At 38.1% G+C, this 144179-nt stretch overlaps 4 protein-coding genes and 1 pseudogene across 11 annotated transcripts in view; 2 read left to right on the top strand and 3 right to left on the bottom strand.

Annotated features, from left to right (window-relative positions):
• Positions 1-7534, bottom strand: part of UPP1 (uridine phosphorylase 1) — a 28185-nt gene extending 20651 nt beyond the window's left edge. Inside the window, exons 1-2 of one of the 3 annotated variants that reach the window (XM_027837142.1) lie at positions 7190-7534; positions 1769-1833 (exon numbers count right to left, since the gene is read on the bottom strand). In XM_027837142.1, coding sequence (XP_027692943.1) covers positions 1769-1812 — 44 coding nt within the window. In that variant the 5' untranslated portion in view covers positions 1813-1833; positions 7190-7534. Of the gene's footprint in view, positions 1-1768; positions 1834-5634; positions 5672-6347; positions 6367-7189 lie in introns of those variants that run through there. The other 2 variants (XM_027837144.1, XM_027837143.1) reach the window with 2 other exon arrangements.
• Positions 7535-28534: 21000 nt separating this feature from the next.
• CUNH7orf57 (chromosome unknown C7orf57 homolog) lies at positions 28535-57835 on the bottom strand. 3 transcript variants are annotated; one of them, XM_027836932.1, is made up of 9 exons: positions 57743-57835; positions 57383-57654; positions 56261-56324; positions 49997-50188; positions 45252-45360; positions 44357-44513; positions 38183-38280; positions 32556-32755; positions 28535-29023 (listed from the first exon to the last, which is right to left on the bottom strand). In XM_027836932.1, the coding sequence occupies exons 2-9, from the start codon at positions 57470-57472 to the stop codon at positions 28977-28979; spliced, it is 957 nt and encodes a 318-aa protein (XP_027692733.1). In that variant the 5' UTR covers positions 57473-57654; positions 57743-57835; the 3' UTR covers positions 28535-28976. The 3 variants fall into 3 exon arrangements, with proteins under 3 accessions (XP_027692733.1, XP_027692736.1, XP_027692734.1); XM_027836935.1 differs by lacking the exon at positions 57743-57835 and adding an exon at positions 56770-56866 and having other exon boundaries at positions 57383-57449; XM_027836933.1 differs by lacking the exons at positions 57383-57654; positions 57743-57835 and adding an exon at positions 56759-56859.
• SUN3 (Sad1 and UNC84 domain containing 3) lies at positions 57004-110662 on the top strand. Of its 3 annotated transcripts, none has more exons than XM_027836930.1 (11): positions 57004-57022; positions 91249-91315; positions 93127-93188; positions 93781-93884; positions 95359-95399; positions 99499-99670; positions 103165-103246; positions 105094-105209; positions 106899-107066; positions 109711-109803; positions 110347-110662. In XM_027836930.1, the coding sequence occupies exons 2-11, from the start codon at positions 91287-91289 to the stop codon at positions 110476-110478; spliced, it is 999 nt and encodes a 332-aa protein (XP_027692731.1). In that variant the 5' UTR covers positions 57004-57022; positions 91249-91286; the 3' UTR covers positions 110479-110662. The 3 variants fall into 3 exon arrangements, with proteins under 3 accessions (XP_027692731.1, XP_027692730.1, XP_027692732.1); XM_027836929.1 differs by lacking the exon at positions 57004-57022 and adding an exon at positions 91081-91122; XM_027836931.1 differs by lacking the exons at positions 57004-57022; positions 109711-109803 and adding an exon at positions 91081-91122.
• A 29718-nt stretch (positions 110663-140380) lies between these two features.
• On the bottom strand, positions 140381-140876 carry LOC114024085 (annotated as a pseudogene).
• Positions 140877-140975: 99 nt separating this feature from the next.
• The window catches only part of HUS1 (HUS1 checkpoint clamp component), a 26763-nt gene continuing 23559 nt past the window's right edge, over positions 140976-144179 (top strand). Inside the window, exons 1-3 of one of the 2 annotated variants that reach the window (XM_027836846.1) lie at positions 140976-141111; positions 141453-141580; positions 141683-141859. In XM_027836846.1, coding sequence (XP_027692647.1) covers positions 141060-141111; positions 141453-141580; positions 141683-141859 — 357 coding nt within the window. In that variant the 5' untranslated portion in view covers positions 140976-141059. Of the gene's footprint in view, positions 141132-141452; positions 141581-141682; positions 141860-144179 lie in introns of both variants that reach the window. The other variant, XM_027836847.1, reaches the window with a different exon arrangement.

The raw sequence follows: 144179 nt of genomic DNA on the forward strand, positions 1-144179 counted from the left end.
ACTGTGTCACTTGGTTTGGATTATTTTTCCCTGTCATAATGGAGAATCTGAGTGTGTGTGTGTGTGTGTGTGTGTGTGAGCGCGCGCGCACGCGCATGTGCCCCTGAGCTTGCAGGAGGATGGCAGAGGATATAAATCATTTCTATCCAGAAATAGATGTAAACAAAAATTATTTTAAAAACAAGAAAAATCAATGAAAAATTAATATGTAACATGATGAACCTGGGTATTCATCAAAATGTAAGGCTGACTAAAAAGATTACAAAGAAATGCCAAATACTAACAACAAATATCCATATTTATTACATAGTTAAATGGACAAGAACTATTTGTAAAATCAAGGGAGGAGGGTAGAGGAAAGGGTAGATTAAATGTTAACTGGTCTCTAAAACTTTTCCCAGTTTTGATATTCAGTGACCATTACCTAACTTAAATCTGAGACTTTCATTCTTCACAAACACAACATATTCCAACATTAGCTTAACACAGAGGTGGAGAACTTTCGGCCTTAAGGCCATATGGCCTTAATTCAAAGTATTGCCATAAATTTCATATCACAGTCTTACATCTGTGTATATAGATATATCAAAGACACATCAAAGGACCTCAGATTCAGAATTGTGAGTGACTAAAAGCATCATCTAGTCTAATCCCCTCATTTTACAGTTGGAGAAATTGTGAAGCCCAGAAAGGTTAAAGACCTTCCCCAAAGTCAAAAGACTAATAGGCTAATAATTAGTGGCAAAGGCAGGCCTAGAACCCAAATGCAGCTGTCTTTCCACCGTAGACTGTCTCTAATACAAGATTTGGAAATAAATGATTAAGACACATTAATTTAATTCCTATTATTGTGAATAATGAAAGATAGAAATGAAAGAAGTCATAACCCTTATTCTTACTCTGTAGAAAGGGAAGTAAACAATTGAAAAGTGCCAATGACTCACAGCTGAATCAGACCACTAGGAATTCATTTCTTTAGCTTTTGTTTCTTCCCCTGGGTCGCAATAACCCAACAGAGGAAGAGGAAACAAAATCATGGGGCAATTAAGTATAATAATGGAGATGAAATAAAAGAAGAATTCAGGATTCAGAACCAGAAAAGCAAACCAGCTGGGAAGGAAATTAAAATTTTTAATTATGATTTATTTGGTGAGAAGTATGAAAGAACACTGAAGGGCTAGCAACCCTAATGATGCAATGCACACTATTAATAGCTAAAACCCAAACACAAGAAATAATGATAAGCTACTTGTTGAGAACATGACTGTAAGTGTTGGCATTTAATGAACTGTCATCCTGCCAAGTGATGAAGGAGCAAAAAGGAATAACCTATAAAATTACATTGTGACATAAATGTGTGGAAACTGGTGTTTTTATAGACTGGTAGTAATCCTCTCTTAAGCCCTACTTAAACTTAGGGGTCTGGGGGAAACTGCTGAAATGTCAATATACTTAAAAAGAGGCCTGTGATAAGTCTACAAATGTAATTATTTATTTTGGTTATGACAGACTAGGGACTAGACTTTTAATTTCACTAATAAATGGAAATTTAGTTGAAGAAACTACTTCTTTAATTGAGTTAGTTGCCTGGAGCCCTGATTGCCCACATAGCTAGTAGGGTCAGAAGTGAGACTTCGGTCCAGTACTTCCTGGATCTGACTCCAGCTCCCTATAAGCCTAGCCACACAGAATATGGTGATTTGCATGATAAATGAGGCAGATAACATAACACAAAAACTGCAAAACGGCATCCAGTTTGGGATCTTACTTGGAATGCTGCAGATTTTCAGGTTTCTTTTCCTGAGTAGCCATTCTTTAGTTTCAAGCTGGACCCTGAGGGAAAAAATCATAAAGGTAAAGTGAATTTACTTAAGTATTCAATCAAGCCACAAACGTCAAATAAAGAGTTTACATTAATTAAAAGCCTACCACTTGCCAGTCTCCATAGTAAGTGATGAGACAAAGAAAGCAAATCAGCTCCTACCCTTGAGGAGTCAGGAGGGGAAAGGAATGTGTAAATAACAAGGTACTATTTCAAGAATTTTCAGGGTCCTAGTTAGCCACTTGAAGAATAAGCCAGATAGGTAAGCTGCAGTTTATTTATCCATTCAAAGGTGTGACACACATCTTGAGACAGGAGTCTTACAGTTCCATAGATGATGATGGTGGTGGTGGTGGGGTGTGTATGGGGGAGGGGGGAGTAAGGTAAAAATCTCTCCCACAAAGCAGTTTTGGATAAAATCAATTAGAGCAGGTAAACAGGAAAAGGTACTTTTAAAAAAAAAGAAAAGGAATTTATATTTACAAAAGAAAGAATGTATCCTAATTTAGAATGGTCATTTACACAGGACTAAAGGAAACAGTATCTTCATTGTCAGCTAATTAGCATTTGTTAAGCCCCTAAAACCAGCTTAATTATAGGATAAAAAGAAAAGGGGTGACTTCTTGGAATGACTTAAGTCTTAAGAGTTTTCTTTTTGTCATTTTAAAGTAATTGGGAGAAAGGAGGTAAAAAAGGAGTCATTCAATTAGGGTCAAAGAGGGATCATTCAGAAAGGCAAGGAAATATATTAACAGCAAATATAGGACAGGGTCAGTTATGTTGTCTCAAAACAGTACACAAGTAAGATTGATTTAAGTGGAAAACATGTAAGAAGAACCTGTAGTAATTTTGTGCAGAGGCTACAGAAGTGACCACTACACATAAAAATGAAAACTCCTCAAATGTACACATTTATTGAGCTGTCTTTAAAAGAGAACTCAGCAACTATAAATTTTTCATAAATACATTTTGATGTTTTGTTGAGTTTGTGATCTCATCAATTCGAATTTGAGTGCTCAAGGGAGATGTGGGTTGTAGAGGGGTTCTATCAATAAACAGCTGTCCTGTGAAACCAAAAAGGTAGTATTAAAGACAGACTAAAAAGAATATTACAAAGAAAAAATGTCACGTATACTATTATATATATGCATATATATTCTATTACTTTCTATTATATGCATATATACTCTCTAAATACTGCTAATAGGATAAGCATTAACTATGTAATTTTGTGGGGGAAAGAAATGAACTGGATTATCTCTAAAGCCTTTCCCAGCTTGGATATTCTGTGACTTTTAATAGCAAAAATCACAACCCACTCGTGCTTTCTCATCCCTTGCAACCTTTGTCCATGTACTCCAATAACTCCACTTTATTACAGGGATATCAATTAATACACAAGATGCCTATCAGCTATTCCTTCAAATATCTTACTACCTCACTGACCCATTTCCTTTTCTAGTCACATAATTCTTTGACAATATAGTTTGGACTACTTTCTCCCTACAATTTTCCATTACCATTTATTTCTCCAATGTCCTTTGGCTGAACTGAAGCTTTTCCTCTTATGAAATGAGCAACCCAACCCATTTCATAAGTATGTCAAATATTCATAAAAATATTGCCCAATCCTTTTGAAAAATCTTCTCTATTTCCTTCTTTCCCAACAATAACTCTCAGAACCATGTTTCACTCCAACAAAAGTAGGTTATTTGTCCCAAGAAAACAAGAACTATGGCTCTGCATCAACTATCCTGAACATCATAACCACTTTCCCCAGTGCAGGTTTAGCCACAGTTAAGAAATAATGACTGGGATAGATGGAGTAAGAAAAAAAAAGAGAGAGAACTAAGGATGGGAGAAGAAAAGAAATTGCATGGTGTTAAAAAAAAAGCCTGGTACCCAGACTGGGGAGCCAGCTACGATATTCTATGACACTATAATTTTAAGTATAGTATTTGCTCTACTACTAAGGATCCTTGTGGGACCTTGGACAAGTCACTCTTCCTCATGGTGCTCAGTTTCCTTGTTTAAAAAAAAAAGAGTACTGAACTAGGTGACCTTTCCATTCTTTCCAATTTAAACATTCAATGATTCCAAAAGGCCAATTCTACCGTACTGGACAGTGACTCAGGTAGACAATTTGGTAAAAATGAACCTCCTGGCCACCTAGAAAAGAATCCATGCTTATAAATATACCACCAGATCTCTGATTTTTTTCAATGGCGGGGGAGGAAGGGAAACCAGATTGGGGAAGGGGTGAATTTTTCACTGACTCAGAATTTAGAGCTGGAAAAAGGATGAATGCTCGTATATATCGGATAAGGAAACAGTCAGGGAGTGGTTTGCCCAAGGGCACATTATTACAACAATAATAGTTTCATAGACATTTATATAGTACTCTAAGATTTACCAGAACTTGACTCAGATGATTTCATTTTACCTTCATAGCAATCCTGTAAGGTAGGTCCCAATAAATACTATTAACCATATTTTACAGATGAGGAAACTGAAGAGCAGAGAGGTAGAGTGTATCATAACTACACTATCAGTTAGTGCCAGAAACAGAATTCTTAACTGCTCTGCCACTTCTCTGCCTCTAAGCAATGAGGACATATACAGGGAAAAAAATGTAAGACTCATACATAATAAATAAAGTCTCAGTGAGTTTCTGAAAACTGTCAGCTGAGCCAAACCCTAGTAGGTCTTATCAAACTGCAAAGGCTTTGGGGACAAACAATGTGATAGAATGTGTCTGGCATCAGCAGGCCAATCTAACCCTAGCTAACTACAGAGAGCCAGACACATTACCAGGAAGTTCACCACCAGATGAAAAAATTTGGGGTGGTTTTGATTAGTCATAGGTGGCAGGAATAACCACTTTCTAAAATCATAAATATATATTGCAGAAGTAGAATTTACAAGACTTAACTAATTTGTTATAGGGGAGGAGGGAGAAGAAAGAGTAAAGGATGACTCTGAAATTATGAATCTGTGTAACTGGAGAGGTGGATGGTGGTACCCTCAACAGAAGATGGGTAGTTTGGAGGAAAAGTGGGTTAAGGCAAGAAAATATTAAATTGCAATCTAGTTATGTTGAGCCTGAGATGGTTTCAGCTCTAGGGGAAGGATACAGTGAATGGGGTGATGGAAAACGTCACACCCACAGATGAGAAATTAAAAATGTGTTTCCTCCTGTGAAAATATTGTAGTCTCCCATTTACGAAATAATGCAAAGCAAAAAAAAGCAGAACCCAAAGAAGAGAGGGTATGGTAACTACAACTAAATGGTGATGAACCGACAAAGTATCCAAACAGAGAATTAGAGAAGGAGTGACTAAAAAGTTGTAACACTTAACTGGTCAATATTCATGTATTTAAATACAAATAGTTGTGAAGCACCTCTAATTATATTGACACATTAACATTTAGAGAACCTTCTGTATTAAAACAAAGGGAAGAACATAAGCCCCAGAAGTATATTTGACATCCCAAGATAGTAGAAGAATGAAAAGTCTCTCTCAACCAAATGGGAGGCTCCCCTATAAAGTACTTACATAAAGACATGACCAAGAATTATACAATATGACAGTGTGCGAGGTGAGAGAGCGCCTACACATGATTTCATCACAGAAGCCATTCAAGTATGCTTAAACAACGACTACCTTTCCCCCCCCAGAAAATCTCAGTATTTTGTGGCATTACTTCATTAATTTTAACATACTGGCATCATATGATCATTACGTAGCATGATTCTGCTCTAACCAACAAGTTATTATTATTGCTATCATCCCCATGCAGTCCCCTCTTACCTCTCTTCGATTCTGAATTCCTAATCTTCAAGACTCCGCAGGAGCTCCCGCTTGGGCTAATAAAGCCTCGCTAGAAACTCCCAGCTACTAATGCCCTCCCATCTCCATCACAATAGGTGTATGCAAAAGAGGATATAGGCATATACAAAAAAGATATACATCTCTATAGATATAGATGCACATCTTTTTTGTATACGCCTATATCCGTGGGAGTTTTCTTCTCCCATAAAATGTAAGCTACCAGAGGAAGGGACAGTTTTATCTTGTCTTCCTACACCCAGCTGCTAGCTTGGGATTTAATAGATATTTAATAAATGCTTACTAATTGAAAAAATTAGTTATTGCTACAAGTATTTTGCTTTTGAGATTATGAAATTTGCATGTTATCTCTTGGACAAAACAACATCCTAAGCATAAGGAAGCTTCGAATGAGGCTAAAAGCATCCCTGTTCGATGCTTCCTTAAAGAAATTAATTTCAATGGAAAGCAAAAATTCCATCCTCTACTTTCCATGACTACTAACTATAAGAAAACCTCATTTTGGCAGTATATAGGGCCAATGTGCTACTACATTCTGCTCATTAGTCTTAAGTTCACTTTACTCATCTATTCAGAAATAAGGTGAGTCAGTTTCCTGCGAGTGACTTAAAAAAAAAACGAGAAAGACTCGAGTCCAGAGCTGGGTATAAATCCCTGTTTAGTGGTTTACCCACCTGTATAGCCTTGGACAAAACACAACCTCCGGGTGCCTCAGTTTCCTCATCTGTACAACGAGAAGAATTGGACCAGTTGGCCTGAGGTCCCATCCAAATCTAGATGTATTATCCCAAGACCTCTCTGCTGCAATACTTAAAATGAGGATAACAACCGATCTAATGAGGCTAATAAGGAAAGTGCTATTAATTAACTACATAAACCTGAGTTTTTATGGTGGGGAAGTTCCTTCCTTCAACTTTCTCCCCTAGCTGGCTGGTTTCCTTTTTCTCTCGGAGTGAATATGTCAGTCAACCGGGATGTATTAAGCGATTACTATGTGCCAGATAGTGTGCTAAATAAACAGTTTCAGACCCCAGGAGCTTACATTATACTGGGGTAGATAACATGAAAACTAGGTGCATGCTAGATAAATGCAAAAGAAAAAAAAAAGAGGAAAAAGTGAGAGAGGAGATAGAGGGAGAGGGAGAGACGGAGAGAGGGAGGGAGGGAGGGAGAGAGGGGAAGAGGGAGGGGGGAGAGAGGGGGGAGGGAGAGAGAGAAGATAATCTCAAAGAGAAGGCGGAAGGAGCGGAGGTAAAAAAAAATTGTTAGTGGGGGGACACGGAGAAAGAGGGAAGAATTTCCTGCAGAGCATGGGTGGGATGTGACCTGAATCTTAAAGGAAACCAGGAGACTGTGTTGAGCAGAGAAGGGTTCAGCCAGTACAAAAGCACGAATTTAGGATATGGAGTATAAAAGGCGAGGAAAAGCAAGCGGGGAGTAGGAGCGCCGATTTCCCGGCTTTCCGTGCCCCTCGCGGTCCCACGTAGTTTACATTCCTCTGCGCAGCCCCACTCACCTGGTGCGGCTAAGGGCTGGCGCGGGGCGCCCCTGAACTGCGTGCGCTGTGATACGTGCGCGCGGGTGGGCTGCTAAACAGAGGGCAAGGCTCGCAGGGCCGAGCACCCGGGGACTTCTCTTAGCCTGGACAGCCTGGTCTGCGCAGCTACTGACTCCTCCCTCACACCTCTTGGGATGACTGAATCACGACCGGGAGGCGCCCGGATTTTAGCAAGCCGCCAAAGGGAAGCCCAGCAGGATACTGCGCCTTAGTCCATTTCCTGGGGAGGGGGGAGGGGGAGAAATTTATTTTCTCGCCCCGCACAGACGGAGGAGCGCGGTAAGCGTAGAGAGCGAGCAGAGAGTCGAGTGGGACGGCAGGGCGCTCCCAATGCCCTTGGCTCCGCCCTTCCCCGCCTCCCGTTGACCGCTTCCCCCACTCCATCCTCCCTGCTTAAGCAATTTCTCTGCCCGGAGTTTCCCCGAACTTTGGGGAGATGACTTAGTTGGCTCTGGCGTTCCCCCAGAACCCGGAGTAGGCGCTCACGTATCCGCTTGTCCCCTGTGTCCGCATCTGGGAAGAGGGCTCTGTCTTGTGGTCCCACCTTGTCCTTTCTTCTCAGTATGGTCACAGTAGATGTGCAAAAGGGCCAGTGGAGAGCAAGGGTTGTGTGAGAATCACAGGTCTCTGCTACCTGGCTGGCCCACTAGGCTCTAAGGAGAGAATAAGTTTGCCCCCCTCCCCCGATTGGTTTTCCCATTCCTGTTTTGTATTTACTTCTTAACTTAATGAAGCAAATTTACTACTTAACTTAATGAAGCAAACATGTCAGAGGGAATAGGGCTGCAAGGACCTGAAGAGAGGAAATGTTGAGACCTTAACCAGAATTACTCCTCAGGAAATAAATGAAATAAAAATCATTTCTAATAAGGAAAGTGCTCCCCACATAACGTTCACAATAATAGCATTTAGATAGCCCTTTAAATTTTAAAGTGCTTTGCACATCCGTGAAATTAAGTATCTAAATTGACAGCTGAAGGATTGTAACATCATGGAAACAAATGGGTTCAGGTCATGTGTAACACTGTTATTCAGCCTTCCCAGGCTCTAAAACAAGTACTCAATAACAAAACAACAGCTGATATTATCCTACTAAATTATACGTAGATATTTAAATACATTTCCCCCCACTCCTTTATGGGATTACTTGGGGATAACAAAATCCCACCATTTAAAGCCACTAGTGACTAGAATTGGCCACTAAAAGAGGAAAAATAAAATTCTGGACGAGTATAAGGATCTGGATTCCTGGTGGGAAGTCCCTAATTCCCTCTACTGATGAAATTTGATACCTGTGAGGTGACTTCCCCAAGGTCTTGCAGCCAGACAGAACCAAGAAAGGACTTAGTCTTCATAAATCCAAGATTTGCATTCTACCCCCCTAGAGGTCAGAGAAGCATATATAAATGGAGATAATCTAAACCAAGGTACTTTGAAAACATCAAGCTATCATGCAAATACAAGGTATATTGAATTCATGGTGAAAATCACATTGCTTTTGATAAGCTTATTATTCATTAAACATTAATTATTTACTAAATAACAGACAAGTGAGAAGATACAATGTTCATTAAGTGTGGTCTTTGTTCTCCTGGAGCCAACTGTACATGATAGAATCAAAGATTTAGAATTGTCAAAGATTTTAAAGGTCACCTAGACAAACCACTTCATTTTACAAATGAGGAAACTCAAGCCCAGAGAAATTAATTGAATATGGCAAATATGCAAATAACTATAAAACAAAATAGCCTATTTATTAGAGAGGCCAAAATCCTAAATCAGGTGAGGTTAAGGGAGGAGAAAGGTCATTACCAAGTAGGAGAAGGATTATTGAAAGCCTCATAGAAGTGAAATTATATTTCAGTTTTAAAGGATTCATTTTTTTTTAAACTGGCTCTAGGGAGAGAACAAGTTTGCTCCCCAGATTGGTTTTCCCATTCCTCTTTTGTATTGACTTCTATCTGCTTAATTTAACGAAGCAAACTTTTCTAAGGGAATAGGGCTGCAAGGACCTGAGGGGAGGAAATGTTGAGACCTTAACCAGAATTTTTTGGGAGTTTTGCAGAAGCTGCAGATAACATGTGAAGGCCAGCAGATAACAAAGAGCCTATGATCAAATACTTAGCCCAGATTTTACAATAAGGTACTATAAACACCCCATAAAAGAAAAAGAAAAAAAAACAGACTTCTTCTCTGGTACAAAGTGAGGGCCAAAAAAATTTTATACTTGGATTTTCCAGATCGAGGGGGCACTGAGACCCTAACCCTCAAGATGTGGAAGGGATAACTGTATCAAGTAATGAAGATCTGTAACAAAATTACAGATACTGTCATCACATAACATGTTGGTCTAAATACATATCATCTTTTTGCTATTTTCCCCTTCTCCCCGAATGTGCACAATCTTTGAGTGCTATTATTTTTCAATTTATGCCCCCATCTTTTCCTTTAAAACAGCCATATTGAGGGGCAGCTAGATGGAACAGTAGATAGAGCACCGGCTCTGGAGTCAGGAGGACCTGAGTTACTCACTAGCTGTGTGACCCTGGGCAAGTCACTTAACCCTGACTGCCTCGAAAAAAAAAAAAAACAGTCATATTGAGACCAGGATCAAACATTAATAATCCTTGACCCCAACCCATGTACCACAAGAATTAGCCAAACTCTAATAATGACTGACTTAAAGAAATAAAAGAGTTCAAATCCTGCCTCAGACACTTGACACTAATAGCTGTGTGACCCTGACCAAGTCACTTAACCCCAATTGCCTCACCAAAAAAAGTCAATCAATAAATAAAGGATAGGTGTTTAAAATATTGGATGATTAGCATTCAGGAAAAAGCAAGGCCTAAATTCTATGTGAAAGTCAGAAGTAATACGAGTTTATAGGTTTGGACCTGAAAGAGACCTTAGAGGTCATTTAGTCCAACAACTTCTTTTACTGATGAAGAATTGGACCTTAGCAAAGTGGCGGGGCACACATTTGAACTCAGATCCTTTGACTCCAAATTCAGCCCTTTTCTCCCATTTACTATGCTATCTTGCTACTTCAATGCACCAGAAACAAGAAAGAAAAATGTTAATATCACCTGGATAAATTCTTAGCATTTCTACAGTGTTTACAATCTAGAAAACACTTTTCTTTGATGCTATAAAAGGTAATTCAAATATTTCTAGCCCTATTTTATAATGTCACAGTTTAATACAGTATCATCCAGATGAGGGAGTTATTTATTTAGCAGTGCATGTGGTTGCAAAACAAACCAGGTTCAGGGCTCTCCATGGCTAAAACCTAGATCTTTGTTTTTTAACCCATTTGATACACAGTTTGGAGGAAATGAAACACAAGATGAAAAGGTGAAGACACTTAGTTTTTTATTGGAGGAGGAGTTCTACAGACAATGAACTGAGGGTGAAGGTTGCTTGGAGAGGATTGGGAGACAATACAAAGACATGGAGGGAGAGGAGGAAAAGAGATAGTTTTGTGACATTCTTTAAGTCAAGTGACTCTAGGAGAGGGGTGGGAGGGTGGCAGGAATAATCACATGACTTCTTCAAATTTAGGTGACTTTGAGACTTAACTTCACCAAAATGTAGATAAAGGCAAAATGGAGTGACTACTGCTATTTCAATATTACAATAGATGAGGAAAACAAGGCTAAGAGAGGGTTTTAAAAAATGGTTTGTCCACCTAGGGCAGAGGGTCCCAAACTTATTTGGCCTACCATTCCCTTTTCAAAAAAAAAAATTACTCAGTGCCCCCCTGGAAATCTACCTTCTTTAACCCTTTAATGGTTTTTTTAAAATTTACATCATTTCAAAAATATATAAAATATTTTTAAATGACATATCTTAAATTTAATAATTTATTTTAAATTTGTGAGTTGTTTCCTACATTGAAATTTTGATGATGCAATATTGTATCATGTAATAGTATGATATTGTAAACAAGTCACTATATGGACATATTCCTGTCGATGCATGCTGGACTTTCCGACAAGGCACAATATGCTCCCCTACCAACACTTGTTTGTTAAGACCTGTCAGTGGACTTGACCTCTCACTGATTGATTATAACTTGCATTTCGTGTGTTTATTTGGAAAATAATGTAATCATTATGACTTTATCTCTGTTACACAACAGATGAAATATGTATGAATGGTTTTTCGAAATTTTCTCATCATCTCTCCTTATGCTTCCATCGACCCCTTATTTTTATTCAACATCCCCTAGTTGTACCAGAGGCTACTACTGCCTCGCTGGATCTCTCCAGCCCCCCCACCCCGGGGGGGGGGGTGATATCACCCACTTTGGGAACCTATGAGGAGGAAGGGAATGAAGGGAACAAAGGAGGAAGAAAGCAGAAAATGTCTAGAGTCATAGAAGGTTCATTAGTACATATATTAGATCAGAAAGCAAAAAGGTTGGTTAGGGAAAATACAAAGAGGAAAGATAGTCCAGAAGGTAGCTAGGAGGGCACTAAAGGAAATATCTACCACAATCTAGGCCACTAAATGAGTAGCCTTTTTTTCTTCACAGCCTGTGATTTTAGTCACACACATCTACCCTTTCTCAAAATCTTTCCAAAGTGCTTTGTTATTTTGTCCTTTCTTTGCATTGTGCTTTGCTGTTGTTCAGTTGTGTCTGACTCTTCGTGACCCCATTTGGAGCATTCTTGGCAAAGATCTTGGAGTAGCTAGCCATTTCCTTCTCCAGATCATTTTACAGATGAGGAAAGTGAGGCAAACAGTGACTTGCCCAGGGTCACAGAGCTAGTAAGTATCTGAGGCCAGATTTGAACTCAGAAAGATGAGTCTTCTTGACTGTAGGCCTTGGCACTCTCTCCACTTCACCACCTAGCTGCCCATGCATTGTGCTTAGAATACAATAAATGATTGAAATGGGTTTCCAAAGTCTTCTTCCATTCCTGTGTTTCCATCAGTGGTCTCTGTGTCCTCAGTCAGCTGCCAAGTTGCTTATGGATCCTTGCATGTGCATCCTACTGGCCTGACTAGATGTCTTCATTGACAACTGAAGTTATCCGTACCAGGAGTTTTATGTTATATTACATTCTTATTACTGTTTCTGAGCTCAACTCAAGGACCCCTTTTTTTAAAGGAAGTTTGCCTAGATTAGGCAAGGGCAATTTAGGACATTTCTCCTTCATTAATGAATACATATGTTAAATTTGATTTGATGTTTGGAAGAATTACAATTTTGGAAGGTGAATGTAACGAATACCTCCCTTACTTTTATATGAGATAAAGTTAATTATCTTTTTACTTGGGCTATTTTGTTTGAGGTTATAAATTCTGTTATTTATTCTCTATCTTATATAAAAAAATCTCCCTAGTAGCATTCAATCCAGTAGCCAGCAAGTTTTGGGAGTAAAATAAAAGTTGATTGAATTGCTGAGTGACTCACCTCTCACATATGTAGTTGGCAGTTTTTAATTATTGAATAGCATAGGTTTGTGGCCCCCATTGCTTTTTTAATTCCATAAGCAGCATAGAGTTGTTGACACTTCTTTAAGCAAATACTGTGTGCAATGCACCATGGTAGGATCTGGGGTTACAATAAGGAAAAGAAACTTACATTCTAGTGGTGAACTAAAACATGTATGCATTTGCCATAAATACAAGTTAAATTGTGATAAGTGCATAGGAATGACCAAACAGAGAAAGATTTAGGGAGGGAAAATCACTTCTAGCCAGAGGCTATCATGGAAGGCTTTTTAGAAGAGGTAGTATCTGAGCAGGATCTTAAAAAGGAAAAAAAAAAAAGATCAGTAGGTAGAGATGCAGTTAGTAGGTGGGCATCTAGGTGGCACAATGGATAGAGTGTCTAGCTTAGAATTTGGAAGACTCATCTTCCAGAGTACAAATCCAGCCTTAGACACTTACTTTTCACTTACTAGCTGTGTGATCCTGAGCAAGTCACTTAACCCTGTTTGCCTCAGTTTCCTCATCTTTAAAATGAGCTAGGGAAAAAAATGACAAACCACCCTAGTATCTTTGCCAAGGAAACCCCAAAAAAGGTCATGAAGAACCAGAAATGACTGAATCCACTGAACAACAACAACAAGGTAGAGATGCAGAGGAATTTAGTTATAGATGACAGCCAGAAGCACAAGAATAACAGAGTTAAGAGAAGGCAAGATGAGGCATGGATATAACTAAAGTCAGAACTAGGAATTTTTGCAGTGGATTCAAGTACCACGAATCATGCCTTGGACAAGCTGCAAGAAGCACTCAACTCATTTAAAAGGTAGGATCAAGGAGAAGAAGCCAACTACCCTTTTAAATTTAATATATGTTAATTTTTCTCCCAATTAGGTGATAGGTGGATTCTTTCAATTTCTATCTTACCCCCTGGTTGTAATATATCAGGGCAGTTTTCTTTGATAATTTCTTTTTTTTTCTTTGATAATTTCTTGAAAGATGTTGTTCAGGTCTTTCTTTCTTTTTTCTTTTTCTTTTGATCATGGCTTTCAGGTAGTCCAATAATTCTTATATTACCTCTCCCATTTTCTAGGTCAGTTGTTTACATTTTCTTCTGTTTTTATTTTTTTATTTTGTTTCATCATATCTTGATGTCTCATAGAGTCATTAGTTTCCACTTGTTCAATTCTAATTTTTAAGGAATTAATTTCTTCAGTGAACTTTTGTACTTCCTTTTCCATTTGGTCAATTCTATTTTTTAAGGAGTTTTTTTCCTCAGTAAATTTTTGTATATCTTTTCCTATGCTATTGACTCTTTTTTCATGATTCTCTTGAATTACTCTCATTTCTTTCCCCAATTTTTCTCCTGCTTCTCTAATTTGCTTTTTAAAATCCTTTTTAAGCTATTGCAGGAATTCTTTTTGGGCCTGAGACCAAATTACATTTTTCTTTGAGGCTTCAAATGTAGCCGTTTTGACACTATTGTCCTCTTCTAAATTTATGTCTTGATCCTCCCTATCACCATAGTAACCTTCTGTAGTCAAGTTCTTTTTTGTTTTTTGCTTATTTTTCTGCCTTTTTTTTTGTGACTTGGTGTTTTTTTTAATGTGAGAGTTCAGCTCTGGTCTTGCACTGTCCCGAGCTTTTTGTGCTGGGGCTCTGGGCCTTACTTCTGGCTTTCACTGGGCTTCAGGACTTAGCTACTTGCTTTCTCTGGAGGGTGGGCTTCCCTTCTGGCTTGTGGGAGGGGGAGGGGCACTCCCTGTTGGCCTCCTCTGGGTATGGGGTTTAGCTGCTGATCTGTTCCAGGGCTAGGACCTTTCTGCTGGGTTGCTGTGGTAAGAGAATCGTTCTGGTGGCTGGCCCTGGAGGAGGGATCTTGTTACTGGTCTGTTCCAGGGGTGGGGCCCTGCGGCTAGGTTGCTATGGACACAGGGTCTCTCTGCTGGTGGGCCCCATGGCAGGGCTTTACTACTGGTCAGCAATGGAATCAGGGCCTCACTGGTGGTTTGGCTGGGGATAGGGGTTGTTGGGGTGGGGCCCTGCTGTGCTTCACAGACTGCTCACTTGCCTAGGGGGTTACTCGCTTGGAGGAGGGCACAGCCTTGCTGGTGGAGTGCCCCAGACTTGGAGCCTTGCTGCAGGCTCCCTGCTGCAGCTGCTGTTCCTGGACCTTGCTCCACTTCCACCCCGGTGAGATAAGGGATGTAGACTGAGCAGTGGTATTGCAGGGTCAAAGAGTATACACACAGTTTTATAGCCCTTTGGGCATAGTTCCAAATTTCCTGATAGGCTGATAAGCTGTTTCCCAGATCCCAGATCAATTCTGAGGTGGTTTCCTAGTTGTTTGGAGAGGATTTGGGAGGGCTTCAGAGGGTACCTTCTTAACTCTTTCATCTTGGCCCCAGAAGTTCAACATTTGTTTTTTTTAATAAAGTTTTGAGTTCCAAATTCTATCCCTCCCTCCTCCCTGAGATGGTAAGCAATCCGATATAGATTATACATGTGCAATTATGTAAAACATTTCTGTATTAGTCATTTTGTACAAAAAGACTCAAAAGAAAAAGAAGGAAAGAAAGTGAAAAATAGTGCATGTCAGTCTGTATTCAAACAAAATCAGTCCTTTCTCTGGAAGCAGATAGTATGTTTCATCATTAGTCCTTTTGGAGTTGTCCTGGATCATTGCATTGCTGAGAATAGCTAAGACATTCAAAGTTCTTCGTCATACAATATTGCTGTTACCATGTACAACATTCTCCTGGTTTTGTTCACTTCACTACATATCAGTTCAAGTAAGTCTTTCCAGATTTTTCTGAAATCATCCCACTTGTCATTTCTTATAGCACAATAATATTCCATTACAATCATATACCGCAGCTTGTTCAGCCATTCCCCAATTGATGGGCATCCCATTGATTTTCAATTCTTAGCCACTACAAAAAGAGCTGCTATAAATATTTTTGTACAAATAGGTCCTTCCCCCTCCCCCCTCTTTTTTTATGTTTTTGGGATATAGACTGAGCAGTAGTATTGCTGGATCAAAGGGTATGCACAGTTTTATAGCCCTTTGGGCATAGTTCTAAATTGCTCTCCAGAAAGGCTGGACAGTTCACAACTCCACCAAAAATGCATTAGTGTCCCAGTTTTCCCACATCCCCTCCAACAACCATCATTTTCCTTTTTTGTCATATTAGCCAATCTATAGGTATGAGGTGGCACCTCAGAATTGTTTTAATGTGCATTTCTCTAATCAAAAGTGAATTAGAGCATTTTTTCATATGACTTGTAGATAGCTTTGATTTCTTTGTCTGAAAATTGCCTGTTCATATCCTTTGACCATTTATCAATTGGGGAATGATTTGGCAACCACACTTTTAAGACTGGACCAAGACCCTGGATGTCAGTAAGTACATTAAGTGGTGGGGTAGGGGAGAGCTGGACAGAGGATGAGCTCATCCTTTTTTGTCTTCTGGTAACCTCCAATTTTAACTAATTATTCATGCAAATTAGGAGTAAACTCTGTTGCTTCTACTCTATTGAATGACTGCAAATATTGTCAGTGGCTCTGAATTTGGAACTCAGAAGCAAAGCCCTATCCTAGTTCTGACTGATAACAACTAAAAGGGAGTTAAGATAAATAAGGCTGGAAATGGAGGTTGCCAACAAATTGTAAAGGGAAAAAATGATTATTTGTCATCTTTTTTCTTCTAACATGAGTCAACTGATATAAAAGAAGGTGAGAGGAACCCTGTCCTCTTTTGAACAACATATATAAGCGCATATGTGTATTTTGTTTCCCTCATTATAATACAAGATTTGTTTTGCTTCTTTCTTTGTATTACCATCATCTATCACGGGGCCCAGCATGGATCAAGGTAGGTTCTTAAAAATGCTAGTCTGATTGATTGAAGGATTAATTGAAAGTTTAGGGAGAGAGGTATGGTGGTCAGAGCCACATGATAGAATCCAGAATTCCCCTATAATCCCAGGAAAATATCAAAGTGTCATATATAGACTTGAAAAGCACCTTGGAGGCCATGGAATCTAACTGCTCATTTTGCAGATGAGGAAACTGAAGCCTAGAGACGTTGAGTGACTTGTCTAGGGTCACACAGCTACTAAGTGACTGAAGCAAGATTGACATTCAAGTCTTCCTGACTCCAGGTCAGGGGCTTTATTCACCACACTGCCTAGGACTTGGCAAGAAAGATTTTGAAAGTGAAGTAAGTAGCACCAGCTCACTGCAGTGAGTTTTCAGTTTCAAGAGCAAAGATTTTTTTATATTGTAGAGGAAGTAGACTGTGAATTTTGGGGAGACATCACCTCCCCAAAAAAAGTGACCTTGGAAATCAAAGAAACAGAGCTACTGGGTTGTGTAAATAGAGAGAAACCTTCAGTCTATCTATCTGTCTGTCTGTCTGTCCATCCAACTATTCTATCACAAATAGGATAAGCCCACTTATTCTGTCTTGAAGGAAGCCTCCATTGTCTTAGACACTTCTTGCCCAACCAAGATATATTGATGAGATTAACTGCAGAGAAAATAACCAATAGGTATCTATTGAAATAAACCTCATCTTTGATAACTCTTGGGACCCCAAAGTTAACATATTCTCTCCCAAATTACTTGATGACGTCCCTATTTTTCAGCTTCCCAGATAAGGAAAAGTGGCTAAACATCTTTAGTTAGGAGGCTCCTTTTGCCACCTGTAATGTAGTACTAAGGCTATGTAAAATCCCAGATGTGTATGTGTCTCCCTTTATTCCCTGGCATGGCTACTATCTGGCAATTGCCCATCAGTTGATGCTAATTAAACTTTTTATCTTCTATCTATGCCTCCTTATTTATTGATCTCCAGGTAAATGTACCAGGGTGGGAGGAATTGCTCTCTGAGAGGAGTTAGGGACCTCAGAATTGAAGAATTCCCCTAACAAATTTTTTTTGAGGCAACTGAGGTTAAATCATAGAGCTAATAAGTGTCTGAGGTGGGGTTTGAATTCAGGTGATCCTGATTCTCAGGGCCAGTGCTCTATTCACTGTGCCACCCCACCCCCATTTGAGATAGCTAATGGGCTGGTTATAACTCCTGGGCAGGACAGAGGAAACTAGGAATCTAGCACTTACTAGGTAAGACTTACTGCTTATATCAGCCTCCTGGGACCCAAATGTCTCTGATGTTCTACAAGGTACTGAGACATTTTGTTAAAATTCTTTATGCCATATAAGCCCAGCTGGAATACACATAGGGAAGGAGAAACTTATTAGGGAGAGTTAAACTGTTGGCAGGAATCTGACTCAGAATAGTCTCGTTTTTGTGGTTTGTTTTGTTTTTGGCAGTTGTGGAAAATCTGGTATCAGGTCCTTCTGGCTGTGTCTTATCTCCTTTCTGTTTCTTCTTATTTTCGCTTTCACAGATCTCTTGTACCTGATATCTTTAGACCCATTGAGAAAAGGGCAGAAGAGGAAGATTTCCATGCTGATCAAGTTGTAAACTCCACTTGAAGAAATGCTTGTTATATCATCAGGAAATTAGTTTTGAGATTTCTCATGATTTCTAAGCTTGATTCCACAGATTTTTATATGTTTGTAGAAAAGTGGAAAAGTAGCTGGAATCATCTAGAATGGTTTTAAATTGAGCAATTTAAATTTGGATTAATATTGGGTTTGATAAAGTAATTGGGAAAATTATTATTCACAACATGATTGATCTGTGCTTTGGATGGTAACTGCTGATCTGATGTAACTATAAGAGTGTACCTGAGCCCCAAAGCCCATTGATATGGAATTCTCCTCATTAGTGGAGATTGAATGCTTCAAGCCTGTGTGACTGAGAGGCAGAGTTGGAGAGACTAGGAAGAGAGGTCCAGCCTCTTGAGCCTCTTCTGGTTTCCAACTTCAAGAAAGATATGTAATGCTCACTTCTTTCCAGGTCATTGAAAAGAGAAAGACTCTGGGAAGAAGCCAGCATTTATAACTTTGATTATGTTCCCATTCCCAGCTTACTATGGTTGAGACTTGGGGGGGAATTTTCCCTTTGGGTGTGATCTGGGACTCTTTGTCTCTGTGTTTCTCTCTGTCTCTGTCTCTCTCTCTGTCTTTCTGTCTCTGTCTTTCTGTCTCTCTCTGTTTGTCTGTCTCTCTCTCTTTGTGTTTCTCTCTCTCTGTTGCACAAAGATAGCTCATCCCCCCAGTGGGAGAACTCCTTTAATTTATATTGTCTGGTATATATTCTCATATGTATACTTCTTCTAATTTCTGTTTTGCTGTCATCTTGGATAAATGGGTTTCTTTGCTATTTGCTTTGTGTGTTCATTGTGGAACTGGCATTTGTCAGGAAGAGAGTCAAGCCTTGGATATTAAGTTTGGGGTCTCCATACCCCCATTAATGCATGGCAAGCAGGAATTTAGCTTGAACTTTAAAGTTACTTCCAGAAAGAATCCTCTAGACTAACAATAAGATAACTATAATTCTAGTCTACCCACTCTATCTCTCTGAGGGGAGCAGAGTGGCCAACTTCTGGCCCCAACCTCCTGCTTCCCTTCCTGGCAGGAATTACCCTCTTCCTTGAAGAAGGGTAGGGGGAGGAGATACTAGAGATGTCTTGCCTCCCTGTAAACCACACTGAGACAGCCACATACTACATTAACAAAAGAAAAAAACTACTGTGTACGAATCTCTGAATGTCACTAATACAGAACGTCAAAATTGGTAATGAATAGAATGATTTATGTAGCTGATGCATTCAATTAGATTCATGCCATCCGATTGCCAATAAGTTTTGTTTAATGTTTCATGCTTTAAATCCATGATTTACTTTATTATGTTTATGAGTTTCTTACATTGTAATTTGGGGATATTGCTGGATAAATGTGCTGTTGATTTATGGGATCACACCTAGAATGTGATGTACTTGTATCATTAGGTTAGTTTTTCTTTTGATCTGAAGGCTGTGAGTGTATAAACTTGAGCTATTATTTATTAGCAACTTTTGTCTAGGAGGCAGGATGTCCTGATCAAATTCAAATTCAACTCTTCATGTGTAGGAGTTAATTTAGTACCATTGAGGAGCTACAGGTTTGTGTAAAGAGACTGGCAGTCTGCATTATATTCAAAAATGGGATAAGTGTACTGATTCTATCTTTCTTTGGTGAGGCAATCAGGGTTAAGTAACTTGCCTAGGGTCACAGAGCTGGCAAGTTTCAAGTGTCTGAGGCCATATTTGAACTCGGGTCCTCCTGATTCCAAGGCCAGAGCACTATCTACTACTCCACCTAGTTGCCGTTCACTGATGCTATCTTGAAGGAGGCTTCTGTAGTCTTAAGGATTTTCTGCTCAACCAAGATATTTTGATTAGATTACCTATGGAGAAAACATTCCCCACCCTAACAAACCTGATCTTTGATAACTCTGGAGACCCCCGAGGTTATCGCAGTCTTTTCAAAATCATCTGACATTTCATCCTTAATTACTGAATTTCCCAGGGAAGTAAAGTGGTTAAGTGGCCTCCTGATAGGTTCCTTTTGTCACCAGTAATATCCTAAGGCAGTGTAAAATCTTATCAGCTGAATCTAATTGGACTTTTTATCTTCCAGCCACTTCCTGACTTATTAACCTTCAGTTAAATGGATTAAAGTGGGAGGATTTACTCTTTTGGGGATCTTAGGACCTCTGGGTTAAAGAATTCCTCAATTGCCTCATTCTCTTGATGTGGTCCAGGGATATTGAGTGGGTCATGCTACCCACAGGTTCGCAAAATGGGCAATACCACCCCCTGGGGGGCACTAGCACCATGCACAGGGGTGGTAGTAGCCTCAGGTGCAACTGGTGGGTATTGAATAAAAATAAGGTGGCAGTGGGAGGCACAAGGAAAGAAGATGAGAAAACTCTGAAAAAATGTTTGTACATGTTTCATCTGTTGTGTAACAGTTAAAGTTGTAGTGATTACATTATTTTCCAAATTAACACACAAAATGCAAGTTATAATCCATCAGTGGTCAAGTCTGCCAACAGGTCTTGAGAAAACAAGCAAGTGTTGGCATGCCAGCTTGTCATGCATTATTGGGAAATCCAGCATTCAGTGGCAGGAATATGTGTATGTAATGACTTGTTTATAATACTGATGCGGTTTACAGGTTCGGGGGTGCTGGGACCCTAAAATCACAACACACGGGTCCTGCCCAAAAGAATTTAACCCAAGCTTTCTTTCAGCCAAAGACAAGGTTTATTAGAATATCCGTCATACTGGGCAGACTCTGCAGGGGTCTGAACATTAGTAAGCTATTGGCTAGATTATAAGAATCTGACCAGTGGCTAGATTATAAGAATCTCAGCAGTGGCTTGATTTTAAGAATCAGAGCATCTTAATGGAGACAAGATGGACCTTATATACAGAAAGACTGTGGGAGGGATCTAGGAGTGGCCAAGTAGTCTATGAGGTAATAGAATTCCAGATATCTGGACCACATGGCCAAGGGAGAATGGAGAAGTGGCCTTGGGGTCATAGGGAGGTCCACAATGAAAGGCCAGTTGATGGGATTATTTGGCCATGTGGGAAAGTCCAGGGTTTTTCTTTTCTGGGGCCCAGATCCCAACCCCATCATTTCCCCCCTCAAACAAATGGGGTAAGGAGCGAAGGTCTCGGCTTCTGAAACTGCTTCCTGCTGGCAAAGGGCATAGGGCCGTCCCTACCTCCAGGAGGTCCCAAAGAGGAGGTTGACTGGAACCAGGGACAGGTTGCATCCAGGGAACGATGGGGGACATTGGCTGGTACTCACTGTTTGCTACCAACTGTAGGTGAATTGGCCTGTGGTCTGGAAGACACAAATCTGACAGAAAAGACTGCAGGGCCCAGATATAAAGTAGGGACTAGATTTAGGGCCCAACTTTTAAAAGGATAGAACATCCTTAGCCCTGTTTGGATTCAAATACTTCAGTTTTCCAACCATGCAGTATCAAATCCACCTCATAGCCAGACTCAGGAATAGCCAGGTGGGTAACATTCCCTTTCAAACGAACATAATGGGGAAACTGAGCCAGGAGGATCCCATCTTAGACTGAGGCTAAAATTGTCCTCTCAACTTTTCACCATGCTGACTTCCCACCAGGATCACCTTCTCTGAGTAGCTTGTGGCCTTTCTCTCAGACGATGGATTATTGATTATCGAAGGATTATGACCCATCAGGCAACTCAAAATAAAATCCTAAGAGCTTTTACCTCAAACAGTAAGTTGTATTAATCACAGCTTAGGAAAAACTTTTCCAGTATTTACATCTCAAACTTAAATTTGTCCTGGTGTAAAAAGCCAATCATTAGAGATTTCCATACACTTGCAAATTCTCAGCAAGCCACATATAACCCAAACAAGTTTTTTGGCTAGTTTACACATTAAAACAATTACCAACAATAGCTAAATTATTTTAGCAGTAACCAAATTATGAAAAATTGCCTGATATAACTGATACAGAAAGTTCACCAATTTGAAACCTGAAACAAACCCATTACCAATAAGGTAACTTCAGTTTTGTTAAATGAACTTCCAAATTACTTTACACAGAGAATCAACACCTCATCATTAACAGTTAAAACTACAAATTTAAAAGAGCATGCTTTCCCAAGTTTGGAGGCTAGTTTCATTACCTTGAGCAGGATGTGCTGAACCTGGGTGATGCTTCCAGGCAAGGGCTGCCCTAGAGCCCAAGGTCATTGCCAGGGGGTCCCATGCCATAGCTGCTGCCCCTCCCCCCTTCCTTTCCCAGGTGGGGGCGGGCAAAATCAAAGGTGAGGGTTAAAGGGTGAAAATCTCTTCTCCTATGAGAGGGGTTAACAGATACCCTCTTGACACAAGGTACCAGGTTGTACAGGTGTTTCAAAACTCCTTAATGATCAATCACAAAACCTCCAGAATATACCAAGATATTTTTAGCTGTTCTAACTTTCCCTGTAACCTCCATGAAGGAGGATTCAGAAGTGCAGAGGGAAGGGAGTAAGTAAGCCTCAGGGAACCAAAAAGCAACTGTAGTTTTCCCTAATTCCCTAGTGCCGAGGGAATTAACAGAATTGAGCGTGTACTTCCGGATTGGGCGTCCTTCGTTGTCCTCTATGCTGCGGAAGGTGTACCCAGGTCCATGGCCTTGAACCAACCCAGTGGACCAAGAGCCTGAGAGCATCAGGCCAAGTGTGAGACAGCCTCATAACTGTCTGCTAGAAAAGCACCTCCAAGCCTTGGTGCTTAGAGAGAGACCTCAAATGCAGAGCAAGAAAGGAGGTGAGGGGGAAGGCTTACATACCTTCCAGTCTTGGCTGGAGAAGAACTTGGGGGTAGGCAGTTTCCCCTTATGGGCCACCAAAATGATGTGGTTTAGGGGTGCTGGGGTGCTGGGGTCCCAAAATCACAACACGCGGGTCCTGTCCAAAAAATTCGACCCAGGTCTTCTTTCAGCCAAAGACAAGGTTTATTAGAACATTGTCATATTAGGCAGACTCTTAAGGAGTCTGAACATGAGTAATCAGTGGCTAGATTTTAGGAATCTGAGCCATGGCTAGATTATAAGAATCCAAGCAGTGGCTAGATTATAAGAATCTTATATAAGATGCTTATAAGCATCTTAATGGAGACAAGATGGACCTTATATATAGAAAGACTATGGGAGGGATCTAAGAGTGGCCAAGTAGTCTATGAGGTAATAGAATTCCAGGAACCTGGACCACTTGGCTAAGGGAGAATGGAGAAGTGGCCTGGGGCCATAGGGAGGTCCACAATGAAAGGCCAGTTGATGGGATTCTAGCCTCAGGGGAAGGCCAGAGATTTGGCCATGTGGGGAAAGTCCAGGGTTTTTTCTTTTTGGGGTCTAGATCCCATCCTCATCAGTAAGACAATGGAGGGCTAGGCTACGTTAACGGTAACAGAGAATTGGGAGACTGGGTGTAGCCACAATGAAAGGCCAATTGATGGGATTATAGCCTCAGGGGAATGCTAGAGATCTGGCCATGTGAGAAAGTCCAGGGTTTTTCCTTTCTGGGGTCTGGATCCCAACCCCATCAACTGGACCCAGATGGCTCTGAAGGAGACAGTACAGCTGGTAACTTTGCACAGCCCTGCCTCACTTAAATCCAATTCACTTGCAAGTCAAGACATCACCTTCCTGATGTCATTGGTCCTACTTCACCTTGATTCAAATTCTCTAATATTTTTCTTTAAAGCAAAATGTATGTATCTAATTTTCAAGTTGATTGGTACATTCACTGGATACACAAAATGGAATATCGTTCTTCTGCTTCCTTCTCATCTTCATGGAAACACTCTCAGAAAAGCAATACCAACTTCCTGTAGTCAAGCTAGGTCTAACATGACACTGGTTGCTTGTAATAGTAACCAGTTCCTTCCTAAGAGGGTATTTTTTTCCCCCAGCTTTCTGTTTTTGCGATTGATGGGTGGGAATTTTTCAATGAAGGAGCTAGATTGCACAATTATAACCCAGCTCCCAGCAAAATTAACTGGATGATCACTACAATCTTGAAGAATGTAGCATGGCCTCAACAGCTTCAGCAATAGGCATTATAAGAGGCTTTTGTGAAAGGCTTTTTTTTTTTTTTTACTAAGTATTAGTGGGCCATAACCGTAGGGCCTTCTGACTTGCACTCTCAGCCTCCTATGACAAGTACTTCAAATATTGCAGGATCTTGAGGTATTTTCCCAATGACCATCTGGACATTAGTAATAATGGTAATTCACATTTACATAGTACTCATCTTTTTACAAAACACTGTTTTCACAACCATCATATGAAATAGGTGGATATCTCTATTTTACAGGTAAATATGCTACCACTCCAAGAGCTTTACTGCCTTGTTATAAAATCCTATGATGCCAGGTGACATGGAACAGGTGTGACAATTCCTAGGCTTCCTTCTGATAAGATTTTGAATAATTTCTCAAGGTAGTCCCTCTTTATTTGTAGTAGAAACTATACCCTGCATCCTTGATTTTTATGCAGAGTATCATTATAATTGGCATGCCTAAATTGATCTGCAGAGGATTTGGAGTATATATTTTGGCTGACCCCAATGGTAAGAGATTTCCCCTACCGTTTGTACAGTGGTAGATGAACCTGGGAACATGATCTCAAGTCTCAGAGTTAATGTAAACTACTTTGAGTAAATGTTAACAGCAAAAGAAGCTCCAACTATTTCATGGGGACACTTGCACTTGACCATGGGCCATCCCTGGCAATATGCCTTCTTTGTTTCATTTCTAAACAAGACCTGTCACGACCTGGGATTGGTGCAGGGATCCACCATTCTGTCCTCTTGCCACCAAGGACTGGGTCTCATGAGTAAACTACCCCATTAATCCTAATAAAACCTATTTACTACCAAGCTGGTATGGGCCTCTCTTTCTTTGGTATCTCAATATTCTCCTGGAGGGTCTGTATCCCTACAATTGGCATATCAGGGCAGGACAAATCAGCCTCCTCCTTACAACTGGCAGAGTTGGCAGGATAGTCTGCACCCCTACCCCCATAAAACTTAAGTGCTTACACTGTTGTGTGCAGGTATTTTGTCTTATGTTGGGGTTTCATTGGTATAGGGAATTTTTAATGTAGATGTCTTTCAAAAATCTGAATTCATTAGATTGGGGAGTTCCCAGTGCACCCATATTGATTTCTTCAAATAATTCCATCTCCTTGGAACTGTTTTTTGTGTCTTCAGAATTTAAATCATTGATGCTTTCCAGCACTTCAAGCCTGACTTCCCTTGTAGTATTTTATTCTGTAGGACTCTATCCATTTTTCCTCTAGAACCCTTTGAAATCTATTCTCCCAAAATCTGCACGTTAGATTATGTCTAGCTTTACACTCTTCCTCTGTCACAAATTCTTAAGATTCAGTGATCACTTTTCTCAGTGACTCCCCCATCATTTCCAAATCCTCATCCTCCTGGTTGGTGTGGATTACATCCAGAAAAGAATTTACCCATGTTGGTTCCTCAGCTTTTCAAGGATGAAATTATCCAGTCTTTTCTTTGGCCAAATCCCTCAACCTGTCTATTGTATTTGATGCTGTTAACCACTTTCTGTTTATGCATGCTTTTTCCTCTCTGGGACTTCATGACATTACTCTTTCCTGATTTACTTTCTACCTGTCTGATCACTCCTCAGTCTCCTTTAAAGGCTCATATCACACACACACATACAATTTAGATATCTTTATTCCCAGATCACCAGTTGCTTATTGAACATTTCAAACTGGATGTCTGGGAGCCATCTTTAAACTCAACATATCTAAAACTGAACTCACTGTCATTCTCCCTACACCCTCCCTCTTCCAAACTTCCTATGACTCTTGAAGGTACCATTATCTTTTAAGTTTAATTTGGCATTATCTGTTCTTCCTCATGCTACATACCCACTCGATCACCAATCTTGCCATTTCTATCCTTCATAACATCTCTCATATCCAACCTCTTCTCTCCAGTCACACCTTAGTGCAGGCCCTCATCACTTCTTAAATAGATTACTGCAACACCTTCCTAATTGGTCTCCCCACCTCAAATCTCTCATCAGTCCAGTCCATCCAACATATTGCTGCCAAAGTAACTTTCCTTAAGAGCCAATCTGACTATGCCAATATCCTACGTGATTAATTCCAGGCTTCCCATTGTCTCTAGGATCAAATATAAACTCCTGTTTAGCTTTTAAAGGCTTTCAGAAGCTGGACCCAAACTATCTTTCCAGCATCATTAGACATTATTCCCACTCCAACACTGCAATCCAGCCAAACTATCCTTCTCTCTATTCCTCATTCATGATACACCATCTTCCATCTTGATGCCTTTGCACTGGCCGTCCCCCTGCCTAAAATGCAATCTCTTATCTTCATATAAAAGAATCCCTCTATTCCTTTAAGATGCAGCTCTGGCACCATCTTCTACATTACGCCTTCCCTCCTAAACTACCTTGTGTGTAATATGGGTGTGTGTGTGTGTGTGTGTGTATAAAATGTATTTATTCACTTTATATATCTGCTATATATTTACATATGTATTTGCCGCCTCCCCTAGTAGTATGCAGACTGATTACGAGTAGGGAATATTTCATTCTTTATACTTGTATCCCTAGTACCTAGCAAAGTTCCTGGAACCAAAGTAGGAGCTTAATAAATACTTGATTGATTAACTTAGTTTTCAAGTCAACAAGCATTTATTAAGTACTTACTATGTGCTGGGCACCACAATAAGAGCTGGAAACACAAAGGCAAAAATAGTCACTGCCTACAAGGAGCTCACATTTTAATGAGGGAGACAACATGCAAATAAATAAACAAAATAGAATGTTATGTAAATATAATGTTCAAGTTAGGCTCTAAAGAAGAGATGGAAGACTATGAGTGTGGAATATTAAATATATTTTCAGACTCTGCTGATATGTAGGTAAGCTTTTTTTGCGCTATAAAAGATTTTTCCCTCCTTTTTGTTCTTTGTTGGAAGGCATGATTCTGTGGAAAGGAGAGAGAGGAAGGGATATGTCTGTCAATAAATAAGAACATTTTATCAATAATAATTATTTTTTAAAAATTCATGTTCCTGGCTTTTCTTGGGATACTGGCTTCTCTCAGGTTCACTGTGGTGAAGATATCTGTGATTATGCAAGAAATGAACAAATTCTGACTGGTTATATGAACCTACAAAGATCTTTTAGTTTGTCATCTGAGGACCAGCTTTGCTAAGTTCAGCAAGACTTATCATCCACCAGACTGATCACAACAACTGATACAGTTGACTAAGACATGGAGCAGATGACAGGATCATAGATTTAGAACTTAGATCATAGAATTTAGAAGGGGCCTTAGAAATAATCTAGTTCAACTCACTAATTTTACAAATGAGGAAGCTGAGACCTAAAGAGGTAAAGTACTTGGGCAATCGGGCAGAATCCTTTGACTCTAAATCTAGCCTTCTTTCATAACAGCATACTGTCCCTGTGATCTAGGTTGATGGAAGAAGTAACCACATCAGTAAATCAGGGATTTTTTTAAATCATGAAAAATCTAAGTCTTTTAAGAAATAAAAGACCATATTAATTCTGATATAAAAGTTTTTGGTCATTCATTTTTATCCCCATTCCTATTACCTCTAAATTCAGGTAGTAGAAACAAATGTTCTCATTACAATTCTCACTTATTTCACTTATATTCTCCTGAAGAATACTTCAATTTTTATGTCTCCCACAATATTATCAATTCAAATTGTCAAATGTTCATGGCTCAAATAAATGCTTCATTTAAGTAATTAATTTTGAAGATTTAATTTTAAATGAGCAAGTGCATGATAAGTTAATTTCACAGAAAAACTATAACATTTGAAAATCTAGAGTTTCTAAAATTCTTAATATAGAAAACCAGAAATTCATTTGTGAATCAAATTCAAATTATATCAGTACATCCTAATATAAGTTTACTTAAAATGAAATTCATAATGCAAAATTCATAGTGAGGAATAACACTGTGATTATTGTGAGATTTTTTTTTTCTAGCAAGACTTGTCAATTATATCACCAATATTAAAATGAAACAATTTTGCTTAAAGTAATCAACATTCTGGTACTAAATACTTTATATTCTACATTTTCGATTATATAGAAAAGATATTAACAAAACTTTTTAACTTAAGTGAACATTATAATATTCTTATATTAAATGTTGAATAACTTTCAAAGCAGATACAATTAACAAAACTTTACTTAACATGAACCAATAGCATAATATTCTAGTATTAAATATATTAGACAGTCTGAATATATAACTTTCAAAAGACATATAAAATTGTTTCTAAGAGGAATTAAAGTACCAAGTAGAACTTGTATATCATCTTATACTTGTTTTATTAAGATCGTTTTACTTTCAATACTATAACTTATAGGCTATTAGAGTCTCAACAGTCTATTTCAGCAGAAATGCCACCAAATAGTAGTTCGAGCAATAGCTGATATGTCCTATTGTATTATTCAGGGGAAAAAATAATTGGTATCAATGATGTGGGGAAATCACCAGTTCAGCAGAAAAAGAGGTAACAAAAAGGTCCTAGTTTAATTTCTTGACCTTTATGTTACCATCCAGAAAAATGAAACAAAGTAAGAAAAATACATGATCTATACTGCAGGAATGTAAAATTGCACTGCAAGATAGATAATCTCTTAAAAATCTAGTTCAATATAAGGCAATAATAAAAGTTTTATAAATATAGTTGCTCACAGTATCATTACATTTTGCATTTTAAAAAATATCTAAAATATTAGCTATAGATTTCATTTGAGTTCCTTTGGTGTTTCTCCAGACTCAGATAATGATGTATCTGCAATGAAAGAAATGAAAAGATGTAAATATATGTTAATCAATTAAAAGTACAATTACAGCATAGCATCCATTTTCTTAAAAGTAAAATGAGGTAAAGTAACAGTTCTATTACTATTATGTTTAACTACATGTTTATAAATACTGCCTAAAATTTGCACAAAATTAGAGTACTCTTAGCCAAGAAAGCAAAATTCACCCACTCTAACCCTAATTATGTGTGCTGTGGTATATTTTTGGAATCCTGCCTATCAATATCAATATGACATGATATGATGAACATTCATTAAGCATTTACGATGTGCTAGGCTTGCTGCTAAGCATTGGGGATACAAATAAGGTAAAGAAAGATAATCACTGACCTCAAGGAGCTTACAATGGAATAAAAGAAGACAATACACAAAAAGAAGATAAAAAGGGATGGGGGGGCCTCCCGAGGGTAAGGGGTGCCATGATGATGTTGGAGTCAAAACCAAGCAGAATAACTGGCAGCAAATGAAGAGAAAGATGGGATTTTGAATCCTCCACAACGGGAGGCTATGGGAGGAGTTTTTTGTTCCATCCTGCATGCTTCCAATCAAAGGGGCAGAAGCACCTCAGGGTACTAATGAGGGTTTGAGTTCCAAAGCTCAAGCAATTTTCATGATGATGAGTGAAATCCGTGCCCAGTCAAAGTTCAAAGAACTATTTAGGGCTGTTCAAAATCAAAAGCAGTAACAATACACCTCGAAAAGAGGCATAGAATAAACAATGCAAGTTTAAGTTTCTCTCCAATTTGAGTTAAACAGAACCTGATCAGATAGGACCTAGTTTTCCTGCCTCAGGTTCTTCTAGTCAGAGTTCTCAAAGCTTGTACATTTCAGAAATGTTATTGAGTCCACTGTTTTGTGGGTTTTTCTTGCTTGGTTTACTCATGCAATTTGATATTTCTATTACTACAGCCCCTATTCAAAGTATAGTAATACCTTAGTTTTCTGAGACCAGTCTTATGGCAACCCCAACCAATTAGAATGATTCCAAATCAAGAAAGAAGGGGAAGAAAGTGGCAGAGAAAGAACCTTTCCAATGTGATTAGCAATGATAAGGATAAAAAAGATAAATAATAAAACCAATGGGCTGTAATTTGGTGGCTCACTGGGACATGGAAACTAGAGGCTTTCTGTGATCAGTAAGGAAGAATTCTAGCATCCCACAGCAAAATGAAGTTCAAATAAAAGGATAGTCAGCCTCAGGAAAAGTGGCAAGATAGATAATGGCCAGATTCTCCAGCAGATAGGTACATCAGATTCTGACAACAGGATCCAGGTGGAGGTAAATGTAAGTGATAGGAAACCAGGCAAATATAGCAGCCACAGCAGGAACCTGGCAAGGGGACTCAGAATCTACGGGCAGGGTCCTCATGGAAACTGAGGGAGGGAGAGAAACTCTAGAATACAGTACTGGAGAGCAAGAAATAGTGAACTAGGTAAGGGGCAGGTTGAAACAAACAATGCAAGAATATAGTTACTGGAACTGAAGTACAAAATAAAACCAGAACCAGTGGCAAGGCTGATTTGATGCTGAGACACAATGCTGATCCTTGTGACTACTGCTAATGATTGCTGTTCACTAGTATCTCGACCTGTCTTCTAAAAGAGATCCACTAAAAACGGGATTCCTAATATTCTTCGATAACATCTTCAGTCTTGTAGCTTTTACTGGATAATTGGCCCGGCAAATAGAGACTATGTTTAGCATCAAAACATCTCAAATGGCTCTACCAAAATACCTTGTTTCTCTACAAGTCCTAGAAAACATAAATGAGGTCACAGAGTGAGTTAATGCTAGAGAGGAATAGGCTCATGTTCTACTCAGTTCCCACTTACAAAAATATACGTACTTCAAAATTACAAGCAGAATTCTAACTAAACCAATTACTGCTTTCAAAAGAATAAACATATCTTTTAGTTGCAGAGGGACTGCGTGATAAGCCTATGTTCATTCTGATACTTGATTAATACGGTTAAGACGTAGAGCAGCAGTAATTTCACAGGTTACAGGATAGTGAGTTCTCTCCAAAGGACTAAGTCACTAAGTCTTCCTAAGAGTTAACCACAATCTTGGTTTGTGCAATTTGGTTGGGATGGGTGAAATGCTAAGGTTCACTGTTCTTTTTCTTCCTCTTGAAAACAGATATGTAGATGGTATTAGCCAGAACACCTGGTTTTCAAGGTTGATCTTGTGATAGGTTCTTTCTGCTGCTCTAAACAACTCCTCTCTTTTCCTGGCTTTTCTTCCTTTTCTGGAATCTACTGGGACCCTTTCATACACTAGTATCTTCCATTTCCAATGCAAGTGATATCTCCTTACTCACTACACCAAAAGTGGGGATGAGATAGGAATAGGTATTTTTTATGTTGCTTACTTTGTGCCAGACACTGTGCTAAGTGTTTTGCTTTGGTTTTTTTTTTTTGGTGAGGCAATCCAGGTTAAATGATATGCCCAGGGTCACACAGCTAGTAAATGTTAAGAGTCTGAGGCTGGATTTGAACTCAGGTCCTCCTGACTCCAAGGCTCTATTCACTGCACCACCTAGCTGCCCCTGCTAAGTGTTTTTGTACAAATGGTATCTCATCTGATCCTTACAAAAATCCTATGAGAGAGGTGCTATTATTGTCTCCATCTGACAGCTGAGGAACCTGAGGCAAACAGAGGTGAATTGACTTGCCCAGGATCATACAGCTAAGTAAGCATCTGAGGTCAGATTTAAGCTCAGGTCTTCTCGACTCAGGATCCAATGCTCTATTCACTGTGTTACCAGCTACCTCCAAAGGTGGGAGGACCAAGCAGGCATGCCTACACCTCCCTATAAAATACCTCAATATCCTGGAGCTGCCCTGACGCATGAAGCAACGATGGGATATGAGTTTGGTACAACAATGTGAGAAGTCCTAAGGGGCAGCTTCTTGTAGGAACATTGTCCCCCTTCCTGCCCTTTGCTCCCAAGAAAACCTCCAAATTCTAGCTGAATCTTTGTCCCCTGGTGACTGTCACTGTAACCTGTACCCTCTCCAGATTCTGGTTGTATCCCTTTGGCATCTCCAGTTAAGAAAATAGCCTCATTGGTTAAATAAAGCAAATAAAGCCCTATAGTTGTGTATTACCAGCCAATGTGCTTTGATCAAATGACATAATATTTTGAAGTGCTTAGGACAGCGACTGCATAGTCTACACTATATTTAATTTTGCTGTAAAGTCCCAGCAAGGGACAATCTTAATAGTTTTGGATAGCTAATCTGGTACATTTTCCAGCTCAAACAAAAGAAAATATAAAGCCACTTACTTATGCCTTTAGCAATCTATATCATGTTTTCCAATTTAAAAAGAATGTGCATATTTGATACTAAATTTGACCTACAACCTCAGAAACTTAGCAGCATTTTTCAAAAGTGATGCTCAAATTGCCTTCCATAACAAAATATGAAAGTTCCACAAAGCCACCTACAATATTAACCAAAGACTTCAGAGATATCATACAGCATAAAATACTCAACCTTGGGGTTTCTCAGCACTTTCTGGAACCTCTGAATCTTGATGCAATGGAGTAGTCACAGATAACGCAGATGCCTCTGAAATTTTAGATGTTGGTGGAGATTTTTTTCCTGTATCTCCACGATGCTGTAACCACTCATCCTTATAACCATTGCTAATTAGTTTGGTGAAGTTCGTTGGTTCATTGTTTTTGTGACCCGGCCTCAAAAAAAGGAAGAAAAAGACAAATCTAAGTATAAATGTCAAATTAAAAAGGAAATATTAACATAAAGCTTTCTTCTTTGAACATAAAATGGAACTGGTTTAGATTATGTTATAATAAAATTATGAAGACACTGAAAAACTATACTAGCTTGTACGTCTACTGATTCTATTACTCTAGTAATAATACTAGATTTGGTATGACTACAGGTGATCTACATACAGGAGTTTCACACTCCACCTAGCTAACTTTCTCTTGTACCATTTGCCAATGTATTGGTTCTTCCCAGTATAACTGGGCCTGGTGCTGGTGAGAACTGCTATATCAGGAAGTCTAGCAACTGACTTGGTCAGAGAATCCCTTCCTCAAAGGATGGAGTGGTGAATGGACAAAGACTTTGATAAGGAAGCACCCTTCCATAAACGGCTAACACCTCTAGATGATCTGCCATAAACTATTAATTGCCGCAAAATCAAACGTAAGATATCAGCAAAGTGTGAGGCAAGCACAAGACAGTGTTTGGGGGCCTCTGTACTTCTCTTGACCATGTGAAAATACATCAGAAAGGAACAGAAGTCTGTACCATATATGTTCTGTTGCAGGCAGGTTGTTTTGCTTTCACTACGATACCAGAAGAATGCTGGCATTATAAAGATTGGTCTTTGTTTCAGGAAGAAGTTTGGGGTCACTAAAAGGAGATTTGCAATTTTCCCTAGGTAAGCCAGCCCTCTCTTCCTATCCTGAATTGTCATGTTTTATATATTCGTCTCTCTTTTTTTTTTTTCAGCAAGGCAATGGGTTGAAGTGACTTTCCCAAGGTTACACAGCTAGTAAGTGTCAAGTATCTGAGGCCATATTTGAACTCAGGTCCTCCAGAATCCAGAACAGGCCAGTGTTCTATTCACTGCGCCATCCAGCCGCTCCTTATATTAGTCTCTTTAACTCAATTTAGTTCTCCTAGAGGGTAGGGACTGTCTATCCTCCACAGTGCCAAGCACAAAGCTGGACACATAACTGGCCCTCAGTATTATTTGAATGACGGCTCTGAAGGCTGAGGAATGGAAGCGATTCTGTCTCATCAAAAAGAAACCCAGGTGCCTGCTCAGGTTCCAGGTGGAACAGCTAGGGAATCTGTTTTTCTCCATGACGTCAGAAAAAAATGTGGTGAATTCTGTTACTTATTAGCTCCTCGGGTAAAACTTTTATAAAGAAGGAAGATGTAGTTACTGGTTAAAACATTTTCAACCTTGTTTCTCGAGATCCTACTCCTCCATTACCACAAATCATTTCAAGCTGGCTTAGCTTGAAATGAAAGCCCTATGATGTATATCCACCAAGGAAATGTATTCCTTCCCAGTCAAGTAGGTTGATATTTCCAAGTAAATGTTTTGGATTATTTCCATTTAAAATTTGTTATTTCATCAGTGGGTAGAAATTCCCTTTACTTATAAAGATCAGTAACCTTTCTGTAACTTATATAGTCTTAGTGAATTGACTGAGGCCCTGAGGTGAAGTGACTTGCCTACAATCACAGGGCCAGACTCTGTCATAGATAAAAGTGGAACGAAAATCCACCAGACTCCAAGTCTGGACCTCTATTCATTATGCCCTGCTGCTTCCTGGCAAACAGGAAGCATATTAATTTTAAAAAGTAAGCTGAAGAGCATAACATAAAAACAACAAAAATATGCCACCATGGGTCACATTAAACTTCTAGTCCTATACCCTTCCTCTAATGACAAAGCTACTAAGGATTGAGGGAAAGGCAAGATTGTTCCCCATGATAGCAACCTCAAAAAGTTTGTGTGTTTTTGTGTGTATATATTTATACGCACATGTCCACACATATGTGTATGTATACATGTGCATATTATATATACATGTACACATATGTGTATATATTATGGCAATGTGTATATTACTGTGTGTATGTGGCTATACACATATACTATATAAATGTTACTCATATCTGTGTACTCTAAACTTCCTAATATAGCTCATTTGGTAACTCAAATGGATCTATGATTTCATTGAAATGCATGTTCCCTCAAGTGGTCAGGTCACAAAACATTCCTAAAGTTACAGATAAATAAAAGGATGGTTCACAGGCTTCTACACGGAAAGACAAAGGATTTGGCAGAAGTGATTTTATCATGCATCCAAAGTCAACAAGGCATCATATTAAAAATATTAATCATTGAATAGCACATTATTGACTTCCTATCACCACAAAATCTTTTATGAGAATAGTCTCCACATGCATTGAAGACATCATCCTTGATGAAGGTATGAGAAGAGAAAAGGAGGGCCACTGCAAGACACAATCTTGAGAAGACTGCACCTTTCTAGTTACATCATAACCACAAGGTATATAGAACACAAAATCCCACTCAGCTTATTGGTTGTTGAGAATTTATTTCCAACTTTAAGGCTTTCCTCCAACAAGGTATCTCTCATGCATGAAGTAAAATCATGAGACTCCTTGAAAAAATCTAAGGCTATAACTTTTATGATCTTCTGATTATTAATATCAAGTGAAAAATTAAATATGGTGAAATATGATTGCCAAAATTATTTGACACTATTGAAGATGTCCAATGTAGGGTTCATATGAAAGAGGAATTCCCTATAATTAATGAGGTTCTTAATATGTCCCTATTTGTAGAAACTGTACTGATTGTACTGAATTGTAGAAATTGTACTGAAATATGTATCAAGCCTGGGAACACTGCAGAGCCTTACTCACTCAAAAGAGTTTGACTACTTTTTCCACACAGGGGAAAACAGGTGGATGAAGAATGCCAATTAACCAGATTATGACATGCAGAATAGAATGGAGGCGGTCCATTAATACATATATGTTGGGTAGACACTAAATGCATAATAAAATAGGTCCAGATCTGAAGAGGAGAATGAAACCAGGCTGGATTCCTTTAAGGAAGCTGCACGGTGCTTTTAGTGATACCAAGCTTCTCCATAAAAGCAAAGTCTATCTTTTTAACATCAACATTCCTCTGGTATTGCTGTGTGAATTAGAGTCATAAACTATTAGTCTCTGAAGAATTAAAGTTGTGAACAACCAAAGAGCAATGCAGAGGTAAAAAGTGGGCATGAATAGGCCACAACAAGAGCTGCCAAGAAGAAGCTGAGTACACAAGATCCCTGGCGAAATCTAAGATGAGAAAAATGGGTGGGTTGGTTAGACGAGTGAGTGAGAGGTAACTGACGAACAGCTACGCACCCCACGGGATGCTATACATCAAGCAACTGAGAGGAAGATTCACAGGACACTGTGTAGATCTCATCTGAAGTAGGCATAAGAGAACACGGACACGCCAAGTTGAACAGATTCCGAAGGTATGGCCAGTCTGAGATATGTGTTACTGCCATGAGGGCCCAAAGATCACAAAGCCATCAAAGTAGGTAAGCTGGGGATATTTCTCTTTATCATCACCCATATGCCACCTATTCCCTCGTCACATAATTCATAAAAATGGTTAAATAAGCATTGATTCCTAGGTTAAGTCATTCTCTTTCCAGAAACTTGAGTTTAACTCAATTTTAACTTGAGCTTCCCTTTGTCTCCAATCTTGAAGCCAATTCTCACCTATATGAAAACATTTCAGCAATCCACGGTAATGTAAGTATGGATATTTTAGGGTTTATTATTATTATTATTATTTTGTTTTTAGGCAATTGCAGTTAAGTGACTTGCCCAAGGTCACATAGCTAGTTAAGTGTCAAGTGTTTGGTCTGAGGCCACATTTGAACTCAGGTCCTCCTGACTTCAGGGCTGGTGCTCTATCCACTTCACCACCTAGCTGCCCCTGAATTTTTTTTAAATAACTTTTTGGTATTGGAATTTGTCAATGGTCTTTTGAAAGTCTAAACAAATTAGGTCACAGACTTTCAGAATTGGAATGGATCTCAGAAGTCATTTAGTCCTCAGGACCCCCAACAAATGGTCCCTTGAAAACTTCCAGTGACAGGGAACTCAACTACCTTACAAAGCAACCCTTTACAGTTTCGGTTAGTTCTAATTGGTAGGAAGGTTTTATTGCTATCAAATTGAAATTGGCTTGTCTGCAATGTCAATTCAAAGCAATTAAACATTTACTAAGCACCTTTTATGTACAAGGCATTTTCTCAATGCTAAGAATACAAAGACAAAAAATTCTACTCTAGCCCTACCCTCTGGACTTAACCAAAACTAGTCTAATCCCTCTTTCACATGGCAAAGGCTTTAAAAATTTAAAGACAGCTATCACTTAATCCCTTCAATTGTTTCTTCTCCAGACTAAACATAACTAGTTCCTTCTAGAAATCCTTGTATGGCACAGTGGTCCCTTCACCATCCTGCTTGATCTCTTCTGAACACATTTCAGTTTGTCTGTGTCCCTGCTAAAATGTGGTGCCCATGACTCCACATAGACCTGGACACTCTCCTTCTATTACTACAACCTGAGATCACTATTCATTTTCTGACTATATCTTAACTTGACTCTTACTCTCCTGGCATTACATTAATTAACATTCCTCCCACAATCTTTTCTTTACATCCATATCTCCCATTCCCTGGTCCTTAAGTAGCTGATTTTCAGGACACACATATAAGACTTCACATTTATCCCTATTAAATTTCATCTTATAGCCTTCAAAGAACTCAAATAGACTGGTAATACATTACCTTCCCTTTATAGAAATCATGTTTTCTTTCCCTAATAAGTTATTTTTATTAATGTGTTTAATAGTTCCATAATTATTTAAAAATAAAATTATATAAAATATTGCCATAAAAGAAAGTGAATACGAGGAAAAGGGATAGTGTACAGATTCCAAATAGCAACTAGGAGCAATCTGAATCAGATCTGGTGAGAACCACTGGATCTGTCTGTCATTGGATAACAATTAGGTCGTCTAGAAAAGTACAAGATAAATTGAAGATAAAATAGTCCTTAAATAGCTTATACTGTAGTCACATTCTAGAGCACATATCTACAAAACACTTAAAGCGACAGACTACAAGTTTAAACACTGCAAACAAAGTACATGAGCGTGGAAGAGATTCATTATACAAGCAGACAGTGTGGTTGGACTAATGACAAAAAAATTCCAGAAAATACATTTTCAGCCAGGTTTTGAAAGTAAAAGATGTATAGAAATGAATAGCAATCAACCAACAAGCATTTAAGTGCTAATAATTCTATGCCAGGCACTGTTCAAGGAGAGTGGCAAGCATATCACCTGGAAACGATGGCACATAAAAATCGAGAAAGCAAAAAAATCCAATGTCAAGAGACATGGTAAGAACAGTGTTGTTGAGAAGCAATTAATAATAGCTCTGTTTCATTACAAGCAAATGGCTAAGGATAGACTCAAGACTCAAAAGTTTATTCAAAGAAAATTAACATTGCTCTAATGACTTACATAGGAGGAAACGAAAATCTATTCCTTGCATTATCTTTGGAACCAGCAACAGATCCTGCCCTGCTTGCATACCTTGAGTTAATTGCTGGCAGTTTCACCTGTGTTAAGAAAAACACACAGAACACTAATTTAGTAAAGACATTCAGAAACCACATAATAACAGTAAAAAGATTGAAATCTGTCTTGTTTGTGATACAATACCTGTAACACTACTGGTGGTCACAATTACATACTATAAGAGTATTCTTTGACAATAAAATCTCTTTAAAGCAAATCCCAAGGTACACCTCCAAAAGGGCAAATTCTGAATTAGAAGATATCAAGATACTATACTTTTAGTTCATTTTAACCTGTAGAAGGACACAACACACCTCAGGCCATTTCAAATGAAGAATTTATGAATGGTCACGAAAGGCAATGATGTACAATTTGTCTCTCTAGTGCTCTAATTAATAAAGTGGATCAAAAAGACTGGTTTACCAAAGATTGTTTTGTCTATCCATATTAGGAATGAGAAAGTTCTGTAGCTATTTTTGGACCAAGTAATGTGTACGGATAGAACAGGATAGCCAAAGGTATAAAAGAATCAGAAGGAAAAGAAAAAGAGATTTAAAAAATAATCAGAACTCCTCTATGAGAGGGGAAAAAAAAGAAGATATATTATTGAGTTGTAGGATGCACCAAGAATTAGTTGCCCAGCTAGCTCATTTTGCTGACAGGGGATAAGACTTGTTATTCATTTAAGTGATAATTAGTAACATCAATACTATTGGTCACACAACCCAATCTATGCTTAATTAGAATAACTCAGGGTACTTTTTCAGTGAGTCATCCTTATTAATGAATAACAAGCATTTTAGATGCTAAACATAGAACACATATACGAATACCATCAGAGCAACTGGTTTTGTATAAATAAGGTTATATTCAATATCTTTAGACTTTAGCATTGTGCTTTGCACATAGTAAATACTCAATAAATGCTTTTTCATTCATCCCGGATGTTGCATACTAAAACTTTTTTAACAGTGTAGACAGAATTTTGTTGTCCAAGATAAAAGAATAAATACCTTCATCAGTCCATCTAAGAACTATGTTGTACTTACAGTATTTTTATTATAACTATATTTGTACAGTGTTATTGGACATCAAATATTTGTACAATATTGAAATTTGACGTTTTTCCAAAATGTTGCTTTTTTTGTGAAAGGTGAAAATGAATGGAAGAAAAGGATAAGTAAACCTTCATCAACAGCTCCCTTTTCTATCTACTGATCTTGCTGGCTATTCCAATTTCAGTCACTGATTTCCCCAGGCCTGGTAACATCTCATCAGAGAGAAGCCTGGTCCTGCTTTTTGGCTTAAAGAGTCTTCTTCTCCCTAGTTGCTGTGACTCAATATCCAGAGGAGTCAAATGTGCTACTACCAGTCCTTCAACTGCAGACTGCGCTCAGTTATAGCAGGGCGATTTTGTGGGGGCTGGTGTAGCTCTAGTCAGAGAGGAAAAAGGAAAGGGGAATTCCAGGTGGGAAAGAAGGGGAATTTATGTGTATGCCATAGGCCCAGAGTAGTTGTTCTTAAAGGTAAGTGGGTAGTAGTCAAGAGCAATCTATATCTTCTTTCTTCTATATGCTGTTCATTTTCTTTCTATGTCCCTAGTCTGTATCCAGTCTCCCCATTATAATGGGCAATGCCATTAAATTACTATAAAACCAATGTACCATTAGGAATTGCCCCACATATTTAGTCAAATTGCCAAATCTCATTATTCTCATTAATATTTCCCCAAATAAAAGCTGTCAAAAGAGTTGTGGAAAGAATAGGCACACTAGGCAGAAACTAGGCATAGAATAACATTTTACATCATATACCAAGAGAAGGTCAAAATGGGTACATGATTTAGACATAAAGGGTCAAACTATAAGCAAATTAGGAGAGCAAGGAATAGTTTACCTGTCAGATCTATGGAGAAGGGAAGAATTTATGGCCAAACAAGAGATAGAGAACATTATGAAATGCAAAATGGATAATTTTGATTACATTAAATTAAAAAGTTTTGCACAAAGACAATGCAACCAAGATTAGGAGGGAAACAGAAAGCTAGCAAACAATTTTTATAGCCAGTGTCTCTGATAAAGGCCTCATTTCTAAAATATATAGAGAACTGAGTCAAATCTATAATACAAGTCATTCCCCAATTGATAAATGGTCAAAGGATATGAAAAGGCATTTTCAGAAGAAGAAATTAAAGCTAACTATAGTCACATGAAAAAATGCTCTAAATCACTATTGATTAGAGAAATGCAAAACAAAACAACGCTGAGGTACCACATCAACCTATCAGATTGGCTAACATGACAAAACAGGAAAATGATAAATGTTGGAGAAGATGTGGAAAAACTGGAACGCTAATGCATCACTGGTGGAGCTGTGAACTGATCAAACCATTCTGGAGAGCAATATGGAACTATGTCCAAAGTACTATAAAACTGTGCACACCCTTTGATCCAGCAACACCACTACTAAGTATGTATCCCAAAGAGATCATAAAAATGGGGAAAAAACCCACATGTATAAAAATATTTATAGCAGCTCTTTTTGTGGTGGCAAAGATTTGGAAATTAAGGGGATGCCTATCAATTGCGGAATGTCTGAACAAAATGTGGTATATAAATATAATGGAATAATACTGTTGTTCCATAAGAAATGGTGAGCAGGTGCATTTTGGAAAAACCTGGAAAGACTTGCACGAACTGATGCTGAGTGAAGTGAGCATAACCAGGAGAACACTGTACACAGTAACAGCAACATTATGCAATGACCTACTTTGTTAGACTTAGCTTTTCTGAGCAATACAATGATCTAAGACAATTCCAAAAGACTCATGATGGTAAATGTTATCCACATCCAGAGAAAGAACTATGGAGTCTGAATGCAGATTGAAGCATACTTTTTTTCTCTTTCTTGAGGTTTTTCCCTTTGTTCTGATTCTTCTTTCACAACATGACTAACGTGGAAATATGTTTAATAAGATTGTACATGTATAGCCTATATGAGATTACATGTTATCTTGGGGAGGGGGGAAAATTTAGAACTCAGAATCTTATAAAAGTGAATGCTGGAAACTAAACATAAATAAATAATTTTTTAAATAAGCACACTAATGTAATGTTGTTTTTGGGGGCTAGGCAATGGGGTTAAGTGACTTGCCCAAGGTCACACAGCTACAAAGTGTCAAGCGTCTAAAGTCACATTTGAACTCAGGTCCTCCTGACTCCAGGGCCAGTGCTCTATCCACTGAGCCACCTAACTGCCCCTATGTATTGTTGTTACAGAGAGGAATTGATCCAACCATTCTGAAAAGCAATTTAGAATTATGAAAAGAGAATTAATAAAATATCCATACTCTCTGATCCAAAGATTCCACGGGTAGGCATATAGGTCATGGGCATGGAGGTAAATGACTAAAAGAAATACCTCATATACACAAAAATATTTATAGCCACACTTTTTGTGGTAGCAAAAAACTGGAAACAAAGAAGATGCCCATCATTTGGAGCACGACTAAGTAAATTGTGGTACGTGAATGCAATGGAGTATAACTGCGTTTTTAAGAATTGATGACTAGATAGGAGCAAGAATTGTTTCCAAATAAGCAGAAAGAGGAAAACAAATTACACGACTATATTAATGTAAATGGAAAGTACAATAAAAGAACTGAAACTGAATACTCTGAAGTTATATTGGACACTCAGGGTCCCAAAGAAGAGATATGATACCTCCCTATGGTTCTTTGTAGAAGGGACTACAGGTGTGAAATACTTACATAACATTAGATTTTTTTTGATGAACTGGTTTTCCTGAATTTTTTCTTTCCTTTTTATAATTTTTTTTTCCCTAAAATTATAAGAAACAGCCTTCTGGATGAGTATAGAGGAGGAATTCTATGGGAAAATGTAGGTGATATAAAAACAAAATATCAACAACATTTTAAAAATGTATTAAAACATTCTCTCCAAATTTCCTTCTTTATTTTTTTTAACCATTGCCATATTCCAGACACTAGACATATCAACTAGATTACTATAGCCACCTATTTTCTGGCCTCTTGACTCCTAGTACAATCTGTGTTTACTAGATTCTAAAAACTATTCCAAGTTTTTTTTAATTTCATAATTTTTATATGCCAACCTTGCCAACTCTTTCCTTTTAAAGATTTTCCAATTTCCTAAGTAAAAGAAATAAGATCCCTATTGCTGTTAAAAGTCTTATATTAGACTCACCTTATTACAGAACTTCCTCTTTTCCCCTTGCCTAATCATCTGGTTCCCTTGAGGCACATCTCAGTACTTTACTATAATCCTACCCTTGTCACAAAGACTCCTTCCATGATTTTCTTCCCGCCTGAAATATTCATCTAGTACCAAATAATCAAATTCTTACCCTTCAACCACTTGAGAAATTCTTCAAATAACAGTTTTTCATAAAGCTTTCACTAATTAGAAAAGAAATAGAGACTTCCCACAGTTCTAAGCCCCTAATTTCCTTATCATTCACTACTCTAAGGACACTCATCTCACGTATAATGTACATTTATTTCTATACATTTATTAAATCTCTATATTTATATATATCTCTATACATTTATTAAATGCTCATTAATTGTTGTACCTTCAATGTCTTTGATTCTGTTTCCTATTTACAATTTTAAGTTGCTCTATATGAGCCAGAGCCTATGTCTTTTTCTACTTACCTTTTTATTACACCTAGAACCAAAATATAAGATAGGCACATCATAAATGCATCTGATGCTGTTGCTAATAATTATAATTGTCTTTACAATTTCTCTAATGATGATATCATCATCATATATCCATGCTCAGTCCAATAGAACTGTCCAGTTCTTTGTCAATTCAGCATACTGTGACAACATGATGTAAGCGTTAGGAAATTTAGGTTATAATTCTAGTTACTAACTTTTCGAGTGATTATCTCCTATGGAAGGTCAGTCATTCCCGTCTGAATTAAATTTCATTATTTGTCAACTGGGGAGAGTATCATCTTCATTCTATTTTCCATCATATTTTATGTGCTGAATGGAAAAGATGGATTTTCTATATAAACCACCTTCCACTGAAGACCTCCTTTAATGTCTCATCATGGCAAGGAAGGGAATCTTGGTTCTTGAGAACCATGCCAGCAGGCCTAAACTGTGGAAGATTCTAATAGCTGGAAGGGCTTTGAGGTATACAGTCCCAGTGACAGAATGAAACCCACAAATTCTACTAGTTAAAAATGGACTTGTATTAATAAGTTTTTCCTGCAAAATACTCAAGAGAGTTAAGCCTCAGTTACATCTTAGCTTAAATTAATTTAATGGGGCTTTTAATTAATGGGCAAATGAAAGGCAAAATTTTGGACCTAAGGGCTGCCTTATTCTCCAGTTATCCTGTTATCAACAGGACTTACATCTTTAGGAACTAACCTTTGTGAATGATGAAGATCTATTACATTAACAGCTGGAAGAGAAACTTTTTTTTCCCTTTTTATCATTTTTTTTGTGCTAAATAGATAAATACAAACATTATATCACTTTGTCCTCCCTAGATCAACTTTTGGTTAGTTGAAAGTATTATAAAAGTAGATGCATTTTGGGTGGAGCAAAGGAAGTTACCTGCCTGGAGAAAGCAAAAGAAATTTTAAAGAGGCACATGATTATGAGTTTGAAATTCACCAAAATATTTAAACTTTAGTAAAATACACAATCCACATTCCAGTAGAAAGTGAAATTCTTCTTCTTTTTTTTTTTTTTAGTGAGGCAGTTGGGGTTAAGTGACTTGCCTAGGGTCACACAGCTAGTAAGTATCAAGTGTTTGGTCTGAGGCCAGATTTGAACTCAGGTCCTCCTGACTTCAGGGCCGGTGCTCTATCCACTCCACCACCTAGCTGCCCCGAAAGTGAAATTCTTGCAGGCGCAGAGGGACTACCTTCTTTCTGGGCCCTGCATATCCAGTATGGAGCACAGTTGGTAGCACATGGTGGATACTTCTATATGTTTGTTGAATTAATACAGAATATTAAAAAATTAAATAACATTGAAGTGACATTTGAAGCTCCTAATATAGTTTCTGAAGCGCACAGGAACAACGAACTCCCAGCTCGCGATGGAGTCACCTTTTTTTTCTCCTTTTCATGCTCCTCAGCTTCCCTCTGCCAAACTGTTTTCATATCAAAATCAAAAGGCCCCCTTTTGGATTCATAGTTACCATTGGCCTGATCAGGGTTAAACTCTTCATAAACCATATACTCTGGCATGGAAGATACATGTATTCTGCAGAGAGAAGAAAGGATTTAATAATTTCAAATAAAAGTTCAAAAATGCTATTTTCTCTCTATGAATGTCTCCCCTCTTATCCTATTCTCCTTTCCTGCCTCCAGCACTTGAAGTCCACTCTCCCCTTCCTTGTCTTGTGCAAATGTGTGGACTATGTTCTTTCCATCACCTAGCTTTTGGATATGGGATGAGCCTCCAGGAGATAAAACAAAGTGTGCCACTTGAAGGAAAACTGATAGATGAAAATTAGAAGTACCTTAGGCAGGAGGGACTTGGTGCGTGGGTAGAATGTTCAGGAAACCAAAAGGATTTGGCAAATAACATGTATAAATAAATGACCTATATCAAGTTTGAGAATATCTTGGATTTACACAATACCCTTTTCACTAAGGCAGCCAGATAACTTTAATATAGGCTATCATTTATTTCAAGAAATGTAAGATAGGTAAAGGCGTCATTCTACACAGAGAATATGAAGCACTGAATTAATACCTCTTCAGTGGCAGAATGCTAGAACACACGGAAGCTCCTGAACTCCAGGGCTGTATTTGATCAGTTCTGATGCATCTCAGCAATAACTTCTTCCGTACAAAATGTTTCAGAATCATATTTAATTTGATAGTCATGGTGAATGCATTGGCTTATTTTGCCTTTGAATTAAAATGGGGTTAAAGAAAACTTTTTCCTCCCTCATATGGGTAAGCAAAAATTTAAGATGAATTCAAGCACACTTACTCTTTCTGTTCAGCAGTTGGTGGTTTACTGTGATGAGTATACCATTCAGGCATAGAATATGCAACAGGAGATCCTTTTCTTGAACCAGAGGCATAATGTTTCAATAAATCTTAAGTTAAAGATTAAGATATGATTTAAGTTTCTTCATTGCCAAGGGGCAGTTATTATAAACATATATGGCTACCTACCAGGTATGGCTGTAACCATTGAAAACTAAACTGAAATTAATGGTTGTTCTTTTACTGCTGTTTATCATTAAAATGTTCTGTAGATAACACTGACACCTACTATGTTACTGAAGACATAAGACCTTGGATAGGCAAAGGTCAAATTTTAGAGATAAAATTCATCTGTTTTTCTAAAATACACCTGTAGTCTTTTAACAATTGTTACCAAATAGGCTATTACTTGATTTCCAACATAAACATATAGCTAGTTTCCAAAATATTTATACAAAAAGCAGACTGAGTTACTATAATTTTCTTCTCTTGATACTTACATTCAGAACCGATTGTTCTAAGATCTTAACTGGATAATTACATTTTAAGTAAACAAAAATATATCAGAGTTCATTAAAACTGGTCAGCTTTTAAAACTTACTTACCTATTTTACCTAAACAAAGGCCACTCCCCTACTGAATAAACTCCAGTTGTTCTTTATCACCTCTTGGATCAAACAAGACCACAGATTCAGAGCTGGAGGGGACTTTAGAGTCCAGCCCCTTATTTTGCAGATGAGGAAATTTAAGTGAAGAGGGTTGTGATTTGCCCAAGGTTACACAGCCAAGATAAATGTCTAGGGAAAAATCTGAAACCACTCTGTTTGGCATTGAAAAGCCTCACTCTAACCTATGTTTCCACAATCATTATATATTTCCTGCCCCATTGCTCAGCAAAATACTCTACGGTTCAACCAAATGGGCCTCCTGGCTGTTCCTCTGCGTAATGTCCATTTCTTACTAACCTTTGCAAGGGCTGCCCCTCAAGCCTAGAATGCACTTGCTCTTAGTTTTGCTTCCGAGAATTCCTAGTTCCTTTCAAAACAGCTCAAGTACTACTCCCTATATAAAGCCTTTCCTGAACCTCCAGTTGCTATTCTCTACAACCAAATTATCATAAATTTCTTTTGCATATTTGTGGGTACGTGGCTGCCTCAGGAGAGTATAAGTTCTTTGAGGGCAGGAAGGGCTTCATTTTTGCCGTTATATCACCAGCAAGTGGAACAGTGGCAGGCACATAGCAGGTAGGCAATAAGTTCTTATTGACTGACCAACAAGGCCTGAAGGTAATTGCTTCACAACTAAACACAGCATTTGGGAGTGGTGTTCAGAATTTTGCTGAATCAAAGCAAATTTCCTAACAGCAAAAATAAGTGATACTATTCTGGACTGAATACAAATAAACAAAGATGTACGTTTAGGAAGGCAAAGAGAAAACTTCAAAGTTGTATACTGTTCTCTGTAAGGTGAAGAGTGAATTAAAAGTGATTAGAGGCTATCTGTAATTTTCAGTGAAGCGTAAACACTAAGTACTACATGTAATTAATGATGAAGCAACTTCAAGATAACCTTTAGCATTTATACAGTGCTTTACAGTTATCCCATTTGATCCTTTATAAAAAAAAATGTAAGGTATGTGCTATTATTATCCCCATTTTATAGATGAGGAAGCTGAGGCAGATAAATATTAAGTGACTTGCCCAGGTCACACAGCTGATATAATATCTGAGGTAGAATGTGGATTTAGCGTTTCCTTCCTGACAAGAGGGCCAACACTGTATCCAATATGCCACCTAGGGGCCAGTTCCAAGAAATCTCAAAAAAGTTCATGTCTTTTAACCACATCATGTTCAGAGCCAAATCTGAAAAAGTTAAATCAAAAGCTGGGATGATTTAAAAGAAAACCTGGTGAAAACCTTTATACAAGAAACTGAAAGTAGTTAATAGCAGAATTTATTTCAAAGAATTTAGTAAATATCAGGCCATTTAAAGTTGGTGAGAAAGTAGAGGTTCAAACTACTTTACATGTAATTAATTTTCCTTGAAAACTTCTCACAAAATAATCCCTGAATGAAAATGCAATGAAATAAAAAATAATAACATAATGCTACCCAAAACAGATTTCAGAAACTTTCCTCTAGCCCTGTGAGTCACAATGTCTAGTTATAAAACAGTATGATGATCTTTAGTCTTTGGCTAAACCAAGCACATTTAGGTTTCATGGTTGTTATATTCATCCCTGAAATAGCACCCAATAGCTGGTATCTTGCCTAATTACCAGCACATATAGTCCAAAAAAACTTGAGGAAAATGATACGAAAGCAAAACACGATTGGGTTCAAATTTCAGCTGACAGTTATCACCTGTGTCACTTTAGGGACGTTACTTCAACTCTATGGGGCTTGGTTTACTCATCTGCATAACTTGCATGGTTCCCTGCAGCTGTCAATACATGATCCTATTAAAACTGTCTGCAAAGTAGAGAGACTAATGATTATAGTATTTACTGGTGAAGTTTGTAAAAGTCCAGAAACATTTTGGCAGTTCAGGCAGATTATTCTTATGAAGTTCACCAAGTAATAATCAGAAGTAGAAATTATTGCAAACTTTACTATAATGGTTAGGAAATTGGTTGAAAAAAAGAAGCAAACCTACAAATTTTAAAGAGAAGTTTAAGATTGTTTATTCAAATAGTTCACTTCAAGTAATGAGTTAATTTTTTTGTGAAGATTTATTAATTTTGCTTTTCTGAAGAAATAAAACTCATCTGAACAAACTATATACAAATTATATGCTAACAAAACTGAGAATGTAAAAGAAATGCTACAAAAATTCTCAAATTACCAGTAAATAAAATAGAGCGCTTAAAGTTCAGAAAAATATCAAGCTAGTTATAAAGAACTAGAAAAGAAAAAAAAAACAAAACCAAACAAACCCTGGTCCAGATGAATTTATATTTGAATTCTAATAAACTTTTAAAGAATAATTAATACTTTTACTAAATAAAATAATCTAAGAAATTAAGAAGGAAAATTCTTTATCAAACTCCTTTTGTGAGCAAATGTAGTCTTATTGTATTTTTATTTTTTCATTATTCCCAATTACAGTTTTGGTTTTTTTTAAGGCAATTGGGGTTAAGTGACTTGCCCAAGGTCATACAGCTAGTAAGTGTCTGAGGCCAAAGTTGAACTCAAGACTCCAGGGCTGGTGCTCTATCCACTGCGCCACCTAGCTGCCCCCAAATATAGTCTTAATACTTAAACTAAGTAGACAAAAGGACATCTTAAAGTTAAGAATATAAAAAACTGAAATGTCAAAAACCTTTCCTTCCAAACCCTCCCTCTTTTAACTTTGCTATGACTGGGGGACCACTATCCTCCCAGTCACTCATTCTCAAAACTTAGGTGTCATCCTTGACCCCTCCTTACTTTCTCACCCCACCTCCCATATCTAATCAGTTGTAGAATTCTATCATTACTACTATACTGGCTGGGCTCCCTGTCACAAGTCTCTCCCACTCCAGTCTGTGCTCCACTCAGATGTCAAAATAATCTTCCTATGTCACACCCCCTCCCCCCAATTCAATAAACCCCACTGGCTCCCCAAACAAGCTGTGGTATATGATTTTAATGGAATATTATTGTGCTATAAGAAACGACAAGGGGGCAGCTAGGTAGTGCAGTGGATAGAGCACCTGCCCTAAAGTCAGAAGGATCTGAATTGAAATTTGGCCTCAGACCAAACACTTGACACTTACTAGCTGTGTGACCCTGGGCAAATCACTTAACCCCAACTGCCGGGGGGGGGGGAAGAAATGACAAGCAGTATGATTTCAGAAAAACCTGAAAAGACTTATATAAAGTGATACACAGTGAAGTGAACAGAACCAGGATAACATTGTACACAGTAATAGCAACACTGTTCAATGAAGAACTGTGAATGACTTAGCTATTCTCAGAAATACAAAGATCCAAGACATCCTAAAAGACTAATGATGAAGCACACTATCTGCCTCCAGAGAAAGAAATGAAATTGTTTGAATAAAGACTGAAGCATGTTGTTTTTTACTTTCTTTCTTTCATTATTTTTTTCTTTTATTGGAGTCTTCTTGTACAAAATGATTAATATGGAAATGTTTTACATAATTGCACATGTATAACCTATATCTGATTGCTTACCATCTCAGGGAGGTGGGAGGGAAGGGAGAGAGAGAATTTGGAACTCAAAACTTTAAATAAAAATGTTTTTAAAAAGGGGGGGCAGCTAGATGGCGCAGTTGGATAGAGTATGGGCCCTGACGTCAGGAGGACCTGAGTTCAAATCTGGCCTCAGACCAAACACTTGACACTAGCTGTGTGACCCTGGGCAAGTCACTTAACTCCAATTGCCTTTAAAAAAAAAAAAATTAGTCCTAGGGAATTGCCTGGGGAACATATACCTTACCTAAGGTCATACACCTAGTATCAGAAGTGAAATTTGAACCCAGGTCTTTTAGATGCTGTATCTATGCCATGCTATCCCATAAAAGAGATACTAAACTTCAATTGGTTCTCAAGACAATCAATATGGTTCTGAGAGCATCCCTGATGCTCTGTACTACCTCTCAAAAATATAAAATAAAACTTTTTAACAGATGCAAACATTTATATTAAAGAAACTAACTAAAAACAAAATTTCCCCTTTTATTAAGCCTCCTTATCACAATTCATAAAAAATAACATCTCCAAAAAGAAATAACTTATTTACCAGGTCTGCCGCCTTGTTTCGCAAGTTTGACGTATTCCGAGTCAGTGTCTTTTATCCAATTTCTTCGGGAGCCAAACGTAATCTCATTATGTGGCTCTGCAAGTTCACTCAGGCCTGGAATCTGGGATGTTGGAGGAAGTGCAGTTTCTGAGGACTTCTCAGATCTTTTCAATGGAAGATGGTAATACCAATCTAGAAATAAAATACTGAAATTAGACTTAAATGTAATTATTGGCATCTACGAATTAGTTTCATATTTGTTTATACAATGTACTAGATTGTCTCTGAGATAACATCTGGTAGGTGCTAACCTCACATGAGATTGCCTTACTTCTCTTACATATTTATTCTTGTTCTAATTTATACAATAGTTTGTGAATTCCTATTTGATACACCACATTAGAGAAAGGAAGTATCATCTTTCAATTTATATTCCTAATGCCTAGCATAATCTCTTACAAACAGTAGATATTTAATGTCTGTTTGCCTGAATTAAAAAAACAAAAGAAATGAAAAGCTACAAAGCAGATCTTGTAGAACTACTAGTTCTAATGTTTCTAAAACCTACTATGATGTTGACTGTGATACTTAAATAAATCACATCCAATAAAAAGCTTCAAGTACTTCCCTTCTCCCAACTCATTTTCTACCATGTGAATTTTAAGGTTCTTTAAAAATTATTATTTTGGGGATAGCTAGGTGGCACAGTGGATAGAGTTCCAGCCTTGGAGTCAGGAGGACCTGAGTTCAAATGTGGCCTCAGACACTTGACATTTAGTAGCTGTGTGACCCTGGACAAGTCACTTAACCCTGATTGCCTCACCAAAAAAAAAAAAAATTTATTATAATTTTGATTCCTCCAGGCAGACGTGTTGTCAAATTTTTCTATGCCTCATTATTCTCTTCTATAAAAGTAAGAATATAAGTGAACCACAAGTTAAATATGGGATACATCCCTAAAAAACATTGTCTTATCTTATAACAGCACATAACTAAAAGCATTATGATGATCTTTAAGGTTTCTTTCAATTACTTAATATGTACTTAAACCCAGAGAAGATTTGGGTCTATAGGCCATCTGACTGAGATTTGAAAAACTTCTATTTTAAGGACATTTAAATGGAAAATACTAAAACAGAATTAATAGCCTTAGTATCTCTTCCTATTCCTCTATAAGTACCTTATGTTTTAGCCAAAATAGGACTATATGCTGATACAAGACGTCCCTAAATTTTCTGCCTTTTCTCAGGCTATTTCCTGACCAGAATATCCTCCCCTCAATATTTTTACCTTCTAAAATCCTACTATTAGTTCAAGACCAAGATCAAATGGACAAACCACCTTTTACTCTCTAGGCCTCAGTTTTCTAATTTGTAAAATAAGGTAAAGCAAAACAATTGTCTAAGGTCTGTTCCTGGAAGCAGCTAGGTGGCACAGTGGTCAAATCCAGCCTTAGACACATCCTAGCTGTGTGGGCCTGGGCAAATCTTACCTCTGTCTGCCTTAGTTTCCTCAACCATAAAATGGGGATAATAAAAGCACCTATCACCCAGGGTTTTTGTGAGGACCAAATGAGACAATAATTGTAAAAACTCTTAGCACAATGCCTGGTATGTAATATGTACTATATAAATGTTAGCTATTATTATTATTAATTATAATTATTTTGGATATATTTATTTGTATTCATTTTCTCTCTCATTAGAAGGTAAGCTCCCTGTAGTTAGTGATTGTTTTCCTTTGTGCATCTATCCCCAGTACCTAGCAGAGTGTTTCGCTTGTCGTAGGTACATAATAAATACTTGTTAACTGAATTACTTGAATTCAACACGTTAAAACTCAGAGATTTGAAAAGAAATGGTAGATGTGGCTGAGGGATGCTTTCACTCTTTTTCTTTGGGTTGGAGTGTGGTAATTGGAGGGATTAGTGGGGATAGGGAAAGAAGGAAGAAGGGACAAAGGGAATAAAGTTAAGAATTAAAATGAAGGTAGTTTCTGGATTGCAGTACGTGTTGGGAGATGCAACAGACTATTGGTTTTCCATGAGGAAACTTAAGGGGAAAGTGAGAGTTTTCTGGAAGTATTTATCATATTTGAAGAACTGTCAACTCAAAGAGAGAGTATACTTGTTTTGTTTGATCCCAGAGGTTAGAACTACAAATAATGGGTGGAAATTATAAAGAAGAAATTTTAATTTTCTTGTGTAAAGAGAAGGCTTCTAACAATTAAAGGTCTTCAAAATTGTATTAGGCTGCCTTGGGAGATACAGTCCTCATTGGAGGTCTTCATGCAAAAGCTGGAAGACCACTCGTTGAGTATATTGTTGTAAGCTAGAGAGCAAAGAATGTTTCATTTTTTTTTTTTTTTGGTATTCATACCCCCAGAACCTAGGACACACTTAACACATAAGTGCTTAATCAATCAATAAGAACTTATTCTATGTTGATTGATAACTGATCAAAAGAGGAAAGAAAGTTCCCATCTATCTTTTCATTATAGAAAAGTATTTTACTGCAGTGGTTAACGTTCACTCTCAAACTGGACAATATGTGTACTACAAACATTTAAGACAAGAATAATGTAGTTTGGAGGGAAGAACCTAACTAGTCAAGAAAGATTTTTCTGGTGAGATGAGAAACTTATTCCAAAAAAAGAGATAATTCCAGAAGAGATCAATAAAACCAATTCTAGAAAGTTCAAGCCTTCTCCTCCTTCCTCCCAATTTATATGATTCTTAAAAACAAAAGAAGAAATCAATTTCAAGTGTAGAAAACAGCTAGCTCATGAACACCATACTAATTAGACCTGGAGCAAGGATTTCATTAGAGGCATTACTTTTTTTCACCAACCACCTGTACCTTGAAACCTGTTTTAAGTCCCATTGACCACAAGGGGCACTACAAGAGTATGGTTGAGATAATACATATAATGTAACGTATTTACTAATTATATGTATTTAGTCATACATACAATGATATATTCAGTGACTATTAAAGCTTAAAAATGCAAAAGCTTTTGGGACAACCTCTCTAAATTATTCACCACTATTACTGAACACAATAAGTAAAATATCTATCCATTACCCATTTGCTAAATGTTCTTTATTAATTTAAGAAACATTTATTAAGCACAATTTCTTAAGCTATTTAATCAAATTTTATATAATCACAGCATCTAGGGTCTTGAAAAGGGAAGTCAACAAATTTTGTACAATATTTTAAAAAGTGAAGTCATCTAAAATTACAGTAGGCTACTAAAAGTTGCTTGTTGGGTCAAAGATTTCTTAGATTTTTTTTTCAGAGAAATCATAGCTCTGGAGCTGGAAGTATCCTTAGACATTAGGTAGCCTAACCCCCTTATTTTACAACTGAGGAATTTAAGGCAAGAGAAGTTAAGTGCATTGCCCAAGGTCATGCAGGGTCTCAGAGCACTAGAATCAAAGTGGCATGGCCTCTTGATGCATGTGTCTTCACACAGTGAAAGTAACATTTTTCCTATTTTACAGAGAAGGCCCAGAGAGATTAAAAGACCTTCGAAAGGTGAGGCCAGGTCTAGGTGGCACTAGCATCCAAGTGTCCTGAAACCTGGTTCAGCGTTCTTTGCACTCAATTGTAATCACTCAGATTTTGTCTTCTACCATTATTATAGTATCATTTATAATAGTTATAATAAGAATTTGATGAGAAATTGAATATATTTCATTTTCTTTATTTCTAATTTGATAATTCAATAAATGTGTTGAAAAACTATTATGTACAAGTTATTCTGCTGGGTCTTTTTAATAAAGACAAAGAAGATACACAACCTTCTAGAAATTTATAATCTGGTAGTGGAATAAGACAAGTTCATACATAAAAAACTATAATACCAGGCAGAAAATGATAACCACCAAAAGAGAGGCAAAAAGTGCTATAGGGAAGAGAAAGGGAGAAACTGCATTCTTGCCTTTTTTTTTTTTTTTTTTTAAGATGAAGCATGGGGTGGATACACACAGATAAGCTGATGGTACTGAAGGTAAGCCTTCAAAGACGACTAAGATTTTAGCAGACAAAAATGCCAGAGGAGGATATTCCTGGTGGCAGTTAAGGTAGGTGCAAAGTCACAAAAGTCAGAAGATACTGGCTGCTAGGGGATGAGGAGGAAGAGTGTAATAGTGAGTAGTGTAACTTGGCTTTAACACTGGATAAGATTAGGGTAAAACTGGGAAACAGCCTCAGAAAGGCAGTCTGGGGTCAGGGCACAGAGGCTGTGGCTAAGAATTCTGGGCTAGGCAATTTTGATTTTATCTAGTAGAGATGAGAAACTCAAAGAATTCTGAAATTAACAATATCAGAGCTTTTCCTCAGAACCATTAATTTGCCACAAGGTACATGGGAGCTAGTACAGCACAGTGGATAGAACTTCTTTCAGATTCAGGAAGATCTGAATTGAGTTCCACTTCTGACATATATTGGCTATGTGATCTTGGGCAAATTATTTTACCTCTCTAGAATATATAAACCAAAGAGCAGGTGCCAATCTGAATTAGTAGTGAGAATTTCATCACTGGGAGCTCCATATACTAATAAAATCTCAAGTCTGGGTAAAAAAAATTCTGATACATTTGGTTATTTTAAAAAAAGAATCTGCTATTTTTCTGAAGCTGCTCTTCCTCCCCCTTCAGAAAAGATGTATTGCATTAAGGAGAAACTAGAAGATCTTGCAGTAATCTAGGGCTGGTGGTGGCAACACAGACTAGCACCAGCCTGTGAGTCAGATGACTTGAGTTCCAGGGCTCGCCTCTCTTTGACTTACTGGATAAATCACCTACTTTGTCTGGGTCTCAATTTTTTCATTCATAAAGTGAGACTGACTTTAAGGTCTCTTTCAGGTTTGATTGCATGAAGTACCAAGGGCCTGAACTAGTATAGTGCCAGGACATAGGAAAACAAGGGATAGATAGATGCAAGACAGCCAAAGAAAACCGTTCCAGAATGCATTCTATCATTCCTCTATCACTTCTTCCTCTTTGTCCAATTTCCTTTCCTCTACTTCCAGTCAGTCTTTCCCTTATTTTTTCTCTTTCTCCTCTCTATTAGAAGTGAGAGTAGTAGTTAAGAGTTGGGGAAAACAGTAAAGAAAACCATCTCACTTCTCTCCCCACTCCCAACCCTCAACTCCATTAGAAATAATAGGTATCAACCATCACTTTAAGTCCAACAATTGTTAGAATGGACAATCATTAAGTAAGTTCCTGACTTCAACTGTTCTATGTGAGCACAGGCAATTTCATTTACCTCCATGAACTTTCGTTTCTCCATCTATAAAATGAAGATAATACCTAAGCTTTTTAAGAGCAGGGACTGTCTTTTACCTTTCTCTGCTTCTCTATCACTTAGAATAGTGTCTACTACATAAAAGGGGCTTAGAAAATGCTTGTGATATATAACTCCTCACAGGGTTGTTATGAGGTTCATGTGAAGTATGTAATGCATTTTGAAAACTTTAAAGTACTATATAATTGTCCATTATTCCAATAATTTCAGCTATTCTGTGAGACCACTGGCCAATTAAACTTCTTTGGGGCTCAGTTTCCTCTGTAAAATGAGGATACTACTACTTGTACTCCCAATTTTACAAGGTAGTCGTGAGAAAAGCACTTTGTAAATTGTAAAATTATACATAAATGTGAGCTATTCTCATATAAACATGGAGTAGGACATAAATAGAAATAGGACATAAACAGAAATAGATTAAATGATAAGAAGGCTGCATGGTATAACCAAGACTGGAGTCACAGAAGTTGAGTTTACACTATCTGTGTTGTAAGGTAGTACTTTATTACCAGAGAGTGGATTAATCTCTCTGGCCCTCGGTTTTCTCAGCTGAAAAATGGGGAGGTTGTGCTATATTATCTCTAAGGACCTTTCCAGCTCTAGAGGTACGGTTCCCTTTGGGGGAAAAAAAAATCAAAGACACTTTAGCGGATCTAGTAAACAACTTTGATGTACTACCGTACTTTGACCTTGCTCTTCTTTTGTTAGAATAAGACAACTGTTTAAAATATGCTTAATTTCCTTTTTCATTTCTCATCTGTATAAGTACTGAGATAAAGAAAATGTCCACAGTCTCTTTAAGAGGATTTTTTTTTCTGAAAATGTGTGATAACTACAATTTCAGAAGGAAATAATTTTGAGCTACAGGTGGGTTAGGTTGGGAAATCTGGGATCCAATCTATAACTTTCTCCTTGGAAATTATTACAAAGATTAAACGGCCATACTTACCACAAGGGGCATAGCGACTGGTAGGTAGAGTAAGGTCCTTGCTTGTGTTTCTCATTTTGGAGATCTGTAGGCATTGTTTGTAAAAGAACAGAATTAACACTTCATTCTTATAATTATCTTACTAGAGAATAGTGTTATTTTACTAAGAGAATCACAATTAATTCGGATAATTAGTTTACTAAGGTAAGAAATCGGGCACAATTCTTCTGACCGATGCATTAAAGGCTAGAAAAGGATCCGGGTTTTTGCTTCCAACAGGATGCAGCTCGTGCAAGTCCGTGCAAGTCAGCGCCCACAGATACTTCGCTGAGCAAGTGAATGACACCAAGGCCAACCCCAGCTCCGGGCGCGGGCTGATCTGGGGGGAGGGGAGGAGCGGTCCCCAAAACTCATTTCCCCTCCTTCGCTCTCCAGCCCAGCAAGCTCACCCCGCGTCCCCCGACCCCTGGGCCCTGAGGCCGCGTCCCGCCCCCTGGTCAGCCCACTTCTTCCTCGCACCTTTCACCCACCACACTCGGGCTCTGCACTGGGCGTCCGTCCGGGCGAGGCGGCGAGGCTGGGGGTGGGGGCGGCCGACTGTAGTCCCGGCCTGGGGTAGCTGGGAGGCTGAAGGCGGCCGAGCGGTGTGCAGGGTCGAGGAGCAAGGCGCGAACGCAGGAAAAACCGGTGTGGCGGCCCAAGGCTCAACAACAAGCCGCCGTCGCCGGGCAACGGAAACTTAAAAACCCCAGCCGAGGCTGCACGCGGGCCGGAGCGGCCCCGGTACCAATCACGGGCGCGCGAGCCCGGGGAGGCGGGGAGGCCTACCTGTGGGGAGGGGCTGCGCGCCTAGGGGGCGGGGGAGGCTGCCTGAGGGAGGGGGGTGCTGCGCGCGGAGGGAGCGGGGGAGCCCGGGTGGAGGCTGCGCCGGGGGGGCGGGGGGCTGCGGGGGGGCCTACCTGTGCGGAGGGCTGCGCGCGTAGGGGGAGGGAGAGGCTGCCTGAGGGAGGGTGTGATGCGCGCAGAGGGGGCGGGGGAGCGCGGGGGTGGGGGGCTGCGCGCGGAGGGGGCGGGGCCGCCCAGGGGTCCGGGCGTTGGGTGGGGTGGGCGTTTCGGGTCGAGGAACGCGGTTGAGGAAGCTACCTTTTGTGGGCGCGCTGTGCAGCTGCTTTTGGCTTCCTTTCTTTTCCTGGAGGGAGTTTTGTGACCGGTCCGGGTAGGTCGCGGTGTCATAAATTTTGAGCGAGACTGGGCTTTCGGCGCCCTCTGGTTAACCCAGCCTTTTTGTACAGATGAAGAAACCAGAGAGAAGGCCCAGAGAGGTCGAGTGACTTTTCCGAGGTCCCACAGGCGGTGGCGGAGGCTGGATTGGAGCCCAGGTCCTCTGACTTCAAAGCTGTTTTCACTGCACGAGACTTTGGGGAAAGAAAGGGTCTAGGCCGACTGGCTTGTACGTAGGTAGAAGGCACTTAATAAAGTAAATACTTATTGACTCGAAGTTACCCTGTTCAGTGCTGGGCTGTTCCCTTTTCGTATTTGCTGACTGATAGAAACCCGCAGACTCCTCCTCGATCCCTGCCTCAGGCCATCCGGGAGAGGCCGGAGCTTTAAACACCGGTCTGCACTCAGATGAGCTGCCATCCGCTCTCAGCCCCAAATCTTGACCCTTGTCCCTCCTCTCCTCCCTTTCTCTCTCTCTCACACACACACACACACACACACACACTCTCTCTCTCTCTCTCTCTGAATGGAATAAGATAGGGAAACTCACTCTTCAGCTTTTCTCCTTAAATTCTATAGTGATCAAAATCGTCCATCAGGTTGTTTAGTGATAAGAGAACATTTCTCAACTTGTACCTCACCCACAGCACCTTGTACAGTAATTTGAATTTTCACATGTACTCATAGTAAAATGTAGCTAGTTTATCCTGAATCTTTTACCCCTTCCCTGTCTCTCTAAATAAAAGATATTCCAGAGGGAATTCATGTGCTGAAGGACTTGGAGGAGCACATTTGCCTTCCCACCCTTACCCCTAGATAGATTCCATAACTAGTAGGAGTTGTTTAAAGTCTTGCCATATAGGAATAATACTGTCTACACGCTTAGTCTTTCTAGTTGCCCAGATTCTCAGTCTCAGAGATGTGTTTAACTCCTCACCCCGTATACTTAGTCGTTTGCCTAGCCTACCAAGGTGTTTGCAACATGTTTCACATCTCTCCCCTTTTCTCAACTCACAGGGCTACAGCTGTAGTCCAAATTTCTTACCACATTGGACCTGGGCTATTATAATTATGATAGCCTGCTACATAGTCTTCATTATACCCTGAGGGTTCCCTATTATCTCTAAAACAAAATACGAACTCTTTAATAACTAAAGCCTTTTACAACCTGCCCCCTAACCTACTTTTGCAGCCTTTTAATACATTTCTCTCCTTCATGTATTCTGGTCTTTCTGACCGACTTGGTGTGCCTCACACTCAACACTATTTCCCTGGCTCTTAGCCTTTTTTTTTAGCTTAGCTGTCCTTTATACTTAAAGAGTACACTCCCCTCCACATATCCATCTCTTAGAATCTCTAGTTTTGTTCAAGGCTTAGTTTACCTACTTTTAGCTTTTCTGATTCCCTCCTTTTGTCCCCCAGGCACTAAATGCTGGCCTCATTATCACATTTATTTTGTATATAATGTGACATATTATCTCCCTCTCAAAAATAGAAGGTTCTTGAAGATGAGCTTTTTGCCTTTCTATTCCTAGTACCTGGTACATAAATGCTTAATAAATGCTTGATTATTAAGAAATTATGCAATACCAATTGAGGTGATTTATAGGGTAGTTTAAGAATCAGGTTTTCTTCAGATTAAATGTATCAAAAGGAGAAAGCACATCATAATTTGTAGTCACTTTATTTGATCTGAAGTTGGTGCCAGAGATTCTCTTAAAGTTAGTGAATCATAGGAAATATGCTCCCTAGGTAAGCTTTTATAAGACCAATTCAATTAAACAAGCATGTATTAAAGTGCCTAGTGTGAGCAATATGTTAGGCTTTGGGATTCCCAGACAAAAAGGGCAAACTTTATTAGTTTTAGTTTAGTTTAGGCAGCTCATTAGTACTTTATTTAGAAAGTTTATATTCTACTGAGGAATAAAACATCTAAGTAAATAGATAATTTGGGCAGGAGAGGAGACTAATTACTAGGAGAATTGTGAAAGGCTTCTTATGAGTGGTGATATCTGAACAGAACCTTGGTGAAAACTAAAGATCCTAAGAGGCAGAGATAAGGAGCAAGTGCATTCTGGGAATGGAATGCCATCTGTGCAAAGGGCACCAAGCAGAGGATGCAATTCTGAATTTGGGGAACAGCAGGTAGGCCAGGTTAGCAAGTACAGAGTGAAAGGGAGTAGAATGAAGTAAGTATAGAAGAATAAGGGTGATCCGAAGTGTGAGAGGCATTCAAATGCCAGGCTGAATTTATATTTTATTCCAGAGGCAATAGGGAGCCATTGAAGATTCTTGAGCATGGAAGTGATGTTCACACTGCTATAAGAAGGCTTTGACAACTGTGTGAGGAATGGATTAGAGAATGATGTAATAGGTAACAAGGAGACCAATTGAAAGCTTTTGGCAATAGTCCCATCAAGATGTAGGCCTGAACTTTGTGTGAGTAAAATGAAAGACATAGATATGAGGAATGTAGAGATATATTCATGAGGTAGGAGGTATGCAGACAGCAAGTGGGGCACTGGATGGTAGTTGCTGGCAGGAATCACTGGGCTGTCTCCAAATTTCTGAGTGTAACCACCTTCCCTGCAAGTTCCTTTTTATCAATACTCCTTTACTTCTCTTGTCCTTTCTCCCTGGCTACTCCACCTAGCTCTTCATATACTAGCCACAGGGGAATTAGACAGGCCCTTGAAGAAGAGGGCAAGGTTCTGCCTATTGAAATAAAAAGACAAATTAAATCAAATTTCACTTTAATGTTTTTGATTTCCTGATTGTGTTGATGATTGTAGGAAGGGGTGAGTAGTATTTTATTCTTAATTTATGTTTTTTAAGTGTATTCTTTTGACTTTTAAACAGTAAAATGTTTTTTAATTGGATTTCATGGTCTGGGAGTGCTTATTGAATTTAAAATCTTGAACTTGATCTACAATTCAAGAAAACTTGGCAATTGATTGACTATAGTAGGGGTTGAGGAAAGAGAAAGGGTGATTCTAAGATTGTGAACCTAGATAACTAGAAGGATGGTGACACTTTCAATAGAAACATTGAAGTTTAGAGAAGGGGCAGATTTATGGGACAGAGGGAATAATGAAAAATTATAATGAGTAATTCTTTTTTTAGACAGGCTGAGTTTGAGATGCCTTTGGGACATTAAGATAGAGATATTCAGTAGCGGGCAGCCAGTGATAGATGTATGACTGGAGTTTAAGGAAGAGTTAGGGCTGGATATATAGATTTGAGAATCATCTTTGTAAAGGCAATTGAACTTATGAGAGCCTATGAGATCACAGAGAGATTGTGAAGACTAGAGAGAAGAGGGCTCAGGACAAAGACTTGGGGGAAGTCCACAGTTAGGGAAAGGGACAGGTATGAAGGTTCAGCAAAGAAGGCTGAAAAGAAACAGTTAGTTCATAGGAAAGGAATAAGGAGAGAACCATGTAACAAACCAGGAAAACCAGTAGACATTAGGCCAGAGGTTGCCCAGAATGATGGCAAAGGGAGAATAGCCTTAGTGTGAGGAAGTCCTTAGTCTGGCATCACACACTATGGTACTGGGAGAATGGTGTTTCCTGCCAAGCAGAGAAAATTCTAGTGGTCTTCCTCTCTTGTTTAAGCCTGTGCTGAAATGTAGTAAGGACTTTGTTCTTGCTTTTTGTTTTACCTGGAGGAAGGGGCGGTAATGCAGAACAATGCTTGGCAATGCCTGCTGAGAGCTATGAGGAACTGCAGGATGAGCGACCACTGAGAGCAGAGGAGGGGCCATCATTTGTATCTTTATCTGCCGCACATATAGTACTTGGCACATAGTAAACAAATAAATACTCTACCCACTTAGAGCACTGGTGAGTGTGTTCTAACTGAATGTATTTCTAGCGAAGAGGCTACTAGGTTCAGTTAATGATGTATCTTTCATAAGAAGCTATATATGATAATCAAATTAAAATGAAGCAGTTCAAGTAGGTAATCTATGAAAGTTCCTCCTAACCCTTAAATCCTCTGATCTTATATGTGACTCCATGTATGTTCCATTAATGTGGGCATACTACATAGACATGTAAGTCAAGGCATTCTCTTGTGGAAAATCTCTTTCTTGTAGGCCAGTTCCTGGCTCCTTCTCTTGTATCTCTGATTCAAAACAGATAGATAGATAGGTGTGTATGTAGATGTATCTACATGAATACATGCACCTAGAACACTTGGTGTATGGGGGAAGATATATGAATATATATGTGAATATATATACTGTGATTCATATATATATATATATATATATGTCACAGATCTTTTTTTGTTTGTTTGGCTTTTTTTTTTTTTTGCTAGGCAGTGGGGTTAAGTGACTTACCCAGGGTCACACAGATAGTAAATATCAGGTGTCTGAAGCCTATTTTGAACTCAGGTCTTCCTGACTCCAGGGCCAGTGTTCTATTCACTGTGTCACCTAGCTGCCCCAAATCACAGATCTTTTGAAGTATTTTAATAAGGTTAAGATTATAATTGATGATCTATGTGTGTTATAAGACATATATTCCATGATAACTAAAACAGTTTACATTTACAGAGCACTTTACAGTTATATGATGCTTTATGTTACCTCATTTAGCCCTTACAACCCTTTAAAATAGGTAGTGCAGATTCAATTAATATATATTTTTTCAAATACCTGCAATATGGAAGCACTGGGGATTTAACAATGAAAAGTGAAATGATCCCAGGGAAATAAAACAATTATCTCATTTTGTAAGTGGAGAAGCAGTCATGCAATGGTTGTGACATGTCCATAGTCAAAGTTATTAAGTGGCAGAAGTGAACCCAGATCTTCTGACTCCAGGTCTCATATTCTCCATTATGTTACCTACAGGGGTGAGGGCAGAGGAACACAGATAGAATTACACAACAGAGATAAACCTTAGAGGTGCTAGCTATGTCTGGTTTGGGAAAGAGCAGATTTGCAGCAGTTCATTTTATGCTGGCATGTGCATATTGGGCTGCCCTATGATATACACACAGACACAGACACATACATTTTACCAATAACTTGTTTTTATATCACCTATACTTACTATGTTATCCCTTCTCCCCACCCCCAAACAGAGATCTATCTCTTATAACAAGAAATTTAAAAAGGTAGATTAAAAAGTTCAGCAAAACTAACAAACTGAAAAAATGGAACTTATATTACATATTACATATTCCATATCCACACACATCTGAAAAGAGGGAATAAGAGGCACCTTCTTATACCTCTTCTTTGGGGTGAAGTTTGATCATTGTAATTTTTCAGCATTTAGTTTCGACAGTTTTGTTGTTCTTCCCATTTATATTGTTTTAGTCATGGTGTACATAAATTGTTTTCTTGGCTCTACTTCATTTTGCTTCAGTTAGTATGTCTTCCTATGTGTAAGTAAGGAGGATTTTGTTATTCTTTTTCAGATAATAGTTCCTAGGATCCTTGGCCAAAACAGTTTCTGTTGCGACTACGTAGTGAGATATAGGGATGACATTATATACTGTTTGCTACACTTGTGCTATGCCAAGTTATGATGGAATGCCGTCCATTCCAATTTTTCTAGATTTTTTAGTGATGTAAGTTTCAAATTCTCTGAATACATACATAATTGCTTTATACTTGGAGGGATCACTGGTATGTGGAGAAACCTTTATGAGATGCCTTCTGAAATAAAATCTCTACTTCTTCTCTTGAAGGGTAAGGGCAAGCCCTCTCTGTCTCCACAAATACTCTTGACTCTTCTCTACTCACACCATTATCAGGTGGTTCAGGCTTTTGTCACTAATTGACCTCCCTGCCACAAGCCTCTAGGCCATCATATACACTGATCCAAAGTGATTTTCCTTAAGCAGAGAAATGCCCACATCATACCCCTACTTAGTAAATTCCAGTGGCTTTCTATTGCCTCTAGAATCAACTGTAAATTCCCATTTAGCTATTAAATCCCTTCATAGCCCTTCTTCAACAATCTTTTATAATTTCATTGCACATTATTGTCCTTTCACTCTGACCATCAAACTGGCCTTCTCTCAATTCCTTAAAAAGACCGTCCATCACTCCTCTCCTTTGTCTTTGCATTAACTCACCCCTGTGCTTGGGATTCCTTCCTTCCCTTCCTCTACCTCCTAGAATCCCTTTCTTCCTTCAACATTCAGCTTAAGTACAGCTTAAGTACCACTTTCTACATGAAGCCTTTCCTAATACTCCCACCTGATTGTGCGGGACCTCTCAAACCCATATTTACCTACTTTGTATTTATTTATAGTAATTCCCTTTATATGCTACATATGCTTGTATATGTCCTTGTCTTTTCTGTTCAAATATAAACTCCTTGCCAGTAGGAATTATTTCACTCATTGTATTTTTATTGCCAATGGCTAGCACATTGTAGGCACTTAAAAATGTTTTATGATTAATTTCTCCATAGCCTTGCCAACCACCTTACTACCAACACCAGAAACTATGACCTGGAGGTCTCAATCCTTTTATATCTGGAATTTCTGCTCTGCACCCTAAGTCCCATCTTGATTGGTGCACCTACGTCTACTGATTCACATAGCTATCCGTGGTTATGCTTTGCTTAATTTCTTGCCCTTAGGCTATCTCCACAAGCTTTGTCAGTGTCTGACTTGTGTTTTTGTTGTATTGCACTTCTTGTAACCATATATATGTCCAGAAATATTCTAAATCTTTCTTCTCTAAGATTCTTCATTCTCCCCTGAATTTTTTATTTCTTAAGATCACTGTTCTAAGGTGTTTTTTTTTTAAATTGGCATTGATTTTTTTTTTTTTTGCATAGCCTTAATCTTTTGACTTTCAATTTTAATTGTGAAATAAGGGAATCTAGAATTTGTTAAATTTTTTGTTTTCTGGACTCTGTTCTATATTTTTTTTTTGTTGCCTTTAATTGGGGAAGATAGGGTGCATTCTACCAGTGAGATATTGATGTAACTTTCCCAATGCCTTTCTACAGTTGTTCATTAGCTCTTTCAAAGCACTTCTGCCGTGGTATTTGATTCCTCTCTTTAGGAGTATTCCTTAAAAGTTTAACCTTTTGTCCTTTGGTTTTCATTATGGCAATGGTCACAACATATCTTGTATTGTGCTGGTCCTATCATGTTTTTACATGTTCTGTCAAATATTGTGGGAGAACACATTAGAATTTGTGTTAAGTGGAGATTTTCTTTTTTTTTTTAATTAATTATTGTTAACATTCACTTTTATAAGATTTTGAGTTCCAAATTTTCCTCTCCTTCCCTCCCTCCTCTCCTTCTTCCCAAAGACAGCTATATATAGGCTATACTTGTACAATCATAGTAAACATTTCCACATTAGTCATGTTGTGAAAGAAGAATCAGAAGAAAAGGAAAAACCACGAGATAAGAAACAAAAACAACAAAACCAAAATGACGATATATGCTTCCATCTGCATTTAGATTTCATAGTTCTTTCTCTGGACGTGGATGGCATTTTCCATCATGAGTCTTTTGGAATTGTCTTAGATCATTGTATTGCTGACAAGAGCTAAGTCTATCAGAGTTGATCATCACACAATGTTGCTTCAACTGTATACAGTGCTCTCCTGGTTCTGCTTATTTCACTGAGCATCAGTTCATGTAAGTCTTTCCAGGTTTTTCTGAAATCCGCCTGCTCATCATTTCTTATAGCCCAACAGTATTCCATTACATTCATATACCACAACTTGTTCAGCCATTCCCCAATTGATGGACACCCCCTCAATTTCTAATTCTTTATCACCACAAAAAAAGCTGCTATAAATATTTTTGTACATGTGGGTCCTTCTCCATTTTTTATAATCTTTTTGGGATACAGACTTAGTAGTGGTATTGCTGAATCAAAGGGTATGCACATTTTTACAGCCCTTTGGGCATAGTTCCAAATTGCTCTCCAGAATGGTTGAATAAGTGGAGATTTTCTTTTTCTTCCTTTTTTTTTTGGTTAGGCAGTGGGGTTAAGTGACTTGCCCAGGGTCACACAGCTAGTAAGTGTTAATGTGTCTGAGGCCAGATTTGAACTCAGGTCCTTTTGAATCCAGGGCCGGTGCTCTATCCACTGCAACATCTAGCTGCCCCGAGATTTTCAATAACCCCAAGTACTTCAATTTTCCCCCCTTAGGGGTTTAGTAACTCTAATCCTAAAGAATGAGTGGATCAAACAACAAATCATAGAAATAATCAATAACTTCATCAAGAGAATAACAATAATGAGACAACATACAAAAACTTATGGGATGCAGCAAATGCGATTCTTAAGGGAAGTTTTAATGCTTACATGAATAAAATAGAGAAATAAGAGATCGATGAATTGGGCATGCAACTGAAAAAGCTAGAAAAAGAACAAATTAAAAATCCCCAATTAAATACCAATTTAGAAATTCTGAAAACCGAAGGAGAGATTAATAAAACTGAAATTAAGACGACAATCAGCAAGCATTGTATGTAATGGGGATAAACTAGAAGCATTTCTAATAAGAATGGGGAGAATCAAGAATGTCTATTATCACCACTGTTATTCAAGATAGTACTAGAAATGTTAGCTTCAGCAATAAGAGAAGAAAAAGAAATTGAATTAATAAATAAAACTAAGAGCTGGTTTTATGAAAAAAATCAATAAAATAGACAAACCTTTTGTTAATTTGATTTAAAAAAAGAAAGAAGAAAACCAAACTACCAAGTATCAAAAATGAAAAAGGTGAATTTACCACCAATAAAGAGAAAATTAAAACAAAAATTAGGAGCTTTTTTGCCCAACTGCATGCAATAAACTTAGTGAAATGGATGAATATTTACAAAAATATAAATTGCCCAGATTAACAGAAGAGGAAATAAAATGCTTAACCCCATTTCAGAAAAAGAAATTGAACAAGCCCTAAGAAAAAATCTCCAGGGCCAGTTGGATTTACAAGTGAATTCTATCAAACATTTAAAGAACAATTGATTCCAATACTATATAAACTATTTGGGAAAATAGGTGAAGGAGGAGTCCTACCAAATTCTTTTTATGATACAAATATGGTGCTGATAACCTAAACCAGGAAGAGCCAAAACAGAGAAAGAAAAATATACACCAATTTCCCTAAAGACTATAGATGCAAAAATTTTAAGTAAAATACTAGCAAAGAGATTACAGCAACTTATGTCGAGGACAATATACTATGACCAGGTGGGATATATGCCAGGAATGCAAGAGCTGGTTCAGTATTAGGAAAACTTATCAGCATAATTGACCATATTAACAATAAACCTAACAGAAATCATATGATTATCTCAATAAATGCAGAAAAAGGTTTCGACAAAATACAACACCCAATCCTAGTAAAAACAATAGGGAGCGGAGGAATAAATGGAGTCTTCCTTAAAATGATAATTAGCATCTATCTAAAACCATCAGCAAGCATTGTATGTAATGGGGATAAGCTAGAAGCATTTCCAGTAAGATTAGCATGAAACAAGGATGTCGGTTATCACCACTGTTATTCAGTATTGTGCTAGAAATGTTAACTTTAGCAATAAGAGAAGAAAAAGAAATTGAAGGAATTAGAATAGGCGAAAAAGAAATAAAGCTATCATTCTTTGCAGATGATATGATGGTATACTTAAATTTTTATTTAAAATTTTTACATCTATATTTTTGCAGTCCAAGAAAATCAAGTAAAAACTACTTGAAATAATAAACAAATTTAGCAAAGTTGCAGGATATAAAATAAACCTACATAAATCATTGGCATCTCTATATTTTAATAATAAAGCCCAATAGCAAGAGATAAAAAGAGAAATTCCTTTTAAAGTAATTGTAGACATTATGAAATATTTGGGAGTCTACCTGCCAAGACATACCCAGGAGTTATATGAACACACTTACAAAACACTTTTCACACAAATAAAGTCAGATCTAAATAATTGGAAAACATCAGTTGCTCATGGGTAGGCCGAGCTAATATAATAAAAATGATAATTCTACCTAAATTAATTTACTTATTCAGTGTCATACCAATCAAAGTACCAAAAATTATTTTATAGAGCTAGAAAAAATAAGAAAATTCATCTGGAAGGACAAAAGGTCCAGAATATCAAGGGAATTAATGAAAAGAAATACAAGGGAAGGTGGCCTAGCTGTATTAGATCTTAAATTGTATTATAAAGCAGCAGTCATCAAAACTACTTGGTATTGGCTAAGAAATAAAGTGGTGGGTCAGCGGAATAGGTTAGGTGCACAAGACACAGTAGTCAATGACTCTAGTCATCTACTGTTTGATAAATCCAAAGACTCCAGTTTCTGGGATAAGAACTTACTATTTAACAAAAATTGTTGGAAAACTGGAAAATAGTATAGCAGAAACTAGGTATAGACCAACATCTTATATCTGTATACCAAGATAAAGTCAAAATGAGAACACGATTTAGATATAAAGGCTGATACTATAAACAAACTAGGAGATCAAGGAATAGTTTACCTGTCAGATTTATGGAGAAGGGAAGAATTTATGACCAAACAAGAAATAGAGAATGTTATGAAATGCAAAATGGATAATTTTGATGACATTAAATTGAAAAGTTTTTGCACAAAGCCAATGCAACCAAGATTAGAAGGGAAGCAGAAAGCTGGCAAACAATTTTTACAGCCAGTGTCTCTGATAAAGGCCTCATTTTTAAGATATATAGAGAACTGAGTAGAATTTATAAGAATACAAGTCATTCCCCAATTGATAAATGGTCAAAGGATACAAACAGGCAGTTTTCAGAGAAAGAAATTAAAGCTATCTATAGTCATGAAAAAATGCTCTAAATCACTATTGATTAGAGAAATAAAAGTCAAAACAACACTGAGTTACCACTTCGTGCCTATCAGATTGGCTAACATGACAAAACAGGAAAATGATAAATGTTGGATAAGATGTGAGAAAATTGGAACACTAATGCATTGTTGGTATAGTTGTAATTGGTGTAGTCAACCATTCTGGAAAGCAATTTGGAACTATGCGCAAAGGGCTATAAAATTGTGCGTATGCTTTGATCCAGCAATACCACTTCTAGATCTGATAATAAAAACAGAAAAAGGACCCACATGTACAAAAATATTTATAGCAGCTCTTTTCGTGGTGGCAAAGAATTGGAAATTGAGGGAATGGAATACTCTTGTTCTGTAAGAAATGATGAGCAGGTGGACTTCAGAAAAACCTGGAAAATTTATATGAACTGATGCCGAGTGAAGTGAGAAGACCCAGGAGAACATTGTACACAGCAATAGCCACAATGTATGTTGACTGACTTTGATAGTCTTAGCTCTTCTCAGCAATGCAAGGATTTAAGACAACTCCAAAAGACTCACAATGGAAAATGTCATCCACATCCAGAGAAAGAACTTTGGAGTCTGAATGCAGATGGCAGCATACTATTTGCTCTCCATTTCTTTCATTGTTTTGTTTTGTTTCTTCTTTCTCGTGGTTCCTCCCATTAGTTCTAATTCTTCATCATGACTAATGTGAAAATGTTTAATATGAATGTATAAGTACAGCTTATATCAGATTGCATGCTGTCTTGGTGAAGGGGAAGGAGAAAGAGGGGAGAAAATTTAAAACTCAGAATCTAATGGAAGTGAATGTTAAAAACTAAAACTAAATTAATTATTAAAAAAAAAAAAGAATTAAGAGGAGGTTAGGAAAGGTTTCCAATAGAAGGCGGGATTTTAGGTGGGACTTGAAGGAAACCAGAAAAGCTAAAAGGTAGAGATAAGGGGAGGAGAGCATTCCAGGTATGGGAGGCAGCCAGTGAAAATGCTCAGTCAAGAGATGTAGTGTTTTATTTGAGGAACAAGGCCAGTGTCATTGGATTGAAGAGTACGTGAAGGGGGATGGGGAAAGATGTAAGAAGACTGGAAAAGTAGTAGGGAGGGTTTTGAAGGGCTTTAAAAGTCAAACAGAAGGTTTTATATTTGGTTCTGGAGGGAATAGGGGGCCACTGGAGTTTACTGAGTATATGTGTTGAGGGGGTTACATGGTCAGACCTGTGCTGTAGGAAGACTCTGACAACTGAGTGAACGATGGAGAGACTTGTACAATAAGGAGAGACTTGTACCAGGAAGACCACTAGCAGGCTGTTCACAGTAGTCCAGATGTGAGGAGGTGAAAACCTGCATCTGAGAGGAAATAAGGTAGCATATGTTAAGAGATACGAAGGTAAAAATGACAGAGCTTGGCAATAGATTGGATATGGGGGGGGGGGGTGTGTATGTGTGTGTGTTGCGAAGCAACCTTATTTGCTGCAGCTTAATTTAGTTTTGGTTCGGACTGGTTCAGAAATGACAGTCTCAGGTTTGATAGATATGTGTATGTATATAGTAAACATATTTATTATTAAAACAATAATAAAGCTAAGTAAGTGATAGTGTAAGTCTCAGTAAGTAAGCAATAATAATATGTCTCAATAGTTAACATAACTCTCAGTCAGTCAGTAAGTCACAGTCAGTATCCAATCTTACCACAATCAATCATGACCATCAGGGGATCATCTACATCTGGATCATGCTGCTGGGGAGGCCGGAGTCAGCCTCCAGAGTTCCCATGGGAAGGTCCTGGGCTATGCGTCCATACAATGGGGGAGATTCTGAAGATGGCTCAAGACTACCTGCCTTTAGTAATTCCTTCTAAAAAAGAAGGCTTTTTGCCAAAAAATACGTGATCTGTGGGAAAGAAGCTGCTCTCAAAGCATCCTTGAGAGCATTCCTGTTTAGGAATGCTGGGTTCCTGGAGGGGTGGCCAGCCCTTCCTGGGAGCGAACACCATAAATAGTCCTTCAATGTCTGGCTAATGATAAGATTAACATAAAACAAAATCATATAGTTAAGGTCAGAATGTGGGCATACTGAGTGAGGTTAGACTGTCCTTATGAATGCATACATTACAGTGTGTGTGGGGGGGGGAGTCAAGGATATCTCCATGGTTGCAAGCCTGGGTGACTAACAGGGTAGTAGTATCCTCAGCACTAACAGGGAAGTTTGGAACTCTCTGCTGATAATTCTCAAATCTACTTATTCATCCCTAACCTTTCTCCTGCCCTCCAGACTTGCATATCCAACTACCTATTAGACATCTCAAACTAGATGTCCAGCAGACCTCTTAAACACAGTATGTCCAAAACTGAACCCATTATCTTTCTCCCTAAACCCCCCACCCTCCCAAACTTCTCTATTACTATTGAAAGCATCACCATCCTCCCAGTCCCTCCAGCTTGAAATCTGTGTCATTTTCAGCTCACTATTTCACATACCCTGGCCCCCATAGCCAATCTATTGTCAAGGGCTGCCATTTCTACCTTCATAACATCTCCAATTTGCCCCATCTCTCCTCTGATACTGCCACCACCCTGGAGCAGGCCATCATCTTCTCATGCCTGGGCTACTGCAGTAATTAGCTGGTTGGTCTGCCTGCCACAAGTTCCCTGCTCTAGTTCATTTTCTATTCAGCCACCAAAGTTATTTTATATTCTTGAAGCACAGGTCTGACCATGTTCTCCACTATTCATTAAGTTCCAGTGGCTTCCTATCATATCTATGATCAAATTCAAAATCCTCTGGCTTTCAAGGCATGAAATTTTTCCTAGTCCTTCTTAATCTTAATGCCTTCCCTCTGTTTGACTATTTCCTTTTTATCCTGTATATAGCTTGATTGTACATAGTTGTTTTGTACATGTTGTTTCCCTCATTAAATTATGAGCTCCTTAAGGGCAGGGACTGTCTTTCACCTTTTCTTTTATCCCCATGATTTAGCACAGTTACTGGAACATAGTAGGCCATTAATAAATGCTTATTGACTGACTGTGCCTAGATAGATTATTGTGCCCTGAATAAGTTTAGCATTAAAAAAGAGAAATAACCGTCCTCCTTTATTCTGGAAGTTTCTAACAACCCCAAGGTTTCTTGTCTCCTATGAAGCTAAATCTCTAAAAAACCTATAAACTGGTCTATATTTGTATGAGAAGACTGGAACGGTTGGTTAAAGATATTTTTATAGGATCATCTTTAGAAATCTGAGTAAGTAGATAAAACAGTAACAGCTGCCTGCATTTAGATAGTTCTCTTAAGGTTTACAAAGCACTCTACATTTATCATCTCATTTGATCTACTAAATAGTGAGAAAGTGTCAAGGCTTTTATCAGTGGTCAGCTTCTGAGGAGTATGCCCTGAGGTGTTGGACATGCAAATGGCCCTCTTTCTGTCTACACACAGCTCTCTGTATCTCTTCGTACCTTTGTACTGACTGTCCCCCACACGTGAGATGTACTCCTTCATCTCTGCCTCTGAGAATAGCTAATTTTCTCCAAAATGTAGTCTACGTGAAGGTTTTTCCTGATGTCCTCAACTGCTAATGCCCTCCCTAGCAAAATTACTTTTTCCTTACTTTATATATACTTATCTGTGTACACATTGTCTCTCCAGATAGAAAAATGAAAGCTCCCAAAAGGCAGGGGCTGCTGTTTGTTTATTGTTCTATTTATATCCTCAGCACCTAAGACGGTGTAGGGCACAAAGCGGTCGGTCACTTAATAAATGCTGACTGCTTGACATAAAGGCCTTACTATTGCTATGGCCCTACCTTAATCAGGAACATGCTGTATTTTCAGATCTTGTTTTCTTTTTCTCAGCACATTTACACCAAATCCAGTACTGCGATAACTTCTGTTCTGACTGGTCATCATTCCCCTTCCTCCTCCTGTGTTAGCTAATAACTCCACCTAGGTATAAGGGAGTCTCTGTTACTCATAAGCTAGGTGAGATACCATCTAAACATTTAATCTTGAGAGTCCGAGGAAAAGGAGCTCACACAAAAATTTCATTTACTAGTAAATAATCCTTTAGTTACATCCCTGGGAGATAAAGTGAACAATGAAAACCCCATCCTCAGGGGAAATTGTGCCGCAGAGGTATTTCCTATCTGCCTCAAGGGTATATAGCGCCCTTACTATACTAAAAATTCCTGAGCTGAGGAAAATAAAACTATTGTCCTAAACAAATTAGGATTTCTACTCCTCTCCAGTGGCTAGGTCCATTGAGAGGAGAATTACCCCATTTTCCTAGGATGGGGCTACTGGGAAAGTCCACCTCATTAAATGGAGGCAGTTGGCAGCCAAACTAACAAGTCAATGATTGTCCTCTTAATGGAGATCTGAGATGTTATTTCTGACCTTAATAAAATCACTTTCTACTCCTCCCCTCATCTTCTCTGACCCTGACCCAGCCTATTTACACACACACATGCTGTTGCTCAGCTGTTGTCAGTCATGTCTGACTCTATAATGACCCCATTTGGGGTCTTCTTGGCAAAGATACTGGAATGGTTTACCATTTCCTTCTCCAGCTTATTTTGCAGATGAGGAACAGAGGAAATAGGGTTAAGTGACTTGCACAGGGTCCCATAGTGTCTGAGGCCAGATTTAAGCTCAAGAAGGTGAATCTTCCTGACTCCAGACCTGGCACTCTCTTCACAGTGCCACCTAGCTGCCCAACCTTCCCTGACTCCACTTGACTTGCCGGCTTTGCTGAAGAGTCTGTATCTACTTTCCTGTTTGTATCATCTTGCCCTGATCTTTCTCCAATTATTTTATTTATTTATTTATTTATTTTAGGCAATTGGGGTTAAGTGACTTGCCCAGGGTCACACAGCTAATAAGTGTCAAGTGTTTGGTCTGAGGCCGAATTTGAACTCAGGTCCTCCTGACTTAAGGGCTGATGCTATATCTGCTGCGCCACCTAGCTGCCCCTTCAATTTTCTTATAGATTTTCAACCAACAAAGCCACGTGCTTGCTAAGTTGTCCTGACCCTATACTTGAACAATTTGTATATCAGTCCTAACTGGCAGCCTCCTTCCTGCATATCTAGTCATAACACTAACTTTCCCTATCTTGATGATCCTTAACCTAGTGCTGAGAAGTCTGAACTAATGAATCTTCTGAGTAATCCTAAACAAACCTACTCCATTCTAAGTAAGGTTTGCAATAATCACTGAAGTCTAGGTCTTCCACTGAATCTATCCTAACAAGCTGGAATCTCAGAGGTAAGTGAAGTAATATCCTGGTAGGAGGGAAAGTACTGTGTGATAATTCTAATATGGTGGTATTCTAATGTGTGGTAATTCTAATATCTAACCTCTTTCTAGCTAAAATTAACAACTATGAGCTCTGGGCTGCCCACTTCCTGACACATAATATAAAACAGGGTAGATACCCTATGCCTAGTACAAAGATCACTTTCCTTTATAAGACCCTTCTTAAACTTGATTTTTCAGATCAGTAATATATGATAGATCCCTCTATTTAATATGATTCCCTGTCTTGGACTTTGTTGGAATGCCCTAGCTCTTATTGCTACCAACACTCCAGTGTGACACCATTTATGTCATTTATGTAGACTTCTTATGTGTCATTGCTTCCCCAGTATTTGGTACCTTTCACCCCTCTCTCTCCTTCCCTTCCCCAGTGCCCTCATGGATCAGTTGGTTGTTCAGGGCTTTAAAGTCTCCTTAATCCTACCTCCCCAAGTGCATTCCCTGTACTTTAAACCTCTTTATGTCCTTTCTCTTCTCTCCACCAGCAGTCATGCCAGAAAAGTTCATATAATAAGTATAGCAAGAGTATTTTCATCCTAAAAGAGAGCAATGCTTTATCCCCTAAGAATTAACTGCTTATTTGAAACATCAGAACAGATTGATGGGGAGGATATTTTTATTAAGAAAGCCTTCCTGCAACTCAATAAATTGCATCATTAAAATAGTCACTTAAAAGAACTTTAAAATATTGTTCTGTGGACTGGTTGAGGAAATATGGCATGGCAGATGGGTCAGTAGACTTAGGAGTTATGATTATCTAAGTTCAAATCCCTCCTGAGACATTTAAGCAGCATTGTAATCCTGGACAAGTCACTTAACCTTACTTAGCCTCAGTGTCATCATCTGTAAAATAGGAATGACAGTTCTATCTACCTCACAGGTTGTTGTGAGGATCAAATGAGATAATATATGAAAAGTGATTTACAAACTTTAAATTTATATATGTCCATATATGTTGGCTATTATTATCATCATTGTTAATTAACAGAAGTCTTTATTGCTTACAATTGTTTGGTCCTCTGAGACCCCTATGAAACTATGAGGATCTCTTGACAAAGTTTGCTTATCTACCCACATTTAGGCTTCACCTTCAGCAGTATATTCATCATGATCAGTCATTCCCGTTTAGTCAACTGAGCTCCCAGACTTTGATTTGACAGAAACAGTGGCAAAACTGATCTGTTAGCAGCCCCTGGAACCAAACTCCAACAGTATCAAACAGATTTATTAGCAGGCTTCTTATATATCTTAAAAAACTCTTTAGGAATGAAATCCTTATTCTGTAATTTTCCCTGAGAAAAATATATACATTGTAGGTAAACCAATTTCTGTCTAATGAAGGGTTCAAATGTGGGCATATGAAAGACAGAGAAATCATTTGTAATACAGAATCCTCTTTTTTTTTTTTTTAAACTATTCCTTGTTCAATGTTGCTTGTATTTTTGTGGTTCTTTTGGTATAAAAGCTTGGTCCAAATAGAACCTGAGTCAAATAGAGGTCTCTGCCTTCCCTGAGCCTGGACTTAAGGGGTCGCTTAAGCAACAAAATGTAATAGAGCTGTTTAGAAATTTTTAATGTACGCTTATCAACCTTTCAGTTACAGTATCTATGGCCTCCATAAATTAATTACTATAAATGATGAGATGATGATAGCATTTTTAAATAAACTTTGGTAGTTAAAGTCTTAAGTTTTTATTCAGGGATCATGTATTTTCAAAGCAGCTATAAAATGTGCTATCCTGGTCACTTGAAATTTTTTAATCAAGGTATAAAAATATAATTTATCATATCCTGCCAGATGAACAAACTATTTTTAGGTGTTAGACACTTCAGAAGGAATATAGCTCTTTCAGACATTGGAATACCACTATGCAGATTTCAAACTATTTTAAGTGAAATGGTATCCCAGTGGTCTGAAAGAGGGAAAGTTTCTCCCAAATTACATTTCAGCCAGTGCATTTACACTCAGAGTATTTTATTCACCTGAATGGATCAGATCAATATTTGTCAGTCTGCTGAACTATCCAGTTATCTAGCTTGTCTGTTGATTACAGTTCTATGACATTAGGAATTTCCAACTTGTCCAATTCTAACAATAAGAATGATTCCAACTGGGTTCATTGGGGTTAAGTGACTTACCCAGGGTCGCACAGCTAGTAAGCGTTAAGTGTTTCATCTGAGGTCGGATTTGAACTCAGGTGCTCCTGACTTCAGGTTCAGTGCTCTATCCACTGTGCCACCTAGCTGCCCCCCCTTTTGTTGTTGTTGTTGTTGTTGTTGTTTTTTGTTTTTTGTTTTGGCTAGGCAGTGGGGTTAAGTGCCTTGCCCAGGGTCACACAGCTAGTAAGAGTTATGTGTCTGAGGCCAGATTTTGAACTCAGGTCCTCCCGTATCCAGGGCCGGTGCTCTATCCACTGCCCCTTGTGATTCTTTAATAGTCACAGTAGTAATAAGGGAAAAAATATGGAAAGCAAAGACCATGATGAAGGGGTAAAGTGCTTACTTAACTTAGGCTGCATAGTCAGCTGTTTTTCAATTATGATGTATTATAGTGGTAGGGTAGCAACAAAGCATTTAAAGTCTGACCCAATCGGATTGCTCACCATTTTCTTCTTGAGGGAGAAGAGAACTGTTTATTTCTCAGAATACTTTCAATTATGTAAAGCTTCGTTTTATATGAAATAACATATTTCATTTTGCCAGTGATTATTCAGTGGGTGACCCTAAGGTTAAGGTCAGCCCTGAGTAGGGGTATAAAGCTTCGGGGGCTTTGCCCCGAAGAAGACAAAAGTGGAACAACTAGTAGTGATTTACTATCTGCAGATCAAATCCCAGACTTAAAACTGGTATGTAACCTTGTAAACTTTCTTACAGGTATCTGGTATACATAGAAGTCAAAGATATTTGAAATTATCCCAACCAGTTTCTTTCTCCTTTTGGAGCATTTTTACTCAGATTATGGCCTATGAAAAGGTTGTGTTGACTAAATTTATATTTTTTCCTTTACTCTTTCTTGATATTACAGGTGCAGTGAATTGCTGAAATGTGTTGGGTAATGGAAACACATATACATATAATGTAGGCATATAATACAAACACATATTGTTAAGGTTATATTGTTCTAACTTGAAAATTCTCTGACCAGGCTTTGTTGGTGGGCAAGAACCTTATCTTGGACTTTTTTTTTTTAATATCTACTCACATTATCAAGCATAGCTCTTGGCAAAATAGTAGGCAATTAGTACTTGTAGATCTCCTGTACTTTCTCTATAAATCTTAGTTAAATAAATATATAGTCCTTCTAACTAGCTCATATACTTTGATGTGTAGTTCTCTGGAAAACTAGAGTCCTGGAGAACAATATCCTGGTCACTGGAACAGTGATCACTGTTTTAGATAGTGTAGACTAAAGGAAAAAATAAAATGGACATCTTATCAGAAGCATATCCAAGATTACAACACTTTAAAAAGCACATTTCTAGAGTTTAAACTAGATTTTCTTTTAAAAATTATTTCTTTTAAATAAGTCAATGCTCAGAGCCACGTCTTACTAATTTTGATAAGTAAGGCTCATAGAAAAGGAAACACTGTCCTTTGGTGCTTCAGGAGTTGGAGGAAAATGGAAGGAAATTACCTTGAATACAGTTCTCTGTCAAATTTGCCATTTTATAGATTTGGCTTTGCAAGGTTAACCCTTAAGAAGAGGAGTTTTTAAACTACTATGACTTCAAATAGCATTACCAAGTGAATAGGGTCCTGCCTTAGTACCTCAAAATTTCTTTTCTTTTCTTTTTTCTTTATTTCTTTTTCTTTTTTTTTTTTTTTGGTGAGGCAATTGGGGTTAAGTGACTTGCCCAGGGTCACACAGCTAGTAAGTGTCAAGTGTTTGGTCTGAAGGCCTCCTGACTCCAGGGTCAACTCTGTATCCACTGCACCATCTAGCTACCCCGTCAAAATTTCTTACATCCATCCTCTTCCCTCCTATTTCCCTTAATACTACTCTATTACAGGCTCTGATTATTATATATCTAGACTTCCAATAGCTTCCTAACAGACTTTCCTACTTCTTTCCTTTTCCACACTCCAATCCATCCTCCACACCGTTGCTTGACTAATCCAAAGAGACTTTCAGAGGATCTATTCAGATGTTTGCTTTCATTTGGAAGAAACCCTAGACATAATCTGGTACAACTTCCTTATTTAAAAAACAAAACAAAATGAAACAAAAAACCTTGGGGCAGCTAGGTGGCGGATAGAGCAGAGGACCTGAGTTCAAATGCGACCTCAGATACATAACACTTACTAGCTGTGTGACTCTGGGCAAGTCACTTAACCCCAATTGCCTCATAAAAAACAAACAAACAAACAAACAAAACAACAACAAAAGTATATATTCAATTTAACTTGATAGTACTAATCCTTTCCTGCTTATCTTGAATTCCCTTCTTTGCTTAGCTTTGCTCTCTTGTGCCTTTTTCAATGTTTTCATTAACATTTTTTTGCACTCTCACTTTACCTTCTCAATAAAAGTGCCTTCCCTTGTAACAACACAAAAGAAATTGATATTTTGGCCATGTCTGAAAATAATATATGTCACTACCCTGAGACCCAGAGGGGTGACCCAAGTGGCTTGCCTTAAATCTTGTACCTTTCTTGTACTTAATGCAAAGTTCTGTTTATAATACTCCTTTGCTTAAAAACAAACAAACAAACAAACAAACAAAAAACCTCTCCACTGGCTCTTATTCACCAAGTAAAGAGTTCTCTGTATTCAACTCATCATTTCTAAAACCAAACTAATTTTTCTCTCTAAGCCTACTCTTCCTCCTAACTTCCGTATTCCTATAAATGTTATTACTATTCCTCAAATCAACCAGTTCACAAATTTGGGAGTTCCTTGACTTTTCACTTTTCTCATTCCCACATCAACTGAGTTGCTAGGTCTTGCTTGTCATTTCGATCTCTACAGCATTTCTCCTCTCTCTCTCATTCTCTCCACTTCAATTATGACCACCCTAGTGTAGGCTCTCATCACTTCTTTCTTACCTTATCGCCTTATTATCCTAATTGGTCTCCATGCATCTAATCTCTCCCCTCTTCAGTCCATCCTTCACTGAGCTGCCAAATTAGTATTCTGAAGTATAGGTTTGACCATTGTTGACCCTGACCATAAATCACATTACTGAGTTATGGCTCTCGATGTCTATGTCCTATTTAAAAGAAACAGGATAGGTAGGTGGAGGTAGCATTGAATATTAAAGTATAGTCATATAAGAAAATCCAAGAACTCTAGGGGAGAAACTGTATAGAGAATGTTTGAAGGAAGGTCACTAGAGGGAGAAACAAGTTACTTTGTCACTAGAACATGCTATAGACCACCTAGACAGAAAGTGGAAGTAGGTGAGGAACTTGGAAAAATGTCACAAGCTTGATACAAAAGCATGATACGGTAGGAACTGGAATTATCCAGATATCTACTGGAGTCTTCTCCTTTCCTAAAGCAGAGTAGCTAATGATTTTTTTTATTTGCCTTGGCATCCTTCAAAAGATGGAGGAGTTGATAAGGAGAAATGATTTTCTGGATCTCTCTAACAGATAAGAACTGGCTGCTAGGAAGGAAATAATGAAAATACTAGAGTTTGTGATAAAGAAAAAAAATTCAAGCATAGTCTAACTTGAACCCTAGATTTCGGGAAGGCAGATTTCGAAGGGTTCAGAGGAAAGACTAAATTTGGACTAAAGACTAAAAATGAACTAAAATTACAGGGGAAATCTGCCCAGGAAGATAGAGGATTCTCAAGAATGACATAGGAAGACACAAAAGGAAAGCAATTCCTATGAATAGAAAAAATGGGATTTATCAGATCATCAACCCACTTACACACTTAATAAATGTGTATTGGCACTTAATAAATGGCACTTAATAAATGTGTATTGTCTATCAGATTTAAAAAATAAATTTGCAGAAGATGAAAGCAAAGTCAGGTAATAAAAGATGAATACAAGAATGTGGCACAGTGCTATAAAAATAGTTTCAGGAGGACTAAGATTCAGAATGAGCTGAGGATGGTGAGGAAAGCTCAGGCTACCCAAAAAGCTTTGGAGTTTTTAACTATGTTATGAGAAAAAGGGGATCAAACAAGGGACAACAGGACCTTTGCTTGAGTGGAGAGGAGGGGGCTAGACCAGACAATTTTTGCTTTGCTTCTGTTTTCTCTATCTAAGACAATATAACTTTTGAGCTAGAAATGACAGGACAAAAATGACTAACAGAAAGTTGCCATTCAATGAGTAAGGAGCTAATAAGAGGGCACCTGTGCAAGGGTCACTCTACCTTTCTGGGAATCACTCCTTCCATTCTGCCAAGAAACTGCCTTCAAAGGATTTGTCATCTAGCTCAAATGGTCTACCTCCATGGGTACTGAAAGAATTGGCAGATTAGATTACAGAGTCCCTGTCAGTAATATCTGAAAGATCATGGAATGGGAGAGGTACTACAAGACTGGAAAAGAGTAAGTATTTTTTTAAAAAAAAGAATAAGTATTTTTTTGAAAAATGGTCTGCAAATGACAGACCAGTAAGCTTGACTTTAATTACTGGGAAAATTATAGAATGGGTCATTAAAAATATGGTTAGTGAGCATCTAGAAAGGGCAGCCACCATGGCTTCATCAATATCAGGTCATGCCAGAAATTGGTTTAGACCAACAACTTTTACCCTAAATTTAAAGTGTACACATGATCTGAATATTAAAGGTCATACAAAAAAGGAGCCCTTTATCAGGTGACTTTTGAAGCTGTGGATAGGTGGTAAAATTTTCAAAAAACAGATTTTGATATCTTTTGCTTTTTATATCACCAAAATTTTCCCTAAATTCTACCCCCTTCCCCTTTCCAGACAACCATACCTTTTAACAAGGAACTATTTCTTTAAAAAAAAAAAAAAAAAAAGGAAGGGAAAAAAATCAGCAAAACTAATCAATATGTCAAAAGAAACTGATGTTGTGCAATATCCCATTACCATGTACTCCCCCCTCCCCAACCTATGCAAAGACTTAGGGAACATATCTTCTTACATATCTTCTTTGGGGCCAAACTTGTTCTTTATAGTTTCAAAACATTCATTTCTATTGTTTTGTGGTTATTATTCATTCCTTTTACATTCATGTAGTTATTGTATTGTTATGTATTGTATATATAGTCATTTACTAGCTGTGTGACCTTGGGCAAGTCACTTAACCTCTGTTTGCCTTAATCCACTGGAGAAGGAAATTGCAAACCACTCCAGTATCTTTGCAAAGAAAACCCCGTGGACAGTCCACTAAGTCACAAAGAGTCAGACACAACTAAATGGACTGAATAACAAGTCATTGTATATGTAGGGGGTGAATTTTTAATCAAACAAGATAGAGGTGGTCACAAAAGAGAGATGGGATCATTTGACTATATGAAATTAAAAAGCTTTTGCACAATTAATGCAACAAAATATGAAGGGAAGTAGTTGAATAGAAAAATACATCAAACATATTTGATATATATCTAATATCTATATATATGTATATGCATATATATAGGCAACCTCATAGAAATATATAACACCAAAAGGGTGCATTCCCCAATAGACAAATAGCAAAAGCATATGAAAAAACAGTTCTCAAGTGAGCTAGAGATTATGAATGACCATATGAAAGATTCTCTAAATCATTATAAAAAAAGAATTCTGAGGTTTCATCTCATACCTGGAAATGGTCAAAGAAAATAGAAGATAGGAACAGTCAATGTTCGAAGCGTTGTGGAAAGCGACACACTATTGCATTGTTAGTGAAGCTGTGATTTGATCTATTCATGAAGGCAATTTAAATTATGCTAAGAAAGTGACTAAAATATTCATACTCATGATCCCACTGTTCATTGCATTAGAATTATGCCCCAAATAGGTCATGGCAGAAAGAAGAGGCCCATATATACCAAGAATTATTTATTTACTGGTAACAGAAGAACAGAAAACAAAATAGATTCTCTTCAATGGGGGAATGCTAAATAAGTTGTTGTACATGAATGTAATAGAATTTTACTATGTAGTAAGAAATGATACAAAAAAGACTACAAATAAGAAAAGACGTATGAATTGATGAAAATAAAGTAAGCAGAATCAGGAAAACAACACACAAGGATAACACAATGAAAATGGAAAGAACAAACACAGACTAGTCAAAAATCCTTTGAAATTGTATGAGCCAATCTTGAGCCCAAAGAAGAGAAATAAGAATATATCTACCTCCTTTCTTTATAGAGGTTAGGTACTATGAGTATGGAACATATATGTCATACTTGGGTGATGTGTTGGTTATTTTTGCTGAATAGTTTTTTGTTTTTTTTAAATTGAATTTTATTTTAGACTCAAACACCAGAACACAAATATGGAATAGAGAAAAAAAATATCATAAACTTAAATATTGGAACTTAATTACAAAGTAAGAAAAGAAAAAAAAGCATGTCATGTGCATAGCAGAACATAAAAGAGGATTTAGAATATGTAACAATAGATTTTCATTTCAAGAAAGCCTTTATGATAAGTACTACATGTTGTGTCAAGAGCTGTCCATCTTTTCTTTGCTTCCCTATAAGTTTTCTTTTGTTCTCTGCCATGCACTTTTTTAATTTTGTTCCTGTTTTCTCCTTCCTCCCCTCCAAGAAGTCTGCAACTGAGTGCGGACATATTTCTCTATAGCTATAGATATATACATATACATATATACTTACATATATAGACATATACTTTCCCAAACAAATTCTACTCCTGATCTTTGTTTTTTATGTTTGTTATTTCCTATCCCTCCTGATTCCTCTACTTTTACTTCTACCCAATACCTTGTCCTTCTATTACTTAGCCTACCCCCCTCCAAGGATCCTTTCCCCATCCTCTAGTTCCCATAAATCTAAACAGCCTTCTATAGCCCCCTGTAACCTATTCCCTCACCCTGCCCTCTACAGATCCCTCCCTTATCCTCTCCTCCCTCCCTATCCCCTCACCATTTTATTTCTTCTAAATTTAGAAGACTTTTATACTCTTCTCAATATGTTTCCAATGAAAGTAGGTTATAAGAACTCTCAGCCCTCCTCCCCCATCTAATTCCCCTGTATCAATTCTTCCTCTTGTACCTCATTTGTATAAAATAACTACTCTTTTTAGCTATTCCTAAATGATTTTACTTTTTTAAAGTCATATCATACTCAAGTATACCCCAATCTTTCTTGTGAACTACCGCAGTTATTAATAAGAATCTTAGACATACATTTTGCATTTTACATATATAAAAAAGTAAATGGTCTGTCCTTATCGAATCCCTTGTAATCAGTCTTTGGTATGAACCTTATGTTTCTCTTGGCTTTTGTATGTCAAATCTTCTATCAAGTTCAGGTTTGGTTGTTTTGTTTTTTTTTAACAAAATCTTGAAAGTCTGAAAGTTGATCAAATGACCATTTTTTTTTTCATTCAGAATTATGCTTAACTTTGCTGGGTATGATATTTTTGGCCAGAGCCCCAGTTCTTTTGTTCTTTCATATATAGTGTTCCAGGACCTGTGGTCTTTTAATATCTCTGCTGCTAGGTCTTCTGTGATTCTAATTGTGGCACTGTCATATTTAAATTTTTTTTCTCATTGCTTTTAATATTTTATCCTTGAGCTAGGGGTTTTGGAATTTGACTATAATATTCCTATGAGTTTTCCTCATAAGATCTCTTTTAAGCTGTTCGATGGATTTTTTCTGTTTCTACTTTCCTACCTTGTTCTAATGCTTCAGGACAATTTTCTTTAATTATTTCTTGTATTACTATATCAAGATTCTTTTTTTGATCATAGCTTTCAGTTAATCTGATTATTTTTATATTTTCTCTTCTTGATCTGTTCTCTAGATCTGTTGTTTTTCTTACAAGATGTTTCACTTTCTCTTCTATTTTTCATTATTCATATTTTACTTGATTATTTCTTGATCTCTTATAATTTCACTGGCTTCACCTTACCTAGTTCTAATTTTCAAGGTGTTATTTTTTCCTTAAGATTCTGGATCTCCTTTTCCAATTGGTTGATTTTCCTTTCATAGTCTTCTTGTTTTTCTTGAATTATTCTTATTTTTTCTAAAAGTTTTTCCTCCATCTCTCTCATTTGATTTTTAAAGTCTTTTTTAAGTTCCTCTAGGAATTCTTTTTATGACGTTACTCTTTAGAGTAGAAGGGGGTTTCTCTGCTTCAATATCCTCCTCTGAAGATGAACCCCTGTCTTCTCTATTCTCATAATAACTTTCTATGGTTGGATTCTTTCTTCTTTGCCTTTCCAAGGGCAAAGTACCCATGGGCATCCCACAGGGCTCTATTCTAGGTTCTCTTCTCTTCCCCCTCTATATTATTTCACTTGGTGATCTCATCAGTTCTCATAGTTTCAATTATCATCTCTATGCAAATGATTCTTAGATCAACCACACTGCTAACCCCCAGTCTTCCATCTCCAATGGCCTGTGAGACATCTTGAATTGGATGTCCTATGGACATCTCAAAACTCAACACATCCAAAACTGACCTCATTATCTTCCCCCAAAGCCCTACCTTCTTCCTAACTTCCCTACTCCTGCCAAGGATACCGACATCCTCCTAGGTGTGGTGTCATCCTTGTGGTGTCAACTTGGGTATCATCTTTGACTCCTTACTCTCAATCTCCATATACAATCTGTTACCAAATCCTGTCAATTTCACTTTTGCAACATCTCTCATATATAATCCCTCCCTGTTAGTTTGATATTGCCACCATCCAGATGCGGTGATACTTTCACTACCTCACACCTAGACTACTGCAGTAGACTGTTTGATTCTCCTTGCCTCAAGTCCCTTCCCACTCCAGACTATCCTCCACCCAGCTGTCAAAGTGATTTCCTTAAGCACTGATCTGACCCTGTTCCCTTCTCCCACCCATTTAATAAACTACCTATAATCTTTAGGATTAAATATCAAGTCCTTTGGCTTTATAGTTCTTCATATCTTGATTCCTTCCTACCTTTCCAGTCTTCTTACACTTTACTCTCCCCCATGCACTCTGTGATCCAGAGACACAGTCCTCTTTTCTGTTTCTCACACAAGACACTCCATACCCTCCCATTCTGGTCATTCTCATCGATTGTCCCCCATGCCTGGATCTCTCTCCCTCCTCATTTCCTGGCTCCTTTCAAGTCTCTGCTGAAGTCCTGCCTTCTGGAAGAAACCTTTCTTTGTCTTCCTTAACCTTGGTGCCTTCCCTCTGAGATCATTCCTAATTTGTCTTGTATATATCTTATTTGTATGTGGTTGTTTGCATGTTGTCTCTCCATAACTCTATAACTCCTAGATAGCAGGGGTTGGTTTTTTTGGTCTTTTTTTGCATCTTCAGTGCTTAGCACAGTACCTGACACATATTAAGTGCTTGTAGATGCTTACTGATATGACTTACGGGTTTATGGATTTTGACATAGGTATAAATCTTTTTTTTTCATTTCCTCTCTTATTTGATCATCATAGATAACAGAATAAAAATACCAATTCATTGCAAAACTCAGCAGCATCCTATTGCATCACATTGTTTCAGTATGCTATTTAATTGCACACTCTACTGGTGGAAGCATATCACCTTCCTTGTACTCATAGGTCAGCTACACTGCACACTTCAGTGGGCTAAAAGTTGGGTGGATATGGAAAAGAGTATTAACTAATGAATATTAGCCATATTTTGCAGATAGAAAACAGAGTTTAAGGAACTTGCCCAATGTCACATAACTATTCAGTTGAAGTTAAACTTTTAATCCATGCTTCCTGAATCGAAGTTCAGTATTCTTTCTACTATACTATACTGCCTCTTATCATATTTTTGGATCATAGAAAGCTGGCAGAGATAAATAGCTAATATGTTGGAAAACAGAATTAAGATCTGTAATATCAAAGGATCTTAATCTAGCTGGAAAGGAGCCCCCCAAGGTCCTAGAGTCCTTAAGAGATGAGTAAATTGAAATCCAGGGAGGTTAAGGGAAATTAAATACTGGGACACACTGGGAGGGCTGTAATGATGCTCTAAACTGACCAATAAGAACTTTGATAGAATAAATTTAAAGTAATGCATTTAGGTAAAATAACAACCATACAAGCAGAGGATAGGGGTTTCTAGGAATGCTACAGAATTCTTTGATTGATTTGTGGATCACCCTTAAGGTAGCTCCCTTTCAGGTAGGATTCTCCAATTTGAATTCTTTTCTCATACTTAAACCTTTTTTATGCCTCTAAGAGCCATTGCAAACCTTTATAGTACTATGTTAAGTAGGTTTGGTGACAGTCAATCAACAGGCATTTCTTAAATTCCGACTACGTGCCAGGCACTGTGCTGGGTGAAGGAGGTACAAAGACAAATGAAATAGTCTCTGTTCACAGGCAGGACAACATGTATACAGCAGCCAATACTTTTGTGATGAAAATTTCAGTACCTGGAATATAGTCTTTGGAAGACAGTTTTTTAAAGGGTCTGTAGCTAAAGCCCTTCAGCTCGATAGGACCTGCCAATTTCTGTGCTCTGTTGGTATAACTTTTGAAAAGCCTAGATTACTGCTATCCTGTAAAACATTCAAATAGGATATTAGTGGAGGTTATATTACAGGTGGATTTTAAATTTTGCTAAATACCTTCTCAGTATAAAGATAATACTGTCATGTTTGCTACTGGGTATCATTTTTGACTCCTTACTCTCAATCTCCATATACATTGCAAGAAGCATCCTATTGCATCACATTGTTTGAGTATGCTATTTAATTGCACATTCTACTAGTGGAAGCATATTTCATCTAGATTATGTCCTCTAACTATAGGTGTCCATCAGGGTTCTGTGCTGGGCCCTCTTTTCTTCTTTCTCTATGCTCTTTTCACTTGGTAATCTCAGCGGTTCCCATGGATTCAGTTATGATCTCTTTGCTGATAGTTCTTAAATCTACATTTCCAGCACTAACCTCTTGCCTGACCTCCAGACTTGTATCTACAACTGCCTATTAGACATCTCAAACTGGATGTCCTATGTTGTTGTATTGTTCAATCACTTCAGTCATTTCCAACTCTTTGAGACTCTATTTGGGGTTTTCTTGGCAAAGAATTATGCCTAGTTATGGTGATAATGTGTCTTATGTCATACCTGTTACATCCTGCCCAGAGTAGGATAGATATATTTAAACAATTAGAAAATCTCTATGTAGGGGAAAAGGTAATCTTCACCTGGGGGTAGAAGAAAGACCAAAGTTGAGATGAGAACAGTTCTAATCTACAAGGCCAGGCCTGGTTTGTTACCAGGTGCCAATATCCAAGGGACTGAGGCAAGCAGGTAAACTAGTTGCCAATCAGAAAATTCAGGGCCAAAGGAGTCCATAGGATATCAGTAAGCCAAAAATGGAGTTCCAAGGATTTGATGCTGATTTCCCAAAGTTTAGATCTTTTTATTGTGTTGCTTATGTGTTGTGGTTTCATGGTTTGTTGTGGGGTCATCTCAAAGAATTCAGACTCAGACCACCTCTAGTCCAAATGAAGGCATTTATTGGGAGTGATGCCTCTAATGGGGTGAGCTCCAAGAGGAACCAGCAGCTTAGTAAGACAAGACAAGTGATTTCATAGTGTAATGATGCTGATTATACAAGAGAAATTATGAATATTAAAAAGGCATGAAGGGTTTGTTAAGGGATTAGGTAATGGGGGGGGGGTCCCAGCCTCAGTGGAACAGTGCATGCCATTACCCACAATGCATACAGAAAAACCCAAATGGGGGTGGGGTGGGATTTATGTATGATAAAGACATAATAAGCCTCTCTACATCATAAGTTTACTGTAGACCAGTTCTTTACTATTACTGCACAGGAGCTATCTTAGGGCCCCTTCTGTGGTTCGGTGGTCCAACGTCCTGATCTACATCCTGGTGGTGCTGCTTTCTAATTGGCTAGCTATTGTGGTCCTGTCTGGTCAAGGTGGATAATTAGGTGTTATAGTCCTGTCTTGGGCTAGATGGATGATGTGATATGTTGTTGAGTCCAAGCATGACTGCTTAAACATGAGAATTGGATCTGAGGGCAGAGGCTAGCTAGAAGCAGTGGGCTGTATTGAGTCTGGGGGCCTGTGATGTGGTTAAAGCCAGATTGTGTGGTCAAATCAGGACATACCTGTTGTTCAGTGAAGCCCATAAGGAAGTTAGAATGTTGGGGTTGGGGGCAGCTTTATTAGGATTCTATCATGTACGCCCTATTCATAACTGGTACTTACATATCTATGAGGTCATGGATGGGATACACCATACCTCCATCTATCTTATTCCACCCTCCATCCCCAACCCATGCTGAGGTGGGGACCCATAATACACTAACTTTCAATTTTAGGCATAAATAACATTTGATTATAATTAATGCTTAGCTTAATGTAGGCAGCTATTTGAATTGGGCCTATAGTATTTTTCTATGTTATTTTTCAGATTTGGAGAACAAAACCATAATTACCTCAAACTTATCTAGGTAGTAAATCATCTTTTCAATTTAATTCAAAGAACATTTATTAAGTACCTGTTATGCATGTGCAAAACAATAATTTATTATGTATAAGAAATGTTATTCTAGCTATTTTAAAACAGTTTATATACTATAGGAAATAATTACTCTTTCAAAGTTCTGAAATAATGTTCTAGTGAGTTTGTCATAGCTGAGGACCATTGTTTGGTAATTCTTTGTTAACTAGTATTGGTATATTTAAGTTTTTTATTTTGGGCAATAAATTTTTGTACCTTTTATTTTTTAAGTAGTTTCCAATTTCTACTTGGTCATGAGACTTACTAGCATATAGTTGAAATCAATATTTCTCCAATATTCAAAGATATCTTTTTTATTAGTTGTTAGATCTACTTTCTCAATTCACACATATTTATTTAGTACCTAATAATTGCAATATGCCATTCCAGGTGTTCTAGGCTCACAAAATGAATGTGTTTTGCTCCCTGTTCTCAAGGAATCATAAGATAACTAGATAAATAATTAGCCTCTGGTGAATGCATAAGAGAAATACAAAGTTCTGTGAAAGGTTCAAGGAGGGAGAGAATGTAACATTTTGAGTTGGATAGATAAACTTTGAGATCATCTTTAACACCTTCATTTTAAAGATTCAAAGAAATGGTAACTTATCTAAGATTACACAGTAACAGGCAGAATTTGTACCCATTTCCTCTGATTCTTTATCACTCTTTATTGTATACCTAATTTTATTGTTTCTTTTCATTGCTGAGTCAGTAAATATTTGTTAAATGCCTGCTATGTGCCAGGCTCTGTGCTAAGTGCTAGGGATACACAAAGAAAAACAAAAGACAGTGTCTGCTTTCAAGAAATTCACAATTGAATAGACAACATGCAAGCAACTATGTACAAACAAACTATATACAGGATAAAAAAGAAATAATTGACAGAAGGCATTAGAATTAAAGGTGATTGGGAAAGGCTTCCAATAAAACATGGGATTTTAGCTGGGACTTTAAGGAAACCAGGGAAGCCAGAAGGAGAAAGTATTCCAGGCAATCTAGTGCCACTGGACTGAAGAGGACATAGAGGGAGTGGGGGGTGGGGGTCTAAGGTGTAAGAAGACTAGAAAAATAGGAGGGGGGCAGAGCTAGGTTATGAAGGACTTTGAATGCAAAACAGAAACATTTAAATTTAGTCCTGGAGGTGATAGGAAGCCAGTGGAGTATACTGAGTAGAGGGTTATCATAGTTAGACCTGAGCTTTAGGAAAATAACTTTGGTGGCTGAATGGAGGATAGACTAGAATGGTGGCAACATCAGAGGAGAGAAAAGGGGCTTATATGAGAGATATTGTTAAGAAATTTTCAGATTTTGGCAATATATTAGATATGGGAGATGAGAGTGAGTCATTGAGGATAACAGGTTCCATGCCTGGGGGACTAGAAGGATGGTCGTACCTTTGATAGTAATAAGGAAGTTTGGAAGAGGGGGAAAGATAATGAGTACAATTTTGGGCATATTGAGTTTGAGATATCTATAGGACATCTAGTAAATTGTAAAATGAGCTGAAGAAGGAAATGACAAACCACTCCAGTATCTTTGCCAAGAAAACCCCAAATAGAGTCTCAGAAAGTTGGAAATGACTGAAGTGATTGAACAATACAACAACATAGGACATCCAGTTTGAGATGTCTAATAGGCAGCTGTAGATACAAGTCTGGAGGCCAGGCAAGAGGTTAGTGCTGGAAATGTAGATTTAAGAACTATCAGCAAAGAGATCATAATTGAATCCTTGGGAACCGCTGAGATTACCAAGTGAAAAGAGTGTAGAGGAAGAAGAAAAGAGGGTCCAGCACAGAACCCCGATGGACACCTATAGTTAGAGGACATAATCTAGATGAAGTTCTCACAAAGAAGCTTGAGGAATCACAGTCAAATAAGGAGGAGGAGAACCAGGAGAGAGTAGTGTCTCAAAAGCCCAGCTAGAAGAGAGTATTGAAAAGAGGATGATCAATAGGGCCAAGGTTATATAGAGGTCGAGAAGGACGAAGATTGAGAATAGGCCACTGGATTTGTCAATTAAGGGATCTTTGGTAACTTTGGAGAGAGCAGTTTCAGTTGAATGATGAGGTTGGAAGCCACTTTGAAGACACTTAAGAAGAGAAAGAGAGGAAAGGAATCAGAGGCATCTATAACAGACAGTTTTCTCAAGTAGTTTAGCCACAAAAGGGAAGAGAGATATGGGATGATAGATAACCAGTTTGGAAGGATTAAGTGAGAGTTTTTTGAGGATGGGCAATAGGGAAGCAACCCATAGACTGGGAGAGATTGAAGGCAAGTGAAAGACTGGGTTGATTGAGGGGGCAGTCTGCTGGAGGAGATGGATAGAATGGTATTCTGAAATCCTTTATGAAATTATTTTAATATTTATAATTCTCACAATATATTATTGAAAGGGTTTGTCTGAGAGTCTTCAAGTGATAATGTAGTTTCCAACATCATTTGTACCTTCTTGGGGATGCTAATGGCTATCTTTCCCCTTTGGAAAGCAGTATTTATTATCTAGATCTCTATTTATTTTTCTTCATGTGCTCGTTTCTTTTTCTTTGAAAATTTTTTCCACTTAATAGTATTTTTTCCAGTAACATGAAAAGATAGTTTTCAACATTCACTTTTATAAGATTTTGAGTTCCAAATTTTTTTCTCCTTCCTTCCCCTCTCCCTTCCCAAAGATATCATGCAATCTGATATAGGCTATACGTATACAATCACATGAAACCTATTTCCACATTAGTCATGTTGTGAAAGAAGAATCAGAACAAAAGGGAAAAATCACGAGGAAGAAAAAAGCCAAAAAAAAAAAAAAAAAAGAGAATATGCTTCAGTCTGCATTCAGGCATTCAGACTCCATAGTTCTTTCTCTGGATGTGGATAGCATTTTCCATCATGAGTCTTTTGGAGTTGTCTTAGATCACTGTATTGCTGAGAAGAGGTAAGTCTATCAGTCAGTCATTGCACAATGTTGCTGTTACTATGTACAATGTTCTCCTGGTTCTGTTCAATGTGCTCATTTCTCTAAGCTTACTTTATTTATTTATTTTTTGCTTGTTTGTTTTAGAGACTTCTACAGAGTGCTGAGGTGGTGATCAAGCAAACATGGAGAGAGTGAGGGAGTGTTTGAATCGGTAAGTATGTATACTGGAAAGTGAAGAAGTCGGTAAGTGCCAGGATAAGTACAGAGCTGGCAAGTTCTAGCTGTGCACTGAGCCCTGGTCCACAGGAGACTTTGTGTGGGGGCATCAGGTCTGATCTCAGGCACCCCCTTACAATGTGACCACAATAAGCAATGATAAGAAACTGTGGATCAGATTTTGGGTCCTTCTACCTATCTAAACCCCAGTTGCTCCTAGATCTGCTTTTAGATGAAACTTCTCCTATCCCCTAACATCACTTGTGTCTCCCTGGAAGACTCTCTTAAAAATAGTGTCAGTGTCTTTCATAAAGGTCACTACAGGATTAGGGAAACATCAGCTTTTGAAGTCAAGATTTATTAAATATTTAGATATCTATCCTTTTAGGACACAGGATGCAGCAGTTTTCATCAACTTCAGGCAGCAGGAAAGGTCCTGGTCCATAAACAATTTTCAGTATTTGAGACGCATTTGAAGTTGGAAGTACACAATTTTGATAAAGCATTGTTTGAGTAACAAACTTTAACTCTCCCTAACAGGGCAACCTAATGGTTCAGATAGATACATCCAGAGGAGTGGGCGTGTGTGTGTGTGTGTGTGTGTGTGTGTGTGTGTGTGTGTGTGTGTGTTCCAAAGTAGAGAAGGGGATAAATGGAGAAATAGGTCTAGTTTTTAGTGTAAATTCCTAGAACAACTAGGGTCCCCCCTCTAATATTTTTGTGGCTGGGCTCAGAATGAAAATCAGGACCTTGTGAAGAGGAAACACTTTCTAGGGAGCAGACTGAGGCTGAAAATCCACAAGACAGGCTGTGTGAGGCTTAGGAGGCAATTGGCCCAATGGGGAAAGCAACATTCCCTCCTTGATGATTTGGGCAATACCCTTCCACTAGAAAAGACTCCAGAGGATAAGGCTGTGACTGATGTCACCACTCAAATTTTTCCATAACGGAAGTCCATGTCTACAGTCATTAGAGGGGACAGTGTCAGGTTATAGTGGCCCAGAATGAAGTATGAGGCAGGGGAAGATTAGATCTTCTGTAACCAAGGAAGGAAAGTCAGGGAGATCTAACATTTGAAAATATGGAAAGACTCTCCAAATGAACCTTAACAAAAAGAGAGGATGAAGAAAAGAATTGGGTTATTCCTTGGTTGTGCTCAATTCTATAAGTCAGGCAGTATGGGGGAAAGGTAAGAAGAAGCTGGGAAAAGTACTGGACCAGAAGACAATTAAGAAGGCTGTTAGTACCTTTCACCAAGAAGTCTAGCAGTAGTCACAGTTTCTTAAATGAGGCGCATTTTCCCAGTTCCTCTATAAGGAGAATTGGGGAAGAGAACTTAGAAAGATGGTGAGGATACCAAGGAGTCAGAAGAACTACTCAGTCCTGAATTGAAGGGGAAAGCAAGTGCCTAAGGAGTTGGAAATAAGCATAAAACTGAAATTATCAGAAGTCAGATAAGTGGAAGCACATAGATACTAGAGATCAAAACGTAGTAGGGATTCGGAGACCAGACAAACACACACAGAACAGAAGCAGGCACAATATCACTATGTCACAGAAATTTGAAATTAAGACAATTTCTACCTTATATAGAAAGCTTCTTACATTCTATTCTCTGAGACATTAGTCAGCCCTGGTATATGGTCAAGGTTATGTGTAGAAGCAGGTGAACCATTTTAAGAATATGGCAAATAGATTAACCTAGCCAGAGGAGATTTGAGGGGATAGAGGCATAAATCATGACAATGTCTAAAAAGGGTTTCCAATACTATTGCAACATTGTATTCTTGGTTTTATGTTATTTAGGGAATACTACTCATGGAAGATTATCCTAAGTATGATGTTCTTACTGACTTTCCTCTTTATAGGTAAGTTTTAGTTGAATTATAAAAGGTTCTCTAAAATCTTTGTAGAGGGTGTTTCAAGTCATGAAAGTCCTATGGGTGCATACAAATATGTTTCCAAACTGCTAGTTACTTGTAAACCCAATCTGACCTTGTTTACTTGGACCAGCACTTGTTCTCCATACCTTTCTCTGCTCTTCTAAAATACACACACACACACTTTTTGGTTTTTGTTGTTTTGGGATTAGGAATTGCATGCCATGAGATTGATATATATGAACTTCCCTTAGTATTTTAAAAATATGTTGACGTAAACACTGCTACTTTTTGAAGGACACATCTAAGCTGAGGGGCTCAGGAAAGGGTTCAGACTAATGACATGCAGGTCAAGCCACCAACCTAGGCACTAAACTTATTACTTAATCTCTTATCTACTTTAAACTACAAGCAGTGTTTAATTTATTCCAATAAAATTACATGGGATTGTGTGACTTTTGAAACAACTTACATATCAGTCCTATTAGTTTTCTACTAATAATAGACATCAAGCTGTACAAGTTTCCAGATAATGATTCACCTCTGTGTTATAATAAATTTGCTTTTCTATGACTAACAGGACTGCATAATAGTGAAAACCTCAAAAGAACAGGATTATCTCACATTGCCAGGCAATTATATGAACTATCTGTACAATATGGAACTAAACTCTACAATTACCAGGTAACATTTATATTAAACTGTTTTCTATATTGCATGTTTAAAACTAACACATAGTTTTGATGTCTTCTTGTTTGAAGGTTATATGTTTTATTTTTAAAAGCTATTCTAGATGAATTCACTTGGGTCTTATTTTATATACTTTGGTCAGTTAAGAAAATGAAATGTGACATTTTTCATCCTTGTACCTTTGCCTTACTTGGTATATGTGCTTTCCTTAATTTTTTGTTCTGTTTTCTTCTTTTTACAATGTCAAATCCTAAACTTTCTTAGTGTTTGTATTGTTTACTTGCAGAAAGTTCCCTGAGTCAATGATTCTTGTACTTGTACATTTTCTTAAATGTAATAACAGTGTAAAAGTTCTGATTAGTATTTTTCATCATTTAGCATTGTCTTCTTGGGGCTACTGGACTAAATTTATCAAAGTAAAATCAGGTTTTATTTTTTGTGTAATTGTCAAACTAAGCCATGGTATCATACAGTCATTATTGTTTTTGCTGTGTGAAATCAGACTCCCCATCAGCTGGGGAATTGCTGAACAAGTTGTGGTATATGAATGTAATGGAATACTACTGGGCTATAAGAAATGATGAGCAGGTAGACTTCAGAAAAACCTGGAAAGACTTATATGAACTGATGCTGAGTGAAATAAGCAGAACCAGGACAGCATTGTACACAGTAACAGGCACATTGTATGATGATTGACTTTGATAGACTTAGCTGTTCTCAGCAATGCAAGGATCTAAGACGACTCCAAGACTCACGATGCAAAATGTTATACACATCTAGAAAAAGAATTATGGAGTCTGAGTGTAGATGGCAGCATAGTATTTGCTCTCCTTTTTTTTGTTGTTTTGTTTTGTTTCTTCATTCTTGTGGTTCCTCCCATTAGTTCTAATTCTTCTTTACATCATGACTAATGTGAAAATATGTTTAATATGAATGTATAATTAGAGCCTCTATCAGACTGCATGCCATCTTGGGGAGGGGGGAGGAGAGGGAGGGGAAGAAAATTTAAAACTTAAAATCTTATGGAAATGAAGGTTGAAAACTAAAAATAAAGAAATTAATTGTAAAAAAAAAAAAAAAGAAAAAAGAATGTGAGCTCCTTTAGAGAAGGTACTATTTTTTGCCTTTGTATCCTTGGCACTTAGTACAGTGCCCATTACATAGTAGGAACTTAATAAATGATTGACTTTTAGTGGAGTAACAATTTCATATAGCAAAATCTTGGTAGGTCCTATAAGGCTGCTATGTAGCCTCTCCACCAAATAATCTTACAAATCTCCTCTTTTTATTACTCTTTCAATATTAGTTATATATTCTCTGTAGTAGCATAGAAACATGGAACACAATAGATATATCAAAGGTTTATCACATAATGATGTGGAATTCTTGCAAACACGTTTTTATAAATAGCTAGCTTTGAATGGGGAGATTTCAGAATGATTTGTTCAACCTGCTTTTTTTCTTACAGGCCAGAATTCGTATGACTAAAGACAAAATAGAACTTCTGAAGTGAGTTGTTGTTTATTCTCTTGTGTATGTCTTACTACTTTGGAAAAATACTATCTTTGGGGTGATTTAAGGGACACATGTATTTCATAGTAAAATATACTTCCAAATATTTTCCTCCATGCCAACCAAGATCATGTTTTTTTTTCTTTCACATTTAAAAAATGTAATTAATTAGACTCTTTTAGTTGGAAGGGACCTTGGTGACTATTTAGTTCAAACCCTTCATTTTAAAGAAGAGGAAATCCAAACCCAGAGAGTGAGTTGATCAAAGTCACATAGTAAGGCAGTGATAGAACCTGGGAGAAAACCCAGATCTTCTGGAGTCTAGTCCAGTAATCTTGTCTTAACTCTACCCCATGATCTTAGTATAGTCACTTCTCAAATTAAAAGCACTTATTATGGTTCTGTTCATACAAATGGTACATTGCACATTTTCTCAATTCCACCTGTCCTGGGACCCCTCTACCTCCACCCTGCTCTTTTCAGGAAGCAAAGAATTTGTCCTGGTTCAGTGGCATCACCTAGTGCCTGCTATGGGTGGGTGACTGACTCAAGGTGCCTTCATCACCTCCCTTCTCTTCACATGCGTATTTTGCACATTTTTTGGTGTATCTTTTTCTTCTACTTCATCACCCTTATCCATAATTCTACCTTGGATTCATTCTATCTCACATATACATGTACATTCTTTTTTATTCATTCCTTCTTCTCTTCTAACACTTGCCAATTTACCTGAGGAAAACCTCTCAACTTTTCCCTACCTCACTACCTTATTTATTCTTTCTTCATTCACTTATGGGCCTAAAAAAGGTCATGCATCACACCCAACCTCCTTTTCTCCGATACACAAAAAACCCAGCCCAAAGTATATTTTATACATAGCAGATGTCTGTGACTTAGAAACTAGATACTCAGAACAGGCTATGGGAACAGACAGAAGTCCAGGTAGGCAGGTATTCTGTGTCAGAGAAGTGTAGTACTGGGCAACAGGTAAATGCTATAGCAGGAAGGTGAAGCATATTTTTAGGAGAATCATTCAGTAGATGATAGCAGAACTCCAGCTATCTAGTTTGAATCGGGGAAGTCTGATAATTAGTGAGGAACCACAGAGTTTGGAGTTTTTAGGCAGGCATAAAAGGTCTAGAGGTAATTGTGGGGGGGGGGGGTAAGGACTGAAGTACTGGGCAGGAAACCAAGGCAACATTCCATAAAGTGAACAAGATGGGGCTCAGGTAATGGAATTGAACACAAAGCACAAGAGAAGAGTCCAGTTTTTGGAATCAGGATACGAAGTCAGAGCAAGACCAAAAGTAATAAGACTGACCTTTGGATCCAAGGTTCCCTATGTTTCTCCTGTTATAGGTGAGATTCGTCCTAGACCTTGAAAACAGGTTATGTCTACAAGTAGGGCTTAAGTGTTACCGACTAACTAAACAAAGGAAAGAAAAGTCATAGGTTTTAAAGTAAAATTACATGTAATAAAGAACCACAAAGCTCCAAAGTCCTTGAAAATACCTCAAAGTTTGATTTGGAATCTCTATGAAATTTTCTATCTCTTAATCCTTCTCTAATCATACCTACCTTTCCTCAAGAACCAGTATTCACAATACATTTTAAAAAAAATTTACTTTCCATTTTGTTTTTTTCTGTCACTAAAATTATGACAGTATTGTTTTCTATAGTTCTTCATTGCAAATATGCAATTATTTTAGATATGTTAAGGATTAAATAGACTTTTGGTGACCTAACCACCAATGCTAACCATTTTCCAAAAAACAGGCTTACAAACAAATTTTTGGAGCACAGCCGATTTGTGAATCATGGAATATTTGGACATTTTTGCATATGCTTTTGGGAAACGGTTCACTTAAGTATTGGGTTATACTTTGAGGAACATTCATAACATTGAGATGATGCTAATTAAGAAAAAAAAATAACATCCAATTTCCTGATTGCCCAGCATTGTTAGATTAGTAGAGATAGTCTCTGTTACCTTCTCTTCCAGATACATGATTCTGTGACACTAGGAATGTGTCTGTGACTGACTGCCTCAATTCATTAGAGCAGGGGTGGGGAACCTGCAGCCTCGAGGCCACATGTGGCCCTCTAGTCCTCAAGTGTGGCTCTTTGACTGAATCCAAACTTCACAGAACAAATCCCCTTAATTAAAGGATTTGTTCTGTAAAACTTGGACTCAGTCAAAAGGCCCTAACCAGGGACTTGGGAGGCCACATGTAGCCTCGAGGCCACAGATTCCCCACCCCTGACTTAGAGCATTATACAAATGATTTTGATATCACTGTGGAACAATATACTCTGTTCAATGGCTTTAGATTAAACAGACCCTGGCAGCAAGGGCATTATGGTGTAAAAGAATATTAAGTGGACTTATGCAAATTTATAATCAATACTAGAAAAGCAACTAATACTCCATGGTATATAAGTAGTTGTGTCATCTTTATATCTGAAGGATGGCTTATAAAAATGCTCTACATTTGCATAGCACTTTAAACTTGATAAAGTTCTTTCATATATGTTTTGTCATTTCATCTTCCCAATAACCTTACAATGTAGGTAAAGAAAATATTATTCTCATTCTGTATAGAGGGAAACTGAGACACCGGTTAATGTATTGCCTAAGGTCACATTGTGAATCGATGGAGAAGCCAGGCCTTGGAGCTTGTCATTCAGTCCAGTACGGCTTCTACATCAGGCCTGAGTCACTGTGCAGGATGGAAATTTGTCCTTTCCTATTTTACACCACTATATATTGTCCAAGTCTTTTGTCAGAGAGATGCAATGTGATTCTATAGAATTGTGAAATTCCAGAGGTAGAAGGAAGCTTAGTTATTACATGGTCCAGCCACATTTTAACATTAAATTTAAAGCAGCACTTTTTTCTCTTGTACAAGAGAATTATAAGTGTTTAGAGAGACAGGTTTTTATTGAAAGTTGTTTTCCTCAAAAGAATAATAATGTTTATAAGGGAACCATTTTGTTTAGTCTGGTGGAAAGATTCACAGGGCAGTCAGAAGCTTAGGCTCAACTCCCAACTCTTGTACTTTACCTGTGTGAACTTTGGGAAATTACCTAATCACGAGGTCTCAGTTTCCTCCTCTGAAAAAACATACCAAAAAAGTTGGCCTCAATGACTTAATATCCCTTCTAGCTTTAAAGCCCATGATCCCATGAAATTTATCACAACCTTTTTGTAACTGTCAGTTCCTTAAAATGTTATGTATTTGAGGTCATAAAAATCATTTTAATTTGTAATCTCATGGGGTAGGAATTTCCTCTACTTACATGCAAATTACAAGGCATTCATAATTTAGTCTTAGATGTCTGAGAATCAGAGATCCTAAGTGGCTTGCTCATGGTCACAAAGCCTGTCTAAGGCATGGTCAAGGACCCATCAAAGGCAAATGTGAAGGGCAGGATTTGAACCTAGCTCTTCTGATTCTAAGTCTAGCATTCTATTCACTCACTACACTCTGCTACCTCTCTACTTATAATCTAAGAGTTATATAGTTCTTTAGAAAAATCTATCAAATTTTGTTTTGTTCATCCCTTCACTTTATACAAAACAAACACACACACACACACACACACACACACACACACACACACACACACACACACACACACAAAAACAACCCGAGGCCCAGAGAAGTTAAGTGACTTTTCTAGGTCACATAGATAATTAGTGGCAGAGCTGGGATTTAGATTCAGGTATCTTAAATTCTCTTTTCATTATATTATGCTGCTAGAAATAGGAACATGAAGAGGAAAAAGGCTTAAAGTCATGCCAATAGTAGGCATCTCTGTCAGAACTATAATGCCCTTAGTGCTTGATTCTTATGGAAGTTATATTTTCTAGACAAATGTTCGTTCTCCATTCTCTCCTCTCTCTGAAACATACTTCTCTACTATGTTAAGTTTTATATTGTGACATATTATAATATATAGTTTGTACAAACATATTAAGTACCTGTATTGATGGCCTACTAAAGCACAACAATAGTTATTTAGGTAAATAGGAAAATGTGGGTGGTCTTTTGCCATTTTCTCCTTCCTAACCAATTTCCTATTTTTTTAATAGGAAGGGAAGCCGCTATTTGGAAAAAAATTCCAAAGAAATTCTGTCCCTGACTAAACAGATAGATATCCTGAAGGCTTTACTCAAAGATATGAGAGACAAACTGGACAACTACGTTCTGAATGCTAATGCAGATGTCTTTGGAAAGCCGGAAATCTCAGATATCACCGATGAGGCAAGAAAGGATTTAGAGGCATTTGGGGTTCTGTTTTTTATATTTTTAATGAATTCTGTGTATGAAATAATTGTGTTAATGCCAAATCAGGTTTGTCTTTGTCTCCATTTCCTCCCTAATTTAGCCCAGGCACAAGCTATGCCTTTAACCCTAGAACTAGGTTACTTTTCTTACCTTCTCAAGACTTGGTGGGGCTGACTTTTTGCTTAGATAAATGGTTAATTTTATTTTGTTTTTAATCCAGGTAAAGAACTAACAATTAAAAGCTGGCAGGTTTTTACTAGGTCCATTTCTAAGAGACATACAGAGACATACTTGTTCCAATCAGTAGAGGCTCTGGGAAAAATATGGAATTAGACAAACCTTTTGTTTAGTGGTTCTGCCTCATTCCTTCTCCAAAATACCCAATAATTTCATGTTGGGTAGCTACAACCCATAGTTTCCCTCTTCTTATCTTTTCCCCACCCCATTTCCACCATTTCATCCAGGACTGTAGTCACCCAGCAATTCTACATGCTCATTTCATTTATACTTTAGCTAACAATGCAAATTGATAACTAATGATTAATGACTATCCAAAGATTAGTGTGTTATACCCTCCCAAGAGTAGTAGTATTTCAGTAATGTGCTATAAAAAAAATGACAAGCAGGATGATTTCAGAAAAACCTGAAAAGGCTTATATGAATTGATACAAAGTGAAGTGAGTAGCACCAGGAGAACACTGTACACAGTAACAGCAATATTGTACAATGGAGACCTATGAATGACAACTATTCTCAACAATACAGTGATCCAAGACAATCCCAAAGGACTCATGATGAAAAATGCTATCTGCCTCCAGAGATACTAGATGCAGTGTATCAAAAAGATAATAGATGAATCACTGAGCAAGGAAGATGAATGATAGACTCTTTGGCTTCTAGATTAGCACCCATGGAACCCACAAAATTGAATGAACCAGTAATTTAGCCATTCATACAAATGAGCCATTGTATAGGCTCATCATTAGGGTCTATATCTGTTTTCATGCCATGTACAAACAATTAAACAATGACAGCAAAATAAAAGTGAAAGAGGCCACTATCTTCTCTTCCTAGATCCCATCTTGTTACAAAAAAAATTCAAGGTTTTGTCAGGAATCAGAAATTCAGAGCTGGAAAGGGTTATCAGAAAGCCTTTGGTCCAACCCACATGATTTTACAGATGAGGAAATAGAGACCCAGAGGTTTCTTCAAAGTGATCTAAGGTCCCTGATTTCCAGTACACTGCTTTTTCCATTGAGAAAAACAAGCATTGATTTTATATTTTATTTCATTTTGAAATTGATTTTGTTCTGTAACCAGCTAAATCATGGTTCTTTGTCTCTAAACTTAGCTCAGGAGTTAAGTTTGGAAACTGAGTTCTCCTGCTAATCACTGTTCTATTCTTGACTTAAGGAAATCTGTTATGAGGGGTGCAGGTGGACCATAGAGTCTGGTCTTACACCATCAAGCTATCCTTCAAAGATATCTAGTTTGTTATTCAAAGAAGTCTGGCCCGCTCTCTTTTAACATGAACTCAAACAACGAATACTTAGTCACAGGAGGGAAGGTGGGGGTTATCGCTAGTTCCTAGATTCCCAACTTCAGACCAATAATATTGTTCCCCTGACTTTAGCTATATAACAGTCATGTTGTCCTCAACCCCATGATATCACCTCGCTTATTCTGTTCTTTGTTCTAACCTTAGTTAAATATTCATCTCAGGTATTTGGCATAAATTGAGGCAAGCCATTGACCCCTTTATTATTGATTTGGCCCTATGATAAACTGTTACCTTGTTTGAAGAGAATGTACCTTAGTCTACCTTTGGGGATGTTTTTACTCATACCATTATCCTGTGTTTCCCCCAAGCCCCCCATCAGTTTTTTAAAATATTTTATTTTTCCGCAATTACATGTAAAAACAATTTTTAACATTTTATTAAAAGTTTTGAACAAGTTGTGGTATGTGAATTCCAAAATCTATTCCTCCCTCTTTCCCATCCACCTCTCTGAGATGCTAAGCAATTGGATATAGGTTATACATGAGCAATCATGTAAAACGTTTCCATATTAATCATTTTATTCAAGAAGATTCAAATAAGAAAGAAAGAAAGAAGGAAAGAAAGAGAAGGAAAGGAGGAAAGAAAGGGGGAAATAGTATGCTTCAGTTTGTATCCAGACATCAGTTCTTTCTCTAGAGGCAGATAGCATTTTTCATCATGAGTCCTTTGGGATTGTCTTGGATCATTGTGTTGCTGAAAATAGTTGTCATTCATAGGTCTTCATTGTACAATATTGCTGTTACTGTGTACAATGTTCTCCTGGTGCTACTCACTTCACTTTGTATCAATTCATGTAAGTCTTTCCAGGTTTTTCTGAAATCATCCTGCTTGTCATTTTTTATAGCACAATAATACTTCATTACAATCACATGCCACAACTTGTTCAGCCATTCCCCTATTTATAGGGATCCCCTCAATTTCCAATTCTTGGTCACTACAAAAGGAGCTGCTATAAATATTTTTGTACAAATAGGTTCTTTTCCTTTTTTTCCTCTCTGTGGGATACAGACCTAGCCATGGCATTGCTAGATCAAAGAGTATGCACAATTTTATAGCCCTTTGGGTATAGTTCCAAATTGCTCTCCAGAACGGTTGGACCAGTTCACAGCTCTACCAACAGTGCATTAGTGTCTCAGTTTTCCCACATTCATCCAACATTTATTATTTTCCTTCAAAAAAGTAATTCTATGAAGAAACAGAATTAACAGTTCATAAAACTTCTATCCTAATCACAGCAAAGAGAATTAATATGCCAGAGATACCCCCCTTTCATTTTGCTAACTAAAAATATTCAAGGTATGACAATATAGGAGTTATGAAGATGCAAACATAACTTTATTTTAAAACCAGAAGTGTTATTTTAAAAATAACAATATTATTACATAGTAATCTTACTTAACATTAACAAATGATTACTATTAGTATTAATAATATGATGATAGCTTACATGTACATTACAAATTTACAGAGTTCTTATTGTAATCCCATACAGTAGGTAAAACAAGTGTTCTTATTACTCATTTTACAAATGAGAAAACTGATTCCCAGAGAGGTGAAGCAACTGTTCCATGGTCACACAGCTTAGTAAGGGCAGAACCAGTATTCAAATCTTGGTGTTTGGACTCCAAGTTCATCACTTTTTCAGCTGTATCACAATGCTTATCTCAATAGTAATGGTATTGAAAATAATATTCTCAGTCACAGAAAATTAATGCTAAACAGGGAGCAATCTGGAAGACAGTAAAACACCAAATTTTCTAAATACAAAAGTGTAAAAGAAGTTTAATTCTAATAAACATTTAAACCCAAAACATTGTTTTGAACCTTTCCACATCAGGGTGATAACTTTAATTGTGATACAGTACAAGTGTCTCTGTATGTTAACTATAAATCATTCATTTCCTCACAGGAAATGTCCTTGGTGAATTATATCCTTAAAAAGTTCAGGGAAGATCAAGTTCAGATGGCTGACTATGCCCTCAAATCTGCAGGTGAGTTACATACTGAGCAACTAAGACTCATGACAAGACAATTGGCTGCATTCTTGTATATGTTTCTGTATCTGTACATAGTACTTCAGTGCTTCTATTCTTCATACTTCTCATTAAGTAAAAACATGACTCTCTACCTGGCAGTTGAAGAGGGAATAAGAATGAATATGAACTATATGGTAGAAGACAGAAAGGGTAGTTAGTAGCTTTTTTCTCTTTGAAAGAACTAGGTAGAGTGGACACCTATATATTTTAAATTAGTCAAGATCCTCCTTCTCATTCGCCCCTCAAGCTTCCTACCACCACCACCAGTTGAGAACACAAGAAAAACAAAACCTATTGTAAATATATATAGTCAATCAAAACAAATTTCCATGTTGGCTTTGACAAAAAAAAAATTGCCTCCTTCTGCATTCTGAACCCTTCACATCTCTATCAAGAGGAAGGTAGCATGTTGCATCATTAGTCCTTTATAATCCTGCCTTTAAGCTGATAAGAGTTCAGTAGAATAATATTCCATCACATTTATTAGACCATCCCTTGTTCATCCATTCCCCAATTCATAGGAACTGTCTCAGATTTCCATTCTTTACCACCTCAAAAAGGGCTATATTTCTGTGCATCATTAATAGTTTGTTTTCTTTAGGACTAACCCCTCCTTTAATAAACTCTCCCAATTCCCTCTCCTTTTTCTACCTTTTCCCCCTTCTTCCCTTTTTCTCTCATTTCCCTATTGAGTAAAATGAATGTCTGTACCCACCTATGGGGGTGTGTGTGTGTGTGTGTGTGTGTGTGTGAGTGTCTGTGTGTCTGTGTATTTTTCCTGCTTTTAACTAGTTTGGATGAGAGTGAGATTCAACAGAAATGAAGGATGGAATCTTCTGCAATATAAAGATTATTGCTACTAAATTTGGTGCTATTTCTGTTAAATGTCAATATTTGAAGGTAAATAATTACATTTTTAATTCAACATAGAAGTTTGAGTGCTAATTATATATATGGCAACATAATATAAAACTTATGAGCTAATAATCTAAGTACCCTCCAGTGAAACTGATCCCTTATACTGTTCCTTTTGGAAACTGAGAACAGAAGGTACATAGCTCATAGCATGACTATTTTAATTCAGTTGCCAAAGGGATAGATCTATACTGCAGAAGGAAAGTTGCATATCTCTAAGACCTCAAGACATGAACTTTTGTTAAATTTTAGAAAGCAAAGGCATAAAATGAGGTTTTAAAAAGCTGAAACTTAGCAGGGTAGAAAACTTTTCCTACTCTGATCCTATCACAGACCTTAAGAAGATTGCTTAGTTTTTCTTGTAAGATGTAAGATACCATCTACAGTTAAGGTGATATAAAAATTATTCTTGCAGTGCTTTTTAGTGGTGGTGTTTTTTTTTTCCTGACCTTGAGATAGCTTGTCATTTATTTCATGAATTGCAAGATTTTAAGAATCTTGAAATTTGTTACTATCCCTTGTTAGCAGCTTTAATCAAAGAATTTTTCATCAGCCAACCAGTTACTAATATGCACAACTCCATTTTAATTATTATCTCATTTTTCAAACATTAGAACTGGAGAGTGAGTGATCATCACTTGGCTCTGGGCAATAAAAGGTAAATTAGATAGGATCAAGACTTTTTCACATAGTAATTTAAAAGAGCTGTGATTTCATTGGGGTATGGATACTCCCTTCACCAAAGCTGCTGAAAAACCTTCTACTAAAATTTGCAATTTTCTGAGAACAAACTACTATACTACTTAATTTCTCTGTTAACATTTTCGTTCTCATTGTTAGAATTATACTAATTTATTTGTTTCTGCCTTCTTGTTTTCTAATTTCAGGTGCCTCCATTGTTGAAGCAGAAACTTCGGAAAGTTACAAAAATGATAAAGCAAAACTATATTGGCATGGGATAGGATTCTTACGTTATGAAATGCCACCTGATATTATTCTTCAGGTAGAACCAAAATTAAATATATCTTATTCCTCATTCTCCTGAATTTCCTCATTATGGAATCCCCCGTGCTTAAAGCTGGACAAGAGGAGATACTCTAATCACTCCTTTTCCGGAGGCCTGATATAATCCCCCTACCTTTTCACAGTTTATGGGATCATTGGGTTTAGATCTTGAAAGGATCTTACAGATCATATCATTCTATAGGCACCACTTTTCTAACCTTCCCCAGCCACTGATTTATCCTCATTTCTGGAAACAATCTCAACATTCAGTTTTCTCAGGATATCAATTAAATCCTTTCCATTAAAAATAACATTGGGTCAAGCTCAATTTAAACAATAGTTTATTTAGCTCCCAGTTCTCTTTATAGGTTTCTCATAAAATGATGGTTAAACTGTTAATCCCAGGTCCCTGTACCTCTTAAAGATACAGTAATCCTGTCTATAGTCTCTATGAAAAGCTGTTGAAGTTGGTATTATATTCATCACACCAATATTTTTATCTTACCAGTCTGCTTGCATGCTAATCCATCAAAAAGTTTTTCATCCTCCCTGATCTCCATACCCTTTATGCCTCTGTTCTATCCTAGGCCATTACCCTGCATTGGCTATATTTTCTTTTCCCTAACTCACTTGTTGGTGAACCAACTCAAATTTACACTATTTTTCATTCTTGAATCTCTTGCCCTCTCCTTGACTTACCATTGATCACACCTTGCCCAGCCCCAGCATTGCTTCTACCATCCGCCTCCTTCATTCCTATTCATGTGCTGCTGAACAGAAGATTATGAAATTTCATTGACTGGGTCACAAATTCACATGATATAATCTCAGCTAGGGCCTCACTGTAATAAGGCAGAAAAGTTCTATACATCCCTAGTCGATTTGCTATCCCACTCACAAACAAAATTAATATAACTGGGTTAAGAATTAAAGCAATCAAATGGGATAAGGGTTTGGTATCCAAGATATGAAAACAATTCCCCTCCCAAACTGATGTTTTTGTGATGGTAAATTAGGCCATCTTTTGTCTTAATTCTCACCTAGCCTTAGTCATTGAATGGGCATTGCTTCAGACAAACTGAGGCCTGGGAAAGACTTTAATTTAGAAAGGCCAAGTCATCCATTGCATCCCAGGCCATTGCCAGTCATCTTGACTTTTGTCTTGCCACTGGACTTTAATGACTCTGGAGAAGAGAGGCTGACGCTTTGCCAGCTCTGCCTCCTTAAATCCAATTCTTGCGGAAGTCAACAACAATCTGAGTGAAGTGCTTTAACCCTCCCTAGATATCAAACATGGCATTTCCTCATACAGACTGAATTGACCACCTCCATGATGGCATCACTTCACTCTAATCCCTTCACTATTCACCTTGCAAGGTCTACTTCATGTCCTACTTCCCTCCATGAAGCCTTTCCTGTTACATTCTGATTTCTCTATTCTCTAAACTTTTACAGCATTTAAAGCACAGTTCATTATTTAATTATCTAAATTATAATTTATATTAATTACATCATCCTCACTAGAATGTAAACTCCAGATGACAGGAATCTTCTCTTATATTTCTTTTGTATATCTCATAGTACCTATCCTAGTCTTGGGCATGTAATGGGTACTCACTAACACTTACTGACTGAACTAGTGTTTTAGAAAGAGGTCAAAGAGGATAATAGTTTATTTTTTTTTTAGCCTGATGTCCATCCTGGGAAGTGCTGGGCATTTCCAGGTTCTACGGGTCATACTGTAATCAAACTTGCCAGGAAAATCACACCAACAGCAGTTACCATAGAGCACATCTCAGAGAAGATTTCTCCCTCAGGAAGTACTGCCAGTGCTCCCAAGGACTTTTCTGTTTATGTAAGCTCTTTTCTATATTTAAAATTCAAATTATTATAAAAAAAAGATGATGAAATGTGCTTTGGGCCTGTAAATACTAGACTATGTAGAGGTACTATAATTTATGCAGGAAATCGTTGTCACAGTTCCTGAAACACTGAATACAAATTGATTTAGCAAATCAAATCAATATTTTAAAATGTGTATTTGTACATTTTGGTTTTATACAATGTATGCTCCCAACAAACACTCAAAAATAAACCTTTTTGTACAGTCTCTAAACAAAGTTAGATCAATGATTAGCAATAGAAAGAAGAGATGTTAACTTTTTTACATTTTAACTTTGGTAGTATACCAACCTTGCCCATTGTATTGAAGCATAGTTTTGTTGTCTCATGATGTGACCTTATTTATACTGTTGTAGTGGTTTTGGTCTGCATTCTTCATTTGGCATCATTTCACCCAAGTTTACCCATGTTTCTTGAATTATGTACATTTGCCATTCCTTATTATATAATGATATTCTATTACACTTATATACCCTATTATTTAGCAGTTTTGTAATTAGGCATGCATTTTGCTTTTAGGTTTTCATGATCATGAATATTGCTGTTACAGACATTTTTGGCAATATATGTCTTTCTCTGTTCCCAGTAAAGTCCTTTCCAGCAGCTCTCTGGGTCAAAGGTTATGAACAATTTGATAACTTTTTCTTGCATATTTCAAAATTGTTTGCCAGGACAGTTGAACCAATTCACAATTCCACCAGCAATGAAAAAGCTTCCTCTATTCAAATAGCCCCTCAAACAATGAGTTTTCCAGACTTTTAACATTTCTGTTAGCTAATTAAATCATATTTTAGCCACAGAAAAACATATTACTTCAAAGAATTCTCAGTTCAATTAAACTCAAATTAACAAATATTTATTGATTATATACAGTACACAGAGCCCTTACTTAGACACTAGAAAGGTCACCGTCCAATTGGTGCTTACCATCTAGAGGAGGATATATGATATATAATCAAAAATAAGACATAAGTATATATTAGAGCAGCAAAGTGTTTTATTGAAGTTCAAAAAGGAAAAAGGTTTTAGTAATTGAGGAAGACTTGAATTGAGCTCTAAAATATGGGTAGGAATTCATGGGGGATAATGGCAGGGAAGAGCACCCAACACATAGTAGCATATGTAAAAGCAAAGAGGTGGGAAATTATGAGTAAACAAATGTTGTAATAGCGAACCATCTAGCTAGGGTACATCTACAGGAAGGTCATCATGATGGTGAATCAGTTGAATAAAATGAAGATGTTTAGTCCGGAGAAGAGACAACTCACAGGAGGATAAAATAACTATATTCAGGTATTTGAAAGGCTGCCACATGGAAGAGGGATTTGACTTGTTCTGTCTGGTTCCATAAAACAAAATTAGGAGTGATGGATAGACGTTGCAAAGAGGCAAATTTAGGCTTTATGTTAGGAAAAACTTTGTAACTTCAAGCCATCCAGAAATAGAACGGGTTGCCTTGAGAGCCCATTTCCTTATTGGAAATCTTCAAGCCCAGACCTGACCACTTGTTGGCTATATAGTACAGAATTCTATTTCATTTGTGGGTTGTAATAGATAGCTACTTAAGGTTCTTTCCAACTCTAAAATTCTGTCATTTTATAAAATGTGTTGTGTCAAGCCTGCTTTTATCATATGTATCTAAGTTTTGGGACACATGACTTTATTATGGTAAAATGATTTCATTACAATAATTAAATGTTTCTTATTAAATGTGATCAATTCAACTAATACACTCCTCCTCTTGTGTTATTATATTAGGCACAAAATATTAAACTTTGGAATAACAATAAAACACTGCCTGCTTTTTTTTCTCTTCTAAACTAATCTTTACCTTCAAGTACTGAGTAGAGAAAGAAGCATGAAAGAAGGTATATAAGATGCACTATCACTTTCATTCAGCTGACAAGGGATTAGACGTACACTAGGAAAATATATTTGTGTGCTGTGTGATCCCTAGGGCCCTAGGGTAGGAATATATGTTTTATATTTTGGAAAGTATAGTAAGTGATAAAATTGATTAGGTAACCTGAGATTTAAGTCAGAAATAAAATATTTTTATATCATGATACTAACACAGATCTAAAAGTGATTTGCCATTTTTCTCTATTTCCCACAAGCAAAATACTTTCAGATATCCATATGAAAAATACAATCTGCCTAATGAAAATAGCTACTGTCACTGTTACTGCTAGAAGTGATGTTCTTGTTGCTTTTTGTCCTAACAATTTTTTACTTGTCTCAAGAACTATGAACAAGTGTAAGTGTTCTCTCCACTTCTCCTAGGCAATTATCACATTTTGTTATATATATTTTGATACCTATCTATCGGCTGTGCTATAGTATAAACTACTTAAAGTAAAAAATATGTCTTATTTATTTTTGAATTCCTTGCACCACTTAACACAATGCCTAGAACATGGTATCTGGCAAACTACAATGCTTTTAATTTGAATCCAATATACCTAATTTGATACTGTCTACCCAGTAAGTGTTTAGAGAGTTGTTGCTACTTGAACAAAAGAAGTTTGATCATTTGGGTGAAGCAGTCTTTCACATAGTCCCTAATCTCCTAATTTCCATGTCTTTCACATTTTTAGGGACTCAAAGATGAAAGTAAAGGAGAGGAAATCTTCCTTGGTCAGTTTGTGTATAACAAAAAAGGGACCACTGTTCAAACATTTCAGCTCCAGGTAATGAGAGACCTGGGAAAAGATAATTAGATGAAAATATGTTTCTTTTCTAGGAAGGGATTTGTTTGGATTTAATTCTAACAAAAGCCTATAACAATAGGAAGTGAATGAAGAAATGCATAAGTCATATCAAATCTTGTAAATAAGGCTTCAAAAATATGATAATAAAACAAACACCATAGTTTCATTATAGTCATTAGGCAATTTTTAGAAAATTCAAGCAAAAATGAACATATGTATGTACTTGAATGTGTGTATATGAAGTCTATTAAGGAGAATTATATGGAGGAATCTGACTGCCTGCATTCTATTCCTTTTCTTCTTGTCCTGTATGATCTGGGTGGGAATGAAGGTAGGCTGGGGAACATCTCTTCACTTCTCTGTAGTTCATTCTTTCCATCTGTGAAATGATGATTAAAAATATTTATGTCAGAAAGGAATGAAGAAGTTTAATTCACAATTACTTATGAAGTACATTCATATTCTTTAAGATGAACTTAACTATAAAATATTAACTTGGATTTATATTTTCTTTATTTTTAGAATGGAGTTTGTGAATCCTTATCATATGTGAAACTGAAAATTCTGAACAATTGGGGTCACTCCAAATATACATGCTTATATCGATTCAGAGTCCATGGAAAGCCAGAAAAGGATGACTTAGGAGTCTCTTAAAAAGAGCAAGGGACTGACTGTGGTGATGTAAAATGGCATATCTACCAAGTCAAAACAGCCAAAGTCCCTAGAATCAAGTAAATGGGATGAAAGCTTCAAAGAGGATACTTCATGATTGCATTAAAATAATAAGTTGGTTTTCTACAGTTAGTGAATGTTGCTTATAAAAATGTTTGGAAATTAACTTCTATCAGTTTGCTTGTTTTTTATGCTCAAATACCACCTCCCTCTCTTTCCCTACTTCATTTGATGTCTGTTTCTTCCTGTAACTCCCTGAACTTCTCCTCTAAGAACTTGGATGCCATACCATTTGGTGCATATGTGTTTAGTAATGATATTACTTCATTGTCTGTGGTGCTTTTTAGCAAGATATAGCTTCCTTCCTTATCTCTTTTGATAAATCCATTTTTGCTTTTGCTTTGTCTGAGACTAGGATTGCTACCCCTGCTTTTTTTACTTCAGCTGAAGCATAATATATTCTACTCCAGCCCTTTACCTTTACCCTGTGTGTGTCCCTCTGTTTCAAATATGTTTCCTGTAAATAACATATTATAGGATTATGGTTTTTAATCCATTCTGCTATCTGCTTCTGTTTTATGAGAGTTCATCCCATTCACATTCACAGTTATGATTACTATCTGTGTCTTTCTCTCCATCCTATTTCCCCCCTTCCATTTATACTTTTCTTTCTCCTTTCTCCCTTTCCCTCCTCACTAGTGTTTTGCTTTTGACCACCGCCTCCCTCAGTCCTGCCTCCCTTCTATTAGCCCCCTCCCTTTTCTTCCACTTTACCCTTACTACTTCTTTCCTCCCTTCTATCCCCCCTCCCTTTTCTTTCCCCTTTTCCCTCCTACTGCCTATAGGGCAAGTTAGATTTCTATACCTAACTGATTGATTACTTTATTTCCTCCTTGAGCAAAATCTGATGAGAGTAAGGTTCAAACGATGCTCATCTCGCTCCCTTCTTTCCTTCTACTGTAATGTGTTTTTATGCCTTTTCCTGTAACATAATTTACCCTTGTCTGCCTCCTCCTTTCCTTTTCTCCCAGTACATTCCCTTAGATCAGATTAATCCACTTACTTAGATCCATTTAACCCACTTGATTAGATTTTTTTTTATCATTACATCAAAGTCAACTTATACTTACTCCCTCTCTGTATACTCCTTTAAAGTGGTGTAGTAACAGTACAATTCTCAAGAGTTACAAGTGTCATCTTCCCTTGTAGGGATGTAAACAGTTTGCCTTTATTAATAATATGTTGTTTTTTTTCTGACCCGTTTACCTTTTTATGTCTCTCTTGAGTCTTGTATTTGAAGATCAAATTTTCTGTTGATCTCTGGTCTTTTTATCAGGAAGGTTTGGAAGTCCCCTATTTCGTTGCATGTCCATCTCCTCCCCTGAAAGATCAAGCTCATTTTCGCTGGGTAATTGATCCTGGGTTGTAGTCCAAGCTCCTTTGGTTACAGAATATTGTATTCCACACCCTACAATCTTTTAATGTAGAAGCTGCAAGGTCCTGTGTAATCCTGACTGTGGTTCCATGATATTTAAATTGTTTCTTTCTGGCTGCTTACAGTATTTTCTCTGTGACCTGGTAATTTTGGAATTTGGCTACTATATTCCTTATTGTTTTCAATTTTGGGATCTCTTTCAGGAGGTGATCAGTGGATTCTTTCTATGGCTATTTTACCCTCTGGTTCTAGGACCTCAGGGCAGTTTTCCTTGATGATTTCCTTAAAGATGCTGTCCAGGCTCTTTTTTTCATCGTGGTTTTCAGTTAGACCAATAATTTTTAAATTGTCTCTCCTGAATTTATTTTCCAAGTCAGTCGTTTTACCAATGGGGTATTTTACATTTTCATCTATTTGTTCATTCTTTTGTTTCTGTTTGACTGATTCTTGCTCTCTCACAGAGTCATTAGCTTCCACTTGGCCTATTCTAATTTTTAACAAATCGTTTTCTTCTATTAGATTTTGTACCTCCTTCCCCATTTGGCCAATTATATTTTTTAAGGACTTGTTTTCTTAAGTGTACTTTTTTTCCAGTTGGCCAATTGTATTTTTTTAAAGATTTGTTTTCTACAGTTAATTTTTGTCCTTCCTTTTCCAAGCTACTGACTCTCTCTCGCATACCTCTCATTTCTTTTCCCAATTTTTCTTCTACCTCTCTTATCTGACTTTTAAAATCCTTCTTAAGCTCTTCCAAGAAGGCTTTTTGGGCTTCAGACCAGTTCATATTCCCTTTAGAGGTTCCAGATGTGAGTTTGTTGACAATGTTGTCCTCTTTAGAATTTCTGCCTTGATCTTCTATTCCCATAATAAGAATCTATAGTACATTTCTTTTTGCTCATGGTGTTTGCTTATTTCCTGGCTTTTAAAAAGATTGAGTTCTCCTGCTGGGGAGCAGGGGGCACTGACCAAGCTTCTTGTATTGGGAGCCCAGGGCCTGGTTACCAGCTTTGTGTGCTGGGGCCACCGATGCTGGCAGTTGGAGGCTGTAGGGTTCTGGCAGCTTACCTGGTGTTGGGCTGGAATCAGCAACACTGGGACTGTAGGAGTAGGATTGGGTAGTCTGGCCCCTGGAGGTTGCTTGCTCACCTAGGCCTTTCCTTCCTTTCACTTTCTTCAGCTCCTTTCAGATGGATGTTTCGCTGCTGTGGGATGTTTCTCTCCCTGGGGGAAACCCTTGGAGTGTTTCCCAAAATTTTGTTGAGGCACTGGGAGACCTGATTGCTGTAGAAAGCGGAGGCACGTGGTGGTTTTTGAACTGGTTTCCAGTGATTCCCCTGCCTTTATTGAGGCACGCGGGGGTCTTGGTGTTGGTGTTTGCCTGTTCCACCACCTGGGGTTCAGGATCTTCCCCTGGTATGCTGAGGTGGGGCTTTCTGCTAGCTTGCTGGGATGCCTCCCATTCTGTACTGCTCCCCTTCCTCCAGGGCAAGAGGGGCCTTTCCTGTTAATCCCTCAAGCTACCTGGGCTACTGGACTGCTGCATCCCATCTTTCTGCTGGTTCAGCTGTTCCAGGGTTTTTCTTGGGGCAATATTTTCTGGGCTTTCAGAAAAGGTTAATAAGAAGGGTGAAAGCATCTTACTTCTTACTCTGCCATCTTGGCTCCCAGAAGCGGAACTCCTCCCTACTTCATTTGGATAGCATAATGGACTTGGTATCAGGAAGTTCTGCGTTTGAATTCCACTTCTGACATTTACTAGCTATGAGCCCATGAATAAGTCACTTAATCTATTTAATCCTTACTTTCTATTTCCACATCTATAACTACATCTGTATCTACATGGTTGTTTTTTGTTTTTGTTTTGTTTTTTACCAAAACTGTGATTTCATAGATGAACTCCCAATGAGGAATTCCTCCATCAATACAGATCTGACATGTTCTCTGCAACTTATCAGTTATTCTTAGAGAGTTGCTAGGGCATTGACTTGTAAAATAGGGATAATAACATTGACCATGTCTCAATTTTAGGATTCAGAACTGAATAAGAAAGTGCTTTATAAATGGTAAATTGTAAAGAAACCTCCCTTAGAGGTTCTCTTATTCAAACCCTCTCATTTTACAGAAATGGAAATTGAAGTGGTTACATAGCTAATAAGTGGAATAAGCAGGATTCATGTTCAAGTCTTCTGAGTTCTGAGTCTGGTGCTATTTCTACTATGCCATAATGCCTATAATAACCACAAGAAAAAGAAGAACAACAACACTACCCTCAAAAACTACTCACCATCTATATCATAGGTGACACAGGGTTACTGGATGGCCCCACTTCAAACCATAATGATAATCAGCTTGACACAGAGGAGAGTGGAGCAACTGGTGCTTCTCCTCATTCTAGTAACACAAGGAGGCAAGTTACATCAGAACAAATCAAAAACATCAGTATACCCCCATCCACTGAATATGCTATGGTACAGAATGTGATGGCCACTAAGTGGATTAACCACAAGTACACATGAAATTAAATGGATTAAAAACATGAATATGTTTATTATGTGTCAGTACAACAGTATGATCAAAATAAGCACTGTAACATTTATACATCATCTGTTAATTATCTCAAAGACTTTGATATAGTTCCACTGTCATGGCTTATCCATGTACTGCAATATACAAAACAGACCTAAATAAAATGAGAATACTAGAGCACTGAATGTCTACATGGAAAAATATTTTAATATAAAACATACTAACAATACAATAATATCAAGAGCAATTGATAAAGCCATCTATAGTCACATGAAAAAATGCTCTAAATCACTACTGATTAGAGAAATGCAAATCAAAACAACTCTGAGGTACCACATCACACCTATCAGATTGACCAACATGACAAAACAGGAAAATGATGAATGTTGGAGAAGATGTGGGAAAATTGGAACACTAATGCATTGCTGGTGGAGTTGTGAAATGATCCAACCATTTTGGAGAGCAATTTGGAACTATGCCCAAAGGGCTATAAAAATGTGCATACCCTTTAACCCAGCAATACCACTTCTAGGGCTCTATCCCAAAGAGATCATACAAATAGGAAAAGGACCCACATGCACAAAAATATTCATAGCAGCTCTTTTTGTGGTGGCAAAGAATTGGAAATTGAGAGGATGCCCATCAATTGGGGAATGGCTGAGCAAGTTGTGGTATATGAATGTAATGGAATACTATTGTGCTATAAGAAATGATTAACAGGCTTGTGTGGGGTACAGAGACCCTTACCAATAAATTCTGGAGACTCAGATGTAGCAAAGAGAAAGATTTCTTTATTAGCTTTCTCAAGAAAGGGCACCCTCCGTCCACCTAAAATGACTCTGGTGGAAGAGTACAAGGGAGTCCTCAGCAAAGAAAGATTATATAGCCCCTAACCACAACTCTTCCTCCTTAACCCCCTTCCTCTCAGCTCATTGGTACAAGCCTTGAGGGCACAATCTATTCGCAGAAGTTCTACCCCAGCAACAGAGAACAAAGACAGTTACACAAGCTTGCCTGGAGACAAGGAAAGGCAGGAAGTTTTTGCAAGAGTAAGCAGTTTTAGAGGTGGGGGGGGTGTCATTCCTCCCTGCTACATGCCTAAAAACAAATTTGGGAAGGGGGTGTCTGGTAAAGTACAGGATGTGTTGAAAAGCATGTTTCTTTACAAGGTCAACTGGCTGCAAATGTTTCAACGGAATAAGAAATGATTAATTCTTTGAGGAGGCTTCACTCCTGAGAGATCCTCAGAGATCATCTCTCACCATCCCTCCTCTTATCTTTTTACTCTTTGAAGCCTCCTCACACCATTCTGGATATACTTCTTCCATCAAATTGTCTTCTCTTCTCTCAGGCTCATTTCAATCTCCAGGGTCCACCCCTGACCTTTTAAAATCATCAGTCGCCTGGACCCCTCCACCTTCCCTTCTAATCTGATCATCTTAGACAGGGCATCTTGAACAGTTCGGGTAATTAGCTGCATCATGCAGGGGAGGCGGCAATATTATGCCACTAATAGCAATTAGCACAAACCATAGAATTTGTTTCCACTAACTTCCTCCAAACCAAGACCACCAAGAAGTATTAAAGGGGGAGGACCAAGTTTGGACGGGGATGTGGGCAATTTTCCTAATATCCTCTGTGATTTCTTTTATTACTTTACCATTGTCATCAATCTTTATGCAACAGGTGGACAAATTCAGTTTCCCACAGACCCCAACTTCCTCAGCCAGTAGGTAATCTAAAACCAACCAATGCTGGAGTAAGGCTTCCCTAGTTTGGGTGGCTTGGTCTGCTAGAAGATCGAGGGCTTTAGCAGTTTGGTTGGTGATAATTTCTACTACAGCTTGGAGTCTAATCAACCTTTTGAGTATGCAAATTGGAGTCCTATAACCCCAGCTCCATCTCGAGCCCAAGTGGCTGGCCCATATGTCTGGATTATCCTTTCTGGGGGCCACTCATCTCCCCATCCATTCGCACTCCCAGTGCCGGTAATGGAGGTATCCAGAGACCTTTCCTGCCTGTGCTGGCCTAAATTGTCATATAACCTTACCCCAAGGTTACCTCCTCCTGTTCCAGAAAGGAGAAAGAATTTGGGGCGGACTAATCCAATATAGCATATCCCAGTCCAATCAGCGGGAAGGTGGGTGTAAGCAGTAAGGCCACAGATCCAGTAATGCCCCCTCAAAGCAGGTATTGGACCACGGAACCCGAACGGGAAGGTAGAATAATTTCCCACATGCAGATAGTACATCACATCAACAGGTCCCAGTGGCCTGCTTTCCTTCTCATTCTTATACTGACATTTCCACAGCATCACACTCTCTTCCCACTCGCATCTAGTAGTGTAAGGATCTCCAGTTCTATTTGTCTCATCCCAGTACTCTAGGAAATAGCCCCTCTCCCCACCAGCTCTATTGGACCACCCCCATTCCGTACAGGGGACTTCTACGGTTCCCTCCACTCCCCCACATTGGGACATCTCTTCCCTTAATTTGATCAGTGTGGTGTTCCTCAATATTGTGCTTACGTCTGGGGTACCTATTTTGTTCCACTTTCGTTGAATCTCCATGCAGTTATACAGTCTGATGCCTGAGAGCCCCATATAAGTCCATGCACAACTACTCTCTCCTACCGGGTACCTCTTCCCATTTGATTCAGACAATATAATCCTTTCTTTTTCTCAGCAAGAGGCCACAAGTATACCTCCCCTTCTTCCCAGAATCCTGTCCCACCATTAACCACTGACTTATTGCTAAGGAGCCATTCTGGCTTCAGGGGAACAGGGACCCATGGCCATTGGGATAATCCTTGAGGGCCACCACAGATCCAACAGTTGGTCAAGTTAAAGCTATTAGCTATAGTCTCCATCAGCTGTTCAAACCTATTTTCATACTTCCAGGGTACAGGGGTGGGTTGTAGGGGAGATATCAGAAAGGTCAAAAACAGCATCAGGGGAGTCCCCGTGGTTTCACACTAGTATTACAGGTTGTAAGGAAACAGAAGCACAAGCAAAGATTCCTAACAGTAATACCAATAAAAGCAAAGCAGAGATTAGTATACTTAGGAGGATGAGAATCTTGGCTGGTAAAGGTAGAGGCTTAGGGCTCATGCGCCCAACCTGTAGGCGGTTTACACCTAAAATGTAACTTCAGTTCCCCTGAGTCCAGAGGGTCAATTGTCCATTCAACCAGAGGGGTTACCAGTCCTTTGACTCGGGTGTGGTGAGTCCAACCACGCTCTTTGGTCCAAACCGCAGTGTCTGAGGTTAAGAGGATTTGAAATGGTCCTTCTCAAGATGGAGGCTCTTCCCCACTGTCCCTTTTCCAATCTCAGACCTCAAAAATTACCCAAAAATTTTTCTGGCAGACACAAAACATCAACAGACAGCCACACAATGTGTGTACGATTCTTAATTCTAACCTTGATCAGTCAAAAGAAACTCATTTTGCCCCAGGGTCCCCTTTGAATGGGTTCCAAGGTTTTTTTTTGTTTGTTTGTTTTGTTTTGTTTTGTTTTTTTACTTGACTTAAGAATATACCTGTTGCTGTCGGGGCTATAGCCCCTGGGCCACAGCAACCAGCATAACGTTTTTCTTCTTGAGAGGCCTCTCTCTTATCATTTACATACAAATTTAGACTTTAGTGCCAAACAGTATAATAAATTCAATTCTGACTTAAGCATTAAATTAAGAGCATCACATTCCATTTAAAATATTACCAGAATGAATTAAATTATCTTTTGGTTGTGTTCCGGTACACAAAAGCTTTTCTCTTTTTTGTAAGGCAGGAAAAATTAAGTGCTACTTCTCTTTTTGATATGAGGGGAAAAGGTTCCTCTTTTCTTTCTTGTCTTTCTCTCCACATTCAAAACTTGGCAAGAGAATAGAGAGTTGTTTTTTTTTCCCCAACAATTCTCCAAAAGTTTCCACCTCTTTTACTCTCAAACCCTCTGTTCACACTGTTTGTGCAAATAGCTTATACTTTTCTTTCTACCCATACTTCTCTACATGCTTAAATTTTCTTGCCTTTCCTTCTGATGGACTTTGTTTAAAGTCCCTTTAAAACTGCACATCTTATTTCTTTCTAATCCTGATCTGATGTTTTGAGGATCCTTCTTGACTTGCCTTTTACCAATCTTCCTAAATAATAAAGTATTTGTCTCTCTTTCTCTCTCCCATCCACCCGCTCCTCTGAGGCTGCTGTAATCAGGGAGGGAGAGGGGGAGAGAAGGAAAGAAAACATTTTTCCAAGCAATAAATCCAGCTGTAGCTCTTAGAAGCTACTCTTGCAGGCTGCATTTTTACACCTTACAGAGTTTCAGATTACACAGACGCTCACTCGCACAGACACACAACAAACAGAAACAAAGTCACAAAACAAAATCTGTTTATATTTTCTTGCCCTTTTATGTTTTGATAGTGCATTCAATTACTCAATCTGTTCCCTATATTTTGGAAGTTCTTCCCAATTACTAAGTCTAGATCCCAAGGGACTACCAGCCAGCACATCTGCTAACTTTTCCTTGTCTCCACCCGATTTTGAATTCGATTCCCCCGTCCTCCTTGGATGGCCACTTTACCAACTCAAAGAGTCTAGGAGGGCTCGTAGGGCTTCCCCTCATGAGACTTCAGTTCCCTCAGATGTCTTATGGACCTCTCCACTTAGACTCCAGGGAACCTGGTCACCCAGAGGGTTGCCGTTCTAGGCTTGCGACACTTTATGGGCCTCCCCGCTTAGGTTCCAAGCCTTCCTGGTCTGCTTACCTGGGTCTGTGCGCACAAACTTCCGTGACTGAAAATTTCCTTCACTTCACACGTGTGGCCACGGTGGTTTTCTGATTACCAGTGCTGCAGAACTTTCGTTTTGCTACTCTGAGATTTCCCTTCGGGCTTTTCCCTCCTCAGGGGAGAATCCCAAACCAGCCAAGACCCAGAGGCCACCAGAAAAGTCTGGCGCGGCACCTGCCCCCGAATTTGGGTTGGGGGTGTCCCCGAATTTGGGTTGGGGTGCCCCCAAATTTGGGTTGGAGGCATCCCCCAAAAAGGGGGTGCAATCCTGGACGATTTCCCAAAACTGTGTGGAGTACACAGACCCTTACCAATAAATTCTGGAGACTCAGATGTAGTAAAGAGGAAGATTTCTTTATTAGCTTTCTCAAGAAACGGCACCCTCCATCTGCCTAAAATGGCTCTGGTGGAAGAGTGCAAGGGTGTGCTCAGCAAAGAAAGATTATATAGCCCCTAACCACAACTCCTCCTCCCTAACCCCCTTCCTCTCAGCTCATTGGTGCAAGCCAAATCTATTCGAGGAAATTCTACCCCAGCAACAGAGAACAAAGACAGTTGCCTAGAGACAAGGAAAGGTGGGAAGTTTTTGCAAGAGTAAGCAGTTTTAGAAGGGGGGGCGTGTTATTCCTCCCTGCTATGTGCCTGAAAACAAATTTGGGAAGGGGGGGTCTGATAAAGTACAGGATATGTTGAAAAGCATGTTTCTTTACAAGGTCAACTGACTGCAAACATTTCAACGGAATAAGAAATGATTAACTCTTTGAGGAGGCTTCACTCCTGAGAGATCCTCAGAGATCATCTCTCACAGTATGATTTTAGAAATACCCGGAAAGACTTGTATGGTCTGATGCTGAGTGAAGTGAGCAGAACCAGGAGAACATTGTACACAATAACAGCCACGTTGTGTGATGATTAATATTGATAAACTTAACCTTTCCCAGCAATACAAGGATCTAAGACATCTCCAGAGGCCTCGTGATGGAAAATGCTATCCACATCCAAAGAAAGAACTACGGAAGTTGAATTGCTATTTTTTTTCTCTCTTCTGTTGAGTTTTGTTTCCTCTTTCTGATAGTTCCTCCTATTGGTTTTAATTTTTACTTACAACATCACTAATGTGAAAATATGTTTAATAGGAATGTAAATGTATAGCCCTATATCAGATTGTGCGCTGTCTTGGGGAGGGTGGTGGGGAGGAAGGGGAGAAAATTTTTAAACTCAAAAGCATATGGAAGTGATTATTGATAAATCAAAATAAATTAATTAAAAAAAGAGCAATTGATACAAATTGTAGAATTTTTGGGAGAGTTTAAGCTATTATGATTCTGCTAATCTTAAATCCATAAATAATCTATGTGAAATATAACTAAGTATAGTTTCCAAATTAAAAAGAAAGTTGAACCAAACATCTTATTAATTACTTTATGTATATGGAAGACATCATTCATATGTATATGGTTCCACCAAAAAACATATTAAACAGCTCTTTCATCTCATGAAATATTTTTTTAATAAAAATTCTTTATTATTATTGTTTTTTTTAGTTTATTTATTTTTAATTTTCATCATTCACTTCCATGAGATTTTGAGTTCCACATTTTCTCTCCATCTTGTCCCTCCCCCCCACTCCAAGATGGCATGCAAACTGATATAGGCTCTACATATATATTCATATTGAACCTATTTTCATATTAGTCATGTTGTAAAAAAGAATTAGAACCAATGGGAGAAACCATGAGAAAGAAGAAGCAAAGAAAAAAAGACAGATCAAATAATGTGCTTCAATCTGCATTCAGACTCCATAGTTCTTTTTCTGGATATGGACAGCGTTTTCCATCATGAGTCTTTTGGAGTTGTCTTGGATCCTTGTATTGCTGTCAGGAGATGAGTCTGTCAAAGTTAGTCATCGCACATTGTGGCTGTTACTGTGTACAATGTTCTGGTTCTACTTCAGTCAGCATCGGTTCATTTAAGTCTTAACAGCTTTGTCTGAAATCTGCCTGCTCATCATTTCTTATTGCACAATAGTATTCCATTACATTCATATACCACAACTTGTTCAGCCATTCCCCAACTGATGGGCTTTCCCTCAATTTCCAATTCTTTGCCACCACAATCATGAAATCTTTCTCCAATGAAATCCAAAGATCACAGACTCAAAAAGTATTAAATTCTTAATGTATGCCAAAGAAAGAGATAAATGACTTCATGCTTGAATCCAGATGTTATATTAAAGCAGTGGAGACAAACAATGCCTATAAATACCTTATTCCATTCCAAGCAAGACACATCAAGCACAATATATCAAAGAAAAGGCTAGAGTTGAATATATTAAAAGATATTGGCTTCTTGAAATCATAACTGAATGGAAAGAACATGTTTAAAGCAATTAATACTTATGCAATACCAATCTTAATGTATAATTTTGGGTCTGCAGAATCGATCATAACATATTTAGAAACTATACTATCAAAAACTCTTACAGAATTAATGAAGCACAGGCATCCTTACTCTAGGTCAGTTATAAAAAGATTAGCCTCTCCTTATCAAAGAGGTGGAAGATTGATTCACATTCTTAAAGCAAATGATAAAGAGAATAACTTAAAAATAACTTAACAAGCAAAAATTATTTCACTGAGAAACAGTAAAAGGTGATTAACTGGTACTTACCATTGGATAGCTGAGATCCAAGAGTGGAATCAAAATTACCTCCATAAACACCATCCACATGACTTAGCTTATTATGTCAACAAAGAAACAGAACAAATGACTGACCCATGCAAATTTGTGGTAACTTGGAGATTTAAAATGGCAATTCAGAACCAGGTCAATGGCACCAGAAATGCCCTTGTGCAATACGCCACTGCAGATTTAAAAAATTTGGCATCAAATAAATAAATAAATACCTAGCAAGATATGACATGGTAACTCAAAAGAAGTCTGCTATCTTTCTTGGGCTTACAAACAACAAATACTATTGTATAAAAACAAACTTCTAAATATGCTGAAAAACTCAACTAATAAATTGCACAGGAACCAGAACATTATCATGAACTAGTCTGTTGTGACTATGTGCCCAGATCTAACATTGATTTAGAAAAACTTAAGATCAATGTTTTAAAATAGGGAGAACAGAAGAGAAGAAAAATCAACCTCATGAGAATCCAGAGAAAAGGGAATATCCAGGAGGAAAGAGTAGCCAGTAGTATCTAATATTGCAGAGGGCAAAAAGGATGTAGACTGAAAAGGTCACTGGATTTGCAAATTAAAAGATCATTGGTAATATTGGAAAGAGTACTTTCAGTTCAGTGGTGAAGAGTATGAGAAATGAGTGAGGGGAAAAGGCAGTGGAGGCTATGGAAATAGGCAGCATTTTCTTTTTTTAAAATGAGTTTGGCTGGGAAAAAGAAGAAATACAGAGTGATACTTTGCGGGAATGGTAGGCCCAAGTGGAAGTTTTTTAAAGATGGGAGACATGGTAGGTTTAGAGGCAACAGGAAAAGAACTAGCTGATGAGGCGAGATTGAAGATTAGAGGTAAAATGCACAAACAAAATCAATGCAGTCAAAACTAGAAGTAGCTGGGAAGATATTTGCAGCAAATATATCTGATAAAGGTCTCCCATTGAAGATATATAAGGTTTTGATTCAGATTTACAAAAACAGCTATTCCCCAATATGGATATGAACATAGAATTTTTTAAAGGAAAAAATTCAAGTAATTGACAAACTTGGGAAAATGCTCCACATAACTAATAATTAAAAAGATGCAAATTAAAGCAACTCCAAGGTTCTACCACACACCCATCAAACTTGACAAAATTGGAAAACAAACATATTAATGCAATGCTGGTGGGACTGGAATTGCTTCAGCCATTTAAGAATACAATTTGGAGCTATGTCTCTCAACATCACTAAACTATATATACTCTTTGACCCAGGAGTAAAATTACCAGGCACATATCCCTAAAGAGAAAAAAATAAATAGGAAAAGTACGTAATCACATTTAAAAAAATACTTACAGCAGTTCTTTTGGTATAACAAAGAACAGGAAACTAAAGGAGTGCCAATCAGGGAATGGTTAAAGCAAATTATGCTATAGGAATGTAATGGAATATTATTGTGCTATTAGATAAGACAAAATAAGCAATTTCAGAGAAATCTGGGAAGACCTGTATGAACTGTTATTGGGAAAAATGAGCAGAAGTAGAACAATTTCTACAATAACATTTGAAAGAAAAGCAACTTTGAAAGACTTCAGTACTCTGACAGATGTAATCACCAATTACATTTTCTGAGTAATGCTACCTCACTCTTGACAAATGATGTCTCAGGATGCAGAACAAGTATACATTTTTGGACATAGCCAATGTGGAAATTTGTTTTCCTTGATTATGCATATTTATTATAATATTTTTTCCTTTTTTGTTTGCAATGGAGGTGGATGAGAGGAAGAAGAGAGATAAGACTGGGTAGAAAATAAAAAAAAGTGGGTTCACCGAAGCATATTTTTTTAATGCAGAGAATGGAAGGAAGCCCAGAAAGAAGAGACAAGCAGAACAGTTTTGAAAGCTACAGTCTGAACTTATTATATACATAAAAGAAAAGCAAGCTATCCGTAACAGGGATCTGCAGTTTCATGAATAATCTTATTTTTCTATTCTACCACATATCTGGAAATGCCAATGTCGTTCACTGTTAAGAATAAAAAATTACAGTCTCTAGCTGTCTTCAAAGTTTAACTCAAGCACAACCTCTTATATGAGGCCTTTCCTTATTCCCGTGGTTGCTAGTGCCTCTTCCTACCCAATTCTTGCTTTGTGATTACCTTTGATTTACTTTGCATATACTTTGTATCTCCTATGCACATATGTTTCTCATATCCCCTATATCTCCTCCCCTCTCCTCCACTCTGTTAGAATATAAGCTCTTTGTGGACAGGGGCCACTTAATTTTTGTCTTTGTGTTCTCAATGTTTGCCCAGTGCGTGTCACATATAAGGTACTTTATAAATACTGGTTGATTCACTAGAGAGAGACAGAGACAGAGATACACACAGAGAAAGACACAGAAGAGGAGGAATAGGAGAAAGAGGAGAATGACAATGATGACAACTGCCATGACAAGCTTCTGGAGGATACCGGAGGGATGGAATTAAGGGTACAATTAGAAAGGCTGGTCTTTGCAGAGACAGGGGCCACCTATTCTTTGGCTAAATGATTGAATTTTGTAATTAGGAGTTCATTGGTAACTCTGGAGATCAAAAGCCAGATTGCAAAGGGTTAAAAACTGAGTGAGAAGAAAGGAAGTACAGACTAATATAGACAGCTTTTTTTAGGAGTTTGACTGTGAAAAGGAAAAAAGATCAAGGATAGTCACTTGAGAAAATGTTAACAGTGAAGGGAGAGGATTTTAAAAAGATAGGGGAAACCTGGGCATGTTTGTAGGCAGTGGGAAATGAGTCAGTAGATGGGGAGAGATTAAAGATTAAACAGTGTCTAATTAGAGTATGAGTGCAATATATCAGAAGAGATAAGTATGTATGTGATCAAGTGCATAGATAAGTTGGTCTTGGTGAGAAGGGGCATATTTTGTGTGACTATACATATTCATAATAAGGTTTTTTTTTTAAACCTCAATGGATGCTCCTTTTTTATGTAATGTCTGGGGTAAAGTCTCATTTGTATGATGATTCTCAACTTAATTTTCTGAATCATCATCCTGTTCCTACCTACAAAGTATGAGCATCTCTCAAAACTCTACCCTGGGTACTCTTCTCTATGTCATTCTTTTGGTATTCGCATCATCTCCTAGGGAGTTCAATTATCATTCCTATATAGGTGACTCTGAAATCTATACATTGTCTTCATCTCTCTCTGGAACTCCAGTCCTACAATAACAGGTTTTTTTTTTCTCTTAATTTTATCCAGAAGTGTAACCATAAGAGCCTTTGTCAAATACCAGGCTAAAATCTAGATATACTGGATCTTCAATATTTCCCTCATAAACCAAGATACTAATGTTTTCAAGAAAAAAAATAAATAATTTTGATATAAATTGTACTTAGAATGGTTCACATTTGCTACTGCTTTCCTTTCTAAGAACTCAAAAAGTATTTGTTTAATAACTCATCTTAGAATCCTGTTAGACCTAAATTTTATGTGAAGACAAATAGTCTGTAGTTTCTTGAGTATTCCTCCTGGTTTCTGAAAACTGCAATATTTGTTATATTCAATCCTTCTGAATGACTCCCTTTCTCCCCAGTTACTCAGAGATCCTCAACAGAGGTTCAGCAATGAAGTCTACAAGTTAATTCCCTAATTCCCTAGAGGTAATTCAAAATGCTATGACACTTACTATATCCTTGCCTGTCTTGGGTCTCAGTTTCCTCCTAATCATACTTTTCCTATTCTTTATCAAATGAAGCTCAGTATTTTTGACAAAGAAGATAAATGTAAGAGTTGAATGACTGTTCACATTGCAACCTTTTTCACCAAGCAGAGAAGTCCTATCCCTTCCTTTGTCTCCTTGCTCTGAATATAACTGAAAAAGCCCTTTTCATTTTCCTTAGAATTTCTCTTTTTTTGTCTTTAATATTTTCTGTCTTATACAGCTTGGAGTGTACCTTAACCTTCCTAACATTTTTACAGATATGTGGTCTATCCCCATCTCCTTCCAGTTTCCAAGTCTTGCTGATTTGAGATACATATCATCTCCCAAATCCCTTGCCTATTCTCCATTCGCACAGCACCCATCCTAGTTCAGATCCTTGTCACCTCTTGCTGAACTATCACAATAGCATTCAAAAATTGATCTCTCCAATTTCTGATTCATCTTCCACAAAACTGCCCAATTGATATTCCTAAAAAAACATATCTAACTACATTATACCCCTGCTCAAAAAGCACGAGTGGCTCCCTATTACCTCTATGATAAATTACAAAATCCACAAGCTAGCAATAAAAGCCCTCCACAATACCACTTCCATCATAATTCGTCTTATTTCATATTACTTTCCATGCACTTTTTCTTCATTCTATTTCCTAAAGTATGTGGAAAAACCACTGTATGTCTCTTTAAAAAACTTAGTTGTATTTTGGTTTGGTCACTTTCAAAATATTCAGAAAAAGAAAAAAAACCATGGATCCTTAAGTTGAGCAGGTTTGGATACAAAGAAGAGAAACTTTAGAAAAGATACTTAAAAATAAATGACTTATCTTTTTAATATGTTCAAATATGAATTGCTATCATCCATTATTTCATTAAACAAATACTTGAGTGACAAAAACACGTTTACTGAATTTAACTGAATATCCATTCTTAACATTTGACATTATCTTCAATACTTTTGTGTAAAAGTATTAAATTTCCTACCCTGATTAAGAAATACACGCATCACCTTTGAAATATACCACTTTCCCTCGAGAATTTTTTCAGCATTACTTATTAGCAACAAGGCTGTAAATAGTTTGCCCTGGACACTAGAGAATAAAAGCAAGTCCTTGCAAAAATGGTGTTAGTTATAGGCTGCTTATTTTCTCAAACCTGCATAAATATCCTTATTAGCAGAGTACATAGGCACTTACGAAAAAGGTCAGTACCCTAACACCAAGTTTTACATTTTGACACAGCATATCCTTCAATGTAATCATATTTCAACCTGAAATGCAAGGTTGGGAAATGTTCTTATACAATAAACAAACATTAACAGCATCTGTATTGTTCCCAAGATCATTCTGTGATTCAGCTACAAACCCCTGTGGTTGTAATCAGTACTATTTACCTCTAACCAGTTTCACTGAGAATAACATTAAGACACTGCATACTAAAAACAACGTATGTCATGTATTAACAAAAGTAATGTCTCATTTTCTAGAACACATAAGAGAACCATCCCCTTTCCTTCTCACTGATACATGACGTCCAGTTCTAGAGTTGCATCTAAAACGTCTGTATCATTTTACGCTGTCTCTGATGAAATAACAGGAAATATGCTTTTTATGTGAGGATAACTGCATGTCCACTTAGGTTCTACCTTGTCCTGCCCCTCCGGCTCTGGGCTTACATCAGCCAGGTTTTATCTTGGAGGCAGACCTCCAAATTCCTCTCTTTGTTGCATGTCTTATATCAACACCTAGAATTCCATCTAGGATTATAGTTTCCAACTGGGTCTCCAGAAATTTTGGGTAAGAGGGACCACTAGCATTTACTGGGGAGAAGACAGGCTTTATTCTACCCCACAGAAAACAGAGAAAACATAAAGGACTCACAAGAACCTACAGATAAATGCAGAAAACACATCAAGGAGGCATAATAGCTCATAAACAATCAATACAATTCTTTTCTTTCTCTAGTTTGTCCTGCTTTCCCCAGGATCCCAAAACTCTCCATACGCAGTTCAGTCCCAAAATTTGGACTCCCACAGTTTGGATCCTGGAGCAGTGAACTCCCTATCACGCAAATGAATCTTACTTTTGAAAGGCTACTGTCATTCTGTAGCTTGACTTCCCTTGGAAAGGGAATGCCCTTTGATCTCTCCAATTTCTCTCCTGCTAAACAGGTAATGCCACAACATCCTAGCAAAGTCCCTCTTTCAGTCCACAAAGATTTGTAATAACATTCTGCCTTATAGTAATTCTCTGAGGGGCTGACACTCCCCCAGAAGGGAAAGGCCTTGGGGCTGCTAGACAGGTCACACCCCTTCCCTACCCACTTAAGAATTACATAAATATTATTATAGAACGCTCATTTTAAAAATAATGAATGATTTAAATAACTAGAGGGATATTAATTGCTGATAGGCCCCACCAATAAGATACAAATGATACTACCTAAATTAATTTACAGATTCAATGCTATATCAATCAAATTTCTAAGGAGTTATTTCATACAGTATAAAGCTAGACAAAATAATAACATTTATTTGGAAGGATAAAAGGTCTAGAAATTCTAGGGAGATAATGAAAAAAAACTAGAAATGAATGGACAATAGCTCTTGCAGACCTCAAATTATATTATAAATCAGTAATCAGAAAAACTATTTGACATTGATTAGAAAATAGAAAACTAGATCAATGGAACAGATTAGATAAGGAAAAATCAGAAACAATTTAACTCAACAGCCCAATGTATTCAATAAACTCAAGAACACACATTACCTAGGAAAAGAACTCTATAAGAATTGGTATAAAAACTGGAAAGGGGTTGGGCAGAAACTAGGTTTAGATCAACATTTTACACCATATACCACAATAAACTCAATATGTGAGGCAACAATAAAAGCTATAAAATTTTTTTAAAATTAGAAGTGATTGAGTTAAGATACCATTCATAATGATGACTAAGGGGAAATGTATTTCCTAGGCAAGGGTTAGAGAAAAAATGGGTAATTTCAATTACATAAAGGGGAACAGAATAGGCATTTGTATAGCACTAGCTATGTGTTAGGCACTGTGCTAAGTGCTTTTACAAACATTATTTCATTTGATACTCACAAAACACTATGAGGTAGGTGCTGTTATTATCCCCATTTTACAGCTGAAGAAACTAAGACAAACAGAGGTAGTAAAAAGACTTGCTCAGGGTCACACAGCTGGCAAGTGTCTGAGGTGGGATATGAACTCAGGTCTTCCTGACTCCAGGCCCAGCACTCTGCACCATGAGCAGAAATTATAAAGTTTTTATACATGTAACTCAGCTTTTAAGCATGCCCAATATACCTAACATGGAACCTGCTGTGTCCCCTACCATGTGGGTTGGGATATGTTTTAAAAGTAGTGATACTTACTATTGAACAGGTCATTCTTTTTTCTTTGACTCCTATTTGTGGTTACTGTATGGCTACTGTGAGGTGAACCAGCGAGAGGGGAAGGAAGTCCTTCCTCTCTTTACCTCTTTTTTATCCTAGCTCAGAGAAATGGGTATAGCGAAATTTGTTTCTCTTCTTTTTTTTTTTTTCACTTTTTGGTGAGGCAATCAGGACTAAGCAAATTGCCCAGGGTCACACAGTTAGTAAGTGTCAAGTGTCTGAGGTCACATTTGAACTCAGGTCCTCCTGACTCCAAGGCCGGAGCTCTATCCACTGCACCACCTAGCTGCCCCCATTTGTTTCTCTTCTGCACTGTTTGTCCTCCATTTCAGGTGCCGCAGGTCCCCCCAGGACTCACAAGTTCAGACCACGGTGACTTTGGAGCCAGAAAAGTCAGAGTACCTGGGACTTAACCTGAACTTGGACCTGGGACTGTAGATCTATGAGAGTCAAGTTAACCTATGAACCTAATTCTCCTCTCTCCCCCCCTCTCCCCCCTCTCCCCTTTTCCCTCCTCTAGAGATTAAGTGGTTCGAGGGGGAAAGAGATTATACCTTCCACAGATTGGGAGGAATCAGTTTGTATATTTTTCATTATCTCATGAAGTAAACTTTCTTTTTGTAAAAGCTCCTGTGTTATATGTGGGGCCTTGACTGGGATAAAATTGGGCCCTTTGCCTTTGCAGGGACCCCTGGAAAGATTCTCTGCCTCTGATTTTAATTTTTGAGATACTCTCTAGACTGCTAAGAACAAACAACATGGAACAGAAAAAAAAAAAAACACCACTACACCTATTTCACAGAGTTGGTGTAATAGAGGTAAGCAGGGGAAGGACATCCTTTTCCTTTCACTGGTTCAGTTCATGGTTGTCCACTTGAGCTCAGCAGATAGGAGTCACTAAAAAGAGAGCAGGTCTCACCACTTTTAAAGACATAGGAAGACAATCAAGGAAGCTACTCCCCACCCCCATACAATAATGGACCCAGTGGGCTCCATGTTAGACAAACTAGGCATGCTCAAAAGCCTGGTTACCTATGAAAAAAAATAATGCACTCAGGATACAAAGATTATTGATTGGGGAAAAGAGTCTTTGTATCAAATATCTTTAGCATGGGTCTATTATCCAAGATTTATAAAGAATTAACACAAATATATAAGTTTAAGAGCCTTTCCCCAATGGATAAGTGGCCAAAGGTCACTAGGTGGCTCAGTGAATAGAGCAATGGGCCTAAGAAAGGGTCAGGAAGACCTGAGTTCAAATACTACCTCAGACACATACTAGCTGTGTGACTCTAAACAAGTCAACTTAACTTCTCTTTGCCTCAGTTTCCCCAATGTAAAATGGGGATTAAAACAGCAACTACCTTGCAGGGTTTGTTATGAGGATCAAATGAGATGAGAACTTTTTGTAAAAAGTGCTTAGCACAGTACGTGGCACATAGTGGATGCTACATACATGCTTATTCTCTCCTTTGCTTTCCCAAAGGATATGAATTGCTCTCATAAGAAGAATTAAAAACTATTATTAACCATATGAAAGATTACTTGGAATCACTAAAAAGAGAAATGCAAATCAAAATAACTTACCTCAAACCTGACAAATCGACAAAGATGACAAAAGATGGAAAAAAGTGAGTGTTTGGAGGGTCTATAGAAAGTTAGGTACACTAATACATTGTATGTGGAACTATGAATTTGTTCACTAATTCTGTAAAGCACTTTGGAATTATGCTGGAAAATTTTTATTATAATGCCCATAGCCTTTGACTTTGAGATCCTATATTAGTACCTTTTGTGGTAGCAAAAACAAAATAAAACAAAAACAAAAACAAAGAAGATGATCATTGATTAGAAGATGGCTAAAGAGTCATGGTATATGAATATAATGGAATATTATTGTACAATAATAAATAATAATTTAAAAGAATTCCAAGGAGCATGGGAAGACATATTAACTGACACAGAATGATATAAGCAGAACTAAGGAAACAACATACTCAATGATTATAAAAATAACCAAAATAACACAAAATAATTAAAATAACACAAAATAACCAAAGTAACACAAAACCAAAGTAACACAAAGCACAACTAAATATTGTGAAATGATAGTGACCAAGCTCAGCTCATGAGAAGAGTTGAGAGAACATATATTCCTCCTCTTTGTAGAGATGGAGGGTTGTGGAATATTGTATATACTATTAAGTCGTGGTTTATGTATTAGCTTTGGAGAACTGTTTTTTTTTCTTTTTATTTCTATTTCTTTTTTAAATTAATTTATTTTGAATTATCAACAATCATTTCCATAAGCTTTTGAGTTTTAAATTTTTCTCCCTTTCCCACCCCACCTCCCTCCCCAAGACGACGCGTAATCTGATATAGGCCATACATTCCTATTAAACCTATTTTCACATTAGTGATGTTGTAAGTAAGAATTAGAACCAATAGGAGGAACCACCAGAAAGAGGAAACAAAACACAACAGAAGAAAAAAATAGCAAATAGTATACTTTGATCTGAATTCAAACTCCATAGTTCTTTCTTTGGATGTGGATAGCATTTTCCATCATGAGGCCTTTGGAGATGTCTTAGATCCTCATATTGCTGAGAAGGGGTTTTTTTTCTTTTCTTTTTAAATCTTCGTTACAAGGGAATGACACTGGTTAGGGGTTGGAAAGGAATAAGTTTGGAAATGAAAGCAATATAAAAACAAAATATATAGATAAAAATAAGATGTAAAACGAAAAGATATTGTTCCTATTCTGATGGAATTTATAGTCTAGGAGGAAGAGAAGACAAAAACACAGATAACTATAATATATAGAATTATATAAGTATAGTAGAGAAGTACAAAACAAAGTGTTTTGTGAGAGGAGGGGACAAGTTGATATTGACAGGGACAATCAGAAAGATTTCATAACGGAGATAAGGCAAATTCCCCCACTCCTCTGAGCTTTGTGTAAAGGTTGTGTAAAGTCTGACTTAAAACAGGATTCAACAAATATTTATTGAGCACCTACTAAGGACAATGCACTGTGCTTGGTGCTGACAGGCATAAAAAAATACGAATCTTACTTTCAACGTGTTTTTCTACACTAGTAGAGGAGATGAGACATATAAATAAGCAACTATAATACATTTTAGTCCATACTTATGATTTCATTGAGTATAGGAAGTTATCTAATGAATGCATTCTATGGAATAAAACGCAGACCAACCCTGGTTCTGCAACTTATAGACTTACTGAGTTGCCTGGGGCAGTAAAAAAGTGTCTTGCCCAGGGTCAGACAGACAATATTACTTCAGAAGCAGGACTTGAATCCAAACAGTCCTTACAATGAGGCTGCCTCTGATGATACAAAATTGAATATGATGCATACATAAGGGAAACACAGAGCTATTTAAGTACAAAGGGTAGAGCAATCACTTCTGGTTGGGGGAATCAGGGAAAGTTTTATAGATATATCTTAGATATATCTTGATATATCTTAGAAATATACCATATTTTTAAAAAATCAAAATAAAGCTAATTTTTCCCCATTTAACTGAGTAAGATAATTGGATGGAGGGGTAGCTCAAAAGTCTTTTTCTGGACTTGAATTTGTATCAAGAGCTAGGATGAGGGAGCATTTGAACTGGGTCTTAAAAACAGAGACAGTCCTCACATGTAAGATTGGACTAGAAGCTATTTTAAGCACAAGTAACAGGTTAATAAAAGCATAAAGGTGGGAAAGTAGAGAAAATGTTTGAGGAATTTTGAATAGATCCGTTTGAAGCATAAAGTTTGAGAAGAGAAGCAGTGTGAGATAAAAGTAGAAAGGTAAATTGGGATCTAATGATGGAGGGCTTTGAATTCAAGGAAAGGACTTTGAACTTTGTCCAAATAAGGAGGAAAAAGATTTTTAATCAGGCAAGTGATTTAATCAGATCTGTGTACTGTGAAAATTAATCTAAAGGGTATAGAGTGGCTAACTCCAGCACACTAATCCCAAACATTTCTCTGCCACAGGAATCTCTAAATCAATCATCAGCTCCTGATAGCAACAAGATCATCTGAGGCAACATGTGGCTGCAGCTCCAAAATCAACACCTTACCCCACCTCAACCTGTGGCTGTTCTGCATCTGCCACCATCCCTTTAGAAGATTGGGATCACCTGGGGACAAGCCCTGCTGAGCTCCAAGTCACAGCAACTATCTCACTGACATTCTAATTGGAACCTTGGGGATGTTTATCAAGTTCCTCCATTAACTAAATCCTCCCCAGTCTGTACTCCCTTCCCCTACCCATAATTTGTCTCTCCAGTCTCCTATTATCCTGAATTACACATACTTTATTCATACCTCTTCTCTCTCAGCTTCCTTAAGGATATCTATATCAGCCCTATTGTTCTGAGACCCAGTCTGTCACCATCTGCTGCCTTTGAGACCTTTCCTCTGTGCTTTTTAGTAACCCCCATTCTATTACAAAGAAATTTCTCCTTAACATTGGAGTCTAAAAAAAAGTTCTGAGTCTTATGACCCAGAATTTCTTTGTCCAAAAACTTGTCTATTTCCTTCTCACGCCCCATCCCAATGCCTAATATCCCTTCTGTAGAAGCCTGACTGAATGGCATCTCCCTGCCTGTGACATCAGAAGTGGGAAGCCAGAATATATAGGACCCCACCACCAATCCTTTCAAAACACCTTAGCTGTCTTGAAGCATAGACTGAAAATACACTGAGTCCCAAGGAAAGCCCTCTTATAAGACTATTATGGGTTCCCTTCTTCAGTTGTGCCATGAAAATTGTCACACCCAAGGCTTCCTGATGACACCTTTGACTGTATCCCATAATGGCCTCTCATTCACACTCTGGAGGTGTTAGATGTGGCCCTAGTACGTGTACTGTAGTAGTAACTTAAAATGAATTTTTGTTTAATAGAATTATCCTCTTTATAATCACTGACCAACAGGGACACTTTCCAACTTTCTTCAATGACTTTACTGTACACTTTGGTCTTCTTTTTCATCCTTAGACCTTATTTAATTCTTGAAAATTCCATCATAGCTTTGGAGTAGAAGAAAAATGAGTGATCATCTAGTCCAACATTCTAATTTCATAGATGAGAAAAATGAGGATGAGACCAATTAAGTGACTTGCCCAAAGACACAGATGTAGCAAGTAGCAAACCTGGGATTCTAGCCTAGCTATACTGACATCAAATTGAGTGTTCTTTCCATTACAAAAGGCAGAGCATTCATCTGAAAACCTGTCCTCATGATTCTTCAACTTTCTTGACTCCAATGACTTCCTTCTTCACTGCAATTTATTTATAATCACTTAAAATCACTCTACCATCAAAATCCTTAAATCTAAGATTTCTATTTCTGACTACAATCTTCTCCACCTTTCCCACTCCTTTAATTGTTTTTTCAACCTGTTCCTTCAACTTATCCCTATCCTTCCTATTCATCACCTGTTCTAGGTTTACTTGCCTTCTTAATCATTTCAACAATACAACGGCCACCACCTTAGAATCATTTACCCCTCTGCCCTTCTCTCATTACCTAACAATGAGTAACCTCCATTTATTTGGATCTTTTCCATCCACTCCAGAATTCATTCATTTTAAATTTCTGCTACTTAGCTTTAGTAGAATTCTAAGCTGTGCTTGGCAATCCTCTTAATTCCCAATTGCATTCTCCACCGCAATCCTATGACCACAATCAGTAAGGGAATGTAGCTGAAATCACCAGGGCAGGAGGTAAGGCTGCAGCGCTACAAAGTATGACAGTGCTTGCATTTTAATGACAGTTGAACTGTCTCCGCACAGAGAACAAGTTACATTGCTGTTATTTGATTCTTTAGACTTCTCAAAAGTCTAGTGCCAAAGAATTAACAAATACAAGGATAAAAAATAAGGCAGGATCTTTAGAGCAGTGAGACAGTTCAGATGTATCAGTCTAAATCTCTGGGGATCTTTTCCTTCATGTATACTCTGCTGAGATACCTATCCTCTAGCAGGGCAACCAGAAGAAATTCTCTTATGCACATTCCCCTTGGGTCTATTTTAGTTGTCTGCTGCTATGCTGAAAAAGGTTTGCACGTGGATGCTGACAGGATAGAGTTTGGTGACAATCTAGTACCCAAGCTATTTATTACATGCTTGAGTTAATATTTCTGATATCATTCCCTTTCCTAAAAAGCATGCATATGACAGAAATTTAGGACCTTAATCTAATTTTTTTCAACTCACTGGTCCCTCTCACTCTCCTGAGATCACCACCCTCTAATTTTACTGAGACTAAAGCCATCTGACTTATCAAGGCAACGAGGGGAACAAGAGAGAAGAGAATAACTGAAGTGCATCATGAATAACTGTGCAATATTCTAGTTAACATGCAGAGGTGGCATTTAGCTGCAATATTTAAGGAAAAAAGGACAGTTACTCTTGCTGGTGAATGAAAGACTGGCTGTAGCCGTAATGGCTCTGAGTAGAAATTGGTTTAGCAATAGTGAAAGTAAATGACCCTCCCCTACTAAATCTCTAGGATAAGCACCGCTGCAGTTACGTAAGTTCCCTTCCATACATGTTCTATGTGGCCCACTGGTGTTACTGTTGTTGTTGGTCCTTCATTCTTGAGTGCTGACCTACTAAGAAGGTATCCAGGGGAGCAACACTGGTGTGCCTTTGTCTCTCCCCTATCTTGCCATCTTGTGTAGAATAACTATTTGATATCGGCCCCACAGTAGGGGGTCACTTCACCAGAAGGTCAAGTGTGTGATGTTATAGTAATTCAGATACAGTCTGAGATGTATATTTATGAAATCAAGCTAAGACAATCCTATACTTTTTGGAGCATGTTTGATAGACCCAGATGCTATGCTGAAATGTACTCTATCCACAACCATTCTCCACATCTCAAAAACAACATTTTCATCTATTCTCTCATCCTTTCTTCCTGTCTCAGAGGAAAAGGGAGCTTTATCCTTGCCAAGGTTAACCCTATGCTCTTCCATTCTTATATTCATACTTTTACTGGGACTTTGCTCTTTCAATCACCGCTTTCCTTTTTGTGTCTTCAATCTCTCCTATTCCATTAGCTCCCTCTCTACCAACAAATGTTTTCCATTTTTCTATCCTAAAAATACCTACCCAACTGTCATATTTCCCAAACTACCAGCCCAACTTTTTTCTTCCCTTAACTGCTAAACTGCTTGAAAGAGTGGCCTACCTTGACTGCCTTACCACCTACTCATTTTTTAAATACTTTGCAATTTGGTTTTCATTTCCATAGAAACCACTCTCAAAGTTCACCACTGGGCTACTAATTGCCAAAGTCAATGCCTTTCTTCATTCCTCATCCTCCCTAACTTCTCTGTAGTATTTGCATCGTTAGTCACTTCTCTTTCAAAATGTCTCTTCCTTTGGCTTCCTTGACACTGTACTCTCCTGGTTTTCCTCTTACCGGTCTGTCCTACTTCTCCATCTTCTCCTTATCCTTTAAATATCAGTATTGCCCAAGCTCTTCTTTGCCATAATTTTTTTCTCTGTCTACATTTTCTCCCTTGGTAATATCATCTACTCTCATAGCTTCAACTATTATTTTACTGGGATGACCGAAATCTATATTTTTAACCTATAAATTTCAAACCTACATTTCCAATTATTCCCTGGATATTTCCACCCAAAGGCTTATCCATTACCTCAAACTCACCGTAACTCATCATTTTCTGCTAAAAACATGTTCCTTAAGCAGGCTTCCTCATCTCTGTTAAATGAGGTGCCACCATTCGCTGTCCTGCATCCCTGTTAGAAGTCTCAATTATCTTTCACTCTTCCCTCTTTGTGTCCCCCATATAAAATCAGTAGGTTATGCTACTAATTATCTCTCCAAAATATCTCCCATCTACTCCTTACCTTCTACTCAAGTAACTCAACATCCTCATCACTTCCGACTTGATTATTATAATTGTGTCTCAACTGGTTTCTTTGCCTCCAGAATATCCGCCTCTTCAACATGTACTGTTCACATGGCTGCCAAAATAATCTTCTGCATGCATACATATAATCGTGTCATTCCCCTGCTAAAAATCTTAAATGGCACCCATTACTAAAGGTGAAAATATATTCACCCACCTTTTCTAATTCTAGTCAAACTGAATTATTAGCTGTTGCCTGATGTCCTGGCATTACAGACATCTGGAATATACTGTCTCTTCATCTTTTTAATAAAACTTTCCTTTCATGTCTCCGCTCAGGTGCCACCTACCTCATCAAGAGATTTGTTTCCCCTGATCCTACAAGTAGGTAAAAGTATTGTCTGCCTCCTAAGGTTTTATAGAAGATTTCATCTGGATCTTTCCCTTGCCCTTTTTGTACCCTATCTTGTAGTTTATCTATTTTTATTTCATGTCCATCATAATATTCTATGAACTCCTTGAGGACAGGAATTGTTTTTTTTAATCTTTGTATCCTAAGTACTAAGTATAGCGCTCTGCATATAGTGGATACTTAATGTTTGTTAAATCAAATTGGAGAGACTGAAGGTGGACAGAACTAGTAGTGAGGTTATTGCAGTAGTTCAGCAATGTGGATCTGTAGTAAGGTGACGAGAGTTGGTACCGAAAGAAATTTAAGAGAGATTAAAGATGTCAAATGCCAGGCCTTGTGTCTGGGAGAAGGGGTGGGATATGGAGGTAGGGCTTATTGAAATTCGTTTAGCTGTTATTCAGTCATGTCCAACTCTTCATGATCCTTTTTGGAGTTTTCTTGGCAAAGATACTGGAGTGGTTTCCATTTCCTTCTTCTGTTCATTTTACAGATGAGGAAACTGACGCAAAGAATTAAGTGACTTGCCCAGGGTCACATAGTAAGTGTCTGAGGCTGGATTTTAACTCAGGTCTTCCTGATTCCAGGCCTGGCACTCTATCCCTTATGCCACCTAGCTGCCCTTATGGAAGGACAGAAAGAAGCCAAAGTGACACCAAGGTTTGGAAACTGAGCAATCAGGACAATGGTCATGATATTAACTACATTAGCAAATTCAGTAGGATGATGTTTAACTAGTCATCAAGTTTCTCTTATCTTTGAAAGCATAGAGGAAGAAAGTAGTTTCCTCTATGAAAAACCTTAGAAGTCTATCACATTATATGGAAACCTTAGATACTAAAAGGGATTTGTGATCTCATCATTTTGAGTGTTCCCTCCAACAATTCAGATCCCAACCTATTTATGCCTTCCCATCTTTTCCCAGCTCATCCATGTGCTCCTGTATACTCTCCACGGGGGTCCATCCAAAGTATCTTCCTCTGGTTGTTCCAATATTAAATGGAGAGTGGGAGCACTTGGCTGTCCCTGGGTTATTCATCACTCTTGTTCCGTGACTGACCTACTTTCTTATCTAGATATTATCCTTCTGACATCCTATTACTTAGAAATTTCTTCATTTATGCTGGGAAATGATTTAGATTTCCTTTGCTTAGTGTTTATGACTTGTTCTCTGGCTTACCTTCAGAGGATAAAATGTATAATCTTACCTGTAAGTGAATTTATATTCCAATTATAGTTGGGAAATGTTTTTTCTTCTATCATGGAACTTTAGATTTAGAAGGCACCTGTGGTAGGAACAGGATAGATGTCCCTGCCAGGTGAGTCAGCACACCCTGGTAAGAGACATTTCCATATGGAGAGGTGAAGGGCTGTGTCTTTCCTGAGTGCGATATCCTTGTTGAATATCTTTTTTGGTTATATTAAGTACATTTCTTTTTTGTTAAATGTTTGATGATCTCTTAAGTGTATCATTTTGATTCAATCCTGAGACTGGACCACTGGATAGACCAACCCAAGTCAGACCTGACCCAGAAAATGCCTTAGAGATCATCTAGTTCAGAGGTTTCAAACACGTGGCCCACTGGAGAACCAGATTAAAATATAATTGGTAAATATTTAACAAAATAAATAAAAACACAATAAAACATAACATTAATTTTTGGTTTTCTAGGTTGATATGTGGCCAGAAGGGATCTGTTTCTGTTTGAGTTTGACATGACTGATCTATTCCAACTCCCTACTGAATAAATTCCCTCTATAACATCCTAGGACAGCCTCTGCTTAAACACCTCCTGCACCCAAAATATATGATAAAGCAGGCCATTCCATTTTCAGATATTTCTAATTTTTAAGGTCTTACGGTAAGCCAAAATACACCACCCCTGTAATGTTTACTTACTTCCTAGTATTTTCCCTAAGAAGTTAATGAATGAATGAATAAACAAGCATTGATAAAAGATTAGATGCTAGGCTCTCTATTAAGCACTGGGGATACAAGGACAAAAAGACATTCTCTGCCCTCAAAGAGATTACATTCTAAAAGGGCCAGGCAATACATGAAGAGGGGAGGGTGGCCAGGGAGTTGTATCTTTGGCCTGTAAAATTAGAGGGCAATTGACTGACATACCCTTTTCAAGAAAGGTAGCATGGATCTGATTACTGTTTCCAGAGCAAGACACAGAAAAGGGAAAGAAGAGACATGGTATAATACACCACAACCTAAGAGGGTGAAGTGTGGCGGGTCTGGGGTTTGCTAGATATGGTGAACTGTGAGAGCTGGAGCATCAAGTTTGTGGCAAAGAGAGACCTAAGAGATTTTTGGGCCCAGGACCAAAGAGAATGGATTTTCATTGCTAAAGAAAGCTTAGCTGCACCATAGGTATTAAAGCAGAAAAGTTTTTTCCTGATGAGTCAAGATATCCCTTAGAGTTGGTCTTCCTTACCTCCAGACTATGATCTCAGAGTATCTCCCTTTCCTGCTTCCTTTAGAGAAACGGGGAGAAAAAGGAACAACACAGAGAATTTTGCCCAACAAATAAATCTCTGGGTCTCTTAACATCAAGTGCCTTTAAGCGCAGGAGGCACATTCCTCCAGTCTGTTGGGTGGACGCCCCATGGCACAATATGGACAAGACTCCTCTGACATAGTATCCCAAAAGTCCTAGCGCAGCTTCAAGCTATTCAAAGCTAGAAACTGCACCAAGCCTTTGGGGCCCTCTGTATTTATTGTTATTCCCATTTTATAAACGAGGAGACTGGGTGCCTCTCGAGGGGTGGAGGGTCATGCCCAAGGGGATAACTGATAACAAGTGGTGAAGGGGTCACTCGGGCCATTTCCTTGGTTACCTAGGAGCTGGGGTTAGGGCCGGCCCACGGGCCGGTGAACCCTCGGCAGCTTCGCTCGGCCGCTAAAGCTGATTGCGACGAAGAGTGAACATTAAAAATAATTTTTTTTGGATAAAACTCTTTATTTTACACATCCCTTACCAGTCCTTCCACGACCAGCAGCCTACGGCCCTCCACGAGTCGATCTCACCGCAGCCTCTGGGCCTCCCACTCCGACTCCAGCAGGGTGAGCACGTCCCCCTCCCGCACGGGGCCCTTCACGTTGCGAATGATGGAGCGGCTCGTGTCGTCCATGAACTCCACGCGCACCTGGGTGCCCTGGCCCTGAGAACCGGTCCTGCCCCGCACCTTGGTGACCCGAGCCAGCTTGAGGGGCTGCACACGGCCGGTGTCCATGATGGCGGCGGCAACAGAAGATGGGAGAGACGACAGCAAAAATAAAATTTAAAAAAGACATCAACACTTGAGCCAGAGGCACAAGGTGGAAATTGGGGCCTTCTTCGCACCACAGCAGGAGCTTCCTCAAGGGCTCAAACTATCATACGGGGGGGGGGGGGAAATGCAAACTTTTCTTACTCAGAAAAAGAAATGAACAACGATTACAGGTTACGCCAGTTACTTCCACGCTTCTCTCAAAGTCCCACCAACTCCCGCCTGAGCAGTCCAAATCGGCTTGCGCAGGCGCAGTGTCACCGCTTTGGGTCAAAGGGTAGGAGGCCTCCAGCCCCTGGCGTCGCCGCGGCAACCGGCGCTAGGCGCGCGCTTCCGGCGCGGGAAGCCGCGTAGGGGAAGAAAGGGGACCACCAGAGTGTGGCGAGCATTACGGTCTTGCAGCTGCCACCACGGCGCTATGAGGTTCCGGGCCAAGATCGTGGATTTGGGCTGCCTGAATCACTTCACCCGTGAGCCGCTCGTGCATGGGGTGCGGGAGTGAGGCTGTGCCAAGGAAGCGTGGGGGTGGGAAGCGCTCGCGCGCGCCGGAAGTTGCGCAGGGATGGGAGTGGGGGGGGGGTCGCTCTTCCTTCGCACTAGGGTACTCGGTGGGGCGTTTGGTCAGCCAGACAGCCAACTGGTATTTATTACGCGCTTACTGTGTGCCAGCCGCGGAATTAGCGTCAGGGATGAACAAAAGAGCCCCTGCTTCCAAGCTGGGGCCTCTCCCTCGGGGCCTGGTCGGGTCTCTGCCCTCCCCTGGGGCAGCCATCGTCTCACCCTCGCTCTTCTCCATGCCCCGCCGCCCCAGGCGTCAGCAACACCATCTCCAAGCTGGCCAAGACGTGCACGCTGCGCCTCAGTCCCGACAAGCTCTACTTCATTCTGTCCGACAAGGTGGCCAATGGCGGGGTCAGCATGTGGTGCGAACTGGGCCAGGTGAGCCCCTCCCCCCGCCTGGCGTCACCCCGCAGGCCCCCCTCCCCTCCTGCCGGCACCCCCTCGAGTCACCCCCGGGCCAGCCTAACTTTGTGTTCGTAGGGCAACTTCTTCGACGAATTTCAAATGGAAGGGGTCGCAGCGGATCACAATGAAATCTATTTGGAGCTGACGCCGGAAAACTTATCCAGAGCCTTGAAAACGGCCCAGAATGCCAAAACAGTGAAGATCAAACTGACCAACAAACACTGCCCCTGCCTCACCGTGGCTGTGGAGCTGGTGAGTTCACACAACGTGGGGGATGGGGGTTTCCTTCTTTGCCACTTGACTGATACTATCTTGTAGCTGTCATTCAGTTCAACACGATTTTCCTGGGAGCCTACAAAGCGTTGTGGTAGGTGCTGGGGATAGAGACAAACAAGAAACAGCTCCTGCCCACGAGGAGTTTGAATTCTATGGGGGGGGGGAACCGTGTACGCACTAAACACAAAATACTGTATGTACAAAGTGATTCCTGGAGGAAAAGTGCTGTCAAGGGAAGGAGAGGGAAATGGGCATTTTGTGGGAGGTGACAGCTGAACAGAACTTTCAAGGAAGTCAGGTCAGAGTTGGGAAGAAAATGTATTCCAGACATAAAGGGCATCTTGTTCAGAAAGCCCTGATGGAGTGTCATGTATGAGAAGCACCAAACTGGCTGAGTTTACTAGAAGGTGTTTGTGGAGTTAAATAATATGTAACAAGTCCAGAGACTTGTTTGGAGACAAACATTTTGTATATGAAACTTTTATATTCCTATTGAATTTAATATAGGATCATTGATTTAGAGTGGGTGAAAAGGGATCTTGAGGGTCATCAAGTCCAAGCCCCTCATTTTACAGATAGGGTAACTGAGTTCTGGAGATATTAAATGACTTGCCCAAGATTACACAGCTAGTAAGTGTTTTAAGGTGAGATTCTAACCCTGCTCTTCCTGGTTTCAAGTCCACCACACCATGATACCATTATGAAATTTTTAAAAACTTCACCTGGCTTTTAGGACATTAAAGTTTTTAGAATGATTTCCTCACAAAGGCTTTCTGAAGCAGATAGTACAGCTAATTATGCTTATTTTACAAAGGAAAACCTCAGAAAGTTAAATGACTTATTTCAGGTCATACAGCTAGAAAGTTGCACTTGAGCCCAGGTCCTTTGACTTCTGATTCAGTCTTTTTTTAATTGCACCAAGCTTCCTCCCTAAAATTACTTACTTGCTCCTGGAGGGCCAGCATTCACATCCTACTTAATTTAATATCACCAGGGCCTTGGCCAAAATAGGGAGTTCAATAGATAATGTTGAATGTGAGAGTTAGAAATGACCAGAGAGATCAGCTAATCCAACCCATTCCCTGAGCAGGAACCCCTTTTACATCGTTGCCAAAATGTGGTCATCTGTCTTCTGTTTGAAGACCTCAAATGATAGAGAATATAGGCCTTACTAACAAATTAACTAATAAAGAAGCATGGTGACTGCATGCAACTCAGTGAGATACAAAGACAAATGCAAAACAGTTACTGCTCCCCAGGAGCTTGTATTCTAATAGAGGAGACAACGTGTGTGTGTACACAAATCAAATCAGCTACAAAGTAACCTGGGGGACATTGAGGGGTTTGTGGTGAGGGAAGAGGAATAGCAAATGGAAAGCCTGTGAAAGGAAAGGTCTTGTGCAGAAGGCAGTGCTTGAGCTGAATCTTAAAGGAATCCAGGGATTTCAGAATGTACAGGTAAGGAGAGAGATAGAGTTCATTCCATTTATTGTGAGTTCTTATTATTAGGAAGTGTTTTTCTAGAATCTACTTTACTGCAGCTTTTATTAGTTGCTCTTAATTCTACTTTTTGGGCTCAAAGAGACAGTCATCAGCTTGTCCATTCTCTTCAGGCTGAACATCTGCAAAACATCCTTATTTCCATCAGTAGATCATTGTACAGCTTAGATTTGAGTTCGCCTAATTATCTGAGTTGCCTCCTTTCCCTTTGATGTAGTTTTTCAGTGTCTTTATTAAAAGTGTTACCCAGAAATAAAAGCAGTATTTTGGAGGTGATATAACTAGTTCAATGTATAGTAAGATAATATACTCCATTGTTTTGGATACTATGTTTCAATTAAAAAAAAAAACTTTCCTTGACTATTTCCCAAATTCAAGGCACTGTTTGGAGCGGGGGATTGAAAAGTTATTCTTTTTTTTTTTTTAAGGCAATTAGTGTTAAGTGACTTGCCCAGGGTCACACAGCTAGTAAGTGTCAAGTGTTTGGTCTGAGGATGAATTTGAACTCAGGTCCTCCTGACTTAAGGGCCTGTGCTCTATCCACTGCACCACCGAGCTGCTCCCTGGAAAGTTATTCTTGATCTTGAAATCATATACACATAGAAGGAAGTACAAAATATATACAAAGTAAATACAAATTATTTGAGGAGGAGGAGGGTAAAGAAAGATCTTATGTAGGAGAAGTACACTTGAGCTGAGCCTTGAAGGGAGCTAGGGATTCTAAGAGGTGTTGGTAGAGAGGGAGAGAATTCTAGACTTGGGGGGACAGCACAGCCGTAGGAGTCAGAATGTATTG

This window comes from Vombatus ursinus, unplaced genomic scaffold (assembly GCF_900497805.2).
Source record: "Vombatus ursinus unplaced genomic scaffold, bare-nosed wombat genome assembly UNPS02014820.1, whole genome shotgun sequence".
In the NCBI taxonomy this organism is placed as follows: domain Eukaryota; kingdom Metazoa; phylum Chordata; class Mammalia; order Diprotodontia; family Vombatidae; genus Vombatus; species Vombatus ursinus.

Excerpts from the sequence above, each read along its gene's own strand:
- SUN3 (XM_027836930.1), top strand. The coding sequence starts at position 91,287 with ATGGAGAGAGTGAGGGAGTGTTTGAATCG. Across the intron at positions 93,885-95,358 it reads CTAAACTCTACAATTACCAG|GCCAGAATTCGTATGACTAA; the intron begins GTAACATTTATA and ends TTTTTCTTACAG. Across the intron at positions 109,804-110,346 it reads TTCAAACATTTCAGCTCCAG|AATGGAGTTTGTGAATCCTT; the intron begins GTAATGAGAGAC and ends CTTTATTTTTAG.
- CUNH7orf57 (XM_027836932.1), bottom strand. The coding sequence starts at position 57,472 with ATGACACCGCGACCTACCCGGACCGGTCACAAAACTCCCTCCAGGAAA. Across the intron at positions 45,361-49,996 it reads GAAACAAGGCGGCAGACCTG|ATTTATTGAAACATTATGCC; the intron begins GTAAATAAGTTA and ends CTTTAACTTAAG. Across the intron at positions 32,756-38,182 it reads AGATTTTCGTTTCCTCCTAT|GCCGGGTCACAAAAACAATG; the intron begins GTAAGTCATTAG and ends CCTTTTTTTGAG.